At 45.1% G+C, this 130,672-nt stretch overlaps 11 protein-coding genes, 1 long non-coding RNA gene, 1 other non-coding gene and 2 pseudogenes across 25 annotated transcripts; 7 read left to right on the plus strand and 8 right to left on the minus strand.

The window, feature by feature from the left end:
• The first annotated feature begins 1,733 nt into the window (after positions 1 to 1,733).
• Positions 1,734 to 17,032, plus strand: LOC120664874 (receptor-like protein kinase HSL1). Of its 2 annotated transcripts, XR_005671045.1 has the most exons (3): positions 1,820 to 4,656; positions 4,745 to 5,310; positions 16,988 to 17,032. XR_005671045.1 is itself a non-coding variant. In XM_039944249.1 (2 exons), exons 1-2 carry the CDS (start codon positions 1,965 to 1,967, stop codon positions 5,200 to 5,202), a joined length of 3,150 nt encoding a protein of 1,049 aa, XP_039800183.1. In that variant the 5' UTR covers positions 1,734 to 1,964; the 3' UTR covers positions 5,203 to 5,712. The 2 variants fall into 2 exon arrangements, 1 of the variants encoding a protein (XP_039800183.1); XM_039944249.1 differs by lacking the exon at positions 16,988 to 17,032 and having other exon boundaries at positions 1,734 to 4,656; positions 4,745 to 5,712.
• A 187-nt stretch (positions 17,033 to 17,219) lies between these two features.
• Positions 17,220 to 22,013, minus strand: LOC120664875 (hexokinase-5-like). The gene is made up of 9 exons (XM_039944250.1): positions 21,566 to 22,013; positions 20,525 to 20,675; positions 20,255 to 20,437; positions 19,589 to 19,663; positions 19,259 to 19,414; positions 19,007 to 19,105; positions 18,791 to 18,921; positions 18,027 to 18,108; positions 17,220 to 17,942 (listed from the first exon to the last, which is right to left on the minus strand). Exons 1-9 carry the CDS (start codon positions 21,862 to 21,864, stop codon positions 17,595 to 17,597), a joined length of 1,524 nt encoding a protein of 507 aa, XP_039800184.1. The 5' UTR covers positions 21,865 to 22,013; the 3' UTR covers positions 17,220 to 17,594.
• A 9,725-nt stretch (positions 22,014 to 31,738) lies between these two features.
• LOC120667409 lies at positions 31,739 to 34,274 on the plus strand. Its single transcript, XM_039947490.1, has 10 exons — positions 31,739 to 31,962; positions 32,049 to 32,112; positions 32,190 to 32,270; positions 32,384 to 32,440; positions 32,525 to 32,590; positions 32,716 to 32,757; positions 32,853 to 32,930; positions 33,026 to 33,184; positions 33,311 to 33,605; positions 33,695 to 34,274. Exons 1-10 carry the CDS (start codon positions 31,770 to 31,772, stop codon positions 33,896 to 33,898), a joined length of 1,239 nt encoding a protein of 412 aa, XP_039803424.1. The 5' UTR covers positions 31,739 to 31,769; the 3' UTR covers positions 33,899 to 34,274.
• Positions 34,275 to 35,059: 785 nt separating this feature from the next.
• On the plus strand, positions 35,060 to 41,301 carry LOC120664877. Of its 2 annotated transcripts, none has more exons than XR_005671047.1 (5): positions 35,060 to 35,355; positions 36,500 to 36,572; positions 36,700 to 36,843; positions 37,265 to 37,330; positions 41,014 to 41,301. It is a non-coding gene; the product is annotated as an uncharacterized LOC120664877 (long non-coding RNA). The 2 variants fall into 2 exon arrangements; XR_005671046.1 differs by lacking the exon at positions 35,060 to 35,355 and adding an exon at positions 35,729 to 36,012.
• A 15,881-nt stretch (positions 41,302 to 57,182) lies between these two features.
• On the minus strand, positions 57,183 to 65,248 carry LOC120664879 (annotated as a pseudogene).
• On the minus strand, positions 65,248 to 65,661 carry LOC120664878 (bark leucoagglutinin-like). The gene has a single exon (XM_039944251.1). The coding sequence runs from the start codon at positions 65,629 to 65,631 to the stop codon at positions 65,254 to 65,256; it is 378 nt and encodes a 125-aa protein (XP_039800185.1). The 5' UTR covers positions 65,632 to 65,661; the 3' UTR covers positions 65,248 to 65,253.
• Positions 65,662 to 72,129: 6,468 nt separating this feature from the next.
• LOC120667433 lies at positions 72,130 to 73,318 on the minus strand (annotated as a pseudogene).
• A 1,595-nt stretch (positions 73,319 to 74,913) lies between these two features.
• On the plus strand, positions 74,914 to 77,794 carry LOC120664880. Of its 3 annotated transcripts, none has more exons than XM_039944253.1 (4): positions 74,914 to 75,556; positions 75,844 to 76,166; positions 76,680 to 76,838; positions 76,956 to 77,794. In XM_039944253.1, the coding sequence occupies exons 2-4, from the start codon at positions 75,873 to 75,875 to the stop codon at positions 77,586 to 77,588; spliced, it is 1,086 nt and encodes a 361-aa protein (XP_039800187.1). In that variant the 5' UTR covers positions 74,914 to 75,556; positions 75,844 to 75,872; the 3' UTR covers positions 77,589 to 77,794. The 3 variants fall into 3 exon arrangements, with proteins under 3 accessions (XP_039800187.1, XP_039800188.1, XP_039800189.1); XM_039944254.1 differs by having other exon boundaries at positions 74,914 to 75,337; XM_039944255.1 differs by having other exon boundaries at positions 74,914 to 75,251.
• Positions 77,795 to 78,881: 1,087 nt separating this feature from the next.
• Positions 78,882 to 80,004, minus strand: LOC120667635. Its single transcript, XM_039947673.1, has 3 exons — positions 79,869 to 80,004; positions 79,722 to 79,769; positions 78,882 to 79,343 (listed from the first exon to the last, which is right to left on the minus strand). The coding sequence occupies exons 1-3, from the start codon at positions 79,872 to 79,874 to the stop codon at positions 78,882 to 78,884; spliced, it is 516 nt and encodes a 171-aa protein (XP_039803607.1). The 5' UTR covers positions 79,875 to 80,004.
• A 24-nt stretch (positions 80,005 to 80,028) lies between these two features.
• On the minus strand, positions 80,029 to 82,888 carry LOC120664881 (probable pectinesterase 53). Its single transcript, XM_039944256.1, has 5 exons — positions 82,137 to 82,888; positions 81,853 to 82,042; positions 81,554 to 81,760; positions 80,446 to 80,681; positions 80,029 to 80,306 (listed from the first exon to the last, which is right to left on the minus strand). Exons 1-5 carry the CDS (start codon positions 82,565 to 82,567, stop codon positions 80,159 to 80,161), a joined length of 1,212 nt encoding a protein of 403 aa, XP_039800190.1. The 5' UTR covers positions 82,568 to 82,888; the 3' UTR covers positions 80,029 to 80,158.
• Positions 82,889 to 89,928: 7,040 nt separating this feature from the next.
• Positions 89,929 to 92,094, minus strand: LOC120664882 (proteasome subunit alpha type-1-like). The gene is made up of 2 exons (XM_039944257.1): positions 91,651 to 92,094; positions 89,929 to 90,605 (listed from the first exon to the last, which is right to left on the minus strand). Exons 1-2 carry the CDS (start codon positions 91,999 to 92,001, stop codon positions 90,156 to 90,158), a joined length of 801 nt encoding a protein of 266 aa, XP_039800191.1. The 5' UTR covers positions 92,002 to 92,094; the 3' UTR covers positions 89,929 to 90,155.
• A 278-nt stretch (positions 92,095 to 92,372) lies between these two features.
• On the minus strand, positions 92,373 to 96,885 carry LOC120664883 (protein cereblon-like). Of its 2 annotated transcripts, none has more exons than XM_039944258.1 (10): positions 96,602 to 96,885; positions 95,856 to 95,941; positions 95,701 to 95,778; positions 95,029 to 95,141; positions 94,862 to 94,942; positions 94,545 to 94,646; positions 93,891 to 94,446; positions 93,532 to 93,737; positions 92,932 to 93,095; positions 92,373 to 92,804 (listed from the first exon to the last, which is right to left on the minus strand). In XM_039944258.1, exons 1-10 carry the CDS (start codon positions 96,775 to 96,777, stop codon positions 92,654 to 92,656), a joined length of 1,713 nt encoding a protein of 570 aa, XP_039800192.1. In that variant the 5' UTR covers positions 96,778 to 96,885; the 3' UTR covers positions 92,373 to 92,653. The 2 variants fall into 2 exon arrangements, with proteins under 2 accessions (XP_039800192.1, XP_039800193.1); XM_039944259.1 differs by having other exon boundaries at positions 94,877 to 94,942; positions 96,602 to 96,884.
• Positions 96,886 to 101,675: 4,790 nt separating this feature from the next.
• Positions 101,676 to 107,985, plus strand: LOC120664884 (pseudo histidine-containing phosphotransfer protein 5-like). Of its 8 annotated transcripts, none has more exons than XM_039944264.1 (8): positions 101,676 to 101,919; positions 102,032 to 102,214; positions 103,552 to 104,906; positions 105,447 to 105,577; positions 105,648 to 105,716; positions 106,862 to 106,918; positions 107,386 to 107,458; positions 107,547 to 107,985. In XM_039944264.1, exons 3-8 carry the CDS (start codon positions 104,847 to 104,849, stop codon positions 107,598 to 107,600), a joined length of 444 nt encoding a protein of 147 aa, XP_039800198.1. In that variant the 5' UTR covers positions 101,676 to 101,919; positions 102,032 to 102,214; positions 103,552 to 104,846; the 3' UTR covers positions 107,601 to 107,985. The 8 variants fall into 8 exon arrangements, 7 of the variants coding, with proteins under 7 accessions (XP_039800198.1, XP_039800196.1, XP_039800194.1 ...); XM_039944262.1 differs by having other exon boundaries at positions 101,677 to 101,941; positions 106,847 to 106,918; XM_039944260.1 differs by having other exon boundaries at positions 101,677 to 101,919; positions 106,847 to 106,918.
• A 2,804-nt stretch (positions 107,986 to 110,789) lies between these two features.
• On the plus strand, positions 110,790 to 118,055 carry LOC120664886 (kinesin-like protein KIN-14K). The gene is made up of 21 exons (XM_039944268.1): positions 110,790 to 111,037; positions 111,407 to 111,561; positions 111,657 to 111,770; positions 112,374 to 112,611; positions 112,870 to 112,967; positions 113,059 to 113,142; positions 113,225 to 113,302; positions 113,383 to 113,475; positions 113,567 to 113,596; positions 113,897 to 114,238; positions 114,317 to 114,398; positions 114,488 to 114,583; positions 114,668 to 114,847; positions 114,952 to 115,058; positions 115,152 to 115,327; positions 115,450 to 115,614; positions 115,690 to 115,943; positions 116,050 to 116,213; positions 117,014 to 117,381; positions 117,523 to 117,623; positions 117,711 to 118,055. The coding sequence occupies exons 1-21, from the start codon at positions 110,998 to 111,000 to the stop codon at positions 117,779 to 117,781; spliced, it is 3,036 nt and encodes a 1,011-aa protein (XP_039800202.1). The 5' UTR covers positions 110,790 to 110,997; the 3' UTR covers positions 117,782 to 118,055.
• Positions 118,056 to 118,477: 422 nt separating this feature from the next.
• On the plus strand, positions 118,478 to 118,550 carry TRNAK-CUU. The gene has a single exon. It is a non-coding gene; the product is annotated as a tRNA-Lys (tRNA).
• Positions 118,551 to 130,672: the final 12,122 nt, after the last annotated feature.

Genomic DNA, 130,672 nt, shown 5'->3' on the forward strand with positions numbered 1-130,672 from the left:
GGCATGGTTCAAAGACTGTTGTATCCTGAAAATTTTAGACCCCAGATACAGTAGTACCTCTCAGACCAAGAAGAAGGTGTGTGGCAGCGTGCACAGTCAGTTCACTTGCGATCGAGAACAACGCAGAGACGCAGAGTTGGTAGGTGTGCTGTGCTGAGAACAGCGGGTGCTAGTGATGACACCTTTTTTGTTCCCGTGGAAAGCCAGTACAGCTCTTCGAAAGCCGGTCCACGCACGGCGAGCTCGTGATGGTCAGCAAAGGCGAGCCGGCCTTCGAAATTTCTTCAGCACCTGACGTTGCGCGGCGACGCTTCCCACTCCTTTCCTTCCCTACCCTGCACCCCCCACCAGCTCACTTCTGGATCACGCACGAGACGTGGGATCGGCACTTGGCCATCTCTGTGGGAGGGCGACCAGTCAATGGGCCCGCGGTCATTTCAATCATTCGGTGGTAGCGTTCTAGAAGCGGGCAGTTAACCGGCGTGGAAAACTATTCCGTCGCTGCGTCGTCAACTCCTCACTCTACACACTTTGTAGATAAGATTCATGATAGTACTACTCCTGTGTATCATCTGCTGGCCTTTTATTTTTTTTCTTCTTCTTTTGTCGAGCAATTCTACGCAGAAAAATAATATCCTTGTTTCCCATCGATTCTAGAATTGGGAGATGTTAGACGTGCTGCGTCACCTTCTAGAAGACGAGAACAAGAGAGGCGCGCAGAAACTATAAGCAAATCTCAATGCGTACTCGACTCCTTGTTCTAAAATAACCTAAGAGCACAATTGTCTCGTGCCCAAGGAAAGGTGCCCGGCCGATAAAATAACCGGAGAAAGTGAGCGACCGGGATGCGGCCCACATGAATATGTATTTGTCATGAAGCACGTGTGGTATATGTGCGGTCCGTTTGAGGCTTCCTGTTTGTCGACGACCGACCAGTATACTGTGCCCAGTCAAAGTGTCAAACAACCAAACAGTGGGCCCCGCCGCGATCTTTTATATCGGACTTTGGCCGGAGCGACCAGGTGGGGCTGGTGTGGGAGGCCACTTACCAGGGCGGCAGTCCTCGAGCTGACGCAGCGCGCCAAGCTCTAGTATTAATCAAGTCTACTGGGTCCAAATGTCAGAGGACGCACTGAAACGCACCCAATTAGCACGTGCGCGAGCGCTCCAATCTCTGCGGCGGGTAGCTTGACAGCGACTTGATTTGCCACGTAGTACGAATGTAAAAACACGACATTTTTACCAGCACTGAAATTACGCTGATTGGAGTGACAGCTACTGCCTGATCGTTTGAATTTCAGACCATCCTTCGTTGTCGCAACAACTCGCAAGTGATCGACCACCACCTAGCTGCAGCGTAATAGTTTGACCACCCCGCTTTCAGTTGCAGCTCAGCAATAAGCCGCCACGCCCTCCTTTTCTTTACAGAGGTCAAAGAACCATAGAATATTGTACTCAAGATATATAAAAAAAATCAACGAAGTCTAACTAACAGCACACACACAATATACTTGCCGCCAAGCCATAGCCACGTAGCTAAGTTCGGTCCGTAATTTAGCCGCGACACCGAATAAAAATCATTCCCGAACGTGTCCCTTTCAAACTAAGCTAAAATTTGGTCCGGCCAAACCCGAGAAGGAAACAGCGCGCAACCGCCACTACCAAATGCGACGCCAGCGGAGCCCAACTGTGAAGCTTCCAAGCAACCATCACCCACCGATTTCCCCCAAAACGACCAGATAATTAACGGGGATAACGCAAAAGGGATAGGCGTGCCTCCCCGTTCCCACCCACCGCTACATAACAGCGCGCCCGCGCACGCTCCAGGGTTCACACGGCGGCCCAGGATGCCAGGCCACCACCACCAGCGCACACGCGGGGCAAACTGAACGCACGCGCGCGCGGCCGGCGGCGGCAGCGGGAAACCCAGCGGGAACCAGAGCCCCAAAAGACACGCCGAGACCATGGCACCCGGGCGACCCGGCCTCCGCGCCCTGCCCCTGGCGCTCGCCTTGGCGTTGGCGTGCCTCCTCCCGCGCCTCGCCGCGGCGCAGCAGCAGCAGGCTGGCGAGGCGCAGCTGCTGCTCCGGATCAAGCGGGCGTGGGGCGACCCGCCGGCGCTCGCGTCGTGGGGCGCCGCGGCCGCGGCCTCGCACTGCAAGTGGACCTACGTGGGCTGCGACGCGGCGGGGCGGGTCGCGTCGCTGGCGCTCCCCAACGTGACGCTGGCGCCGGGCGCCGTGCTGCCCGACGACATCGGCGGGCTCGCGGCCCTCACGGCGCTCGACCTCTCCAACACCAGCGTCGGCGGCGGCTTCCCGGCGTCCCTCTACAACTGCCCCGCCATCGCGCGCGTCGACCTCTCCAACAACCGGCTCGCCGGGGAGCTGCCGGCCGACATCGGCCGGCTCGGGGGCAGCCTCACCTACCTCGCCCTGGACCACAACTACTTCACCGGCGCGATTCCGGCGGCGTTGTCCAAGCTCACCAACCTGACGTACCTCGCCCTCAACGGGAACCAGCTCACCGGCACGATCCCGACGGAGCTCGGTGAGCTGGTTAACCTTCAGGCGATCAAGCTGGAGAAAAATCTGTTCGGCGCCGGCACGCTGCCGGAGTCGTTCAAGAACCTGACGAAGCTGACGACCGTCTGGCTGGCGAACTGCAGCCTCGGCGGCGAATTCCCGAGTTATGTCACGGGGATGCCGGAGATGGAGTGGCTCGATCTGTCCATAAATGGATTCACCGGCAACATACCGCCCGGGATTTGGAACCTCCGGAAGCTGCAGTACTTGTACCTGTACTCCAACAACCTCACCGGCGAGATCACCATCAACGACCGGATCGGAGCAGCAAGTTTGGTTGAGGTTGACCTGTCGGTGAACCAGCTGATCGGAACCATCCCAGAAAGTTTCGGGAGCTTGCTGCAACTAAGGTTATTGAACTTGCAACAGAATAATCTCACCGGCGGGATACCGCCGAGCATTGCCCGGCTGCCGTCCTTGGTATTGCTGTGGCTGTGGAACAACCACCTCAGCGGAGAGCTCCCGGCGGAGCTCGGGAAGGAGACGCCTCTGCTAAGAGACATCCAGATCGACGGCAACGACTTCTTCGGGCCAATACCGGAGGGGATCTGCAGCCACCAACAGTTGTGGGTGCTCACCGCCTCCGGTAACCGCCTGAACGGCTCGATCCCGACCGGCCTCGCCAGCTGCTCCGCTCTCATATGGCTCATGCTCCAAGATAACGAGTTGTCCGGCGAGGTGCCGGCCGCTCTGTGGACGGTGCCGAAGCTTCTGACCTTGTATCTGCAGAACAATCGGCAGCTGAGCGGAAGCCTGCCGGAGAACCTGTATTGGAACACGACGAGGATATACATCGACAACAATCGGTTCACCGGACGGATTCCTGCATCGGGCACTCGTCTCCAGAGGTTCCACGCCAGCAACAACTTGTTCTCCGGCGACATACCGGCGGAGTTTTCCGCCGGGATGCCACGGCTGCAGGAGCTGGACCTGTCGGCGAACCAGCTCTCTGGGGCTATCCCAGAGAGCATCGCGTCGCTCACTGACGTGATGCAGATGAACCTCAGCCACAACCTGCTCACCGGCGAGATTCCGGCAGGGTTGGGCTCCATACCGGCGCTCAACCTGCTGGACCTTTCGTCGAACCAGCTTTCCGGTGCCATACCGCCGTCTCTGGGATCGCTGAGGTCTAGTCAGCTCAACTTGTCGTCCAACAAGCTCACCGGCGAGGTCCCGGCGGCGCTGGCCAGCCCCGCCAACGACCAAAGCTTCTTGGGCAACCCGGGGCTCTGCGCCTCCGCATCGCTGGTTGGGAGCCTCAAGGGCGTGCGCTCGTGCGCGGCCCAGCCAACCGACCATGTCTCGCCGCGTCTCCGCGCGGGCCTCCTCGCCGCGGGCGTCGCGCTTGTCGTCGTCGTCGCGGCGCTCGCAGTCTTCGTCGTCCGCGACATCAGGAGGCGGAAGCGGCGGCTCGCGCAGGCCGAGGAGCCCTGGAAGCTCACCCCTTTCCATCCCCTGGACTTCGGCGAGACCTCCGTGGTGCGAGGGCTCGCCGACGAGAACCTCATCGGCAAGGGCGGGTCGGGGCGCGTGTACCGCGTCACGTACACCAGCCGGAGCAGCGGCGGCACGGGTGGCACCGTGGCCGTGAAGCGCATCTGGACCGGCGGGAAGCTGGACAGGAGCCTGGAGCGCGCGTTCGCGGCGGAGGTGGACGTTCTCGGCCACATCCGGCACAGCAACATCGTGAAGCTCCTGTGCTGCCTCTCCCGCGCGGAGACCAAGCTCCTCGTCTACGAGTTCATGGACAACGGCAGCCTGGACAAGTGGCTGCACGGTCACAAATGGTTGGCCGGGGGCGCGATGGCGAGGGCCCCGTCGGTCCGGCGGGCGCCGCTGGACTGGCCGACGAGGGTCAAGGTGGCCGTCGGCGCCGCGCGCGGGCTCTACTACATGCACCACGAGTGCTCGCCGCCGATCGTGCACCGGGACGTCAAGTGCAGCAACATCCTGCTCGACTCGGAGCTCAACGCCAAGGTCGCCGACTTCGGCCTCGCAAGGATGCTGGTCGAGGCCGGCAGGGCTGACACGGTGACCGCCGTCGCCGGATCGTTCGGTTACATGGCTCCCGGTGCGTGCTCATCGTCTTGCTGATCCTGAACGCCAATTTCTAGCGGCACATCGACTTAATTTTTTTTTTGTCACGTTCCTCTGTGTAGAGTGCGCGTACACGAGGAAGGTGAACGAGAAGGTCGACGTGTACAGCTTCGGGGTTGTCCTCTTGGAGCTGACCACAGGCAGGGAGGCCAACGACGGCGGCGAGCACGGCTCCCTGGCCGACTGGGCGTGGCGGCACCTGCAGGCCGGTAAAAGCATCGCGGAGGCAGCGGACAAGAGCATCAGGGACGCCGGGTACGGTGACGACGTCGAGGCCGTCTTCAAGCTCGGGATTATATGCACCGGCCGCCAGCCGTGCACGCGGCCGACGATGAAGGACGTGCTGCAGATACTGCAGCGCTGCGAGCAGTCGCACTGGAAGACCGCCGACGAGAAGGTCGCCGGCGACTACGACGCCGCCCCGCTACTCCAGGTGCGAGGAGGCAGCCGCCGGAAACAGCTCTCCGATGCCAAAGTGAGCGACGATGGCGGCAAGGGCGGTTTCGACTGCAACGTCTGAAGAAAAGTAGAATGGGTGAATATCTGTCTATAGGAACCCAACCTTCTGAGGTTAGGATCTAGGACGGTGCACTAGCAGCCAGCCTTGTGCGGTGTTAGGTGATCAGAGGTGTTGGGGGTCACCACTGCACACACCCGAGATAGCCCTGACTGCGGGACGGAAGCCGAAGGTACTGAAGGGCGCCATAGCCCGGAGGTCGAATGAAGGCGTCCGAAGGTCTCCAGAGGAAGCCGAAGGTCCCGTGAAGCCTGAAGGTCACTCCGGAGGCCCGAAGGCTGTGGCGATCCTCCGGAGGTCTTAAGGGACCTTCGGGATAGCGTGCCGTGCACGAATCGGATAGAGTAGACAATTTATACATTCCAACATGTAAAATGACTTTTGACCCGGAATATTCCGGGCATGTGAGGGTATTGAGGTCATTGTGTAATAAAGGATGGGGATATAAATACTCCATAACCAACCTGTACTCGACACGTGTTTAAAGGGGGCGAAATTCTGCTGTTTTGCTTAGTGCCACCTTCGTGTATGCATTTGATTTGGGTTGTAAAGAAGCGACGAACCCAACAGTGGCGCCCACCGTGTTCCCAGCCTGAAAACCAACCCTCGATGGCACATACAAAGAGAAAACCTACCGAACCTCTCGTGGATGACACCCAAAATGGTTCCCGAACCATCGAAGAAAACTCTTCCACGCAACCTCCACCAAATGACAACCAACCACCTAATGGAATTCCCGAAGGCTCAGATCCTTCGGGGTCTAACCAAGATGAGTTCACCGTTCTGAACCTCGAGCTTTAGGCTTTGGAAAAGCAAAAAGAGATCCTCGCCAAGCAGAACGTCCTGAACCGAGCAAACCAGCTGGCCGAGGGCAAGCGCAAAGTAGCAACCATGCAAGCAGAAATTGACAGAATGGAGAAAGAATGCGCGAGCACGCAGACCAACCATGAGCAGCAACCTCCGCGAGGAGCCACTCACCAGTAGGAGATATCTCCAACATCCAAACCAGCAATACACTCCAAGGAAACTATGTCCCACCTTCAGCTGGCACCTTCGGCCCCAACTCACCACTCTCTGCAGCCCTGCGGCACACACCATGGCCGTTGGGTTACAAGCAAACTCAGCTCCCCAGATACAACGGATCGGAAGATCCAACCCAATCATCATGGCCTACGAAGCTACCATAGTTTCGGCTGGCGGCGATGGCCCAATCATGGCAAAATCCTTTATTATGGCATGCGAAGGTCCAATAGCCAACTGGTACTCCCACCAACCAGCGGGTTCCATCACAAGCTGGCCTCAGCTAAAGGCGAAGCTTAGACAAGACTTCCAAGGCTTCGGGCGACTTGACTCGAACACCATAGAAAACTTCCAGTGCCTCCAAGGAGACAAAGAATCCCTCTATGATTACTTCCGGAGGTTCGTCCAGAAGAAAGCCCTGCTCCCAAACTTCCCAGAAAAAGACGCAATTGCCAAGTGCATCGCTGGCTTATCGCCTGGACAGCTAGCCTCGCATCTGTCTAGGGAGCCACCCAGAACACTCAACGACCTATATGCTGAGGCAGAAAAATATGCCAGGTCAGATGCAGACCACAGACGTAGGGTCGATCAGCGAAGGATAATGAGACAGGCTGAGAAAAACAACTGGAATTATCAAAACAAAAACCCACCGTTCGTGTTTCCTGTGGAACCTTCGCAAGAGACCAACCCTGACCAGGAACAGGACTCATTCATGACTCCCCCAAACAAATCCCCCGAAGGTCAGCACAACAATCAGGGTCGTAATCACTCAGGGCACAAGGGTCGAGGCTGCGGACGTGGTTGCGAAAAAGGTCGTGGACCTTCGAATGGTCCCAAAAAGTTTTTCTGTCACTTTCACGGTAGCGATTCGGATCATACAACCAATTTCTGCCCAGAGAAAAAAGAACACTAGAAAGAATGGAAGAAGAGAAAAAAATCCAAACTGGTCGGCCACACTGCGTGGTCAGGACCTTCGGCTCCGCCGTTCCCACCTACACCCAATCTATACAATCCAACCTTCCAACCCACAGCAGCATTCACCTACAACCCATACCCAAACAACTGGCCGCCTCAGCCACAAGCTTATCCCAAACCGCTATCCCTACCTCCGCTCCCAAGCCAGCAGCAGGCTCAGAAAGAGCTACCTCCGCCGCCTCTAGGTCCACCCCCAAAGCAAGAGCCATAAGGCTCCCAAGCCTTGCAGACATCTGCACTGCCATCCTTCGGCATGATTATGCCCATATCCGGGGCTCCACCCTCGAGTTCCAAAATAAGAGGCAGCACAGGGATTACTTCAGACAAGTCCACAGTATCCTGGTTGATGGACCGACAAAAAAGACACCCTGGTCCCACATGCCGATAACCTTCTCAGAAGAGGACATGAGCCTCAACATCTACCCGCACACTAACACAATGGTCATCGAAGCCAACATTCAAGGGTGGACCATCGGAAAAATTCTAGTCGATACTGGCAGCTCCGCAGACATTATCTTCTCAAGCACCTTCGACAGAATGAACATAGACAGAAACCTCCTCCAGCCAGACGAAATCCCCCTAGTCGGGTTCGGAGGGAAAAGGGTTGAGGCCCTCGGAAAAATTTCGCTCCCTGTGTCCTTCGGCGACACATCCAACCCAAGAACAGAACATGTCACCTTCGACATAGTCAAAATGAACTATCCATACCTCGCCATCTTCGGCCGGGGACTCATCAACAAATTTGAAGCAGTTGTTCACCAATTGTATTTGTGCATGAAAATGCCAGCATCAAGAGGCATCATCACTGTACGTGGCAACCAACAGCTTGCCAGAGACATAGAGCGAGGGGTAGCTCCGGGGCAGAGAAATGTTCATGCCCTTGAAGCTGAAAGAAGCTCGCTAACTGCGAAGCCCAACAAAGAGAAAGTGACCTTCGACGAAGGGTGCGAAGTCAAAAGAGTGCCCCTCGACAAGCATCTACTGGATAAGGTCGTAACAATAAGTGCAACACTGTCCGAAGAAGAAGAAAAAGATCTGCTCGACTTCCTGAGCAAAAATAAAGACATGTTCGCTTGGTCAGCAAGTGATCTCAGAGACATAGTTGAACATCGCCTTGACATCAGACCCGGTGTCAAGCCCAAAAAGCAAAAACCTCGTAAGATGTCCGATGAAAAGGCTGCCGCTGTCAAAGCGGAAGTACAACGCTTGCTGGACGCGAAGGTCATCCGCGAAATCAAGTACCCAACCTGGCTCGCTAACACAGTGCCTATCAAGAAGAAAAATGGAAAATGAAGAATGTGCATAGATTTCACAGACTTGAACAAAGCCTGCCCCAAGGATGATTTCCCTCTCCCACGAATAGATAAAATCGTTGACGACACTGCGAACAGCCAGCTGATGTCACTCCTGGACTGCTTCTCTGGATATCACCAGATTTGGATGGGAACGGAGGATGAAGAGAAAACAAGCTTTATAAACCCCTTTGGCACTTACTGCTTCGTAAGAATGCCCGAAGGTCTGAAAAATGCCTGCCAGTTATTTTCAAGAATGACCTCTAAAGTCCTAGAGCCACAATTGAAAAGAAACATTCTGGCTTATGTTGACGACATCGGCGTCATCAGCGCAGCACGACAAGACCACATATTAGATCTTGCAGAAACCTTCGCCAACTTCCGAAAGGCGAACCTCAGTCTCAACCCCGAGAAATGTGTTTTTGGAGTACACAAGGGGAAGGTCCTAGGATGCCTGGTCTCAACTAAAGGCATCGAGGCCAACCCAGACAAAATCGCAGCTCTCTGCAACATGGAAGAGAAAAAATCAATAAGGGACGTGAAAAAACTCACGGGCAGAATCGCCGCCCTGAACAGATTTATCCCACGCTCGGCAGATCGAAGCTTGCCGTTCTTCAAGGTCCTCCGAAGCTCCCAAAAATTTGAATGGGGCGAGCAACAAAGAGAAGCTTTTAACTCCCTCAAGCAATACCTTCAAAACATGACCAAACTAACCTCCCCGGACCCAAAGGAAATACTCTTGCTTTACACTTCGACCTCTCAGAAAGCCGTTAGTGCCGCATTGGTGGTCGAAAGGGAGACAGATGGCATTCGCAAACAATACCCAGTGTACTTCGCATCCGAAGCTCTGGCCGGGTCTAAGTTACACTATTCAGAACTTGAAAAGATAGCCTATGCGGTTATCATGGCCTCCCGCAAGGTTCGCCACTATTTCGAGGCCCACAGAATCATAGCCATCTCCGATCAACCCTTACACGACCTGCTACATAATAGAGAAGCTTCGCCAAGAATAGCAAAATAGGCTTTAGAACTATCAGAACTTGTAGTTGACTTTGAAAAGAGAACAGCAATCAAATCCCAGGTCCTGGCCGATTTCATAGTAGACTGGACAACGCCCGAAGCTCAGGAAGAAGAGCTCACAGAAACATGGACAATTCACTGTGACGGAGCCTGGCAGAACGAAGGTGTCGGCATTGCAGCAATCCTTGAATCACCTTCGGGAGCAAAAATAAGATACGCGACCCGTCTCAACTTCGACCAGTCGGCACTTTCGACAAACAATACAACCAAGTATGAAGCTCTTCTGCTCGGACTTCGCAAAATGAAGGCACTTGGGCACCAGAACTGTATCGTCAAGACAGACTCGAAGGTCATTGCAGATCATATAGAAAAAGAATCCGAAGCCAGGAAACCCGAGCTCATCCAGTATTTGGAAGCAGTCAGGGCAATGGAAAAACATTTCAGGGGCTTCACAATCACCCACATCCCTCGCGCCCAGAATGACGAAGCCGACAGGCTCGCAAAGGCAGCGGCCAAAAAGCAGAAACTTCCACCAGATGTTTTCTTCGAAGAAATATTTACACCTTCGACCAGGCCAAAGAAGGAAAGCAGAATCAACGCAATCTTTAGCGAAGATTGGAGGGCGCCAATAATGGCGTACCTTCAGGGACACTACGAGCCCACTAATGAAGCAGAAGAAAAAAGACTCTCCCAAAGAGCAAGAGGCTACGTTATTTCACATGGCGAACTATACAAGTCAGGGGTAGTAACCCCTTGGCTAAAATGCATCCCAGCCAATCAAGGCATCGAACTTCTGAAAGAGATCCACGCTGGCACCTGCGGATCCCACATAGGCATCAGACCTCTCGTAGCCAGGCATTCAGGCAGGGTTTCTTCTGGCCATCTGCGCTGAAAGACGCAAAAAAAGTGGTCAAAACTTGCGAAGCTTGCCAAAAGCTAAGCCCAAAATCAAACAGACCTTCGGAACCCTTGCAACTGATAGCCCCCGCTTGGCCCCTCCAGCGGTGGGGAATGGACCTTGTAGGCCCTCTGCCCACAACACGAGGAAATTACAAATACGCAGTGGTGGCTGTTGAATACTTCACCAAATGGGTCGAAGCTAAGCCCCTGGTAAATATAACCTCCGAGGCAGTCCGAAAATTTTTCTGGCAGAACATCATATGCAGATTCGGGGTACCGAAGGAGCTGACGGTAGACAATGGCAAACAGTTTGACTCACAATCTTTCAAAGATTTTTGCCGAAGCATCGGAACCAAACTCATGTTCACCTCGGTCTACCACCCTCAGTCCAACGGGGCTGTGGAGCGCGCCAGTGGCGTCATCTTCACAGGCATTAAGAAATGCCTATTCGATCAAAAGAAGGGCAAATGGGTAGAAGAACTCCCGAAGGTTGCTTGGTCCCACAACACAACAGAAATAAGAACCACCAAATTCACCCCATTCAAGCTCCTATACGGCACCAAAGCTATGAGCCCAGAAGAGCTCAAAAACAAAAGCCTAAGGGTAACCTCTGCTCCCGAAGGTAACGAACCTCTGGACGATTCAGACCTGATAGAGCTCGACATTTTGCAAGCAGCCTCTAATCTCAGAAAGTACCAGAAAGAAACCACTAAATGGAGAGACAAGAAAATTGTCAAGGACATCTCCGTAGGAGACTGGGTGCTCAAGCGCACAGAAAACGCAGGAAAAATGGAGTCAAAATGGGACGGCCCATACCTTGTCATTTCCAGCACAAGGCCTGGGTCATACCGCCTGACCAACTCCGAAGGCAACGAGCTGTCACATTCATGGAATGCTGACAGTCTCAAAAAGTACTACATCTAGCCAATTCTAAAAAGGGTCGGACTGCAAATTTATAAGCAGATCCAGACTCATTAGAAACCTTTTCACATTTCCTTTTCTTTGAACCTTCGGGACGTACTCTTTTCCTCACAAAAAGGGGACTCCACTCAAGGTGAGGTTTTTAATGAGGCGGACCCTTTGTAAATTTCATCACTATGAATAAAAATATTTTCCCTTACCTTCGAAGCTCTCGACAATCGAAGCAATATTAAAGCTGCAAACTTCGACCGTCGCTCGATGTAAATTATAGAAACTAAGTCAGCTAGGCTCACTTCCCTCTCGAGCCCAGCATACTTATCTAAAAGAGGCTTCGACCCTCAAAAGGCAAGGGGCTGTCGACCTACCATCGAAGCCAAAACACCTTTGCCCTAAAATTAAAGTGCAACAAACACTAAAAGGCAAGGGGCTGTCGACCCAGTCTCGAAGCCAAAACACCTTCGCCATAAACTAATGTGCAATAAGCACCAAAAGGCAAGGGGCTGCCGACCTACCATCAAAGTCAAAACACCTTCGCCCTAAAACTAAATTGCAACAAGAACTAAAAGACAAGGGGCTGTCGGCCAAATGTCGAAGCCAAAACACCTTCGCCCTAAAAACTAAGGTGCAACAAGCACTAAAAGGCAAGGGGTTGCCGACCAAAGGTCGAAGCCAAAACACATTCGCCCTAAAATTGAAGTGCAACAAGCACTAATAAGCAAGGAGCTGTCAACCCAGCGTCGAAGCAAAAAAAAAAACCTTCGCGCCAGTCTTAATCAGCATGTGCAAGGTGGGGGAGACGTTTTTCTCAAAAAGAATTTGCCCATGCTGTCCAAAGCATGCGGTCACTCGTACAATCCCAAGACCCCAAGAGCCTTCGCGCAGTCTTAATCAGCATGTGCAAGGTGGGGGAGACGGTTTTTCTCAAAAAAGAATTTGCCCATGCTGTCCAAAGCATGCGGTCACTCGTACAATCCCAAGACCCCAAGAACCTTCGCGCAGTCTTAATCAGCATGTGCAAGGTGGGGGAGACGTTTTTCTCAATCCCAAGACCCCAAGAACCTTCGCGCAGCCTTAATCAGCATGTGCAAGGTGGGGGAGACGTTTTTCTCAAAAGCAATTTGCCCATACTGACTAAAGCATGCGATTACCAAGCTTACGGAACCTTCGCTCATCCTTAACCATCATGACCCATCAACGGGGACGTTTTTTTTCAAAATCAGAAAGCACCGCAGCCGAAGCCCCAAAACAACCGTCACACACAAAAGAAGTGAAGAAAACCGCAAAAATAACATAGCAACACAAGATCAGCAACTGTTTACATCAATCTTCAAATTAACAGTATCCTTCATCGCAGTTCAGATGCTCCTAGCACAGCTAGCGCTCAAAAACTCGGCGATGCTCGCACCCGGGTTAGCGAAGCTGAAATGCTCCCAATCTGTCCAGAGCGCAGCTACACCATCACGCGCGACTCGAAGCGGCGCCACAGAAATTGTTTGACCTGCCGGCACAACAGCCTGGCCAGGGTGGGAATATTTACATCAGAGTTCACGTCACAAAATATCAAGTTCACTTCATAAAAACTAAAGTCCTAAACCTTCGGGTTATCTTCCTCCTCAGTCATCAACTCCAGCTTGACTTGATGTCCCAGGGATTTCTCCAGGCTCGACCCCTTCGTTGACAATCCCCTTTGCGGCCTCACGAGCTGTCTTAGACTGCAGAACAAGCAGTTAGAAACTGATCAATAAAGAAACTAAGCGAAACCAAAGAGTATCACCCTAACCTCTTTGAGGCGCTGGCGAGCTGTGTCCCATGGAACTTGGCGCCCAGCTGACAGCCAAAACCTTCGCAGAAAAGCCTTTTTCACAGCCTGAATGCGGCTGGAGCAAGCTTTCAACTCCGAAGGTTCGGGGAATTGATACCCAGCGTCGGTAACCTTGCCCATGTCCTGACAACCTTCGCGATCAAGTAATGCAAAAGCGTTCTCACACGAGACAACAACGGAATTATCAGAAATATCTGTCAGGATGTTTCCAAGGACAGCAAACTCTTGGAGCATCCAATCCAGCAAATCGGAAACTCCCAAACCTTCGGACCTCACCAAAGGCTCAGACTCAGATCCGAAGGTCGCAAGGCCCCTGTAAGCTTCATAGATGGCATCACTCTTCTCGTTAATTTCATCAGACGCATCAGTTAGCAATTGCGTATTCTCTTGGGCCTCCTCTTGCTGCTTCTCAATTAACTTATCCTTCTCTGCACAATCAGTCGAAAGTTTAACAGCAAGGCTTTCAACCTTCTTCACACTGTCAACCGCCGTCACAATCTCCTGCCGCAAACCTTCGATGGTTTTCTCCCGCAAGTCCAACTCTTTCTATGCCTCATCAATCGCGATATATTGGCACCTAACCTTCTCCTCAAGCTATTCGTTCTGTTTCTTACGAAGGTCATCAAGATTCTGAAGCGTGGTAATCTCTTTCCTCAATCGCTCGTTCTCAGCCGCGAGCTTCATTCTCTCGGCGGAACCTTCGAGCATCTAGTCAGACTCGATCTTAGCTCTCCGGAGCAAAACCCTGCCAGCCACAAGAGCCTTCGCGTTCATCGCCGCAACCACTCGGCCAAGGTCACCAGTCCTGTAAGCTTCCAACTCCTTCTGAAAAGCTGCAAAGCACGAACGTTAAACAATCTACCGCGCACATGTCATCAAAACAAAAGAGTTACCTTCAACGTCAAAAAGTTCCTTCTCCAGCTGTTGCCCCTCCTCGACTAAGGCAGTCTGCGAAGGCAGAGGCACCTCCGCAGACCCAAACTCGATATCGTGGTTCAGCGTCGCCATCATGGTGGCAACATATACTTCACGAACCCAAGGAAGATAGGGGTCAATATCAGGCCCTTGGAAATTAACAGGACAGGGTAGTAGAATCCCACCTAGATCATTGAAGGAAAATTGTCCTTCTTCACGCGAGTCATCCTCCATCAGCGCAGCCACCGCCCTTGCAGAACCTTCGCGGGTTTTAGCAGCAACGGCGGCGGCGGCGGCATCAGCAGCAGCATCAGTCTTCTCGCCAGACTTGTCCGACGCCTCCAAAGCCCGCTCGTCAGCAGTTGCAGCCGGCGCAGCAGCAACCTTCGCAGGCACAGGGGGTGGCCCAATACCAGCTGCACCAACAGGTACAATAGGGTCTATGGTAGCACCCTCATCATCAAAGTCCAGCAAGCTAACACTTCTCAGGCTTGCGCCCCTCGACGGGTTAAGCATCACCACCACGTCACCAACACTATCAGGGCCTGAAAGAAGTGACCCAAACTGGTCAAGATAAAGCTCGATAGGTTCACCCCGAAGGGGAGAGAGACTAACGGTCTCCTCTAACTCCCGTAAAAAAGACTCGCCACACATCTCGCTACTAGAAACACTCCGAAGGTACCGAGAAAAACGGTTACCTTTCTTCGAAGCGACCTTCGGAGGAGGGCGAGGTGGCTTTGTTGCCAAAACCTTCGGGACAGCTTTCGAGGAGCCGGCGTCTGTGGAGCAAACCTTCCTCTTCTTTGCGGCAGGCTCCTCACTCGAAGCTCCCTTGCCCCTCCTCTCTGGTTTCTTGGGCTCCTCTTGATCCGTATACTTCACGCCCATCACAACTAAAGACCGGTTCACCCGGCAACTCCCCAAACCACAAGCGACAAGAGAATCGTACTCCTTAGACAAATACGGCCCAGCCAGCACCTCCGTTCTACGCTCAACCTCCGCCACGATCGCCTCATCAGTTAGACCAGGCGGCTTAACCAGTTCCATCCTCCGGAACGGATGCGCTTCCTTCGACGCACAGACCTTAACTCTCATAAAAGAGCTAGGATCCCATCCAGCGGACAAAGGCCAGATCTTCGCGCAGACAAACTCCTCAATCAAGTCTCTTCCCCCTATCAACGCAGCAACTATCGAAAACGTGTCCAGATAGTCTTTGTACCCATCAACAGACCTCCGGAACTCGGCCTGGCTGATGTGCTCAACCAGTTCCACCTTCGAGGCCAGAGGATAGGAAACCTCGGCCGGATCCTCAGAGCCAGGGAAGGCAACCTTGGCATAAAACCAAAATTGCGCCCAGTCATCGTCCCATCGATTCCTCTGGCAATAAGAGAGCTCCAGATGCTCAATCTTCTGAGATCTGTTCGACCTTCGAGGCACGAACGTGCAACACCCACTCTGAGCACTAAAAGCATCATCCTCATCTTCAAACCTAACCTTCCACCCTTGAGGATGAAGCTCGTACAGACGGCAAAAAGCATCAACCGAAATAGGACCCTTGAAAGACTTCATGGCCCAGAAGAATTTTGAAAGCATGACGAAGGCATTGGGCGTAAACTGATGAATCTTCACCTTGAATCGGGCAAGGATCTCTGGGACCTTCGGGTCTAGGGGAAAATGAAGCCCGGCGACAAAGAAGTCGCGAAACACAACACACTCCCCATCTTGGGGGTTTGGTGTCTCCTCCCCTTGAGGTGGGCGGCAAACTCCCGCAGGGAAGTACCCTCGCTCGACATACGACTCGATAAGAGCCGCAGACATGAGCGAAGGCCCGAACCTGAGGGTGGGGGCAGGCTTATCCTTCCTCATCAGCTCTGAAGGATCCGCGTCTACGTTAGACAGATCCTCTTTGTCCCCAGAAAGGTGATCATTTTCCTTGGGCGAGCTAGCACCTTCGGTGATCTCTTTTGCAGTAATCTTCACACGAGCCATTCCTGTGGCAACACACAACAACTATGATGTCTTGTAAAAAAAACTTAACTTACAAATGGTGCAGGAGATGCGAAGATCTCTTGATCCAAAGATCGCAAAGCCAAGTCGCCGAAAACAAACAGCTCGAAACTCCTAGCAAATCAAAGCACTCCACGCGGCAAGCTAAAAAATTTGGCAAAGCTTCGCTACAATCAGATGCCGTGAAAGCGACGCCCCCCACACCTTATATAGGGGGGTGAAAGTTAACAGTAACGGCAACGGTAAAATCGAGAAGGATACCAAATGCCGCCCAATGAAAAAACGACACGTATGCAAAATTTACCTTCGGCTCGTCCCAACCTCCGACGGAGGGAGACGTTTTTTGGTTGCAGGTGATAGAGACTTCGAGGGTTCGGCCCGTCGGATTCGGCCCTCGCCCACGAGGGGCTACTGTTGGGGGATCACCACTGCGCACACCGGAGGTTGCCCTAGACTGCGGGACGGAAGCCGAAGTTATTGAAGGGCGCTGTAGCCCGGAGGTCGAATGAAGGCGTCCGAAGGTCTCCAGAGGAAGCCGAAGGTCCCGTGAAGCCTGAAGGCTGTGGCGATCCTCCCGTGAAGCCCGAAGGTCACTCCGGAGGCCTGAAGGCTGTGCCAATCCGAAGGTCTCAGGGGACCTTCGGGATAGCGTGCCGTGCACGAATCGGATAGAGTAGACAATTTGTACATTCCAACCTGTAAAATGACCTCCAACCCGGAATATTCGTAAAATATTCCGGGCAGGTGAGGGTATTGAGGTCATTGTGTAACAAAGGTTGGGGGTATAAATACCCCCTAACCAACATGTACTCGACACGTGTTTAAAGGGGGCGAAACTCTGCTGTTTTGCTTAGTGACACCTTCGTGTATGCAGTTGGTTTGGATTGTAAAGAAGCGACGAACCCAACAAGAGGAGAGGATGGTCAGTCACAGCTGACTACAACACTTCATTTGGTTGCTCACCACAGTACCACTTCCTGCAAAACACTGATGGACAATGCAACAGTGGCAGTGCCATATAGGTGTGTGGGACGAGTCCCCCTGCAGTACTGCAGAGGAGGCTCGTCCGGGTTTGTGTAACAATGTACTGTAACAGCAACCATATGGTTTTGAAGCCATGAAACTAAATTCAGCCATACATATTTGAGGAAGCAATGAATAGAACACATGGTTAAATTCGTCCGTGTCCTCTTTATTGCCAACACAGAAAAGGTTAAAAATTTTGATTGGTTTACAACACCATACAAGGGGAAAGAATGGGCAGAACATGAATGGCATTGTTCAACCTCCAATTCTATGCTCCTGCCGTCCAAACATTTATGCCATCAGAGAACCTCCAAACTCATTGGTTCTATACTAGCTATATCCCGCTGCAGAGAACTTGGCTGCATCCAGAATAGCCAAGAAAGGAAGCTGAAAATTTCCCCGAGGAGAGCCCAGAATATTAGGAATGTTTGACGGGAAAAAGGGGGGAAAAGAAAGAGAAACTACACTCAAAGTTTGATCCACGCTTGATTTCAAGACTAGTCAACATCAGCATACTGGGAGTGTGAGGCTGCAAGAAGAGCTGCACCAATGCCAGAGCCATCGTTGGCCAGCTTGGCAACCACGGAGGATGAGGCCTCTTCACCGAGCAAGTCTGTAAGAGTTGTTTCTACACAACTGCTGAACTTCTTGTAATGTTCATAGAGCCCACCATCCAAAGCAATGACGGTCCTCGGCATTTTACTGCCATTGCTTGGTACTTTGTCCCGGCCTATCTTCTTCAGGATGCTATATATGCCAGCAGCGGCTAAGCGTGCCCCACGCTCAGCAACAAGGTCGCAGATGTGTCGAGTAATGTATCTTACTTCCAGGGAAGTATCCGCAACCTAAGCATGAGATAAAAATATGTCAAAAGTGATCAATAGTCACTAAATCTTTGTCATAACCAAATTGGCACAAACAAGTAATACCCCAACAATATCCTTCAGCTTAGCTCCCAGAATTTTGAGGTCATGTGAGGAGTCATGATGCATGGCTGACATATCTGGTGTCCTGTGATACCACAATTAATGTATTCATAAAACTCATTCTATAAAAACATAATATTCAGAAGTCTAACTTACTAAACATAAAATAAAACAGGAAAAATGTCGCAAAGACTATACCACTATTGGCATGGGGACTTCAACTTCATCATATCGCAAATATACTATACAGCACAATCCATTTTATCTATCAAATTAGGAGTTTCACGGTGTTTCTTTTTTGTCCCAGACAAATAAATTATTAGCCTTGAAATACAATATAAAAATATCAATGAAGCAACACACAATTTCTCATGCCATCCAGCTAGTTATTCAATATTTTGCAGCGTATCAGAGACTAAGTTTAGAACTGCAACCACTCGAAACAAAACAGAGAGTTGACCAAAAAATATTCTGAGATGTCACCTTCTTTGGATTACTTATTGATGTGACATATAACTTGATAAGACACGCAACTTCCGTGTCTATTCATGTACGACTTTATTGCCACAAACTAATAACTATCATGGGAAAAGACGCCAAACTCTTGATGTCAGATGTGTGTAACATTCAATGTAGAATTTTAGATGATCATGGAAGTCGAGGAAACTTCTAACCAGCTGGGTAGCCAACGAAAGAAGAAGAAACGACTTTGCCATACCAGAAAACAGGCATGTAAAGTTCGGTGAAAATAGATCAAGAAAGCATACCTCAGTACAAATGGCTGCTCCAACTTAGATGGAACAACATCCCCAAACAGAGAAGCATCATGTGCCAACTTCAGTAAAATTCTTCGCACAATCTCTCCTAGATACATGCCAGAAATCATTTTTTCGTATATCTGTAGGAAGGCGTACACAAGTTATCCACATATATTCACACAGTTCACCTAAAGGAAAAAAAAAAGGAAACCAGGGTGACAATACCTGTTCTCCAGGATTCAAACTTTCAAAGTCCATGGCTTTATCATATTCTGAAAGAGGAAGCTTGTCGGATTTGAAGCTCCCCCATTCTGTATTAATTACCTAAAGCACCCAGAATAATTTCAAAGTTACACGTTTCTCATGTTGACTGAATTCTACAACAGCGAAAATATAGTGCTAACTGTGTAAGACCATACAATTGTTCCATAACTTTGTTATTCCCATTAATAACTAATAAGGAGTTTGAGCACTAACCATGTTCCCAGATTTAGGCAGTAAACCAGTCCATTTAGGAATTGCATTTGCGTGCTCCACATATGCTGCATTTGTACCAGTGCCCAATATTACAGCTGCAACAACATCGTTATCCATATATCTCCCACCAGCCAATGTGCCAACCGTATCATTAACCTACAAAATATCAATACTCAGTCTAAATATTGGCGATATTTAACCATTTTGCATTATGTCAACATAAAAAATCTGAAATAAACTTAAAGTTACGAATTTACCATATGAAGAAACTGACAGTGTTTTCAATACAAAGATACTGTGCAAATTTGAATAAAACTTATAGTTACTTACCAACGCCGTAACTTTCATATCTAGCCCCTGCCTCTCCATGGCCTTGCTCAACTCAGACACAACATCTGCACCAACCTGATTCCAGGGAGATCAAATATCCAAATAAAAAAATGTTTTTATTATAGGACACTTGACAACTAACAAAGACATCGTTCAACAGACAGACATGCTATTCTAATAGAGTCTGAGAAATGTGCTTCCAACCAAGATAACCTGAATTACTTTGAGACAAAACATTTTGTTTGATCATAATCTTTAATATGGAAAACAAAAGACCCGAGCAGGTAAGCTTGTTTAAGGGTAAGTAATTCTACATGAATCACATCAACAGAAAGACAACAATCAAACTTCAAACTGACATAACTGCTACAAAATTCTAGTGTAACTGAAAGCTTGTCCCTGAAGAAACGAGGAAATGCCAGAGTCTCCACACTTTATATCAAACCAAATTCTGTACTAGAAAAAAATTGTAGGAAAAACTACATGTCATGTCTTTGTGGAAGGCCAATACGTGGTAATGACTTGAAGCACTATAACCTGATAGTATACACAAAGATACATGGGTAGCCTGTAAATTCATCTACTATTAAGAAAGTTCGCTTCAATCCCAGCTTCCTGAACTACAGAAAGGAGTTCAATTGATGGGGTTATGTTAAAGTTTTTTACCGTGCCGTTGACGGAAAATCCCTTTGTCCATTTGATGAGTGTTCCTGATGATATTGATGTTTGGTTCACTGGGAAGGAAAAGGTGAAACCAAGTTCTCTCTGCCTACCCTCTGGGAGGTGGAAATCTTCACCTTCAGTATCAACAAATTTGGCCAATGCGGCAGCAATAAAATCGAATAGTTCCTGTATCAACAATTCAAGATACATAAGGGAAACAGCGTTGAAAACGCGTACAACTTGAGAAACTAAAAGTAGAACATTGATACTCACCATGGAAGACCCGACCATCAGGTGTGGTGGAATGGAAACCTCCTCGTACTGTTGTTTGACAACCCGTTTCTCCCTTCCTCCTAGTTGGACACGCAGCACACGGAAGTTTGTGCCTCCAAGATCCAATGCATAATACAGCCCATGTTCATCCCTGCAGAAGCAAGACCCAGATGATTAATGGATGAAGTGCAGCACAAGTGTTGGGAGTTAATATTCTTCACTCATGAGTGGATTGCCTAAAACAAACTGTGGTGAAAAAATCATTACATTTAATAACCCTCATTTTACTGAACAACACTGTGACAATTTAATTACAGAATACAGATATTGCTTCTTCAGAGCACCATGATCCTACCAATTTAATGCACCAGATAAGTTCAGTTAGTGGATATAATAATTGGTCAAACTGCTAAAAGAAATAACAAGGCACATGGCCACATATTCACATTTCTACAGAATAAATACAGATGGAGTGGGAGTAAATCTAAAAAATATATATGTGCCATAAATTAGCAGTTAAACGTCAAAAGTCGAGAATGGCATTGGAAAAACCATGCCCAGCTCGTCAGAACTCCATCTCGCCTGCAAAATCAGTGCCATTCTCATGGATTTCTGTAACAGCAGAGCTGCCTATAACTAGCTCGCTGCACGCGATCTACGATGTCATAGATATCAAAAGCTCATGCAACAACGAAAGTCCACATTTTAACGCATGAGTCATGGAGAACCATAGGAAGATCAGGTAGGAGGGGAGCAATCCCAACGCCACTTAATCACGACAGGCGCAACCTCCCCGTAAAAATCACAACAAATTCGTAGATCTCTACCCAATTTATCAAAAGTCGGTCCATTCTAAGCAAAACAATAAAAAAAATCCCGCGCTTACGCGATACGGGACGCACGTCCAGATCACGTCCGTATGCGACCTTTCCCCGAGAAGCCGGGCCCGGGCATCTCTCGGATCACAAAGCTCCCAGCCCAGATCACAGCCCAAAGGGAATGAAAGGAGAAGCGAGATCAGATCGGGAGCAGAGCCTTTACCCGGTGGGGAGGTTGTCGACGTAGCTGATGAGCATCTTGAGCTGCGAGTGGATGTCCCCGCGCAGGCCGCGCTCCATCTCGGACACCATGGCGTCCGCGATGCTCCGCAGCAGCGCGGTGGGCGTGGAGAGGCTGCGCTCCACCTCCTCGATCACGGCGGCCGCCCGCCTCTTCCTATCCGCCTCCGCGGACCCCTGCAGCTCGGCCTCCCGCCGGCGCCGCCTGCGCGCCACCCCGACCGCCACCCCGACGGCCGCGCACACCACCACCGCCGTGCCCACCGCCGCGGCTTTCCCCATCACTGCCGATCCCGGTCCCTACCGCGCGCCCGCGCCCTCCGAGCGACCGATCCGAGCGCCGCAGGAGCTCCGCGTTCCGGATCCGAAGGCCGAACACCAGTGGATCACCCCTCCCTTCCTGCCCCGGCCGCGTAGGAGAAGAGGAGGACGGGGAGCCACTGGCACGGGCGTTTTAACCGGTAGCCAACCACCCCTCGGCTTTCCGCAATTCACGGGTCCACCCTCGGGTTCGCACGGCTGGGATGCCTCCGTGGTCGGGCTGGACGGGCCGGATCGGAGCGTGGGGTAAATGGATCTGGGGGACCTGGCTGGTAATATAGCTTCCGGGACGAGAGGATATGTGCTAATTACCGGATGGGTACGCGATTTGTTTGAGGATGGAAACAGATAAGCGTTTGTTCCCGCAAGAAATGTCTCACCAAACCAATCGGGTGATCTGTCGCGCTAGCCAGTGGGTACTGACGTGTGGTCCCGACGAGCAGGGGCCCACGCTCCAGCGAGAGCGGTGGAGGTTGCGTTAGGCCGCGGAGCCCAAATCAGAAGGTAATTAGATAGGGATACGGGCATTGAAAGCGGGGGGCTCATCCCACGTGGACTGCCGGGCCCAGCGGGAGATTCCTGACCTGACGGGATGTCCCGCGGGCCTCTCAGAGATTCGTGCAGGACGGAGCCGTCCGAGCGGCGGTTGCAGGGTCAACCGCCAGCAACTGTCCGCGGAGCTCCTCTCACCGCTAGAACGACGGCTCATGGGAAACGGGAAGCAGGACCACGCACCACCGACACCACGCTGTGCAGCCTCTATGCCCGACATATTCGGTGAATTTTATATCTCCACCGGTCTAATCTGCTCGAGATGCTATAAGCACGGTTACCGTTGGTGTTATCTTCCAAACAACATACGTACTCATTATAATTCTATGTTCCATTTCTCTGAAGGCTTTTAGAACACTTGGGAACCTTAAACTGCTTGCTATTAGCAGTATTTTGTCCTGAGCACCAATGCAACATTCATTCTTTAGTTGCATGTATTGAGGTGTTTTGTGGTCAGTGGTGTACCTAGGATTCCACGGAGGGTATGCCATGGTTTTTTTCCCACTTGCAATTCGGTATAATCCGTATATAATTCGGTGATAAAATATAAATTTCTCCAAAAAATTCGGTTGCAAGAATAAAAAACTACATTAAATCTTATATTCAACAGTCAAATACAGTTTTTTCATAAAATATAATACAAATAGTTCAAACAAACTAGTTCGAATGAATAAAAGAAGCTACTTCTTGTTTGGTCTACGATTCCTAAAGTTTATGAAAGTTTCGGTTATATCATTTCCAACCAACATACCTCAACCAACATGTGCTCCGAAGGGTACCCTCCGCCAACATGTCCAAAAGATTGGTGCTGTATAGCTTGACATATAATAAGGATTTCTGAATTAAATCCAGACCACCATACCTCAAGACATTTATTATTACACATGTAGGGGGCAGGGTTGATCCTGTACGTTGAAGGAAGCACATGTTTTAAAGTCAAATATTATTAACCCGACTGGGATTAAGAGTAGGGTACAATGCTCAGATGTAGACTACATACTTTTTGTTTCACAAAGGCTAACTGATTTTAGTTTTTTTTCTTTGGTGTGACATTACTAGTTTTGCTCCCAAGACAAGGAAAGAATTGATTCTAATAGGAATGAAAACTTATTTGGGTGCTACTACTGTTATCAATATGAGCATCTTTATTATATATATAATCATATTTAAAATTGCTTACAATGTTAACTAAAGGAGATAAGTTTAGCAAAACAACTCATCATTTGTTTTACCAGACTGAATATAGATGGGTTCCTAGTTTCTGTAATCTTTTTCCAAACATGGTTGTCTAATTAACTTTTTATGAGCAAAGTGAGGCTACATGCTTGTAAATTTTCAAGACCAAACATTGAGAAAGATTTAATATATCTCTGCATTTTATAAAGATGGTAGCTGTGATACAAATATACATATATAAATTAAGACGATGCACATAAAGACTATCACTCAAAGAAAGCTATCTACCAGCATGCTCATTTCTTCTTCAGTAACATTTCAATATTGTACTCCTAAAAAACGAATTAGGCATATCAACTGATGTAAATTTGTAAGAAGTAACATGATGAACAAATATGCGACTTAATGCTAATAGCCATAAGTGATGTTGCTAAAGCAATTTCAACCAATCACATGTAATCTGGTCGGGACAAAAGGCTATGTTGTTGTTGTTGGATGCAATATTAATCTGTTCGCTGCACAATACTTCTTGGACTATCTATATAAAGATCATTCCTCACTGCTCTCGCACCTGTTTTACTTATGTATGTAGCAGTGACCATGGAAGGTCGTTCTAACACTACCTGTTATCAATTTGATTGTGTTTCTGAGATAATAATGATTTATTGCCAAAAACTTACTGTACTAATGATTTATTGCAGTAAAACCTCGGTGCAGGATAACAGAGTTGAAGGATGTCCTGCATCAGCTTGGACTTCCAAAGCAAGGAAAGAAACAGGTTTTGGTAACTGTTGCTTTCTGTATCCTCTCTGTAAACAAGTTCTACATCATTTTTTCCCCAGAAAATGCAAGACCCTAAAAATATTACGGTTAATGAATTATCATCACATCAGTTGAAGATATTTCAAGAATCATAACTGAACGTAGCTATTGTCATGAAAGTAGTAAAGAAACAGATATCTATCGATTTGATTCACATTACATCTCGCAGCCCAGGCCTAACCATTTGAGGCAAAGGCTATTGAAACATGTGGTGATGCCTTGGGATACATCTTCAGAGGGGTGATGGCCTGAACGACAGCTTCATATAGCATACCTGAGTGTGGATACACAGTCAAGGAGGTGAGCTCCCGTGCCAGGGCGAGGATGTGCCTGGCGAAGCAGATCTCCACGGTGCCTCCTCCGAAATTATCCATCACAAGAAACTGCAGGGTGTCAGCTATGCAGGGGATGATAAATTCTTCTTGATGGACCTGGAGCTCCTCTGAAGGATTGGCATCATCCACATGCTGTGGAACAAGATTACAAGGATGCATGACTAATCAATGAGATTACATTGCAACTATTAGTGGTGGAATCGATCCGATGGGCAGACATACCGAAAGTGTGATCTGTCCAATGCAAGGTTGGTTCTGAAGCAGATGAAGGAGTTTTATGATCTGTTGCATATCTGACACGTGAAGGACAACACTGAAGGTGACAAGATGGGGCAGAGGTGCTATGCGGCAGCTACGTAGCAGTTCAGATGGTGAATATGTTAGCATGATGTATCAATTTGTACCAAATGATAGAAATGTATTAATGCAGACACAAAATAATGCACTACCAATCCATACTATAAAGATAAAAAACAATTGAAAATCTTTCTCACCTATATTGGATCCACCTTACCCCTCACGCTGGACCCACATGTCGGATCCGAGGAGGGTGGGAGAGACTACAGACCCATAGAAATTGAGAGTTAGGAGATGTTTCTACCAAAAAATAAATTCTTTTCTCACCTAAAAATTAGTCTGCCCACGTCTGTACCCGCACGGGAAAATCGCACCCCGCCCACGCCATCTATGCCACCCCTTCCAATCTACGCTGCCTCTTCCCCCCTTCTCGGACGAGGTTCCTGCGCCGTGGCGCCCTACCCATGTCCTACACCACGCCCCAACACTCGTTTTGGATTTAGGGGGAAGCGGGAGCTGTACATCAGGACGCGGCACACAGCAAGGTGAGTTGATCATCGTCGAACATGGTGTCACTGTGACGGTGTGGGTTTCGAGCTCTGCAACCTGGCTGCTGGCTCCGATGCTCTCGTTAGTGAGGTGGCGTAGGAGGGCACAACAGTCTCGTGGGCTCGTGGCAGGTGGCCAAGTGGCAACCGGTCTTCATCACGGTTGATCACCATAATTTTCCTGCTGAAATCTCCTCTTCCATTATTGTTCCCTATCCATGCCTACCACCAGTATTTACTGAAGCTATGCGTATGGTGCTGGTTGGGTTCCATGGCTTTAGAAACCGCTAGGAGAATTCGCGTTTTGCATCTACAGTTGGTTTTATTCCCTGCATCAAATGGTGTGGCGCTTTCTGAACTTTTCTGCAATGGGTGTGCCGTGGGCGCCGCCAGTTTTTTTTCCTACGGCTAATGAGTAGTGTATTCAATGAGGATATTCCTAAGTGCGTTTTTTGGCATTTGTGCAACAATTTACAGGTTGCATATATAGAGTCTTGTTAACTTGTACGTGTGCTCTTGGCAAACTATTGTTTGATTTGGTTTTAATTTGATGACAGTTAACGTGGAGGGGTGCCAGTTTTACTGCCCTTAGGTACAGGTGATATGCTTGGTTACCCATCTGATGACAGGCTTTCTTATTGTGCACAATTCTTCCCAAGTTCACCTCAGTACCTAACCTCCAAAGTATATACTTAATAACATTTAAACTCCTGTATCTTTAAACCTCAACTTCTTAATTGTTTTAGCTCCATTCATATTCTAATAGGTTTGTATTGATCTAAGTTATGAGACTGCAGTAACGTCTATCACGGTACATGTGCATTTTCAAATTAAAAGCTAATTAGGTTTGTACAAATATGCAGCGACAACTTAAATGCATTACCTTATCAGCATATGGGCTGTTGTAGCTAATATCATGGCAATAAAGCTTCATAATCTAATAGGTTTGTATTGATCTAAGTTATGAGACTGCAGTAACGTCTATCACGGTACATGTGCATTTTCAAATTAAAAGCTAATTAGGTTTGTACAAATATGCAGCGACAACTTAAATGCATTACCTTATCAGCATATGGGCTGTTGTAGCTAATATCATGGCAATAAAGCACGAAGCCGTGTGTAACAACTACACGTTGAATGGACCACCACCTGCTAATTAACTTTCTTGCACTTTCGTCCTCGCTTCGCACAAAAGATTGCAACCGGAGTTAACAGCTTCCTAGAGCCACCTATTTAAGCTGGTCTAACTCCTCTTGCCTAAGCAATGTGGGACTATTTCCCTTGGCTGCTGCTAGTGCACCCACTAGCACACATGTTGGGCCTAGCCCAACAGCCACACGGGCTGGGCTGTTACACCGTGTAACTCGCGCAGTGCCCCTGGAGTGAGCAAATGGATCTGAAGCCTCGCGCCATCCAACGGGAGCACACTTGGGCACAAGCAAGACAGCTGTGGCGTGTATAGGCTGATGCCGCCTATCGCCGTGCACGACCACATATGCAATCTAGTCACACTATTGGACACCAGACTGAGGCCATCTGGGCCGCAGCCTCTGATGAGCATGCAGCAACCAAGCACGATGGTGCGAATGCTGTAGAGGTAAGGTATGACGGATGACAGGGCCACGCCGCAGAAAGCGCACCCCGTCAGCCTGAGCTCTACCAGCGAGCTGAGGTGGTCGCCGTCGATGGGTGTCAGGGCAAAGAAACCCAAAGCAAGCCTCTTGAAGCTGCTGGGGAGGAGATGGAGCGGGAACATGTTCTCGGTACCTGTCGTGTTCATCAGCACCAACTCCTCCAGGCCGCCTCTCCCCTCCTCCACCTGCTCCTTGGCCTGTAGCTGCTCCATCCAGAGCCCCGTCACATCAGGTGAGAGACGTCCTAACGAGTCGACGTGGATGCAACCGATGGGTCCCGGGTGCTCCGCCAGCACGAGCCCGATGGCGTAGACGCTGATCTTGTCAGAAGCATAGGCGAGGTCGGGGGCGAGGTCGACGATGCACTCGACGAGTCTGGTGGCGTCGATCACCAACGGGGCGTTCCTCCAGGCGTGTTCCCAATGCCCCATCTCCCCCGCCGCCAATGCTTCTTGTGCCTCCTCCCGCGGTCCGAGGACGAACCCGTGCAGAAGGAGGTCCATGTTCACCTCCTGGAGCTGGTACCGCTCCTCCCCTCGCCCTGCTCCCGCGCCACTAGGACGATGGTGGCGTCCGCACATGGAGGGAGCATCCGCCACGCCCTCGGGATGGTCTCCGGCGTGTGCGCCACCATCTCTTCTGTCTCGATCGAGGATGGATTTTGGGGTTGATTTGGCTGGTGTTGATCGTGTTTTGCTTCGCTGCTTCGATTCGACCGTTCCAGAGGGGGCGTGTTGCAGAGGGGGGTGGATTTGGGGGCAGATTTCTAGAAGGTTGAGCGGGTTGTGCACGGCAGAAGGAGCGGAACGGCGGAAGCCGCCTCTGCCTGGTTTGCTCGCTATTGTCAGTGCCGGCCCTAGGATTTTGAATGCCCTATGGAGAACTCATCGTGACGGCTCCTCGAGAGTCTAGATCTTATATAAAATCTTATTATATATATATTATATACTTATATTTTTTTAATTTATTGTTGGGAATTATGGTGGCCATATACCCACTAAGCTGAGGACCTACACCTAAGACACACCCACTCACTCTAGAGTTGGTTAGTCTTCTTTTTCAATTTCTACCTAATTTATGTATAAGGTCATTTCGAAGGCAGAGCCGCTTTTTTTGCTTCCGGGTGGGAGAGCCTTCTTACGATGAAGCCCAGACCCTTTGTGATCCCGGGTGGCAGAGCCAGCCTACGATGGATCCCAACTTATACACTAAGTACTTAGAAACTAGGAGACTAACACTTATAAAACACTTTTTATTACAACAAAATAGTATTACATAAGAGTACACATTACACCCTCTTTTTGTGGCTATCATAGCACTCACCCTTCTCATCTACCATGCTCTTAGATAGATGATATGGCAAGGAGGGGTTCGCTATTTATAGGCCAAGGTGGATCATAGGGTGGTGATATGTGTCCCCCCTTCTAGAGAATTCCTAAATATTACAAGGTTTTCTAATTTATTTATTACTAATTCTAAAATACTCCATGAAAATATCTTCTTATTGCCTTGTGGAGAATACTCTAAAAGGTTGCCTTGCATTCTTGCAACATTTAACATGTTTGATAATTATCGGAAAACATTGTAAACTAAAACAATAGTTTATTTGTACTTCTAGAATTAATTTGATTACCATATATTTGCACTCCATAATATCCATTGGCTCACAAAAAGATACTTCTTCTGCCGTTTCTTGATGCAAAATCATCAAGACGGTATTGAGATCAATAGTGTCCAATATTGCCTTCTCTATGTTGCACACTACAAAGCCACTTAATCTTTCTTGTGACATAGTTGATCTCAAATCGTTGTTCAGCAACTTTAGTTTTGAGAAGCTACAATCAGAAGCTACAATCACAAGTACAGTTAAGAGGATTCAATAAGTAACCAAATTATTTGGATAGCAATCTGCAGCCATAACAAACTTCAGAATCTCAAGCACTGACATTAAAGAATCTGGCAAAATTACTTGCAACACCTTTAATGCTTAGCTTTTGGCCTCTTAGACTGCGATCACATAGACCAACTGGTCAGTAGCCGTATTGTATGTACATAATACATACCTAAGCTTGGGCCCCCTCCTGGCTTGGGCCCTCGGCCGTCGCAGATGATGGCCTACCCCTAGGGCCAGCACTGGCTATTGTTGGGCCGGTCCGGACCTTGTGACGCTGGCAATTGCCCAATTAGCACGGGCACAACCCGTTGCGGCGGGGTACGGACGGCAGAAGCATACCTCAAAAAAAAAAATCAATGCATCAGGAGGGGGTCCCACGATCCCATCTATCTATATTCACCATATTATAAAAAAATCTATGTTGAGGAAGATGAATAAGCCATCCATCGCACAGGTATAGGTCCATCTTATTCCTCCGGCCATCCTTCGCCCCGCCTTCTCGTTCTTCTCCCTGGCCGTCAGCTCCCACCACCTCCCACCCACCACCGCGCACCTGCCCACCACCCACTGCTATTTTCGATCTCGCTATTCCCGACCTTCTCCTCGCTCCCGCCGCCGGCCACCGCTCACCTGGGATCTAACCATGCCCAGCCGGAAGCGCTCCCACGCCGTCGTGCCTCCATCGCCGGGCCATCGCCAACCTCTCCTCTAAAGCCCCAGTTAACCTAAAAACCTAACCTCCACTGCTTTGACCACCCCCTGGCCGCCGGAGCTCTCACCAACAGTCGCTCCCCCCTACCACCCCCACTCCGAGTTGGGGCAGTGCGACAAGGCCGCTGAGTAGGTGCGCAGGGCTAGCAACATCGCAAAGAGATCGAGGGGCAGAGACAGTGGAGGGGCTGTGTTAGGGTTTTTGGGGAGACGATCCAACAGACGTAATTTTTAGTGCGAATCTCAAACACTAACTTGAATGTAGGAAAGAAAAAAAAATTCACAAAATATATAGGATTCCCGATATATTAAGCCCGTGATGGAACTGGATGTGGAACTCCTTGATGAGGACTCGAGCTCGTGATGGAGAAGGCCCAAGTATATTATGAGCATCTCTAGTAGTCTTCCATTTTCCAATAAACTTCTACTCTTGAAAAAAAGATGTGCTCCAACAGTTCCCCAATATATCTCCCTCCCCAATAACTATTGAGTAGTCCCAATATTTTACCCCAACTGCCCTCAAATAAAACGAGAGTTCATGCTCTCAATAATACATGAATATATTTCTTACTGGGAAGTATTTATTGGGGAACTGCTGGAGATGCTGTAAGCCCGAGTAGTGCTGGGTCTGCGCACCCCGGTGCAATTTGAAGGCCTTTGTGCTGCTCATTCCCGTTGTGCACCAGAACGTAGAGGTGGTAGAGGACCTTAATTTTTAGACTAGATAATGTAAGAGCAGAGCTCTAAAAGGGACGGGCTCAAATCTAAAGCAACTAGTAAGGTGACCGCGCGGTAGCTAGTTTTTTATTTAACATTTAAAAAACAGCAAAGTAGTTGCACCAGCATTTGTAATAGTTTTTATGTAAGTTATTTGGTTGCAAATATAAATTAAAACTGAATTAATACTTTTCATTTTTCATTTGGTTTTTTTATTTACATGTATTTTTTATTTCTTTCCTAATTAATGTAGTATGTTATAATTTTTTATATTAACTTGTAGTTCAAATATATAGGAATCATATAGTAAGAACTCTTTGCTTTACTTTAATTATTATGTTTATTGTTAAACAAAATATTTTATATACATTTTAGTACTATCATGTTGTTTTGAGGCCAAACTTTTATACAGACCTTAAATAAATTTACGTGTATCATAAAACATTTTTTTATCGGGTGATAATCTTCAACCATCCAAATTTGCTTTAGAATATTTAGATTAATTTGAGATGAATGTGAAACGACCAATGACCCCTGTCAGCTTAATCCATCCTAACGTGTGGCACATTCTTTGCACAGCGGAGTTGTGGCACATTCAATCCTAGCTGTCCAGGAGGTGGACATCGAGATTAGTGTTCTGCATGTATAAATGGACTAAATTAGGCCGTATTTAGTTCCGTTGCAAAAAAAAATTCAAAGAAATTTTACTAATTTGAAGTACTAAATGAAGTCTATTTATAAAACTTTTTGCACAGATGAGTTGTAAATCGCGAGACAAATCTAATGACGCTAATTAATCCATGATTAATTAATAATTAGTGGATGATTACTGTAGCATCACTGTTGCAAATCATGGATTAAAGTAGTCTCATTAGATTCGTCTCGCGATTTACAGCCTATCCATGCAAAAAGTTTTGTAAATAGACTTCATTTAGTACAGCCCATCCATGTAAAAAATTTTGTAAATAAACTTCATTTAGTACTCCATATATGTGTCTGAAATATTTCATGTGATGTTTTTTTGCGTTTATGCGGTTTACAGTGTGTGTGGTGGGCTAAGGCCGTCTGAGTTCGGGACGCACAATTTTTATGTTTAAAATATTGGACCTCGAGTGTACTCTGGACCACTCGTTCAAATAGCAAGGATTCTTCTTCGTCTCTGAAGCTCGAGGACTCAGCCATGGCGGATCCGCGGACAATAGGGAGGAATAGTGCACAACGCCTATCTATAAGTCTGGATCTGAATCAAAGTGTACATAGCGCAAGAGTGAGTGGTGTGGACAGCACCGGCAGAGCAAAGCCACATCGGACGAACACGGAAGGTGTTGTCTGCACTGTTCATGTAGAACAGATGGGGGTGCAATGTATACAAGGTATGTGGCTATATTACTTAAATGTAGAACAGATGGATCGTCGATGTGCTGTGAAGGAATGCTAGGGTTGTTCGTGGATTTGGCAGGTGTCGAAGGATTAAGAGGTTCTCGTGCACTTGTGTCTGGAGATTTGGACGCATCGACGCCTCGGTGGGTATCGCTTCATTTTCAGATTAACGTGAGGATGGACAAATGTGAATATGTCCTGGTGTATTATTCATTTTCAGGATGAGTTGTTTCCCGGCGTTAAAGCAAAAGGTGAAATCAATGGACCTTAACCGGGAGGCGAGCAATGGGGAGAGTATGAGGTTCGTAACGTACCTGTCTTTTGTCCATGACTTTCCAACTGCACCAATTGTCGAAACCGTGAGGTTTAGTCTGTATTTAGTTTGTTCATAAATGGGGTGTGGTCTGCAAACAGGACTAGTGCTATAGGTGGTACATATCTTTGGGATGAGGCTTCCAGTACTATGTCAAGGTGAAACATTTATGCCTTTAAGCTCAGTGAATGATTTTTTCGTCGTAGTCATACATGTAATCTTGGTGTGTGTTCCTTTCATAGCCACGCAAGTCATGCAATTGAATTAGGTGGATTTGGTTGCAGCATTGAGGATGGTAGCACGCTCAGGTAATGTTTGATTAGGTCACCACAATAGGGAACACTACAAATGTCATTTGCTGAGATATTTGTGAGTTCATTGGTGTTGGAAATATATAGAGTTCTTAATTCCTCAGCTTTAAATTTTTAAGCAGGGCCCTTCTCGAGGACGATGCAGTGTCCGTGAGCCAAAATAGGTACGCTCAACGTTGTGAACTAGTTCATCATGCACTTGTTTTTCTGTGCACATGGATAGTGGTTGATAATGTCGTGTGCCTTGCAACATTCCCAGTACTACTATGGGTAAATCAAGGATGCATGAGGTGTTCGGTCAAACTGAAAATGATGACGCAGCTAATGTAAGAGAAAGGTGCGTGTAGAACGTATGCTTATTTCGGCCCATACTATAAGCTAGTCTTTATTTACGGTCTGAGTTAAGCATGTGGTTGGTTTCCTGTACTGCAGGTTGGATTGGAGAAACAACATTGATCTGAACATCTTGCCTACGCAAAGCATGTTGCTTCCTGATGCAGAGGACAAGACGAATGAAGAACAGAGTGTTGTTGGAGAATCAATTATACAAGTTAGTGCAACAGCTGATGCTACTGTTGGATGGAAGAGAAGGTATGCATCTCGTGATTACTTGCTTGCTTTTGTTATCAGCATAAGTATGTACGATGTATTAGTCCTACTTTCAGGTAAAATTAATGGTTAACTAATGAATAATGTGGTTCATAAAAAATGGTGCAGGAACATTATAACCAGTGGACCTAATTGCATAGAAGATAGAATTGGTAGAGTGAGTGTACTGCAACAGGCATTGATGAAATTTGCAGATAGGACCACAGATTGCATTATTAATCCTGAAGTAGGGATGGAATTTGATGATCTCCATGAGGCATGTGAGTACTACAATCTTTACTCATGGGAGTGTGGTTTTGGAATACGGAAAGGAAAGAAGCGGTACTCGAATAACCGGGCAAATAGGAAACTACCCGATGATGAAAGATACCAGCTTGGACAAGAATTCAATTGCAGCTGCGGTGTAAGAAAAAAAACTGAATGCTGCAACAATATTCTTGTTCTGTATCTGTGATACAATAGTACTGATATGTTTTTGTATTTATTTGACAGGGGAAACCAGGAGATAATTTGAAGACAACTTCTAGTCGTACCCAATGCCCAGCAATGCTGAGACTTAGCAGAACAGGTAACCATGGTTGGGTTGTTGTCGCGCATATTACTGAACATAACCATGAGCTGTCCAACTCTTATGGTGAAAAAAAAACAGTGGCCATCACATTATCACTTGGACAAGTATACCAAAGATTTGGTTAGGATGTTGAGAGAAAACAATGTTGGAATAACTAAGTTGTATAGTATATTGGGTAATTTCTTTGGTTCTATGGAAAAGGTGCCAACCACAAAACGATCATTGAAGAATTTGTGTTAAAAGATTAATCGTGAGCAAGCTGAGGGTGAAATTAAGAAAACGTTAGATCTATTTAGTCAGTTAAGGAAGTCAGATCCAGGTTTCATGTATAGTGTGGAAACTGGGGAGGATGGTAGAATCAAAACTCTGATATGGACAAATGGGCGCAGCAGGATGTAGTATGAGCACTTTGGAGATGTAATAACATTTGACACCACTTACAAGATGAATCTGTACGAAATGCCATTTGGGCTGTTTGTAGGAGTCAACAATCATTTTCAAAGTGTACTATTTGGTGGGGTGCTGATGACAGATGAGACAACAGAAAGTTTCAGGTGGGTGTTCAGAGAATTTGTTAATCTAATGGGAGGCAAAGCACCACCGGCTGTCCTAACAGGTCTTATCTTTGCTTTTCGTATCTGTGATATCCACATAATAAATTTACTGAGGCTGAAGAAATGGTATTTATTTGTTGGTGTGCGGATCAATGCCGCGCGAGGGAGGTTGCAACTCCAAGCGAGAGCGCAAGAGGAAGACGGACCACCGGAGGAGCTCCGGATCCTGTTCCTTTGTCTCAGATCCCTTTCTCGAATGCTCCCGACATACTATTCTCGAAACTAGAGCACCAGCCCGACCAAATAACGCTCTTGCTAATTTGAAATACTAAATGAAGTCTATTTATAAATTTTTTGCACAGATGAGTTGTAAATCGCGAGAAGAATCTAATGATGCTAATTAATCCATGATTAATCAATAATTAGCGGATGATTACTGTAGTATTACTGTTGCAAATCATGGATTAAGTAGGCTCATTAGATTCGTCTCGCGATTTACAGTCCATCTATGCAAAAAAATTTATAAATAGACTTCATTTAGTACTCCATGCATGTGTCGAAATATTCGATGCGACGGTGGGCCTAAAAAACGCACCAACGGTAAAAGTCGGCACAGATCTCGATGGATAATGGACGATACCGATAGAAAGCGCCGGAGCTTGACGGAGTAAATTCCATTTTCGCCATCCTAACCCCCCCCCCCCCCACCGGCCCACCCCCCCCCCCCCCCCATCTGCATCTTATCTGATTCCTTCTTCTCTGGCGTGAGGCGGCCCTCCGCCTTGGCCCTGCTCCGACGAGCGGCGGCCCTCGTGATGGCCGCCTGTTCTGCTGTCCGCGCGGCGCGGAGTTCCAGCTGCGGGGCTGCCGTCCGCCCGTGCCGCCGCGCCGCAGGCGAAGGCTCTGGCAGCAGCATGGCGGCTCCGGCTGGGACGCGCTTCGCTTGTCCGCAATGCTGCGGCAGCTGGACACTCGGCGCTCGCCCGCGGGTTTGAGCTCTGTGGCAGCAGCATGCCTTATCCGGCAAGGTCGTGCCTTCATATGTATTGTTTTCGAGTTTTGTAGAAGATAAACTCAACAATTTCTCTTTATTTTCGGCTCAGATTCAGAAATGGTTTATATGGCCTAGGCTCCATTGTTTTTACTAGTCATCATATATATGTTTTTGCTAAGTCTTTCAAGTGAATTAACATTCTATTTGAACAGGATCACAAATTTGTCATGGCCATGGAGCTCGTTCGAAAGTGCTTAGGGGTGTTTTAGAACAGGGACTTAAAAAAAGTCCCAGGGATTTTTTAGTATTTAGAAGTATTAAATAAAGGTTAATTATAAAACTAACTGCAGAACCCTGGGGTTAAACTGCGAGACGAATCTAATGATGTATTTTAATCTATGATTAGCGAATAGTTACTGTAGCATCACTGTCAAAAAACATTTATAAACAGATTTTATTTAATACTATAAAATAGTAAGATTTCTTTTGATGTGATAGAGACTTCTGAAAAAAGTTTGGAACCAAACAGAGCCTAAATATTTTTGCGAACAGTACGCGAACTATGTGATCCAGAGTTGCATCGAGTGGTGTGCCATCCAATCATATCCAGAAAATTTGCGTTGAAGAACGAAAGTTTTGGCATTTGTGTAGACATGGTCATCGATGGAGTCTTGGATTGTTGCCAACACTGGTAGGCCTTCAATCGTGGATTTACAGTTTATAGGATTTGATTTATCGCCTCTCATGCATATTTTACCAAGGTCACTCGGGAATTCCCTTGGAATATATATTATTGGGCAGACGCAGGTATTAATGACATAAGGAATATGATTATCACTATCGGTACACATAGTTCATTATCACTGTCCAGTTCATCCTTATTTTATCCTACATATGTTTGAGATTACATTTCACGCGAGGACTATGCCTAACAGTAATATAAAAATGCAGAGCGTGTATCTATTACTGATTAGAAGATCTCTTTGTAGACAATATTTTTGGCTTTATTTTCTCCTGGACATTCTGTGTCATTGATTAGCACCTTCAGCCCTTTCCTATTTGTCACCCTTGATAATGCCACATATAACTGGCCGTGACAGAACACCAGTTTAGATAAATATATGCCCACCTTATCAAGAGACTGACCCTGACTCTTATTAATTGTCATTGCAAAGCAGACAGACAGGGGGTATTGTCTTCTTTTCAGCACGAACGGCCACTTAGAGGCATTTGGTGACATGATGATTCTAGGTATGTATACCTTTTCTCCCACATGAGTTCCTGTAATTATTTTTGCCTCGATGTATTTGTTTCCAAGCTGAGTGATTGCCATTCGCGTACCATTGCATATACCTACTGATTGGTTGATGTTTCGAAGGAGCACGACCGGCATGCCTACTTTCAGCTTCAGCTTGTGGTTTGGGATACCAAGGAACTTCAAGCTATTTAGAAATTCTGTAGGATACATCTGGTCCATACTGTTGTTGTTTGTAGATTCTTTGCACACGGTGTCCGAGCTATGGTATGTCACTTCCTCGCCTTCTATTTGGTTCATAATATATTCATTTATCTCCTCGACTGTTTCATTCCTAGGGCATAGTATCGCTCTTTCTTCTAGGAATTTTGGCTCTTTGTAGTTGGACAACAAGTTTGGATATATAATGTTTACGATTGTTTCTCTTGGGTCATTTCCTTTCTCTAGAATCAAGTCCCTGGGAATTTTTATACTCATCTCCTTCATCTGATGTTGTTTTCCCATCACCAATATTCAGTATCCACTCAGCAAATTCATTTACTTCTTTCTTTTTTTTGGTGTCGTTAGGCATATAGGTTAGCCGCATGTTTTTTGTCAGTTTGAATATTTCGAAATGGTTCCATAAGTATGAACATTTGACTGATGCACTGACTATGTGTTCTCTCCTTCCTTTTGGGACCACCGGCAGGATTTGTTTAAAGTCTCCTCCCAGCACAACAGTCATCCCACCGAATGGTTTTTCATTGATGTTCAGGTTGGTAAATCTGAATATATCCCTGAGACTTTTGCCTAGTACCTCAAAGCATTTCTTGTTTGCCATTGGAGCCTCATCCCAAATAATTACTGAGGTCTTCTTTAGCTGCTCTGCAAGATGGGTTCCTTGTTTGATTTCACATATGAATTCGTCTGTTATGTTAATTGGAATTTTGAATCTGGAGTGAGCGGTTCTTCCGCCTAGTATTAGTAGGGCAGCTATAGCGCATAATGCCACAGCAAGTACTATCTTTCCTTCAGATCGTAGTTTTGTTGTAACAGCTTTCCATTGGTATGTCTTACCTGTACCGCCGTGGCCTTCAACAAATATTTGCTTTCCATGTCCATTATCTACCGACTCCATTATTGCATCGTATGCTTTCTTTTGCTCAGGATTTATGTTTTTCAGTATATTTTGTAGTTCTTCTTTCAAGATGTCCCTGTCATAGTTAAACTCTTCATTTATCAATCTGTTTCCAAGTTCTTGTAGCTCATTTGCGGTTGGCAATTGTATATCTGAGTAATTCTTTAGCGACCTTCCTGTTTGTTGCATTAGCTTCTCTATTTCAATCAAAGTGTATGCCTTTTTCTGAGATGTAGTTAACTGCAATGTCGGGAAGTTTAGGATTAATCTTCTCTTATGCTGGATGTCTTCGGATAGTGCCTCCTAGGTTGACTCCCAAAGCCTTTTTGGTTCAGTTACTTCATAGTGGCACAAAATGGTTGTGAATAGTTGTCTTAGTTGGGTTCCAATAGCCTAATTAGTTGCTTCGTTGACACACTCGATCCGTTCATTGTCATCATCGAGAAAACCCATGGCTTGGCATGCTGCTTTAAATGTTGCATGTACAACTCCAGCCACTGTTCTTATGTCTTCATATGATGTGCATCCTTTGACAGTGTTCAACAGCATCCGGAGGTAGTACCTTTCTCCACTCATTGGATGTGCATAGTAGATTCTACCGATTGAATAGTGTTGTTTTCTTTTTTTCCATTTCTTTTCTTTTGCTTTCCATACCCATCTATTAGGGAAGTCTACATATGTCAATTCTCTTGCTTCTTCATGATGTTTATTTGCCTTCATCCATTCAGTGAGCTTAGTTTCCTTGACTCCCTCCTTTCTAACTATGCTTCTTATATCTGTAGAGTCTCTGTTGTTCATTCTCTAGATGGAAATTCAGCCTCTCGACGGGCGGATCTCGATAGTTGAGATCAAACTGGAATAGCCTCCAGCATGCCTCAGTTGTTGATATGTGTCTCATCTCTAAGTATTTCTTGATTTCGTCAATTTCATTTTTTGACGTGTTTTCCTTGAGTAATCCAACTACATAGTCAACTCCTTTATGAATGTACTTGAATAGATATTTGATTGATCTAGATCTTTTGCACCACTCCACATTAATGTGAGCTTGGAATTTGACCAGGAGGTCCCTGTTGTAGGGTACAACAAATCGGTTGTCTAGTGTAGCTTTTCCCTTTTTTATTTGTTTCCCATTATCTCTCCTCTTGTACACTGGAAACCCTTCTTCACTGATTGTTGTTTCTGAGTTGTATTTTTTTTGGAAAATGTTTTGTGCATTTGTTTTCCATCATGCATGGAGATTTTGTGCTTGCCTCTCCACACAGTCCGTGCATCTCCATAGCTACATATGTGTCCTCATCCTTGTCTGGTATCTCTGCACATATTATATCGTCTATCTGCTATGGATCATGGCATTTGCTTTTATCCTTAAGAAATATCAATATATGTGCATGCGGGAGACCTCTTTTCTGGAACTCAATTGTGTATAGGACTGCATTAGAATTTAAAATTTTGTTATTTTTTTACATTGAATTATATAGATAACATAAAACATAGTAGTATATTTATATTTTCTTGGATCTCACCTGATATAGTTTCTCCTAATCTTTTTCCTTGCACTATGTCCCGTAGTAGCTCCTTTAGTTTAATCATGAACACTCGGTCTATAATATTGGGTCGTTCAACTGGTTTTTGTTTGCTTCCTGTTTCATCTAGCATGCACTAGATTTCTGGCCACTTTGCGTTGCAAGTGAATGTGATAAATAGGTTTGGGTATCCTGCCCAACGGCAGATGACCATCGCATCTTGGAAGGTTTGCATCTTGTTTCATATACTTCTTGTGAAACTTGAAGGTAGCGGTATTCTTTTTCCAACATATTCTGCTTTGGTGTCACCCCTTTAGATCGCGTCTTGCAAACCGCTGTAGAGTTCAGTGCGTAATTTCCCTTGATTGTGCCTTATCCAGTTTAGAGTGTTTTGTTCGATGCATGTGTATGCATCGACCCAAAATTGTAGAGATAAGTGTCTAGACATGAGCAATGACATAGATTGGCCTAGGCGATGATGAAGGTAGTATGCGTAAAATTCAAGCATAGATACGTTGTTTCTTTTGTATGTAATTCCATCCTTGATATGGTATTTTAATGTTGAATCCATCTTCTCCGTACGGGAAGAGCAGTTGGTATTGCATAGACATGAATTTTGGGTGGATTTCTGATATCCGTTTAGGCCCCATATCTTTATATTCAATGATGATGTCACGCCCTTTGGCTTCATCTGTTGGATCTTTTATGACCAGTGCTGCAACTTCATCTGCTCCTGGCACACCGTATGTCTCGTTTCTACTTCGATCTGCTATTAGCTTCAGAGTGTAATCATGATAGTCTAGGTTTTTGAATCTTTCTCGTGCCATTCGAAATGATTGAGCTAGGACACTGTTCTCATCTAGCATGCTCTGAAGGCCAGCCACAATAGTAGGATTAACTGATGTTTTTTCATTGGTACTTCTCGATGCATTTATCCTGTTTTGTACCTCATTCTCTGTATTGTAGATGTATAGCTGCGCCTGGTGTGATTTGCTTCCTTCTTCTGGCAGTAGAGTTCTAATGTGATGATAGTTTTGGCCATGCATACGGAATACGTATGGACCATGGTCTTTGTTTATTTCTTTGTCTACAACCCTCCCTGTGGATGTGAATGAGAACATTGAGTTGTAAGACCGGATGTTTTCTCTGAAGTTTTTTGAATAATCTCCTTCACCGTTCAAAAGATTGCCGAGGTAATTCTGTGGTTTTTGGCGTGGAGGTAGTTTGGTTTTTCCTTGCTTGCAGCACATTCCGAACGCTGGCTTTTTAGTTTTAGCTTTGGCCCTCAGTCTTTCCTCGTACCATAGGAGAGCATTGTAGTGTTCACATCTGTATTTTGGCTTTTGAAAGTTCCATATATCAGCATCACCCTTCTTCTTTGTTTCGACAGATACTTTGCTACTCTTCTCTTGATTTGCATCTTCATTGTCTGTTCTTGTACGCTTTGGTTTCCTTTTTTTCTTTAAATATTTTTTCTCTTCAATCTTGCCAGTCTTGATTTCATCTTGGTCGTTTCATCTACAGCGCATGCTCTTTTTTCGCCCCTTTTGAGGTTCAGTTGTTCCTTCCTCCTCTTTCTGTTCTGCTATGCTTCTTCTTTTCGCTGGTTTTCCATTACTTTTTTTTTTGCCTATTTGAGATGTAAAAATAAGGCAACAGAAAAAAAATTTCAATAGATTGTATGCAATGCGTAGTATCAGGCATGAAAGATAAGTAGATTGTGAGGTATTTAAAATTTTTATATCTAGTAATTTTGTTGTTTGGACTAACATAATTCTGCATGTTATGTATATGCAGTGTACTAAAGGCATGAAAGAGAAAAGGTTCGTATGATACTTGCCAGAAGTATGCTCCAATTGAGATTTTTGTCTCTCACGAATTGTTGTGGTTCCGGGTGCTTTGTTTAATGAACAGTAATGCTACAAATCAATATGCTTGCATAAGCAATCAGTTAAAAATATAATTCTTGATTTTCGAAGTTGAAGAGGAACGATGTAAAATACCTGGTCTTTTATCGGTTGATGATGGTTGTATCTATTTTCTGAGAAACGCTACGGAATTAGATTAGTATATTGGAAGAAAGCACACGATGAGATTTTAGTTATATTATTTCTATTATAATAATACTTTGTATCTGTTTCGTCTACATATAATTATTCGTTTCGAACACGTATTGATTTCAATTTTAATATATTCCTTATTAGTGTTGGTAGGCCAACGTGTATCTTTTGTCAAAAATAAAACAAATGATACCTGATCCGTTACTGACATCAGCATAATCACCTAGCCCATCCGTAGCTGTTCGTAGGTGCAAGCTGCAAGGAGACCAGCCTGTGGCGTGTGATTGGTGCAGCGGATCCGGGCAGTATGCGCGTTGGCTCCTGCCGACTAGAACGTGCGGCGTCCGGTGGCTGCGGCACCTATACGTCGATTCCTGCCGGCGGTTCCGGGATGCGGCACTCTGCGTGTCATCTCCGGCCAGTGGCCAGGACGCGTGGTACTCGTGCCGCCCGGCTGCTTCAGCTGGGCAGCAGCTCCGGATGGCGTCCTGATTAGCCAAAATGCAAGGGGCTTTTCTACGAAAATCCCGCATCGCATCTTGGCGGCGCCGGTAGCAGCAAGAATGGGCTGGAGATGGAGACAATGATGGTGCCGATTTGTCACACTCTCCTACTTCTCCTTCGGGGTCACGTCCAACCTCCTCTCAGCTACCTCGCTATGCTCCCTTTTGCTGCCACGCCGGGATCATAACCTTCCTCGGCACCTTCGGCTTCCTCATCGCATGGTGAAACTTCCGAGGGAAATTTCACTTACTTCAGTTTATTTGAATGAGAACTTGTTTAATCAGGACACGCAGCGCCTGCCCACGTGGCTGCGACAACTACGCGGCAGCTCCGGCAAGGACGTACAGCGGCTGCTCACAGGGCTACGGCAGCTACGGGGTGGCTCCGGCAAGTACGCACAGCGGCTGCTCGCGGGAATGCGGCAGCTGCGCGTCAGATCCGGCAAGGAAGGGCGACGATCAACCAGGTACTGCGGCAGCTTGACAGTGGCTCTGCTCCCGCACGCATGGTTTGGTAATGAAATCCTTTTATGTGAATTTGTCTTAGTTTATTTTTAAATTATGTTTACCTTCTGCAATTTGATTCTTACAAATCTATAAAATTAATTATTTATGTAGGGAAATATGGTGACCACCTGGTGGTTGATTGTTCTCTTACGTAGCTTAAATAAATAAGTGGGATTGAAGCAATGTAGAAGATGGTCACAGGTAGAGCTTCAAAAATATTTTTTGATTAAGGCACTGTATCTTAGTAAATAGTGTATAAGATCTAATTCTTTTAAGCTGCACTTCCGTTTATAATATCATAAAAGATGAGATGACAATAGATATAGCTTGAATTTTTTAATTAGTTTACTATATTTTGGTAAATAGTGTAGAAGATCCAATAATTTTAATTTGTTAGGTAATTAGCATTGCTAAACACTGATTCGTAGATACTTGTTTCATTGTTGTGCACAATTTTGTCGAGATATTGATCTATGATAACTCATTAAAAATATGAAAATCTGCTAAAGTATGGAAAATATATTATAATGGTAATGTAAGATGGTATACATGATAATGTTTATTACTACAGTCTAATATTTTCTATACTACTGTTGTAGTGGTGGCTTGTACTCGTAGCTTGTACTGGAGTAATTCTTTGATCTTATTCCTCACACCATCAATGAATACTATGTGTGCACACCTACACAAAAAAATTAATTTATCATAGTTAATTAACCTTTATAATAAATGTTAACACTACAATATTGCATAAATCGTGATGTACCTAAGATTTATATCTTGCAGGAATTCTTCTAATTCTTGAGGATCTGTAAAGAGTTGGAGGATCATTTCCATGCATGGGTATGTTCTCATTCTTATTCTTGCTTTCAGAATTCTCCTCTATTGGAATGATACTGATATCACTTATGCTCTGAGCATTTTTCTGTTTTGAACTATTTGATTGCTCATCTTGCTATATATAAAAAAGGTTTGTTAGTTAAAATATATGTTGAATCAATATATAAGAAACATGTGGTTCTTGTAGTACCTGATCAGTCGTAATTTTTGTGTCCATCACAGTTATTTTGCCCCTCTTTTTCCTATAGGAACATTTCTTCAATTTTTGTCTTGGACTTTTTGTATCCTTGTCACTATTGTGTTGGACAATTACATCTAACGGGACAGAGTCGAATTCCATGTTATTTTCAGCATTTTTATTTGATGGATCAGTTTTCATATCTCTGTTGCTTTCAGAAATTTCCTCTAGTCAAATAATTTTGATACCAGTGCTGCTATGAGCATTTTCTTGTTCTGAAGTACCTGCTTGTTGTTCTTGCTACATAGGAAAAAAGCTTGTTAGTTTTAATATCAAATATAATCAATATAGAAGATGAAACCTGTGGTTTTTGTAGTACCAGATCAGTCGTCGTTTTTGTGTCCATCACAATTATGGTGCCACTCTTTTTTTCTGTAGGAATTTTTCTTCAACTTTTGTTTTCGCCTTTTGGAACCTTTAACACCACTTTTTTTTTACTGATGCATCACGTTTCTATCATTTGGTTTTCCTGAGAATAGATTTCTTATTGGTATGGCCGTAGTTGATATCACTGTTGCCTTCAACATCTATCTCTTTTGAAGTAGGTAGGCTTTGCTGATATTAAAGAAATAGTTAGGACATAACACAGTTAGTCAATCAAAATTAAGCAATATTTTAAATTTATTGGATACCTGTTTAGTTGAAATCTCCATGTTCATATCACTGTTGCCTTCAACATCTATCTCTTTTGAAGTAGAAAGGCTTTGCTGCTATTAATGAAATAGTTAGGACATAACTCAGTAAGTTAATCAAAATTAAATAATATTTGATATTCATTGGATACCTGTTTACTTGAAACTTCCATGTTGATGGTATTTTTCTTATTTTTATTTTTTCCATGAGCAATGCTTTCTTGTGACTTCTTCAAACTTTTGTTAGCTCTTTTCGGTATCTTAGTCCTTTCGGGTATTTCTGGGATATCACGTTTCCTCTGCTGGGTATGCTTGTAATCAATATGGGCATGTTCTTCCAGTCCTTGTGCTATCTTTCTTGATTTGGCATGAGCTCTTTTAACTTTCTTTCTGGAAACTTTACACTTTTTTTCTTTTTGCATTGTTGCTATGCAATCTTCGTCTGAGTCATCAACTATTATCATAGCTTTGTGTCTTCTTTTTTCGCTAAGGTTGTGTTCCCTTGATGTTGGAGATTTTTGTCTACATCCAATGTCCTCTCCACTATCTTTCAAAACATCAAATTGAATTGATTCTGATGTATTTTTGCAAAGTGAAGCTTTCATGTTATGTTCCTGTCAAATAACATTGTACATGGGTAGGTAAGTTAGCATGAAAGGAGAAGAAAAGCTATTATTTTCACATTACAAAAATGACTTTACCTCCAGAACTGGATCATTCATATGCTTCAATTCATGATTTCCATTTAGATGTTTGCTATGTTTTAATTTTTCAACATCAAATAAATCTGATATCTTTTCATGATGCATATCTTCGATGGTGTCATCCTGCAAACAAATTTATAAGGGTAATTAGTTTTGTAGAAAAGAAGAAATAAATCGTAGTAATGAAATAACCTTACCTTCTTAGCTTGACGATTTGAATATTGCAACTCTAGATTTTCATCTAGCTCAAAAGTTTTCTTCACCAGATAGTATTCTTTTCATTCAGTCAAATTTGGCTCCTTTAGCATGAAACGAAAGATAAGTGTTTTCCCATATAGTTGTTGAATAACCTTAGGGATTTCTTCAGTTTTCCCATTAAGTGAGTCTAGCAGATCTGTGATGGTCATCTTCAACATTTTTTGTGCTTCATCATCAAATATAATGCATGTAGTGGTTGCTGTGTGGTCACTAATTTGGAGTCGAATCCAATACCTATTATAGCATGTTTGTAAGCATAAAATTGTAAATATATAGAAAATATTTCTAATAACGATAAGATTACCTAGGAGTTGTTGCTTCCGGACATATATTGCACTTTCTGCAATTATACTTTCCAGCTACTTTAGTGCACATTTTGTTGCAAACATTGCATGACATTGCAAACATTGCATGACATATTGACATGTACCACCAAGAAGAATTTTCTAGTCGTTCAATTGTAGCTCTTGATGTGAACACAAAATCCTGAAATGTTAATGTCATGTTAAGGATTAGAAAGGCTTAGTGTTCATTAAAAAATTAAAATCATGAATTTTTAACTAAATAATCAGAGACGTGAATTGTATATTGTACCTGATCTGTTGGGTTGTTTTGTCTCATTTGAGTAATGTCCTGTAAAGTTCTTCTATTATCAAACATCTATTCTTGAATGGTACCTTTGGTACTCGTATCTACATCCATTAATTTTGGTACAGTTTCTTCATATGGAACACTACAAAATGTGGTATTAGGGAACCATTAAAAGTCAGTTCTAAATTTGAACTTGGTACCATGAATAAAAAGAAAATATTTTTGCATACCTGTCAATAAGCTTCCAGGTTTCAGGTATATCTAAGTCTATATATAATCTTGTGCCATTGGTTGACTTTAGAGATAATGTACCTATTTAATTCATAAAAGTATGTTAATTCTCATGAATACAACTATCATTGTCTATATTTAAAACTATAATTTACCTTGCAAACCGTCCACCATTGTTGATGTTACTATCAAGACAGTGTGTTTGCCAACAACATCCTCATTCAGAGAATGAGCTAAATCTCCCCATAAAGTTATCTTGATTGTATCAACCCTGAAGTTATGTCATAGTATTCAATTATTAGATCAAATAATGATAATATTAATTCATGTTCCTTCTTATTAATTTGAAGCAAATGGAGAGTCTTACTTTGATATAAGAAGTTCAATCTCCCAAATATCCCTTTTGCGTGGATTCATAGTATTTTTTTATTATGATCCTAGATTCAAGTTTATTAATCTTTGTGAGTAATCCAATAACATCTGCAAACAGTAAAGAAAAAAATTAATATATTAAAACTCAAGAATGTATATATAACTTTAATAAATTTAGGATAACAATACCTGAGCATTGTTTATCTATATTTTTACGTTCTAGCAGCGTATCTCTAGAGGCAAACTCAAAGTAATACTTTCTAAAATTGTCTGAATCTGCATCTAATTCCTTGATATTTGTCTTGTAGATAAAAACTACTTTTAGTATATTCTTTACTGGACGATAACTGGCATCTTCTTGGACTTTGAAGTTGCTAAGTGCATAGATAGAGCCCTCAATGATCCTTGGCTTATAATTATCAATAAGATTTTTCCAAATAGTAGCATGAATTGTTTCACCCTGTAAAAATAAATGCTTTTATAGTGAGTACTTAAATATATGATAAGATTTATTGAAAAAAGAAAAAATATGTTGCAACAAACAATACCTCTTCATCCATAAGAATCATATCTAAGCTCATAAGTTCATCTGTTGCAAAATTAATTGATTCTCATATTCTTATAACTCTCACTTTAATGTTCCATGATTGCCCAACTGCTGTTAGTTGTCTAATTCTTTTGTATGCCATATATTGTTAGTACTTGTAAAAAGTTTTGTATACAATATTGTTCCAATATGGTATGTCAGTTTTGTTGACATGAAGAAGAGGTGGCATGGGTAATGCCTGAGCTTGATGGAAAAGGATACCTGGCAAGTACTGGTAGCTAGCAGCAAGGCGGTCGCAAGCAACAGGTTGGCAGAGGGAGCCTCCAACGCGACGTGTTAATGCCCCAGCATGCAGGGATGTCGAAGATGGATGGATTGAAGAAATAAAGAAACACGGCGAGATGAGCTATCTCCGGCGGCGGCCGACACACTAAAAATAAGCTGTAGGGGTTGTTGTTTCAAATCTGCTAGGTGGCCATCTATTTATTTACATAGCTGGTACTTTTTTCTTGTCTGAATTGTATAGCTATATTTATCCGAGTTGTATAGCTATATTTATTGATCAGTACCTTTCCAAATACATGTACGTACCTTCTATGGAATACAAATATTTTATAAATCAGGTTAAGCAAAGTCAGGTTCTCTTGTCATGGCTAGACTCCTTTTCGTTCCCTTTCCAATAGTTTTTATCACGTTGATGAATACATTGACATGGAACCTTTTTTTTTGTTGATATGGACTCTTCTCATTATTTTAGATCGTCAGATATTCATAAAATTCAATGGTGCAAATCTTTTTTTTTAGATTAACATGGGAATTTCTCGACGAACGTGGGCTTCTTTTGGCTTCTTCTAACACTCCCTTAATAATATAATAGATAGATTTTGAACTAAAAATATTAGAGACCGAGTAGGATTGTGAAGAGACTATCGTAGCCATGACTCATTCCCATCCCTACCAGTGCGTGGAACGGTGGAACTTAAGCACGACCAAGTGGGTGGAAACATAATGGGCTGAGACTTATGTTTTAACTAGCCCAGTGGGCCTTCAACGGCCCGGTACTATCTTTGTCGCTACGAATGAATGAATCCCAGAGTGTGGGTCAAGTGGGCAAAGTCCGTTGTTGATACCTGCAGCGTGCATCACACTAATCACGGCACTACGCTGGCCTACTTACAGCCCTCCGTTTACACCTTCCCCTTCGTTGTAAAAAAGGAAAACGTAACGAAGCGCCGCGCCGCACGCAGGAAGAGGACAGAGGAGAGCACTGCCGCAGCTTATCACTGCAACCAAATGTTAGGGGTGCAGCCCCTGCTTCGCCTTGCTGCCGACCACAGTGAAGGCGTGAAGGGTGTGTATCGTAGTACTAGTAAACCGACACTAGCAGCGTAGTGCCGCCGATCTGTGAAGCCTCTGCCCTCTTGAATGCGGCTCCCAGATTACCGTGGGCGTGGCCGCACCGTCCGTCCGGTCATGCGGCGACGCGCATGCATGGCCATGGCCGGCCTTCACTCCCTCCACTCCCCCGCGCGTCGTAGCGCTGCCCGTCTGCTCTGCCTCTACGGGCACTTTACCAAACGGTCTTTACCAAACGGATAGCCTGAGACTGAACTGAATTGCACGCGGCGCACGCCGCTTCCGGCACCGGCCCTGCTACGTCGCTCAGTTTCCGGCCGTCCGATATATAGCTGCTACGACGCTCTGTAGACAGCAGCAGTTCGGTTGGACCGAGCCCGCGACCAAGTCAATCAGACAGTGTGACACACGACTAAGGATGGGAAACAGATAGCAGATATCCGAACTATCTGATATCCGTATCTATTTAAACATCAATATAGATATCTGTATCTGTATTCGAATTTAATGTGGTAGTAAAGTGGATACATCCGAATCTGATTTTCATTGATTTTCTCTATCCGATTTTAGATTCGTATCCGACACTATCTGTATCGTTTTCATTCAAAACTATTTAAAATCATATTTATTTCTTACCACCAATATTATTAATTTTTATAATAAAGATATAATATAAAAGATTAAATTTAATTTTAAATATTCTTATTTTATCTCAAAATTACTTCTATATTTTTATTTACATATAATAAAATTATTTATATGTTTATTGCAATATATTTTTAGTTCTAAAATTTTTATGTAATTAATGATAAATAAATTATTTTTAACTAGATATCTTTATTATATTATTATACATTAGTTTGTACATGTATAATGATTTTATAATCTAAAACTACTAATAAAAAAATAGCTAAATGTTAGCTCATATATCAAGTCAATATCCGAATTCGAATCCAAATCTGAGGCATTCGTTTTGTATTCGTATCTGAGAATATCCAAATCCGTATCCGTATTCGATTTAAAATATGGTAAAAAGTGCTATCCGAATCCGATTCCATGCGAATCCGATCCATTCCAATCCTTACACACGACACATGCGAGTCGCGCACTCGAAGTGCTGCTGTAAGCCACATCGCGCGGCCAACGGGATCTAGTTTACGGTCGACCGTAGGAAGAAGTTTCCTATGGTCGATTTTTCGACCATTCATTTTTTTTATTTTAGTAAAAAAATTCAAGAAAAAAGTTTAAAAAAGAGAGGCAGAAAATTTTGACGAGAAAAAAATTATAAACAAATTGAGGAAAATTGAAGAGGTAAATTTTGCGTCCAGAACAAAAAAGTTTAGGTAAAATACTTTTGCATCCAAAACAAAAAAAAACTCAAGGTAAAAAAAATACATCCAAAAAAGCAAAAGAACTTAGGTATTTTTTTAATTTGACAATTTTCTTTACAAAAACTTTGCATCCACAAAATAAAAAGAAAAAAGGAAGAAAAAAAATGCTACGCCCGCCGCCGCGCTACAGGCGGAGCTCCCCGCGGCAGCCGCCGTCGCGCCTCGGGCGGAGCTCCCCTCGGCCGCCGCCATCGCGCCGTGGGTGCCAGAGGAAGGAGAAGGGGGAAGGTGCACGGGGATGGATCTGATGGGGAACAGAGGAAGGAGAAAGGGGCGTGTGGGCTGCGGGAGAAAGGAGAAAGGGGCGTGGGGGGCGCTGCGGGATCCAGAGGGACAGTAATAAAGAGGTGGGTAGTGGGTGGTGGGCCCCACCACATGAGAGCACCATTGAAAAAATCGTCCGCGGGAAAGAGAAGGTCACGGGCGAAGGTAAAATCAGCATTGGGGTGGCTAACTGAGGCATCCAGCTAGCTAGCCTCTCACGAGGATTCGACCACAAATCCGTGGCGGTTGAACGCGATGTTCCTTGCGGCAACCAGCTAATGGTTCAGAAATTGAACCGAAACCACCCCAACCCAAATAAACAGTTGTCTATCCATGGAACCACGCCAATCCATTTCGCTTGACGCAGAAACCGAACCAAGCCAAAACTGTAACCTTATTAATCCACACCAAACCACCTTCTCAAATGGTTTTTACCAGTCCTATCCGTTGCAGTGAGCAAGGCTACAGCCCTACTAGCATGCATAGGCAAAGACGCACGCATGTACACAATCCAGCTGCTGATGCACAGTTCAGTTATCACTTCTTGAGGATGGCGTGCCCGTGACGACGAATCGTACGTAGCGCCGTGTCGCGAGCCACGTACGTCTAGCATCTGGCACCGCCGCCGGCGAATCCATGAACAGAGCCGTGTTGGCGACGAGCCCTTAGGAGGACGTTTACACGATCGCACAAGCCTTTAGATGCGATAGCCAATGACCAGCGTGTGGTTTAAAGAAATTTGTAACAGAACCATTCAAACCCAATTCAAACTGGTCAAAACTGCTTTTACCTTCGAACCAAACTAAACCAAACTATTTTCTAATGCTAGCCCATTCCCACCGGACCGAGGACCAACTAGATGAAGCCCAAACCAGTAAAACCAGTTGCAAACCAGACCATTACCGGCATGACTTGCGGAGGCCAGCATACAAGTGTTACATGTGGTTTGTCTTAACAATTGGTTGACCCAATAAAATGGACATGACGATTTCATTTTTTTATGGAAATATGTAGAAGGGTAGACAGATTGGTACATGAAGAGAATGGTACCAATACTAGACTTGATCATCCACCAACCCAACTTGACCCGCCTAAAAAAAACCCGTCCCAACAAATGTATGGACCGGGTTCGGATCGAATTTTTTGTCCCAAACTCTGAAAAAACCCAACCCAATCTGAAAATTATATATATGAAAAAATAGATTTTATCTGACCCGGCCACATGCCGGGCTAGGCTCAGGCTAAAAAATCCGATCTGATGATTTCTTTTAACCCGACCAATCCAACCCGATGGATGATCGGGTCTAACCTATACCAAAGAGAGAGAAAGGGGAGTAAACTGCCACATACTGCATACACAACCACGCAGCCAACCAATAGCATAATCAAATGTTTAAGCTTCAATGTGGTAAAAAAAATCCCAATCCATGTTTATTTTATTAATGTTACCGTAATACCGTAGATTTTTAAAAAATCCTGCAAGAACATTAATAAACTGTCCACGTCAAATGTAATTAATAATTACCTAAAATTTGGAGGAAAAGTGAAGGAAAATCACCGGTCTGATTGTTATTGTACGAATTTTGGAGGAAAAAGACATAAACAAAGAGTTCGCGTTAAGTTCTTGTAACAGAGTCAGATTTTATCTAAATGATGAATTGGTATTCGAGCTGGCAAAGAGTGCATATATAACAAAATAATGGAAGGTAAGGGTAAGGCTCTTGATAAGTATTTGGACAATAATACTTTTCACATCTTGCTATTATAAATTGGAGCCTCCCGAAACGCGTTAGAGAAAAATATATACGAACACTCTTTTTTGAGATTACTCAGACACTCACAACGCACGCACACTCAGCCATATGATAATACGCGTACACAAATCATACCCCTATGAGCATCTTCGGAGACTTAACCGGCAAATTCTCGAGATTGACGAAGTCACCACAAGCGCCTCGCTGTCGACGGGAAATGTCGCCTACCAATGAAGTCATCACAGGTGTCTCGCTGTCGACTGGAACGTCGCCTACCACCAAAAGCACAATACCGTTAAAGCCAAGAAAATCTGCTCCCACAGAAAGTCGAACCCAAAAACTAAGGTGCTACTGAGATTCCTGTAACCACCAGGCTACATACCCTTTTCACATCAATCCCCCGTAGACTCTAATCATCATAACTATTGGATTTATTATTTTTTCCTAAAAGAATTTACCCACCTCTACCATTATAAAATAACTAAAGTAATTTGTAAATCTATATCTAAAATTGCTCACCTCTGCCATTACGAAGAAAATCCTAAAACCAATTTGATTAATTGAAATCATATGGAGGCAAAATCAAGGGGACAAATTGAAGAACGGATTCGAGGAAGAATCAAATAGTTTCTTTGATGGTCACTGGTACCGTGGTGGCAGAGTTGAGTAGGAAATTAAGCATCTCCAAGAGTAGGCAGGCCTAACGCTTTGCATGTTGGATCTCTGCCTTTGCAGAAGTGGCAAGGGGTGGAGCTAGGCGTGTTCGTCGGTGTCAGCTGACACTTACGACTTGATGTGAAATCAGTGAGAGACACTGTTCCATATTGTTTATCCATGGACATGACACTAGTCTCCCGTGAAGCTGACACCAGTGGCTTGGATGGTTGGCTCGGCCCCTGGTATTGGCCACAACCTAATTGTGTTAGTTCCCAGTATTATACCTATCCAACGATGTAACAGCAAGAGCTTGGACGGGCAGCTTATTGATTGAGATTGCCCGGTCATGCCGAAGCTTCCGCTGTTGGATTGACGTGCGCTCCCTCTCGTTTCACTCGTGTTGAAAACGGCAAGAGAAGTGTTCCCCGGGCGCTGCTCATTGTTAGAAAATTAGGCAAATTTATGTTTAATTTATTCCATAAAATTGACGCAAGCAAGAATAGCATGATATCATATATGTGCTTGACGTTGAACATGTTGTAGACACTAGACACAAAATTAGCAATTTTCAGAATTAAATCGGCATACCCAGTGGCAGAGCCGGAAGCACCCGAAAGCGACATGGTGCTTGGTCGATGTAGTCGTCCCGCTTGGTGCAGTGCAGAAAAGTCGCTGTGAAGATCCCGTCAAGTCATGCGAGACGAGTAGTCGTGCCGCATTGCACTCCCCAAAAACGTGATTGCCGTCCTCACACGAGCAGGTGAACCCAGTGGACGGAGACGTTCCGGAGGCCTACTCTTCCATCTGGTGTGCGCATAGGAGATGGAACGGGAAGAACTCAGAGTGCTGCTGGATTGTGGTGATTGCAAGAGATTTTAACTGAAGGAGCCCTCATCGGCTTAAATCAAAGAAGGGAGGAAAGCGAGGAGTCGTGCTGCGGGAGACGGAAGGCAACGAGCCTCTGATCACGCTACGGGAAAGGATGGGAGTGGAGAAGACAAGAAACTCCTGTAATCAATCCTTTGATTGCCACTAATTTTGGTAACTCCCGTAATCAAGCCCAGCGCCACTTCATGCCTAACCAGGCCACGACCGCCCGCTGCATGCCTCACCTTGCCTCGCCTCATTTAATTTCAGTTAATATCCCGTATGGTATTAAACTATTTAATGTGCAATATTGGACCATAGAGTTTTATTAGATTTATTAAATATTAATGGGCCAAATACACATTATATCTAACAATCCCCACCAAACTCTAGGGTACAATGCGAAAATATCTCAGAACTACAATTCTTTTATATACCAGTGTTTCGATGGAGACTGTTAAGTTGAACATCCATCTAGAATAATAGCTACACTCAGCCACAACTGATCAATGGACAAAGCCTTGAATTGATAGTTTTGTGTGAGATGAGTTACGCTAGAATCCTTAACTGATACTAGGCTACAAAGAGCATTCCCTCTGTTTGAAACTTTGAATAACACTCATCCCCGACCACGTGGACGTGTTCGCCGTCTGGTCACTAGCCTAGCGGCGAAGCCAGGATTTTAGAGTTTCATATTCCCAATCCAAAATATAAAAAAGTTAATAATATTGATAACTCATAATATGAGGCTTTTCTATTCTACTCCATATTTAGGAACATTCTCCGATCATGCAATTAGGAGCCAGAGAACCTGTCTAATCAAGTCTAATGCTGATATGTGTGTAACGAACATGGCCCCATTTAGGCCATTTCGAGTGATTTTGGTGATCTATTGACAACATGATCATGGGACTAACAAAGTTTATCAAGTGAATTATATTAGGTCCCAAGGATGAATACAAAGCCCTAGCAAAATAAGGATCAAAAAAAGAACTCAAATAAATACTGAATTGGTTGAGTTTCACATAAAATAGTTGCACCAGTTAAACTGGTGCATTGAATTGGTGCCCAAACCTTGATCTAATGATATGTACTTCTAGATATTCTTCTAGAAAATTTCATAAGATTTCCATAGAGTCCAAGATCATCAAAATCGGAATTCGGAGCAAAAAGTTGTGATCAAAACATGATGAAGCTGATTTCTGTGAAGTGACCGGATGATCCGACGGTCACCGGATATTCCAATGCTCAAAACTTGATCTAATGAGATGGACTCCTGGATATTCTTGTATATAATTTTATAAATTTTCCAACGAGCACAAGATCATCTAAATCGGAGTTCGGAGCTGAGAGTAATTATCAAAATATGAAGTACCATGAAGCTGATTTCTATGAGTGACCGGATGATCCGACGGTCACCGGATATTCCGATTCTCAAAACTTGATCTAATGAGATGGACTCCTGGATATCCTTTTAGTGAATTTTATAAGCTTTCCAAAGAGTACATGATCATCGAAATCGGAGTTCGGAGCTGAAAGTAATTATCAAAATATGAAGCACCATGAAGCTGATTTCTGTGAGTGACCGGATGATCCGACGCATGTAGAAAAAGTGTCGGGCTAATGCACCGGAGTATTGTTCAAAGAGCTTGTTTTTGGCTTCAGAAAGTTTTTTTTAGCACCGAATAGTCTGACAGTTTCTTCGAATCATCCGACGGTACCTTATTTTAGCTACAGAACTTGTCAGAAAAATCCAACAGGTAGTTAGCTATTAGTGATCGGATGATCCGACCCCCCCTCCCCCCGTCGGATGATCCGACGCCTACGCAGAAAAAGGTGTAACGGCTCCAAATGGCTAGTTCGACTTGGTGGGCTATTTAAGCGTCTCACCCCGGCCATTTTGGAGTTGCTGGAGACCAGAGACACCTCATACACATTGAAGAACATCTCTAAACCATCCAAAGAGCAAATTGATCACATCCTTAAGTTTAGCACATGCTTTATGAGTGTTAGTGCTAGATTAGCTCTTGAGTGAGTGAGCAAGGTTGTGTGCCTTGTGCCTTGGTTCTAGGAGAGAACCACCTCTTCTACTCGGTGTGCCGGCCCCTTGGAGTCTTGGTGGCTCGCCGGCAACGTCTTCGACCCTCCGGCTCGGTGTGGAGCGGCGACAACATCTTTGTGCGGGGGACGTGGAGACCCCCACCCTTCTTGGTGAAGCTCCTTAGTGGAAAGCGGGATCAAGGTGACCGTAATTGTGTTCACGGAATAGACTTGATTTCCGTGAAGCAATACTCTTTGTGAGTGCTTCAACAACGTGCATGTAGGTGTGCCTTTGTGGCTAATCGAATCACGAGATAAATCCTCGTGTCAAAGAGTTTGCTTTCTCTCATCCATCCTTTAAGCTTCCGCATTTCATTCTAACAATCTTTGTGTGGCTTTACTTTCATAGAGTAATTTCTTGATAGAATTGGCTATAGGTTGCAAAACTTGTTTTGCGATGAGGGTTTCACACTAGTTGAACCGTAGTTGCACATTTAGATAATATGTTTTAGTTTAAATATTAAGCAAACTAGTTGGAGCCTTAGGTTAAGGTTTAAGTTGACTAATTGACCCCTCCCCCTCTTAGGCTACGAGCACCCGTTTCACTTTCAATATGCAAATCAGAATTGTACATCTAGGGCCGGTCCTGATGATTTGGGGGCTCGGGTGGAGAGATTGGAGTTGGAGCCCTCTAAAGACTACTGATATTATTATTATTATTATTATTATTATTATTATTATTATTATTATTATTATTATTATTATTATTATATATATATATCAATAAATTACATGTATCAAAAATATATTCATGTAAAAAAATTTATACATATTAGTCATGCATAAGCCAGGCATAATACAGTTATGAAATCGTAGTGACGACAACATTGTTCTTGTACGGAGCACTAGACTTGTGGAGCCTCCAGTGTGACCGTGTGGATGTGGATTGTGTAATCTCCAATGTGGCTGCACGGAGAATAAAGAGATAGCATAACGCAGCGCACGGAGTCGCGGGGTGTCGCCAGTCGCAAAGAACCTCATGCGATGGGTTGTTTCATTTAGAGCAAGTATTTTGAGGTGATGTGGACTAGCTTTATGAAATGCCACATCATATTTGTACTAAGTTGGAGGGGAAGGAAGGGGAGAGAAGAAAAGTGGACTGCAAAAGCCACCTCTAAAATGGACTACAATAAACTTCCGCTATGATAATGAAAAAGATTTCTACATAGAAGAAAGATGAATCAAATATTACTAGTGTAGTTCACCTATACGTCCAACTATTATATAGGCTAGCTATTAGATTGACTTAAGATGACATGGCAACAATTTAGACTCCTCATCTGGCTAAATTATTATCTTAGCTCTTACATATCTAATAATGTAGTTATACCTATATACATATAGTACCAACTAATCACCTAGGGGCCCCTGGATTTCGGCGGGCCGGGGCGGCCGCCCTTCTTGCCCCCCCCCCCCCCCCCCCCCCGACCTGTGTTCATCACCAAATTATAGTCAAAAGTCTAAGCATATACGCTAATATTTTAGTATTCAAACTACAAAGAATATCTAAATTGCTGCTCTCTACTGTCCAAGATAGATCCCTGGCTTGGTGAAATCAATTGTTATAGCAGCTGAGCTGGTAAAGTTCCTGGTGGTGAAACTTGCCCACCACAATTCGAGTTCTCGACTCGGCACGTACTGGTGCTCGTATTTTTCTAGATTTATTTCAGAATTTAACCGGCATTATTCTTTAAGTGGTAGGCGACGTGTCCCTCGATAACGAGGCGCGTTTGTGAGCATCTGCGTTTGTATTGTGGATATAAATTTGAATCGATCCACGTCTCTACATGATGTCAGAGCGTTTGTATTGTGGATATAAATTTGAATCGATCCACGTCTCTACATGATGTCAGAGCGTCACTACTTGAAGGCCCCCTTCTGTAGGTCGGAGATGGTTGTGGCATGTTGCGGAGGTTTCTACGCCGTCATGCTGCACTAAGCTTCTGCCGCTAGTCGTGCATGGCGCGTCAACCGATCTGATCAAGAGGGCCAGAGAGAAAATCGGTGGTTGGACTGGCATTAGGTGAGATAGGAGAGGTCCAATGTGCGTGTGGCTGTCGTGTCGAGCTGATTTCTAACTTAGAAAGCAGAAAATTTAGACCACAAAAGCTATACATATGTACATACTACTTTGATATATACTTGTTTGGAAAAAAAATTGGATATTCCTAGGAATACCCATGCATCAACATGGCTCCGCCCGTGCACTAGCCGACGAGTGCCCTCTGCTGCTCGTACTCCCGGTCCCGGACGTGGACGTGGTGCTGGTCGGCTGGAAACCCCCGCCAGCAGGCACAGGCGGCCCGTACGTCGCCACAGGCATCTCAGGCGGGAGCTCCGGCAGCGGCGCCTCGAACTGGAGCACGTTCATGGCCTGGCGGATGGACGGCCGGGACGCGGAGTCCGGGTGCACGCACCAGAGCCCCACGACCAGCGTGCGCTCCAGCTCCAGCTCCATCGCGCCGGCCTCGCCGCCGTCAAGCAGCCGCACGTCCGCCGCGTCGAGGAGCTGGCCTCTCCCGTACAGCTCCCAGACCCACCGCACGAGCAGCACCTTGCTCTCGTCCTCCTCGGGGACGACGGGCTTCCGGCCGCAGGCGATCTCGAGGAGGAGGATGCCGAAGCTGTAGACGTCGGACCTGGTGGTGGCCCGGCAGGTCACGGCACACTCGGGGTCGATGTAGCCCCTGGTGCCGGCCACCATCGTGGTGTGCGCGTCGCGGGCGTGGCTGACGAGGCGTGCGAGGCCAAAGTCACCCAGCTTCGCGTTGAACGACGAGTCGAGCATCACGTTGCTGGGCTTGATGTCCCGGTGCACCACGCACTGCTCCCACTCCTGGTGAAGGTACAGGAGAGCCGAGCCCATGCCGAGAATGATGTTGTACCTGACGCCGCGTCCAAAATTGAAAGTGAAGAGAGTGTCTCCATTTTCTTCTTGCAAATTTATAGGATAAGCTCAACCGGTGGGGTATGACGGCCCCGCCATTTTTCATTAAGAGGAAGCGATCGTGGAAATTTATAAGCTGGCAATCAAATCAAAGAGTCTAGTGCAGTAGTTCATCATGTGATCGACCATGTTGGTACCTGATTGGCCACGTTAGGACGTTTCTTGTGCTGTAGAGATGCGTGTCCAGGCTGCCGTTGGTCATGAGCTCGTAGACGAGCAGGAGGTCGTCGCCCTCGTGGCACACTGGCACCACCCGACGAGCTGCACAAGGTTGCGGTGCCTGAGGCGGCTGATGATGGTCACCTCAGAGATGTACTCCCTCCTCCCCTGCTTGGACGTCTTGGAGACCCTCTTGATGGCCACATGGAGCCCCAGATCCGGCAGGAACCCACGGTAGACTGAACCAAAGCCGCCCTCCCCGAGCTTGGCGTCGTCGGAGAATCGCCGTGTCGCCCGCCATAGTTGTCTGTAGGTGAACCTCCGAGGCCCTGTCCCTGTCCCCTTGTTGAACTCATCGTCCATGTCTCGTGGTGACGCTTGCCTTTGTTTGGCGCCCTTTCTTTTCTGGTACTCGCGGTAGCAGCAGAGACACGCCGCTATGATGAGCAGTACGACGATCCCAGCGGATGCCAACCCGGCAATTAGGCCTATGTTTGTTGTCTTTGTACTCTTTGATGCTGTAAGTCATCCGAAGATAAGTTCAATTAGTAACATATGTATGGTGTAAATACTAGGAGCGACACAACTACATAGTAACCACGAAAACTTTTTTTTTTTGGAAAACCACGAAAACTATTGCAGAGGCTTGTAAAAACGATGTGCATAATTTGCTGCTGCTGATGAGCATACAGGATTCTCATAGAGTGATTTTGCATGCAAGAACACATGCATAGTGACAGGACACAACTCAACAATGATGAATAAAGTTCCAAGCTTTATCGATGAATTTTATTCATCATCACTAATAAATCAACCATAAATCATGCAGCGCTTAAGATACAAATTATGATCAACCATAAATCATCATCACTAATAAAGAGAAACAAGAAGGAATACAAGTAAGGAAAGGGAAGCCACTTGCCGGTCTTGTTGATGACGGCAACGTTGGTGAGAGTGGACCCGAACGACCAAGAAAGGATCTGATGGCTCTCGAAGCGATCCCCGGTGGCCGCCGAGAACCCCACCCCCGCTTGCCGCGGCAGCCCTTCCGCCCTGAGGTCGACGGGGGCACTGACGTTGTAGATGCCCATGATAGGATATCAGGATCGACTAGGATGTAGATCGAACTGGAGAAACTCACTTTTGTGGGTGAAACCCCTCTTTGCCACGATCCGTGGCGCCGCCGTAGAGGTTGACGAGATGGCGCCGGAGTTGGAGAAGAGGTCGTGGACGGCGACGTCCTTGTGCAGAGGCACCGGCGTCGTGGTGCAGTGGTGGCGGCAGTGGAGCATCCCGTCGCTGGCAACGCTCCCTTGATCGGTTAGGGTTTCTCAGTGAGGTGTGGCGGCTCCAGTGAACCTCGTGTCTTGAGCCTTGGCCCCCACCTACTATTTATTGCGTTGTGCGACGGGGCCCACCAGCCTCGTCTTGGGCTGGGCCCCCGATCAGGGCGTGAGGTCAAAGGACCAGTTGGCCCAACGGCCAACTGGTGGAGATCAATTCCATCATTCTCCCCCTTGATCTCCTCTTATACTTTCATCTTTACATCTTTTACTTCTTTTCATATTTCATCACAAATTAATGCATAGAGCAGTTTCATCATCACGGTCGGTTGCCGATAGACTCAACGGCTACAATACATATCTCTGTTCTGAAATAGATACTTTAACTTTGGGGCCCTTTATTGTCCGGAAAGTATAGGCTATACCATAAACCCATGTCGACTGTGTGTTTTCTGTACACACTGGGCGGCAAGCCTTTAATAAGTGGATCCACAAACACATGTCTGTTATTCTTTTACTCAATGCATTTCAACATAATTCCGGACTTTCTCCTTTACAACGTATAACTTTGTGTCAATGTGTTTGGCACCACACTTGACTCGTTGTCATAGGAGCAAACTACTTAAATGGTTATCGCTGTTGTCAACCATTATCAAATTCCGGGTACATGTTCCCTTAACCATTTTGCCTGTCCCTCGGCCTCGTATCATGCTATACAATGTCTTTGCATCACATTGATGTTAATTGTTTTATTTTGGAGATTTTCCACACAAAAACTCCAAGTGTGAAAATTAGCGACAATTGTGGATTTCGCTATATATTTCACAAGCTCTACTTTTGTACTCACAACCCTTTGAGAGCACTAGTTATTTCTTTCTCAGCATGAGGCCGATATTCTCAATTTCATTCCAGTGATCTATATCTGGATTGAACTTTTGCCAAAATAACCCGGATACACAAAAAAAAATGTCAGGGTAAATTCTTTTCTTGCACGCTTATAAAACTTTCAGCAGCTGAAGCATTTGGAACTATTTCCATTTCACATTGATTCTTGGAACATTAAGGTTCCCAAAACCATTACCCTTGACGATAGGAACAGGCGTAGATTTACTCATATGCATACTACATCTCTTTAGAATCTTTTCTAAGTATGCCTTTGTTGTAACCATAATACCCCTTTCTTTTTATCTCAATGAGTTTCAATTCTTAGAACGAAAACCAACCACCGAGATCAAAAACTTGAGGACAAGAATTCTTTATCTAAAATAGCATATTAACACCACCACTAGCGGGTAGGGTGTTATCTTTAAGTTGTGGAAATAAAATTTCCCATTCTTTAACTTTCTTTAAAACTTTCCTTAAAAACTATTGTCCTCCTCAATCTTTTTAAACCCAAATTTTCTTACTATTTCTATGAACTTTAGATACCACCATCTCAAGGCTTTAAATGGGGTTTCTTCTTGTAGTATCTCATATATTCTTTCTTTCCATGACAAAACGTCAACTAGTGTCATGTAAATATTTCTTCTCTTTATGTGAAACTTTTGTCACAAGCCTTGCGTTATATCTTTCACCATTTCCCTCTAGAGTCACATTTCTCTTTGTAGGTCCATTACAACCTACTGTGGTGACTCTTTTAGGAATTATTTTTCTTTTCCATGGACTTAACCCATAGAATTCTCATGACTTCTTCAAATGAGGTGGAATCAACCTCCATTTCTTTTCTTTACTTTGTATAGGGTTGATGTTAATCCTTTTGCCAAATGGCAACAGAACATGATCCTTCTTTATATTATTCATTTTCTTTGACAGCTAACAACAGGTGTTGTATGCAACATCAGTAGGCATGAGAAACTTTTGTTCTTGAATCATCAAAGTGGGCATGCATTCCTGCTTCTCTTCAAGTCTTAGGTATCTACATACCATGCTCCCCCAGATTTTACCATCTTTTGTAAATATGGCATATCAGTAAATCTCTTTATTTGGGTTCTATCTGTTAAAAAACTTTATATATGCTCTGTAAGCACCATCTTACTATCTTTGAGGGTCGTCCAGCATAAATACTGGAATTTAGCCATTTCTTTACATAGGGGTATTAGTATTGTGACCGTTGTACTCCCCCTGACGGTCACATTCATTCTTTAATAGATCATCTCTTGCTTTCAATACACATTACAAGGGAGTATCTTTCTTGACTGTCTCATATTTCTCCCCCTCGAAATGTGGCTTGAACTTTTCTGCCACAATTTCGAAAACTGTTCACAACTTTTGTGAATGAGGAAACTTTAATTACTTACTTCATCCACATGATTACGTCATGCAGAGCAAAGTGATTCTTAATCCGTATGGGAGTACTATTTACTCATTTCACTTTAAGAACTCAACAGAGTCTTTTATTTCATATGACAGTTCTTTTTCCTCGTTTCACTTTAAGACCTTTTGCAAGTCATGCTCGCATATCACTCTTATCATGAGGTTCGTATGTAACTTTTCATTCTTCTTAAACTCATTAAGTGCTTAATCACTGTGACACAATAGAAGTGCCGGATCAATTCTAGAATAGCAAAGCTACTCCAAACTTTTCTCCCAGTGTGGGATAAACCAGTACATGGGTCATCACAACTTTCTCCCACCATACAGGATTAGTATTATGCCAACTTTACCCCGTCATGCGGGTATTATTTCATACTTTTTCCAGACAAAAATGTCAGGATCGGTTCATATCAAATTCAGAAATAAATCTGAATATTCCATGACACACATGCTTAATCCGACGTTGGTAAAAATAAACATGTATTGACTTATCACAACTTTGAATGAACTCAAAATGAATTCTTCTTGATAGAGAGTACATAAGAGACATTTCTCAAAATGAACTCTTATTGCTTTATCTAATCTTCTTGGATACATATCCTGAGTCCTTTTCCTGTCAAGCCGTTCTTTACAGACAATATATTCTCTTATGTAATGACCTTGTTTCTTTCTGAGTCACAAGTACCCAGTTCATTGTCTTTCGTCCTTCAAGGACAACATAGAACTCTTTGTCTCAAAAGTCAATAATCAATACTTTAAGTTCTATTCTATATCACCGTTGGGCAGAAATAGAATAATCTTTTACATTAATTCTGTATCACCGTTGGGCAGAAAAGAATTAATGTATGGAAAACTCACTAAACTTTAAAACCATATATCTGGTCCTCAAAATTAAATTCTCCCGTTGGTTCGAATTTAATTAGAGAATAATCAACTTTATTGCAGCGCAAACTAGAAAATACATTTCTCTAGTTTGAGAACAGTTCATTAGCTATTCTCTGAAATGGTCACTTTGATGCAACATTTACCAGAAACCTTAAACTTCAAGGTATGATTCATGAAAAAATTATAATAATGTTATCATCAACGTTGGTCAGAAAATAACAATATCATAATTAACTTTAAACTTCTCTTCCATGAGAAATATCTTTGTGATTCCAGTAATGCTCAACTTCGAGACTTCAAATGGCAGAATAATGCCAAAACTCAACTTTTATTTTAAACAGCGGAAGTTTTTCTGTCTTTTACCCACAGACAAATCATTTAAGACTTTTCGACTATTCTTCCAATTAAATCTTCTCGTTGGTTCCAACTTAATTGAAAGATAGCATCATTGTAGCAGCGGAAAATCTTTTCTTTATAGTCACAATACTTTGTACTCTTTAATTGTACTTTGTACTCATTTTCTCTCTAAACAATTTAACTCTTTAACCATGCTCTTAAAATTTAATTGTCCCGTTGGTTCGAATTAAAGTAAAGAGCAACTATTTAAACTTTGCAGCGGAAACATGTAGAAAATTCTATTTTAAGAAGCAATACTGTGAACTTTTATCTCTAAACAATATACAGTTGGTGCAAAAATTGAATAGAGATCAAACTATAAAGTAATTCATTCAAAATACTATGAAAATGCTTCTGAAAAAAAAATATTGAAAATCACCACTGTGGAGGCGGCCCAAAAGCAAAAACTGGCCCGCGGCCCGCTCGGCGCGCGCCTCCCCCGCGCCCAGGCCGCAGCGTGGGCCTGGGCCGGAAAATCGGCCCGCGCTCGGCTCACTCTTGGGCCGAATGTGGCCCGACCGGTGGCGACCGCTCCTGGCCGTCGGATCTGATCCGACGGCCGGCCGCTTCCCTCGCGGGATCAAAACCCGGCCAGCGCCCGCCCCCCCCGAAAACCCTAGAACATTTTCACTCTCCCCTTTCTCTCTCCACGCAAAACAGCGGCGGCCACGGAGACGACGGCCATGGCGACCGCGGAGGCGTGGCTGGCGCCGCCATCGACCCCCTCGCCGGCGCACGCGCTCCGCCCAAGCGGGAGCGCGCCGCCGTCGAGTGGCTTGGCGGCGGTGCCCCGAGCCCGCGCGCGCTCGTACCTCCGGCGTCCTGGATGGCGAGCGGCGGAGCCCCTCTGGGCCGCGCCCCGGTGAGCGGCGGCGCAGGACTTTTCCGCGCGGCGGTGGCCGGCGGTGTTGGCGGCGGACGGTGAGTACCCGCCGCCCTTTGCTCTAGGGTTAGGGTTTGTCGTCGTTTTCGATCCAAGATCGATGTATTCATTCTTTCTCTTTGATTCTATCCCCTTCTTTCTCAGCGCCAAACCGTGCGGAGCAGCGGTGGCGGTGGCCGCCCGTGGCAGCCAGTGGAAAGGCGTCTGCGTCGCCGCTGTGTCTCTCGCCGGGGCGCGAGCCCTCGCGGAGGCAGTGGCCGGCGACATCCAGGTGAGCGCCACCACCTTTCTTTTGTTCTCTGTGGTTAGGATTTGGCGATTTCTTTGTGCTTTTCAATTCTCTCTGTTCTTTGAGTTCATTCGAAATCGTTTCCTTTTAACTTTCCCGATCCGAGATCAGTGGTCTTTTCTTTGATGTGTTCCTCGATCCAAAATCAAGGTCTTTCTGTTTCTTTCGATCCGAGTCCGGATCTTTCCCAATCCCAATCTACAATCTAGATTGGCTCTGATGCCATTGATAGGATATCAGGATCGACTAGGATGTAGATCGAACTGGAGAAACTCACTTTTGTGGGTGAAACCCCTCTTTGCCACGATCCGTGGCGCCGCCGTAGAGGTTGACGAGATGGCGCCGGAGTTGGAGAAGAGGTCGTGGACGGCGACGTCCTTGTGCAGAGGCACCGGCGTCGTGGTGCAGTGGTGGCAGCAGTGGAGCATCCCGTCGCTGGCAACGCTCCCTTGATCGGTTAGGGTTTCTCAGTGAGGTGTGGCGGCTCCAGTGAACCTCGTGTCTTGAGCCTTGGCCCCCACCTACTATTTATTGCGTTGTGCGACGGGGCCCACCAGCCTCGTCTTGGGCTGGGCCCCCGATCAGGGCGTGAGGTCAAGGGACCAGTTGGCCCAACGGCCAACTGGTGGAGATCAATTCCATCATTCAGCCCAGCCCCGGCTGGTCGTCGAACCGGAGGGTCACGGAGAGCCTGCTCGCGTTGGCATCGTACCTGACCCACGCCGACATGGCCCCGTTGAAGCACCCGTCCGGCAGCGCCGCGTACGCCACCGACGAGATGTTGTTGACGTCCACCCCGACGTGGCACCAGGTGTTCTTGGGGTCCCACTCGTTCCTGAACGCGTCGAACTCCACGGCGACGGTCGCCGCCGGCGAGTCGGTGTTGTCCGGGTTGAAGGGGCTGCTGACGAGCCCGAGGAGGCCGCCGCCGGAATCCGGCGGGAGGTCCGGGGGGTACGTCCCGACGAAGAACGCCATGCCGTCGCCCTGCGTGCAGCAAGCACAGCACGTCAGGTGTGTGGGCTCCTAACAGAAGCTCCAGAAATTCTTTGGATCGGATGAGTTGCCTGAGCGCTGCGGTCGAGCGACTTTATGACGAAGGTGAAGTTGGAGGTGAAGCTGGCAACCTTGCCGGTGTCGTCCCAGAGCTGCACCGGGCGCCCGTACGCCAGCCGCCCCGTGCTCCAGTTCCTGTTCTTCGTCAGGTCAACCCGATCGCCGGCGGCTGTGGCGTTGGACATGTACTTGAGGTCGGGGCTGGTGAGGGCGCCAGGAGTGGAGAAGTTGTAGCTGAAGCTAAGCGAGGTGGCATGGGAGAGGGTAGCAACACATAGCAGGTAGGCGAGGCTGAGGAGAAAGGTCTTTGGTACCTTCTTGATCAAGGCCATGGCGGCTCAAGCTTTCTGGGGAAGCGCATTATCAGGAACGTGGACAGTCAATATTTATCAAAGCTTTGCTAGCTAGCTAGCTCTGGATGCAACAGGGGTCGTCGTCGATCGTCGTTTCGCCGATTTTTGTCTTCGGTTCTGCTGCTGAGTGCACGTACATGCAACGAAATTTTTGTTTACTCGCTAAATGAGCATGTCCACATCATCAAGTTGCTGTCCTGGAATTTTATTTTTGGCCTTTTTAAGGAAGCTCGGCGGTGGGGTGGGTAGGGGGGTCCCACGTGAAAGTTGACGGCACTTCTGGAAACCTAAATTTTCATGTGAAAGTTAGAAAAAATAATTCTGTCAACCTACCGAAATCTCGTCAAGGATAAAATGACAAAGAAAATAAAATTGCCTCCTGTCATGTGCCGACAGAATTATTTTTTTCTGATGGGATTTTTCTAATGGGCAACTCACAGGAAAATTAAGACATGTCAGTAGACCCTGCTGGACAGTGTTATAAGTGTTATAAACATATCCCTGACGAAAGAGTACTAAAAGAAAATTTGACGAACCTATCGGCAGGAAAGTTGAGTTATTTCCTGTCGGACAGAACCGACAGATTTTTCTAGATACTAGCATGCCAGGCACTAATATAGCATTTTGCAGTAAGAGTATTGTAAATAAATATTCAGGCTTAAAGATAACATTTATATAGTTCATCACAATTTCACATCACTAGCATCCAGCAAAGCTAGAATTCAACCAAAAACATTGGCAACTAGATACAGTCACTACATAGAATAGACAAGTTCATGATCATTCTAAATAAGTTACCATTGTTCAGCTATATACTGTTCAGAAGACAACAATCATCTGTGTTTAAAAGAGACAAGTCAGTTGGCACATATTTGCTGCTAATTGATAATTGCACTAGCAGCTATACCTACCATATGTCATGTTCAATATAGAAGTATCGAAACTCATCGTCGATTGATCCACCATTATTGTTGCCAATATTTTCTCCATCACCATCATTTTCCTAATCTCTATCCTCGCCATCCCAGCCCTGTCCAGTATTTTTTTGTCGCTCGAGGGTGCCCCTGGATTACCGGTTGATTTTGATAAATAAAGAGGCACTTTTTTTTTGCAAAAACTAGTAAGATGGCCCGTGCTAATAGCGCGGTAGCTAGTATTTTATTTATTTTTTAGATCCTTTTAACTTAATAGAATAGATGTATTTGGTATTTTATTTACCGTACCTCTCATTCGCTCTCGTTGAATACTACCTGCAGCTTTTTATGTATAGAATATTCAGTTGAGAATTCAACCCCATAAACCTATGACAACGTGATGATGATGGACGCTTTTCTGATATCTACTCCGTAGATTCTCTGTAAAGTTTTGGATTCACAAAGCTAGCGGGCATCATGGTGGGTGGTGTGATGGCCGATCACATATTCCTGCAAGAGCTCGCCATCATGCTCTTACGCAGATTCAGCCTGACTGACTATGGTTTGACGTCTTAGCTTGGCTTAGTGCACCGGAGAGGTTCAAAATAGAAATTTTTTGAGACATTGAGCTAATATAATTGCTGTTGATAGGCCCTGTAAGTGTTTTATAGTAAATGACATGTATTGTTATCCGATGTAGCTTTTTTTTCAACTCAATTTCCACTGCTGATCTGATCCCGTGTGGTTGTCAGTCGTCAGACGCGAGTTACACTCCACTTCATGTATCAGTATCATCACCGACATCATTGATGAGAATTCTTGAAACCAATGTCCGTAGAATCTGCTCTTAGCATTTTTTTTAATTGTGGCAGTACATATGTTTACAATTTTGATTAATTATTATTTGTCTCCTTTAAATGATATTTAGATTAGATGGACACTTTTTTCCTTATCATATTGGGTACGAACCAATTTTTCCTTACAATATTTGATATGTACAAAATGTTTAGCTATTTATTAACCATATTTAATATACTATTTGAATTATTTTTACGACCTAAGCATTAATAGCTTCTGCGCCATTCAATTTTGTATCTAGGAGCAAAATAACACGCACCAGCACTCTCCCTGACCATGTGTAGTCTTTTCTGAAACCGAGTTTCTAGACCTTGGATGTAAGTACCATCCCTTGAAAAAAATGCTCTTACACAGATTCAGCCTGCTGACTATAGTTTGCCCTCTTAGCTTGGCTTAATGCACAGGAGTGGTTCAAAATAGGAATCATCCGAGACATTGAGCTAATATAATTGTTGTTGGTAGGCCCTGTGAGTGTTTTATTGTAAGTGACATGTATTGTTATCCGACATAGTTTTTTTTCCTACTACATTTTCATTGTTGATCTGCCGTGTGGCTGTCAGTAGTCGTCAGACGTGAGTTGCACTCTACTTCATGTATTAGTATCATCACCGACATCATCGTTGAGAATTCTTGAAACCAGTGTCCGTAAAATCTGCTCTTAGCGTTCTTTTTGTTTGTGGCAGTACGTATGTTTACAATATTGATCAATTATGATTTGTCTCATTTAATTGATATTTAGATTAGATTGACGCTTTTTTTGCCTTATCATATTGTATACGAACCAATTTTTTCTTACAATATTTGATATGTACAAAATGTTTATTGCCTTAAAACCGAGGACTGCATTTTTTATAAAAGAAATCTATTTCCTCTACATATTTCTTTTGTCCATCGATACAATTTAAATCCATAGATATCGATAGTGCACAATTTTTCTCTTTCTTCTCTGATTGTTGTTAGTGATTTTGGTCAGTTATTTGCTATGGGCTCTCTATTATTTAACTATTTGTTTTCCCACGTAGAAATCAGCTATCAATTTCCTTATTTTTAATTTTTAATTTACATATATAGTAGTAGTAGTTAGTATGGACTCTTGATGTTATTCTATACTGTTATTTGCTATGGGTTCTCTATTATTTAACTATTTGCTTTCCCACATAGAAATCAGCTATCAATTTTCTTATTTTTAATTTTTAATTTATATATATAGTAGTAGTAGTTGGTATGGACTCTTGATGTTATTCTAGACCGTTAGATCTTCATAAAATCCGACGGTGCAAATTTTTTTCTTTTTTAGATTAATGTGGGAATTTGTTGACCCTCTCAGCGAACGTGGCAGTACATATGTTTACAATCTTGATGAATTATTATTTGTCTTCTTCAATTGATATTTTAGATTAGATTGACACTTTTTTTGCCTTATCATATTGGATACGAACCAATCTTTTCTTACAATATTTGATATGTACAAAATGTTTATTGCCTTAAAATCGAGGACTACATTTTTTATAAAAGAAATCTATTTTCTCTGCATATTTCTTTTGTCCATCGATACAATTTAAATCCATAGATATCGATAGTGTACAATTTTTCTCTTTCTTCTCCGATTGTTGTTAGTGATTATGTCAGTTATTTGCTATGGGCTCTCTATTATTTAACTATTTGCTTTCCCATGTAGAAAGCAGCTATCAATTTCTTTATTTTTAATTTTTAATTTACATATAATGGACTCTTGATGTTATTCTAGACTGTTATTTGCTATGGGCTCTCTATTATTTAACTATTTGCTTTCCCACGTAGAAATCAGCTATCAATTTTCTTATTTTTAATTTTTAATTTATATATATAGTAGTAGTTGTTATGGACTCTTGGTGTTATTCTAGACCGTTAGATCTTCATAAAATCTGACGGTATAAATTTTTCTCTTTTTTAGATTAATGTGAGAATTTGTAGACTCTCTCGGCGAACGTGGTGATTTCTTTTAATTTTTTTAACACTCTTATTAATATAATAGATTCACATGCTTGCGTGGTGGCTTATGCTAGAGGAGCGCTGCTAGGCTGTTCGTCTCCAGAGGTTTAAAGTTTAAACTTTGGTCCTATCACATCAAAAAGAAATTGTTATTTAGAGTATTAAACAAGTATAATTATAAAATACATGGCCAGCGGATGTTTGTTTTAAATTTGTCTCATTAATACATTGCCAACTGTAAAAAAATATAAATAAATTTTATTTAATACTTTCAAATACCAATATTCCCTTTAATCTGAGCTGGGGTGAGGTTCGCAGCGTCCGACGCGACGCGACTGGGGCCGTGCCTGAGTCAAGGTCAACCTTCCGATGGAGCAGCGCCAGAGGCGCAGAACAGGGCACACAGGGCCTATCGAATCGAAGCCGGTTCGCCGGATCGGGACTTGATGGTGGCGATCTCGTGGTCGTGGTGCGCCTTCCACCGGCCTGCCTCGACCTTTATGGACGGCCGGTCAGGGATCCCGTAGCTTCTTTTATCGTATCGTATCGCGCACGTTCAATTCCCCCGGTCCTTTTTTCATGCATCCTGCGCCCTGCCGATGCTCTCTCTCTATTTTTTCTTCTTCTTGTCGCCAAAGAAAAGCCGAATCTTTCTGCGGCCGGGTCCACGCGCGCGCACACAGCAGTTGGCGCGCCGGCAGCAGTGGAGGAGCAACGTGCGACAGTACTGTGGCTGTGTAGCTTCTCTCGATCTCTTCGTGTACATGGCGTCGTGGCTTAACTGCTTCCGCTGCCACGCCATGAATCCCGAGCGAGTCGAGTGAGATCCCCACGGTCCCCGGCGGAACGGTGACTCGGGGGGAACGGGCATGGCATCGTGGCCGTGGGGGCACGGATCAGATCCGCTGGCCCGCCTCCATGACTCTCGCTGCGACCTGTACGCCCGCGAGCTCCCTTCCGGAGCGCCGGAGCGGCACGCGCGCATACGGTAGGGTAGACGCCGGCCTATACAGTGTGCTGCTGAGTACTGCTAGTAACCACCGGCAGAGTACATGGGCGTGTTTAGTTCGCGAATTTTTTGAGGTTGGCTACTGTAGTACTTTCGTTTTTATTTAGTAATTAGTATCTAATTATAAACTAATTAGACTCAAAAAATTCATCTCATCATTTACAACTAAACTGTATAATTAATTATTTTTAAAAAATACATTTACGACTCTATACATATGTCAAAAATTCGATGGGCGTGTACCCATTGCCACCGGCACTCCGGCAGGGCTGTACCGCTACACGCCGGCAGCCGGTGGCCGACGTGCCTGCCAGCGGACCCCGCCTACAGCGCCCCAGATCCTCTGCTCGCCGAAGCCTGGGCTCTCTCGGCGGTCCCTCCCTCGCCGGATCGCGAGTACGGCGAGCCCACGCTGCGGCCGCAGTCTGACACCTTATTCCTCGTCGGGATGACATCATCCACCGTCCGGCCGCCTCGGCAGCCGTGCCATGATATATAATATCCGGCGAGGCCGTACCCTCTTGGTATTTCAAAAGCTCCTTTCTATTCTACGGCGCCGCACGCGCCCTGCCCCTGCGTCAGTGCGTCACACGCGTTCGTCCGCGGCGAGGGACGACGAGGAGGGACCACGTGCCCGAGGTGGTTACAAGTCGACTATGCATAAAAAAGGATGCGGGGGTCATCCTGTCCGTTTGGGTTACGGACACGGCGGGACCGTTTGGGCTTTTGGCCACGGATTGGGTACAAGAGCATCCTTTGCTCCCCCCTGCTGAAGATTTTCTAGAAGCTGGAGCAGTTAAAATGGCCAGGAACCATGCTAGCGACGTGATTTCGAATTCGTTGGTACACATTGCACCTGTTTTCAAATTCGTTGGTGCAGTAGGCAAGAGACCATACCGCGCTTCACAACAGCTACTGGGAGTAGTAAACGATAAGTCAACAACTGGCCATTAAACTTCCCGTTCGAGGGTCCCGTCGCCCGTCGGGCGTCGGCGATGCTACCACTACCACAATGGAGGACGGAAGTCATGAGCCATCGTTCTCGCATTGGCCAGTGGGTTCGGCAGTAGGCTTTCCCAACAATGCTCAGGCACTCCACGGCATTTATGGACGCGCAGTACCGCGACGGGTTCCGTCTGCTACTCTGCTAGTCTACCACGTATACTCCTACGTCCGGACTGCACCTGCATCACCACCCCTAGGCCCTAGCTTCTCACTCAGCAGCATGCCAGCATGGTCCAGCCCGGTATCTGCAACTGCAATCGAACCGAGCCCTCAGCCCTATATAGCGCGCTCCCCGCCGGCCGCTGCCGCACCCGTCGACGGCGAGTCACCACTCACCAGATCGGGCCGCTCGCCCATTTACTTGGCCGCATCGGCGACTACCCACTACCCAGTACCAGCGCGCCGTGCTGCTGGTACAGCGAACTCCCAGCTAACAGAGCGAGCGTCACCACCACTGGGGTTTTTACATTTTTACCATTATAACGAATTGCACTCATCAGATTATCACTATTATGATGCCACCTACATCTATACCATAAGAGAGAAGTTTGACTTACAAATTTACCACATTTGAGGATGTGGCAGCCACGAGACCGGTCCACGCTGGCGCTGAGTCAGCAGACACCGACGCCGTTCGGCCCTGTTACTGCGCGCAAGACATGTGGTACTCAATTGCACTTTGTCAGCATTCACTACCATTATATGATCCCTCGATCAATCAAGATAATCTAACCTTGTACAGAAGTCATCAGAATATGCATGTCGACCATCAGTACGTCCTAGGCTAGAAGTACTCAAAATCCGTGTAAGAGTCGCTGGAGTTCGACTTTGCGGTGTGACCGGGCGGCGCTGCCTCGGCCGACGCCGCCGCCTCGGCCGGCTCCTTCTCCTTGCCGGCTCCGTACTGCCGGAAGTCCACCGGCTCCGGCACCGACGGCGGTGTCATGCTCCTCACAGCGCCCAGTTGACGCCGTCGAAGAAGGGGTGCTGCTTGATCTCAGTGGCGCCCCTGGTGAAGGCGATCCGCTTTTGGGGCTCCTTGACGAGCAGGACGCGGATGAGGTCCTTGGCGACTGAGCTGGTGGGCGGCCCGCCACCGGCAGCGTCGGAGGGGAACCGGAGCGGCTGCTCGATGACGTTGCAGAGCGTGGCGCGGTTGCCGGCGCCCTTGAAGGGCGTGTAGCCGTGCAGCAGCTCGTAGAGGAAGATGCCGAGCGTCCACCAGTCGACGGCGCTGCCGTGGCCCTCGCCGCGGATGATCTCCGGCGCCAGGTACTCGTGCGTGCCGACGAAGGACATGGACCGCGCGTCCTTCGGCTCCGCGTTGAACTCCACCGCCGGCGGCCCGCCGAGCCCCAGCTCGCTCCGGGACAGCTTCCGGCTGCGCCGCGGCAGGATGCGCGGGAAGAAGGACGACAGCTGGATGCACCCCTGGTTGGCGGTGACCGGTGAGGACCTCGCCGTCCGTGGCGTCCGCCCCGCCCCTGCCGCCGCCTCCGCTCCCGCTGCCGCCGCCGCCGCTCCCCGTGGAGTGCACCGACGACGACTTGACCAGCGTCGGGCACACGCTCCAGCGCAGCGAGAGGTCGAAGTCGGAGAGCATGATGTGGCCGTCGTCCCGGACCAGCACGTTCTCCGGCTTGAGGTCCCTGTACACGATCCCCAGCATGTGCAGGTACTCCATGGCGAGCAGCACCTCGGCGACGTAGAACCTGGCGGCGGGCTCGGAGAAGTGCTTGCCGGGCTGCTTCTGGCGGAGCGAGTGGAGGTTGCCGCCGCTGCAGTACTCCATGACGAGGCAGTAGAACTTGTCGGTCTCGAAGTGAGTGTAGAGCGTGGGGAGGAAGGGGTGGTCGAGCAGGCCAGAAGGAGCAGCGCGGCAAGAGGAGAAGAAGAAGAATGCGGCGGAAGGAAGTGGGAGGAGAGGCGGGGATCGATTCGGCCGGATAGGGTTAGCGGCGGCGGCGTCAACCGGGCCCAGCGTGCAGTAACGGGACCGAACGGCGTCGGTGTCTGCTGACTCAGCGCCAGCGTGGACTGGTCTCGTGGCTGCCACATCCTCAAATGTGGTAAATTTGTAAGTCAAACTTCTCTCTTATGGTATAGATGTAGGTGGCATCATAATAGTGATAATCTGATGAGTGCAATTCGTTATAATGGTAAAAATGTAAAAACCCCACTTCTGCGAGCTTTTTTCCCCTTCCTCCTCTCCTGTTTTTCTATTGGGGTCGGGGGCGTTGCTTTGCTTTCGGTTGCGGCTGGAGGCTTGGCTGGATCGCCGATTTACCGAGGGGAGCGAAAGCGGTTGGCCTCACCCGGACAGGAATGTCGCGGATCGGCTGAGGCGAGCGGCCGCCATGGCCGATGCTGCGGTGGTGGTGGTTCCTTGCCTTGCCTCGTGGGAACTGGTGGCGATGGTACTTCGCCACGCCAGTTGAACTGTACTATGGTTGGTAGGTTGGTGCGTGACTTTCCATCGGGTTTTAAATGTCCTTCAGGTAGCGGTATTAGGAAGTTTGTTAGAAAATTTTGACTTTGCAATCACGTGCTCGCTAAAGTAAATTTTTGTCCTCGCGATAAAGGGCAGAGTAGTAATTTGTTTCACCGGTTCTACTTTTTCTACCTATGTTTATGATGTGCTCCGTTGTAACTTGATTTTCTTGGGGCTATAGTGATAATGGCATATGTTGAAAATGTAAGTTTAGAAGGCAAGCAACCGATTAGCATGAATGATTACGAGTCATTGTTGTGGCGCCGGAAAATGTAAAAAAATAGAAAAAAATGCATTCAAAGTTGTATTTTTGAAGTCATCATGAGATGAGACAAATACATGTGATTCTCCCAAATCCAAACACAAGGAAAATCCTTGTGCTGCCTCTGCTCAAAAAAACTGTGAGCAAGGAAAATCCTTGTGTCACCTCTACCCTGACCAAGGAAAATCCTTGTGTCACCTCTACCCTGACCAAGGAAAATCCTTGTGGTCAAAAAGCTACCAAAAAATCTAAGTGTAAGAAAAAAAAATGAAAGGGCTGATTTGGAATTGTAGGGGCATCAAAAAGAAAGATGTCTCCTCCTTCCTCAAAAACCTTATTCTTGAGCGAACTCCCAGCTAACAGAGCGAGCGTCACCACCACTCGGTGCGCCTCCATCCAGTGTAGAAAGGGGTGAGGTTTCAGCCGGAACAGCCGCAAGCTCAGCCTCGTGACCTCCCAGAAAGAGAATCATTTGCCGGATCGGATCTTGGCACGGTCCCTTGGCCGGACGCGCAGGCCGCGCCAGCCAGGGCCGGGCGGCTCCAAAAGCCGGGACGAGGCTCCGCTGCAGTTGGCAGCCGTGCAGTTGAGTCACTGCGTGTGGGGCCTGCACGCGTGGGGCCCATGTGGCAGTGACCCAACTGCAGGGGAGGTAACTGCAGCAGATCCGGTTCCAACCGGGACGAGGCTCCGCTGCAGTTGGCAGCCGTGTAGTTGAGTCACTGCGTGTGGGGGCCTGCACGCCGCGCCCCGGGGCCGCTCGCGCCTCGCGGCGGTTGCCTCCCCGCGCCCGCGCCTCCTCTCGCCGTCGTCGACCCTTTTGAGGTGCGAATGATTGCTGGCCGGCCTCGCGTCCCCACGACGGCGGCGCGGCGTCCTCCCCGCCTCGTGCCGCGCGTGTTTTGAGCCTTGGCTTGGCGCTGCCCGCCTTGTTGCCTTGCTCTCTCGGGCGGCCGCCGGGGCTCGTAGTCGTCGTAGGCTAGGGGGCGCGAGGCGAGCAAGCAGGGGGGATCTTTTTCCCTCCCCACGCCCAGCCGGCCGCCGTGAGAACACGCGGTGCGTCGTCTCCGCGTCGGAACAGAACAGTGGGTTGGTTTTCCATCTCATCTGCTCGTTGTGGTTGTTGGCTGCGGGAAAGGGTTCTCGGGAAAAGGTTTCCTCTTCGGGGGCATCACGTAGCGTAGGCCTCGCCGCTTCCCTTCTCTTCCCTCCAACTGGCTGGCGCCTCTGCGAGCTCCTGCTCCTGCTGCTACCACCCACAGACCCACTCCGCTCGTTCTCCTCCCTTGGCGCTACGCTTTCTGCATTTTACTCTGCCGGGCTCTGGCGAGGCCCTCTCGGTTTTGGCCTCTCTGCAGCAGGCCTCTGTACAAAGCTTCTTCCCGTTTCTTCTGGTGAAGCTTCTGTTCCTCATCCCCCATCCTCGTATTTCAAATTGCAAAGCTTTTGTCTAGTTCTTTTGGTTTTGAAAAAAGCTTGAAATTTTTTGTTTCCACCAAGGGTTGAAACTGTAAGTTTTGCCGTTCGGTCCTCTGCATCTGCACTTTCGCTCTGTTCGGCTCCAGCAGAGGCCTTTTTGTCATCTCGTTGCTTCCCAGCCACAGCCAGTTCCTTTCCTGCATCCTTTTAGAAGCTTGCTTCTCTTTTTGAAGCATCCTCTCCTCTCCCCCTGCAACTGCAGGTACAGCTAGGCGGACCACGGCGCACGCCATGGGCCGCGCGATGAGGTGGCTCAAGAAGGTCCTCACCGGCGCCAAGAAGGAAGGGGAGAGGGGCCGCAAGGAGCAGCACAATGCCGCGTGCGCAGGCGGCGGCCTGCCGCCGGTGGAGAAGCGGCGGTGGAGCTTCGCGAAGCCGAGGCACAGCGTGGCAGACGGCGGGCGGAGGCCCTCGGTGACCACCGTCGCCGCCGGGGAGCTGTCGCAGGTGCGCCCGTGCAACTGCGGCCTGGAGCGCGAGGCGGAGGCCGCCGTCGTCATCCAGAAGGCCTTCAGAGGGTACTTGGTAAGTTGCTGTAAACCAAACCGGTTCTTCGTGTTCATGATTTACTGCCATTTTTCTCTGCTTCAACGAAAAAAAAAGAAAAGTTTCCGCTGCATATCTAGCATCGTTGAACTGAAGAGTTGGGTTGGTTTTGGCCACCCGATTGCTTTTCGTCGGTACGGTCCTTTCAGCTCTGAGCAACGAACCGATGAACTCCGGCAGATTCTTCTGCATTTGCATTGGACAAGAGATGCAACTTCACGAACTGCTGCGGTGCTGCCATCCATGGCTGCTTGCTGCTGTTCCTTTCCGTTGAGTCGTTAGCTACTGCTCATTGTTTAATCCGCTTAGATTATTCACAAACTTTCCGCGATATTCTTGTTTATTGCTAGCAGTAGAGCTTCGTGAACCGCGCAGTGTGACGCACCTAGTCGTCATCGCAGCTGTTTATTGCCCAATTCTTTTCGGTTTCCGATGCATCCTGAGGCGTTCCGATGGGACTGCAAAAATTTGAATTTCGCGATGCATGTGCAGGCAAGGAAGGCGCTGCGTGCTCTCAAGTCGCTGGTGAAGCTGCAGGCTCTGGTGCGTGGCTACCTCGTGAGGAAGCAGGCGGCCACGACGCTGCGCCGGCTGCAAGCGCTCATGAGGCTCCAGGCCAAGACGGCGTCGTCCCGGAAATCCGTTGAACAAGTGAGGATTTTGATACCACGTGATGGCCTCGCACAGCTACTCCATTCACGTTTCACAGAATCACAGGACATGATGAACGGAATAAAATTTGCATCATTTTTTTGTGCCTGTGCGTAGGAGCGGATTGTTGGGCGCGCGAAGCCGGTGACGCTGCCGGTGGTGCACCGCCGGCGGCTGTCCGACGGCGGGGACACTGGGTTCGATCGCAGCCCGAGGATCGTGGAGATGGACACGTGCCAGCTCCGCTGCCGGTCGTCCCGCATCGCGAGCCGGTACGCCGCCGACCCGCCGGGCGCCTCGCCGCTGCTCTACTTCCTCAAGCCGGCGTCGCGCCTCGGCCAGGGGCAGGAGCTGGAGCCGCCGCCGCCGCACCCGAAGACGACCCACAACACGCCCCGCCTCGGCGCGTTCCGGGGCTACCTCAGCTCGCCGGCGGCGAAGCCCGGGCGCGGCGCCACGTGCCGGGACGCCGGGAGCAGCCCGCGGTACATGGCGGACACGGCCTCGTCCGTGGCGCGCACCCGGTGCCAGAGCGCGCCCAGGCAGCGGCAGGGCGATGAGCACGCGGCGGCGCTTGGGCAGGCGCCCGCGGCGGCCGAGCCGAGGCCCAGCGTCGGGTCCAGGAAGCAGGCGCGGCCGCAACCGCAGGCGCCGGACAGCTTCAGCTTCAAGAGCTCGGAGGCCAGCCGCGTGGACTCGGCGCTCAGCGACGAGGACACCAGAGACTACTACCTGGACCGGCTCTGGTGATTCAGCCATGGCCCATGGCACCAGCTGGTTCGGGAGAAGAAAAGCTTTAACATTTTGGTACATACTAGCATTAGGATTATTAGGATCAAGATGGCTTAGGCCATGGCAAGATCTGACTACTACTAATCTAGAAGGACTATTATGTAGCTGAATCGAGCATCATCATCATCAGATCGAGGGAAATAAAATCTGTTCTGGCATGACCATCCGAGTTCTGAAATCTGGAAAAAGGGTGTGTTTAGATTTGTGAAAATCTGGTAGAAAAGATCACATCGGACACTGTAGCACACTATATCACTTTTCGTTTGTTTGTGGTAAATATTGTTCTATTATAGGCTAACTAGGCTCAAAAGATTTGTCTCATAACGTGCATCAAAACTATGCAATTAATTTTTATATTTACCTACATTTAGTACTCCATACATGGATCATTTGATATATTTAATGTTTTGATGTGATTTTGATGTGATGAAAAGTTTGAAAAATTTGGAGAAAGTGAACACAGCCATTGAGAAACAGCGACCGAAATGCCACAGCTCGCGCAGCTGTGAGCCTGTGAGCTCGTGATTGCCGATGGCGTGCTCCGGTTCTGAACTTCTGACGCCGTACCCCCCCTGCAACTTCAATGCTGATACGAAGGATCTGATGCGCCTATAGTAGCCCAGTACGAATGGCATGGAGCCTGGAGGCTGGGGCTGCTAGTACGGACGAGTTCTTGGCATGGCACTGTGGCAGGGGATCCCTTGCAGTGAAGACTAAGGTTGTGGCTGTCAGGTTCCGTCCTCGCCTCCTCCCAACTGCACCGCGTTTATGGATCGCAGATGGCTTAAATGTTGACGTGCCGTGCTCTGGCGTGAAGCATCAGGCACTCATCGTGAAAAAATTGGGAAAGGTGTACCGCCGCTGAACCTGAACGTACTGGAGGCTGTTGCTTGGCTGCGCCTGCGGCTTTGCGTACGAAGGCGTCTGTTGAGCGTTGACACGGCGGAGCTGGTTTCGGTCGCAAGGGTCTGCGCCCCTGCAAATGTGGGGGTGGCCTGTAGCCGAACACTGTAGGGTACCAAAGATGTACTCCCTCCCTTTCAAATTTTAAGTCATTTTAAGAATCTTGAAGAGTCAAATCACCTCGAAATTTGATCAAAATTATAGAAAAAACATAAAATTTATGACATCAAATAGGTATACTATGAAATATAATTAATAAAAAATCTAATGATACTTAATTGGTACCATAAATGTTATTATGTTGTATAAATTTAGTTAAACTTCGAAAATTTTGATTCTCCAAAATTTTTAAAATGATTTATAATTTAGAACAGAGAGAGAACATCTACTGCGGTTTGGTGTAACTGTAAGCAAAGCGTGGCGATGAGGTCCGACGCGTGCGTGGGTTGGACGCTTGGGGCAGGGCAGGGGCCCGCGACGAAACCCGAAGACCTCCCCGTCGCAGACGGCATGCATCACATGACCCCGCACCGCAGCTGTCGGTTTTGTCCGGGACGGCGGCGTGACCCGGAGGGCAGGCGCCGGAGCGGAGTTGGGATTTGTTCGCACCCGCACGCCGCGGCCGCCTTGATCTGGATCCCGGCGGCCCTCGACAGCCCGGCGTGGCCCGATCCGCCCCCGTGCTGCCGCGCTGTGAAGCGTGTACGCGAGCGCTTGACGGTGCCAGCCAGTGGGCGAGTGGCTCAGGTCAAATGCCGTGGTGAGTGGCCGACCTGTTGTTGGGAGTAATTGCTGGTGCAGTCGCTGGGTCTGGGGAAGAAATGGAGGCTGTGTTTAGTTGCCTGGAAAAAACACTGTAGCGTTGTAAAAACACTGTATCACACTGTAGTAATTTTCGTTTGTTTGTGGTAAATATTGTTCTACCATGACCTAACTAGACTCAAAAGAATCGTCTCGCAACGTACATCAAAACTATGCAATTAGTTTTTTTATTTACCTACATTTAGTACTCCATACATGAGTCATTTGTTATATTTAATGTTTCGATGTGATGGAGATGTGATGGAAAGTTTGGAAAGTTGGAAGGAATTTGGGGTATCTAAACACACCCGGAGTGAAATTTGCAGAGTTTTTGGTGTTTCAGAAGTTGGAACGTGTTGGGACTTGGAACGGAGTACAGTGGGGTACCTGACCGAGTTGACTGTAAACATGAATGCTCAGTCTGAGTACTTCTCTCTGCGAAACGCTCAGTTGTTAACATTTTATTGTGGTATTTTGAACTGCAATGAACTTCCGAGGCCAGTGTTGGGCTGGGCTGTGGAAATGCTTTCTTACCTGCATGGGCTGGGCTGCATTCTCAGTCGGACGAAGAAGGCTGGCAGAAGGCCCATGCAGCGTCTGCCTCGGAAGTATTGGGCCTTCGGAGCCCACAAGGCCTGCGCGCGTGTAGCAGCTGCAGGGAGACAACCAGGCAAAAGGGGCGAGACCAAGGAGGGAGATCGCAGTGAACACCAATTCAATCTCGTGCAATGGCAACAATGTGGGATTAGTATTTCCTTCTGTTTCCTCTCTTCACAAATCACAAACAATCCAAGTCATGGCGTGTCAATGAGTCGGTGCTGCTGCTACAACCAGAGCCACTGGAGCCCGTCGATGAAGTCGAGCGAGATGAATGGCTTGGCCTCCTCGTCGGTGAGCTCCCGCGACCACTGCACCCGGCCGGCGTAGTTGGCCCCCGGCCCCGTGCACTTGTACTGCCCGTAGAACACCGTCCTGCAGCAACGAACAAGAGCAAGCAAATCCAGACCGGTGTCGATCAGCACACCGTCCCCAGCAGGTCGACCGGCGACGTACGCGAGCGGCCGGGACGGAGAAGAAAGGAGAAGAAGCAAGCAAGCAGGTAGGCACCGACATCTCCCGGGTCGGGTCGCCCCAGTTGTACCACCCCCGCGGGATGATGATGTTGTCCATGTAGGTGTAGGCGAAGACGACGCGGGAGAAGGTGCCCCAGGCGCGGCCGAGGTAGAGCGCGCCGGACCCCGTCACCCGGCAGTTGACGAACGAGAACCCCGTGTCCTCCAGCAGGCTCTGCCGGCTCTGCGCCGTCAGCGCGCCGTAGTTCCGCGCGATCGCGTGCACATGGCAGCCCTGCGTGTTGTCACAGACCAGCAGCCATGGGAAATTGGGAACACAAGAAGAAAGCAAAAGGTGAAGCAGGCAGGCAGGCAGGGAGGCGACGAGCTCGTCCAGCTGCGGCGTCACGGGCGGCCGTGCTCCATCGGCCGGCACCCCGGGGCCAGGCCACGGCCAGAGGAACCTGGCAGGCCTCAGGAAACCGCATCGCCGCAACCGTGCCGGCGCCAACGACAAGGGGCGCCACATGAAGGGTTCACCTCACCTCCACTGTGCCCCCATTAAAAACTGACAGGCTCGTGCATTACTTAATGGGCATCGACATTCCATTTGCACCTGCTTTTCAGCGACTCCCTGGCAGTAAACGTGGTGGTCGGAGCACAAAACTGTTGCCTACTACTAGTACATGCTGTAATAAAGAGTTTAATAATGTGCCCGTACTATACCATCCTGTTGTGATCTTGTCCGTGGCTGGACGTGCTGTAGAATGTAATGTTGCCCATGTAGGGCCGGGCAGTCACAAGACCGGGCCAGACGAGGGCAGAGCACGGGAGGAGGATGCGGACGTGATGCGGTGACCGGCGCATCGGTGGCGCTGGGTGCACGGACATGGCGCTGCTGCACGGAGCTAGTTTTGTCCCTGGGGTTGGTGCTTTGCTTGCTGGGACAGCGGGGGGTCACAGATTCACAGTGTCTCTCTCTGTCCCAGGGAGAGACTGCAATGACAGCCTCCGTGACTGCTCGGACACTGCCACGCAGGGCGGCACAAGAAGATGCTCTGCTGCGCGGAAGCTGTGGCTGCTGACATGCTGCCTTTGGTTCTAAGCTGGAGCTCTGTCTGCCCGCGCAGGGAAATGGCAACGCGAGGAGAACGTGCGCGTGCGTACCTCGTAGAGGGAGAGGGCGTTGCCGAAGATGAAGTCGACGGAGCCCTCGATGTAGCAGTCCCTGTAGTAGTGCCGGCCCAGGTGGTCGTACAGCGTGTCCTGCGCGCCCAGGAAGTTGCACCCCACGAACGCCGCGTTGTCCGCCGAGATCCGCAGCGCCACGCCCTGCTTGCCCAGCGCGCCGGGCCTCGGCACGGGGGCCGTGTTCTGGGCAAACCAAATTGGATGTCAGGTCAGCGCAGGCCCTCGCCGTGCGTGCCGTTCGGTTCCACAGGGATAGGACACGGGGGGAATGAGACCTTGAAGGTGATGTTCTTGGCGACGAAGAACATCGAGTTCACGGCGAACGTGGCGGAGCCGAACGTGCCCATGGGCCTGCCGAGGGACCCCACCGTCTCCGCCGTGTCGCCCCACTGCACCACCGTCCTGTCGGCGCCGGCGCCCTCCACGGTGACGAACGCGCGCATCGGCGATATGCTCACCTTCTCCCTGCGGCCACGCTGCCTAAGCGCTGACCAGAAACCCGAGGAAGAGCAAGGGAAGCAAAGCTACGAGAGGCCGGCGGCCGGCGCGGTGGACGTACGTGTAGGTGCCGGCATTGACCTTGATGACGACGCGGGCGAGGTTGATGAGCGGGAGCGAGTCGACGGCGGCCTGGATGGACGTGAAATCGCCGGCGCCGGGGGTCCGGTCCACCACCAGCGTGCGCGTGGGGAGGAGCGCGCGGTTGAGCGCCCGGTTGTAGCTGCTGTGCCCCGGGGCGCCCATGAAGCGCACCCACCGCGTGAACTGCCGCTCGATCGCCTCCACCCGCGTTGCGTTCACAGGGTACGGCTTCGCCGCCGCCGCCGCCGACGCCGCACCGCCCTTCCCCGGCCGCAGCCGCTTCGTGTGCGTGTGCCGCGGTTTCCCGTGCCCGTGCTTCGCCCCGGCGGCCGCCACGCCGGCGAGCAGCGCCGCGGCGACGCAGCAGCAGAGGAGCAAGAGCCGCGCCCGCGACGGCGCCGCGGCCATCGTCTCGTCGAACAATGGCGGTGGCGGTGGCGGCCGTGGGCTGTGGCCGCCGGCGAACGAGGCTGCCTGCGACACAATAACTCGCAAGCGGACAGGGGGGCTATAAATTCCGGGACGGGGATAGCGCCGTGGGGGAATTTATGGGGATCACGCCATCACGGGCATGGCGAGGCGAAGGGGCGACGAGGAATGACATGGCTCACGAGCCGCGCCGGGGGAGCCGGAGGGGGAGGGACGCCTTTGCTGTTATGTTGGTTGGTTGCGGCCGCGTGCGCGCGCATCTAGCCGGCGGCGGCGTGGCGCTCGCATGTGCCCTCGCGTCCTCTGCTCATCTTACTACTAGCAAAGACGGGCATGCCGAAAGTAAGGCCGCACGGCACAGTGGCGCCGCGCTGCCTCCGTTGCCGCCTCGGCAGAATTTCTCGTGCAGGAGTTGCCTCGGAGGCCGTGACAGTGTCAGGAAAAGCCGCCGGAGTAACTAGCTGCTGGGGGTTGGTGCTTGGTGGTGTGTACGGGCGAGATGCGTTCGACTTTTACCCCGTGATTGAGTTTGTTTGGAGTACTGTTCGTTACCACGAATGTAGTGCTGCGTCCAATCTTTTCTCTCGCGGTCGAGCCGTCACGGTGTTCGCTCACATGAAACCGGGAGCGCACCACGAGATCAAGGTCCGTTTCTCTCCACTTCTCCAGGACGAGCTGGGTCGCTCACACGTACAAAGTCCTCTGCAAAATGTTGCCGCTTGGGAACTGGGATGTCTCCTCCACAAACAGATAGCTTGTGCAGCTACACCTTTCTACCATGCTTACCACTGACCGGGTAAATCGGCCCAATGTGTTAGAACTTGATGGATCAACTAGCTCAAGAATGAGCCACACATCAAAGAGGGATTAGGGATAGAACCTCAGATCTTGAGCTCCTTCTCTGTTCTTCATCTCTTACTTGCTTCTGCTCTCCCTCCTGCTACTGTTTTGCCGCCTAAGGCATGGAAAGAGCCCTTCCCAGTGCTTGCAGCACCATGAGAATTGGGCTCTTGTTAGGGCAGAGGCAAGAGTTGGTTCTGGGCGTCTCCAGATTCCTCTCTTTTGCCCTAAGGGGCTAACCCTTATTTATAGTGGTGTTGCACACTAGGGGGGCACCCCCTTGGTGTGTATTAAATGAATGACCTCCAATCAAGGTCTTAGAGTCAACAATTACGGCTTGTCACCTAGTTTAGCTGGTGATCACCGTGTTCACACTAACATTCTCCCCCTTGATCGTCAGCTAAACTTATAGGTCCACTTTTCAACAAGATGACGCACCAAGACAAAAGTATTACAATGGTGAATCATATACATACCATGAACTCAGTTGCTATAATACGCCACCTCATATTAAATGAACTTCTTTAACTTAGGAGCTCCAAAAGCTTATTCCTTATGCTTATTCAAAACTTATGGACTCACTTCTCAAGAGATGGTACACCAGACCAATCAATCACTGCAGTCAATTAAGTACTACAGGACTAAGTGACCATGGTTCCCATAAAATATCAAAGTGATTCCTCTTAGGCTTATGGGGAGATGGGGTTATAATAGTCCCTGAGTGCAGTTGGTTTTCATTTATATGTATTGAACATATATATATTTATCCTCATATATTCTTATGTGCGCGCACTTTTAAAGGAGGAAGAAAACCAACATATTTCCAGAATCATAACTTGTCCCTTAGTAACAGGCTGCCTTTTATTTCTTATGCCGACAATATATTAGGCAAGCCTCTAAACATGATGCTCAATTCTTAGAACTTATGTCACATCACTTAATGTTTTTATATATTGAGCACCATAAGAACTTATTTTATGCTCAACACTTATGTCATACTTAATTTGTCAAGCATCACTTAGTCTTAGTTTATTTAGGCCTTGAAAAATATCTGTTATATTGGATTCTGGATTCAATCTTTCACAATGTCTTAGGTCTGGGAATACCTTTTGACATGTTACTCGACAAAAATTGCACTCTTTATTCAATAATTTCCAGGATAAATTGCTTAAAACAATTTCTTATTCTTCAAAAATGATATGGATCAGGGACACGAATCCATATATTGGTTAGACATGCCACAATTTAATTTGCATCTTTAATGATGCTTTTGAGGAAACAATTGATTGAAGCCTTCCACATATGACTTCTTCCACAAGTGTTGATAATGATTATGTGGAATTCTTAGTATCAACACATCTTGTAACTTAATTGTCCAAACATTTGACTCTTTATCTGTGAGCATGTATCACAACACCTTTTGCACTCATGCCAATAAGGTGAAGTATTCTTAGTGATTTTTCAGGGGTCCAGCCCTGGACTTAATTTCCCAGATATATCCCGGTTCTTTGAAAATATTTAGGACATCTTATACCTTAATTAAACATATAATGCTTACGTCTGCCACAACATAAGCAAACTTATTGCCCTTAATGGGAATCAACCCATTTTCCGGACCTTTGCCTTGGTGAATCTTATCATTCAGAACTTATATCACCAAGATATCCAGATAAAAAAGAAAAATCTGGATCTTATATATATATATATATAATCCTTATTACTTAAACTTAATCAAATGACTTATTTCAGATTGCACTTATGGACTCATAATTTTTTCAAATGGTGAGAAAGAAGTGTCATTTTTTTCTTATATCTTATATATAACATAATCTCTTTTCTTATATGGATGCCTTTTACCTTAAATCTTTAGCTCGAGCCTTTATTTCTTTAGAGTCATACATCATCATGTGGATCTTCAATGACCCACTTTATGACTTCATATACACTTATAGGCACCCTTTTCATTTAGTGGAGTTGATCAAAGATTTTTGTGTGTGCAAAAGCACCGCAGGGAGCTAAAGCAAGTATTATATAAGTGAGTTTAGATAATTCTCTTAATATGATTTTTCCTTGCTTTAGAGCTCCCATGTGATTCTCAACTTAGTAATATACTTAGACATTGATGGTGAGATTTGGTACTGAAATGATGTTCAGTTCTAAGATAGCATATAGCTCATGATAAGAATAACATTGCTAATTAGATAATACATAAGAAACTGACTCATGATAAACTTGTCTCATGTTTTTCACAATATTCAATTCTTTCCTGACTTAAGGAGTCAGGAAAATATTGAAATGTGTTTTTACTTTCTTAATGAAAGTTTAATGAAAGTTCATCACATTATCTTAGTCTCATTTTTACTTAATTATGGTCCACTTCTTCTTTTATGTCTTATTGACATGTAACATTGTCGTGGGATTTCTAGGGTACCCACAGCCGGGTGGCGGAACGCACCCGCCTATTCCCAGAGAGGGAGTGCTCGGGAAGGTACTAGGCGATTGGGCTGATCTAACTCTGAGATAAGCACACAAGAACACACGATCTAGAGTGGTTCGGGCCGCCGGAGCGTAATACCCTACGTCCACTGGGAGAAGTTTTGATCTCTGTTGTGTATGAGTCTATCCTCTGCCGGGCCTTGGCTCTCACCCAGCTTGAGTTTCCTTCTAGCGGGCGCCCCCTTTTATAGACCAAGGGGGCGGATACATAGGACGTTGGGGCCCCGACAAGTGGGCTCAACGTGACTGCGCAGCATACTACGCAGAGTATTTAGATGGGTACAGTGGTTATGAATCTTTCCTCCGATACGCTCCCACGCCCTGCTAGCGCTACAGTGGTCTTCTCTTGTCCCGTCACCGAGGTGTCCGTTGGGGGAGCGTAGCTTGCGGCGTAGCCTGTGGAGGCTATTATGTAGGCGTCATAATGGGTGAAGCCGAGCCGTCGTATCCATCTGTTATGGCAGACTTGGCAGGCGCGGCGTGGGCGGCGCCAGCAGCTCCACTATCTTGGTAATACGCGATCAATAGTGTCCCCTGGTCAAAGTATCGCCTCGGCTTCTGCTACATTAATGCGGACGTCCTCCTGTCGTAATGAATGCCGCGGTAGGTGAGCCTTAATAAGGAGACCAAGCGGCCTTATATACGCGTAAAGGCCTGTTGACACGTGGTGACCCCGGACCACCCCGAGGCAGGGTGACGATTCCTTTCCTTGGAGAGGGGTCCGGTTACCATACAGGGGGTCCGGGATTCCCTGGGGATCCGGTCCTCTTCGGGAGGAAGTCCGGAGCTTCCAGCCGTTCGGGCTGACCGCCAGCTTTTCCCGGGACACGTGGTGCTCCCGGACCTCTCCTAACCAGGGGAAGGTCCGGGACCGCTGTTGGGTGAGCGGGGCTCCGGACCGCAAGGGTCCGGCTGCTGGACGTAGTTAAGGATAACTACAAGGCTCTTGCCTAGGCGCAGCAAGAGGGGGTACCCCAGTCCTGGGGTACCGACAAACATAATAAAGTGAACCCAAATATCTTAATAACTCACCGTCAATGTCAGATATTCCTTTAAACATAACTTATCTTGGAGATTGCTCCCCTTAATTTTGACATCTATTCATAAGCGAGGAATTACTCCCCCTGATTCTGACATTTGTCCATAAGTGATTTATTTTAGTATATTCCCATTAGATATTGATGAGTAGTAAAATCATTGGTTTCTCATCATTATCCTTATTATCAACCTTTTCTAATGGGAGCTACACCTCATTATGACACTTATATGTGTCGTGTTATTTATGATCTTAAGAAACAATGAGGTGCGGGTAAATAAAACCACTTCACTTCTGATAGTGGTATCTAAAACAATCTTAGGAACTTATGATTTAATTGATGTTTAGAATGATTTTAGTAGTTCTTATAACTTAACTAATGCTTATTATCAATAGGGATAATTCATAAAATTTGATTTTATATCCATAAACGGACGTTCTTTCTATGAGGCAAAGTTATTCCCATTTAATTGCTTAGTGCCACTCATTAGTTTTGACCTTTAGAGGCATTGGATGCTTTAACAAGCATCAGCACAAACTTCTTCTATTGAACCAGTCTAAGTCAGCTTTGGCTAGAAAAGGACAAGAGCAATAGAATTTTGTGAACAAGTACTTATTCATCAGCTTTGGCCAGAAGAACAAATACAAGCCACACATATCATGTGAATAAACTTCTTTTATTGAATCAAAACCCAAATCAGCTTTGGCCAGAAGTGGATTAAGACCAACAAAAGTATTGTGGACAGGTATTTATCCATCAGCTTTGGCCAGAAAGATAAATACAAGCCACACTTAGTTTTGTGTGTAAACTTCTTTCATTACTCCAGTTCAAAATCAGCTTTGGCCACAAGATGAACAAGAATAATGAAATTTTGCAGTCACATATTCATCAATCAGCTTTGTCCAGAATGATAAATATATGCTGCACTAAATCAGAGTATTATTATTTTGCAGCGGAAACTTTATTAAAAATGACCCATGTGCCTTTGTCATAATTTCTCATAACTATTTTTTTAATCCAAGGCACTTCTTTGACTCTTTCTTGATAAGAAATTTCTTAATTTCTTATAAACATAATTATTATTGACTTAATTTGATAAACTTAATACATAATTATGCCCATAATTGCTCTAGAGTTGGCAACTTAATAACTCAGGCAATCTTAATGATACATGACCACAAACAACTTTGGTCAGTATATAGTCATGAGTCACAAAATCAATTCATAATCTTCAGGCTGAGATTGACAAATGACTACAAACAACTTTGGTCAGTATGTAGCCACAAGTCATATAATTAATCATGATATGCCAAAAACTCTTCCAAGCAAAACTTTACTTATCAGAGGACATCTTATTAGAATAAAACTTATTTTGTCCTCATTTTATCAATCATTATTTGTGGCTAACTTAAGAAAATATTCAAAAACCAGCCTTTAAGATTTATATTCAAAATTGGACTCATTAAGTATGTATGGCTTAAGAATAGCATATTCTATTAATAAATGAACTAAATTATGATAATCCATGGTTGTAAACAACTTCGGTCAGAATACAACCATGAATCGCCATTGAAATTCTGATATTGAAACAAAATATCCTGTTGGTTTGATTCTAATTTGGGATAAACTTGAAACCAAGAGCCATTTAATCCTCATAATTTGTGCATCCCTGTCATTATTATAAATAATTCCATAAAGGACTTATCAATGGAACACACCTTTTCCAATTGTAAGGAAAAGTCTTAATGACATCAAATAAATATGGCCCATTATTTACTTTCTTAGAAAATTGGCCATTAAAGATGTCATTATTTGATTATTCCCAAAATGGGTCTAAATCTCAAGCTTCATTTTTAACTTATGGGCATATCATTTGTTGTGAGTAACATACGCTCACATTACTGATAATACTTTTGGGTCATTAGATGTTTTATTATTAAGCCTCAATTCAAGTGGCACATAAGTATGTGGCAGAACTTGATGGATCAACTAGCTCAACAATGAGCCACACATCAAAGAGGGATTAGGGATAGAACCTCAGATCTTGAGCTCCTTCTCTGTTCTTCATCTCTTACTTGCTTTTGCTCTCCCTCCTGCTGCTGTTTTGCCGCCTAGGGCATGGAAAGATCCCTTCCCAGTGCTTGCAGCACCATGAGGATTGAGCTCTTGTTAGGGCAGAGGCAGGAGTTGGTTCTGGGCGTCTTCAGGTTCCTCTCTTTTGCCCTAAGGGGGTTAACCCTTATTTATAGTGGTGGTGCACACTAGGGGGACACCCCCTTGGTGTGTATTAAATGAATGACCTACAATCAATGCCTTAGAGTCAACAATTACGGCTTGTCACCTAGTTTAGCTGGTGATCACCGTGTTCACACTAACACAATGCTGTTAGCGTGAAGAACCAACACAAGCAGAGCTGCTTGCTTAAGCAGTGTCACAAATCTACTCCTGCGGCCTGTCGTGTCCTCAACGCCTCAGAACAAGTCCAGCGAATCGTGAACGTTAGGTTAGGTAGATACAGACAGACGCGGGGGAGAAGTGCTTCCTCTTTAATTCACCCCATCTGATGGATTCCTCTCCAGTCAGTGCTCCCATGGCCTTAACTTTGTGTTCGTTTCTACGTGCGCGCTTGCTGCCACCCGTGACCGTGAGCTCGCTCTGCGCGATCGCTAGCGGCTCCATAGATTCTGCCTTAGGGGAAGAGGACAGCACGCAGAGATCGCTATGTGCCATACGCGTTGGCCGCCGCTCGCGAGCTAGCGAGGCTTTATGCGGGCGCCATTGGCCTGGCCCCCATATGCATGGCATGGCCACGGCCCACAAGCACCAGCCGGTGGAAGTGTCTACAGACTACAGAACCACCAGTGTGCAAGCGCATTTTTTCTGTAGAGTGGGATTTGTACACATGCAGTCACCTTGTTGGATCAAGCCAGGCCGACAATCATTCTAACCACACGGATAGGCAGAATTGGGCTGGTCCCAGGAACCAAAAGATTTTTTTGTTTTGCATCGCTGGATAATCGGTCCAACCCCTAAACAAAGGCAGGTCGAAGAGAGCACCACAAAGCTGGAGCTGCGAGCATATGGGAGCAAGAGTCCACAACACGCACAACTCCATCAACTTTCTAAAACAGCTACACCTTACAAGCCCAGAATTGTGGTGCCGGGCTGGTAAATCAGGTCATCAGAGCCCGGCCCTAGATGTCCATGGGCGCAGCATCTGAGCCCCTGCCCTCCTCCTGCGTGGAGCTCGGCTCCGTGGGCGCCTCAGCCGCCTCCATGGAGTCAATTATTTTTTGGATCCTCGTTGCGTCAATCAGCTTGAAGGGCTCTACCGTGCCATCATCCTTTCGCCCGACGATGGCAACAGTGCAGTTGGAGCTGCTCAGCTTCTCGCCTTGCAGTGTTTCCTTTATGGCAGACAGGGCATCCTTGACGAGTTGCTCCGGGGTGTAGTCCTTGTAGCCCTCGAATCTGCGCTCAAGGAAAGTCTTGGCGGCCTGACAGCGAGAACCAATAGCAAATGCCTGGTACTCAAAGTAATTCCCACTGGGGCAGTTATAATAGAGATGAGCTCCAGTCTCGTCCAGTCCGGCCACAAGGAGCCCAACACCATAAGGCCTCTTCCATGAACGCTGTGTGCAAACCTGCAACAGCATTAAAGAAATAATTAAGGTAAAGACATTAAGCAGCAGAAGTATAAAACAAAATTACAGGAGTACTATATAGATACATGATGAAGGGTGATAAGGAATTCATCTTGCTGTTTGCGTAAGATAAAAAAAAATCTCACCAACAAACGTGTTCAGTACTGATAACAGCCTAAAATAGGCATCGTACGTAACATGGTTTTATTTACTCGGATATGAAAGTGTGATCACAATTAAGTTTGAGGATGCTATGTATTGAATTAACTCAAAAATTTATGACACCAAGCATACGTAATCTGGGCACAACTTGACCCCCTCCAGTAGTTCAAACTGATATCCTAAGCACCAGTTTTCGCAACTACACGTCAATACATAAAGTTCATGTACTGCATATGTGCATAAAAAAATTCTTAAGGGGACAGTATGTTGCGAACCCGGAGCTACATTTCTTTGAAGCAAAACATATGAATAATGAATGAAGTTACCAATCGGTGATCCAGATACTAAGTCACAGTCCGGTAACATTAGACTCGCAGCAACGTTTGCAAATAATATTTCACAGCTTCTCCATCCAGCAACTAATTTAAAAAATTGACGAAGTCTACCTAGTAGACTTCCACGATTAGATATCAACCTGAACATTTTATTTCAAAAATAAAAATTAACCTGAACACACAAGAGCATATCTAGGCAACATTCTGCCTTTGGAGTGAACTGCGTCGGTTTAAGGTCTTTTCACAGGCAACTCTGAGTCTCTGACGATGCTAAAATCAGTAAAATTCTTATAGATCCCAACAGAAGGAATAAGGAATTCATCACCCTAATACGCAATGCACACATTAATCCAAATACGATGCATAACTCAAATTTCAGCATGATATACGTGAGAGCTCGCGGCGATCCAACGGATCGAAACCCTAAAACCAAATTAAAATTCTGTACGAGATTACGCAGAAATTCGAGCTCCTGCCATATAGATCCGATCCCTCTACCTCATCAAAACCTTAAAACATATAAAGCAGATCAAACAATCGAGACGGACCTGCGCCTTGTCCGCGAGGCGTAGCGCCAGCCTGGACACTGGGAGCGGCGCTTCGTAGACGAAGGAGTGGTTGATGCACTCGTCGCGGAGGAACCGGGAGAGAACGCGGCCGTCGGCGGTGAGCCCCGCGAGAGCGACCCCCGCGTGGTCGGCGACGCGGAAGACCTTGCGCTGGTGGGAGGAGAGCTCGGAGGCGGCCTTGTTGACGGAGGCAAGGACGACGTGGGTGAGGGAGCAGAGGCCGACGCAGGCGGAGCCCTGCTTGACGGCTTCCATGGCGTACTCCATCTGGAAGAGCCGCCCCGCGGGGCTCCACGTCGTCACGTCGGTGTCGTACTGGTTCCGGAACATTCTCGAAGCTCGTACTCCTCCACCTCCTTCGATTTCTCCCTCGCAATTCGGGTGTGCGGCGTCGGGTTTGGGTGCTTTGTTGATGCGCGGAGTTCTCTTCTTCTTGGGCGGCAAGACGGAAAGAGAGACGAAGAGGAAGAAGGGGCCAGGAGGACTAGGGGAGGGTTTATTTGGGCCCGCACGCCAGTGAGAGAAGGTAACGGAGTGCGGCCGCGAGGCGGGTTCGCGAGGCCCTTCGTTTTTGTTTCTCTTTTTAGCAAGGGGGAAATTGCTTGTCTGGGCCGTTCGATGTGAAATTGAGTTGGGCCTATTCGCCCACGGACCTTGAGCAATCCTCTGCCCATACGACTTCGAAACATCAATTGAAAAGCTATGGAAAAAGACAGTTTAGTTTAATCATGAAAAAGGATTATTTCACAACACGGAAGGGCTATTTTACAACAACAAACAAACCTGAGAAAGTGATTATTTCACAAGGAACTTCGCCCTCCCGGATACATACAGAAATAAAAAAGGCAACTAGCCAGGTACACTTATGGTGCGTCCGCTATAGACGAAAGGAAGAGATGGACTGGGAGCACCAGGTCACATGCGCAATTTAGTATTTCACAGCCACAATGGTCTATAACTCTATGCGGGGAAGCTTGGAGCATCACTCGCTCTGATCTACTTGTGCGTCATCTGCAATTTGGGAGCTGCGGATACCCCAGAAGGACCTCGGCCGCAGGTTCTTCTTTGTGGCTCTGAATAGCCAGCCTATGTGGGACTCGCAGGCTGCGCACGATGCAATCGTCCATGAGTACCTGCACAGCGAATGTCGTGCTTACAAAGTTGAAAGAGGTATACATGCCAACTGAATTTTCAGAGTCGAAGGTTGTACTGCAGAAAGTAGGTAGGAGACTAAAAAAGAACAACGATACAAGTTCATACCCTGGAAACCAGCTGTGAACCGTGGAAGGACTGCCAGTGAGAGCAAGCCCAGTTGCATTGCTCACTGTAATCGTCTCATGGACACAACCATGAGGGTTGACATAGGCACCAAGAGGCCCATCAGTAGACATCACCACCATGTCACTACGCTTTGCTATATGAGACTGCAGATGCAACAAACATGTCAGCTTTCTTTCAAAAAAAAAAACATGTCAGCACACTGGAGTGATAAAAGCATTCTCGAAATTCTTAGATTCAGTTATGCATTTTTAGTCTGATGTTGCATGACGATGGCCAACATATGCGATATGGAGTATGAACACCTTGATTTATTTGTTAATGTCTCTCTAAATCATCATTGCACCATGCAACAGCCAACCAATGGGACGGACTTCTAGCCTCTTATTGCAACCATAAAGACAAATATAGAAGGGGAGACAAAAGGGGCCAAAGAGGCTAATCTAACAGGATCGTACAACATAAGCAGTGCTGCTGTGATACAATTTGGCAAAGCTTTTTGTTATGGATACAATCCAATCAAAAGATTCATTAATTATAATACTTGTTGAAATAGCACTACCACTAACAGTAGATTGTTACCTGGCAATTTCTACATTTAATAAGATTAAAGGCCTTGAGAAGCTGAATTTCTTTCTGTAGACGATATGAAATTCCATCAATCTCCAGAAGTTTTTGTCTGACAGATTCTGAGACAGGAAGTTTGCTTCCAATGTGAAATGACAAGATATCTGGCTTCCTTATATGATCGTCCATGTTTGGTTTTGCAATTATCTGTCTCCACAACTCTACAACAAAGGTCATGATGTAAGCAAAACAATTGACGAAACATTCCAGCATACCTAAGGCTGTTTGCACTTAGCTTAGTCACAGGAAAAGAGTTACGAGTATCAAACAATGGACATACGAAATATCTTGATGAGATCGGAACATTTGTCTACCTGCAGCATTACGAGCAAGTGTATATGAATCATACATTTCATACACCCACCGAGGCCAGAATGACAATGGGGCCTGAGAAGCCTGCTTTGAGTAAGCATGGTACTGTCGCCGCCGTTTAGTATCTCTTGCTCTTGCAGTTAGCAATGGTTGCAGAGGAGTCAAGCAAAGATCGTCCTCATTGCTCATGTTGGTCTTCTTGTCTGAATGACTTGATGCACCACTTTCCCTCACAGAACGTCGCTTCTGCCTCCACTGCTGGTGCATCAAATCTCCCTCTTCATCTGAGGATGATTTCATTGAATCACTCGACTGTGAACCTAGATGGCACAGCTTTGTATCCATTGATGAATGGTTGCTTGCATTACTGTTAGGTGATGGAGTACTGCACTCTAGTTCTGAATCTATATGATCTTGTTTGATAGGAGATATATAAAAACTGACGACTGACGAAGAAGAGTGCAGATTGAACCTATCAGATGCAGCTAGCTGAGCAAATGCATCTCTTGGAGTTCTCAAGGGAGTATCTTCTTCAATGATTTGGACTTCACCCCACACCTGTTGAGAAGAGAAAAAATGCAATGAAGCCAAGTTCTTTCCTGTTCCTCTTTCAAAAGAATGAGAACATGTTACTCTTAATTAAATGGTGGACCTACCACCCGATCAACATCAATCCAATGCCTCCTCAGACGAAATCGTTGCTGGCCGCGGGCAACAACATTTAATGAACCATCATCCAACCTTCCAAGCTGACGTATCTGTATGGTGACCAACAAATTATTAGCTCATCTATTGTTGCAACTTGTGATGCCGACAACATAACCATAAGGAAATGAAGTCCATGAGATACTATGTATGATATAATCTTGAAGCTAAATGCACGCAAGATTAATAATATTTAGCCAGTGGACACATGATTGAGACATCGCAATGCATGCATGTGATTCATGGTTCTCTAAACATATCTGATCACATGAGTGTGAGAGACCTCTGCTGTTGTTCCAACTGAAGCAGTAGCATAATGTCGATGATTTGAGAGTCGATGCATGAGAACCTGGAATAGGATCTTAATCATTAAAAACAAAATTCACAAGTAAAAGTAGCAAGGTAGGAGCTAAATTTAACTTGATTGGTACGCACCACACCAATTGTGCATGGAGCATCAACTAGTCCCAAAGCTTTATCAATGGTTACTACTAATCTAGACTGAATTACTCTGAGAGGCAGGGTAGCTCCAGGAAATAGAACAACGCCTGCAAATAGAAAATGTATAGAACCATTACTTTTTAGAAATTCAAGAAATATATTATTTTTACATTATGGCTGCAATCTGTTAATGCATAGTCCCACATGAGTCAAGTGAAAGAATGGTGGAATGTGTCTCATCTGCAATGCACAGCCTTTGCAGCTAAGATGAAGTTTGTTTTCAGAGCTTATATTCAGTATCCATTCCAGGATCCACATGACTGGAAAATAATTGCTGAACACACACAAATCCTTCTGGACGTCCCTAGGCACCACACTAAAGCATGTTGGTTTTTGCACTGTTTATATTTGCTTTATGAATAAATTTGTGACATGATAATAATATTATAAAACACGACAAATTTCTCCATACTTGCTAACAGTACCAACAGCTATATTGGGGGGGGGGGGATGTGGCCAGCTTGTATGAAAATAATTCAAAGAGGTAAATGCAAGCCACATCTCAGAAGAACAGATAAAAATGTTATAAAGGGCAGTATGGTGGAAACTGGAGAAAATGTTATTTGTGTCCCATCATGAATGTAGGAGAGCGAAATCAGACATTACCTTGAAGATAGAACATTGGTAAGTTGACGACTGTGCCACCATCCAAGAGAGAAACTCTACCCCGAGTATCATCAACCTCTGAGTGATATAAAAAGAAAACTTCGCAGTTTGCAATCAGCATGATAAAATATATTAAGATTAGGAAGGACATTTACCACCAAGGTAGGTGTGTAGTGAGGCTAGAGATGTATCGAATGTCAATGGTTCAGAGGTGCCAGCCACTCCATCTCCATAATTTGCTCTGATAAAGAAATGTTCAAATAATTAAATGAGTTGGGACGAATGTCTTGAAAATACTATGAAAAGTTTGCAGGCACTCTTTGGAGGCACCAATCTCTATACATAGTGAAGAAGTGAATAAGGACAAAATATAAGGCTAAGCATCACCCTAAGCTACTGCAATCTTCAGCAGCCACTACATTTGATCATGAACTAAGTCTACAATTGCAACAGAACACAAGCACCAGAAAAATGAATACTTGATTGCAAAAGAGATCAAGCGTTCAGGATAGTTGAATTGAAATTTGGTCAAGGATGCAAATTTAGCATTGCCCAAGCTTTTTAGAGTTGTTTCCCCTTACACTAAAATCCCCAACTCCACAACCTAGACAAATACATTAGTTCATCAAGACTAAATTGGGGCCTTAAAGATCTTCATAAGCTTAACAATCAACGATAACAGCCTCCATATCGTAACCTCGAAATGCTTCGGCACGTTGATTGACACTGATTAGAGCCTTCAGCAAATCAACTCTACAAGGAATGCGCAAGGAGCGTCCGTACGAAAAAATACACTACACCGCAGTGGGAACCCTTATGTTGGAGAAGGAATATGAATAAAAATACACGCACACGGAGTCGAAGGAAGGGTCGTGCAGTGGCTTGTGGCCTGGGGAGTCACCTGAGAAAGGCTTCGACGTCGCCGCCGCCGCCGCCGCCGCCGTCACCCTGCTCTTCCTCCACCTCTTCCTCGTCGTCGTCTTCGACCACCTCGACGTTGAGCTCCTCCATGTCTAGCTGCAGGATCTCCTCCATCTGCCGCCGCTCCCGCTCCGTGATCCCGTCCCAGTCCGCCATCACGCCGCCGGTGCTGGAGACACCACGCCAAAAACGCAAGCTAGATTTGGATCCTTCGGTTCGTCTCCTTGCCCTTCTGTTGGGCTGTATCGCGGCCCATTTTTGGAGGAAGTCCAGATTACACCCCTAATCTCTTTAAAAAGTCCAGGTTTGAACCCTATTGTATGAAACCGGCTGGATCTCAACCCCGACCTCCCGAAACCAGCCAGCCGCCCCTGTTTCCTCCCCACACCGTGGTTTTGGCCACGCTGGCTGCCAGCGCGGCTCTCCCCCGACCAAATAGCCGCACCCGGGCCTCCCTCCAGTCGCTCTCTCTTCTATCCTCTTCCTTCCCCAAATCCCTTGCGGCTGGAACCCTAGGCGTGCAGGAAGATGGCGAGCTCGAGTACTGGGAGTTCCTTCCGTTCAAGTGCTTCAGCAGCCCGCGGCACCGGAGAAGAAGGCGTCCATTCGTCACCCGTTGCTTACAGGGTGCGCCCACTGGAGTACGAGCCGCCCGTGTACTGTCATTGCAAGCGGAAGGCGGCAAGATGGATTTCTTGGAGCAGTGATAACTCCGGAAGGAGATACTACACATGCATGAGGCGCCGGGTTGGTTTTCCCTTTCGTCCATTTTTTGGCATTTTGAGCTTGTTCTTGATTTGCATCTAGATGGGTAGGTTCATCCCGTTGTGTTTCTGTAGGATGGTGGCTGCACATTCTGGGAGTGGCACGATGGCGTCACCCGTTGCGAATGGTTGAAGGAATTGTTGATTGATATGAGGGACAAGATCTGGGCATTGAGAAGGGAGAATTTACATTTGACAGATTCAATTGCTGATAAAGGGCAGAGTTGGACCAAATGCTTTTCCAGGGAAGACAAGTAGAGCAGGCCTTGCGTCTGAAATTAGCTGAAAAAGATGCTGAGTTAGCTGCACTTGGTGAAAGGCTCAGGAGATTTGACAAAGAAAGGGTTGTACTAAGGATAACAATTTTAACATGTATTTGTGTTTGTGTTGGAATGTTGATTAGGACTTTGTGAAGTACATCAATTTCAGTGTAATGTAATGGCAATTCCAACCAAGTTAGTTCCAGCATCGGTGAAGTAGATCAGTTCGAGCAATGTAATGTATGTTCTGTTTATGAATGGAAATCCTTTTCTTGTTTCAAATCTGTCTCATGACCAATCTATTTAATGAGCACTGAATAGAACTGGATGCATAGCATTGGAGTACCAGAAAGCCACGTTTGGCATATTACATAGATAGGTTGCATAGGTGGCATATATAGTTTCAGGTTCAAGCCAGACATATGGCTGAGTACATGATCAAGTAGTACAAAATAGGACAGGACTTGCTAGATAATAATCATAGGGAATAATATCACTGTGTCTGATTGAAGCTAGATAATATCCTGGCTGGTTCCTGCGCCTTAGCCTGTGCACTTGCAGTCCCAGATGTGACTTGAATGGACACCTTTGCTCTAACTAGTGACGATGGCACATGGGCTTCTAAATTGACAGATGCACTTCCTCCGGGTATAGTTGCCACCCTTCCTTGAGCAGTAGTTGTGATAATCCTTTGAGATGCACTTCCTCTAACTTTTTCTATTGTAGATACTGTCCCATCTGAGTACATAATTCCTGGCTTAGAACAAATCTTTTTACCCTTAGAAGCCTTTTTAGCACTAGTAGCAGCATGAGCCTTCCTCTTCAGCCCACTTGTGTGACTTTGCTGAGAAATTTGTAATGGAACCTGGGAATAGAAAAGGTCATGTTACTGGCCATCTAATAACAAAGGATATAATGTTAGAGGGAAAACATGTAATTACCATTGCGTTTGCTTGACTGACCGGTGCTTGGCCAGATTGTGCAGCCATGTTAGAGGTGGCACTGCTGTTGTTCTTGTTCCTTCTATCACAGGTACTCCTGTTGTGTCCAACTTATTTGCATTTCTTACATCTAATAACTGATCCTTTTTTAGACAACCTTGTAGCTGACTTTGGCTTCTCATGTGGTTCCCTCTTCCTCTCTTTTGCTGGTCTACCTGGCATCTTGAGTTGCTTAGGTGGTAGTGGTTTGGGCCTTTCAGATGTGTGCCAGTTCTGCATGCCTTCAACTGGCTGCAAGAAATGCGCATATGTTTTCTCAAAAGCTTCCACATGGTAACACTTTACAATATAGTCATCTAGTGTGTTTGTTTTGTAATATATGCAAGAAATTGCATGTGGGCATGGCAGTCCAGACAGTTGCCAATTCCTACATGAGCAAGTTTTTTTCTCAAGATCCACTGTCCACTTATGATCATTATGCTGCACTTCATATTGGTCTCTTCCACAAGAAATGGCATGACAATAAGCTGATGACTTTGCCATAGCCTTGACCTTCTTCAGTATGTTTGGACAAATCACTTATTGCCATCTGGTAGCTTTAGTAGCCATCTCTTGTATCCTAATCATTACTTTGCACCTAATGGACTCTAACAAACTGATTATAGGGAAGTGTCTTGGCTCAACAATCCACTTGTTAAAGGACTCACAATTATTATTATCGACTGAGTCACAGTTGGCTCCTAGCTTCATCCATGCTCTGCTCCAATGATGTGGAGATGTGTTCATGATAGCTTGTGCACCCTCAGCTGTCTTCTCAGCCAATTCAGCTCTGGCTATGTTGAAAAGACTGATGCAAGACGCCTTAGCACATTTCCAGAACATCTTCTGGTATTCCTTCTTCTTGTATTTCTTCCTCCAATTGGCATATATATGCCTAGCACAATTTCTATGCTCAGCACTGGGCAGCCAGGTTTGAACAGCCTTTAGTATGCCCTTTTGTTGATCTGAAATGACTACCCAAGCATCCCCATCTCCAATTTGCAGGTCTCTGCACAACAAATAAGTGAACCAATCCCATGTGTCATTTGTTTCCATCTCTACCACAGCCCAAGCAACATGATATATTTGGTTGTTTGCATCTTTACCAATAGCACACAGCAACACTCCACTGCATGCTCCCTTAAAGAAGCATCCATCTAGCCCAATTACTCTCCTACATCCAGCCAAAAACCCTTGCTTACATGCATTTAAGCACACATAGATTCTCTGGAATACTGGTTCCTGAAAATCTGAGTCTAACTTCACAACAACTGTACTCCCTGGATTGCTCCTTAATAGTTCTTCTTGGTAGTCATACACTTTGCTATATTCACCCTGGACCCTATCCAACCACCTAGCCATCACTATAGCCTTAGCTCTCTTACACTTAGATATGCTGACATTAGCAAACATCTCCCTTTGAACTGTGGCTTGGAGGTGTTGTAAGCTCCATGCTGGGTTTGCTCTTATCAAACTTTCAAACATGTCTGCAATTCTTGTAGCTGTCACCAGTTTGTTATCCCTTCTTTGTGGGCACTTATGCTCATCTGTCAAACTTGTCACCAGCCAACTATCTGCCATACAAGTCTTCTTCAAAAGACAGACCCAAGGACACAAGGGCCAGTCACATATAGCTCTAACCCTGTCTCCTTCATCCTTTATGAACTTTATAACCCTCCTTGTAGCAAGGCCATACTTAATTATTGCATCCTTGAAGTCTTTCTTGACACTAAACTTCATTCCTAGAGCAAATACAGGAACTTCTGCCTTCCTATCAAACTGGTCTTCTTTCCCAATGACTTCATCACCAGACTGTTCTTCAAATGATTCATCTTCATCACTGGAATCAACATATGGTGTTGAGTTACCATCTACAAGGTCACATACAACTACAAGGTCTCTGCACACTTCACCAGACTTGGACTTCTTCTTGAATTCATTGAAATTATTGCTTATCTCTACTGCTTCCTCATCCTCTTCTGATGAACAAAACCCACCAGGAAGGTACTCACTATCTGAAGTATCATCTGATTCTTGTGCTTCTTCAGCCTCCTTACAAACCTGAAATATTTGCAAGTCCTCAAGTTTGATGGCAGATGCTTCATTGGCTGCAATCTTGCTCTCCCCAATATACTGCACTTCATCAGAGCTACAAGCATCAATATCAATTACTGGTGATCCTCCCATCTGCTCTAACATTTCAATTCTTTCCCATGCAGAGCTGTCTTGATGAGGCATAGCCATTGATTCAACAAACATCTCTGCAAATTCAGTGCCTTTGACACATTCTGACATTGTTAGACAAACACTGTCATCATGCAAAACCCGAAGTCCATCATCTAGGGTTTTTCCAGGGCATAACCAATGCAACAAAACACCATCCACAACCACTACATGATCCTTCAGATGACCAACCAACTCAGGTAAAGAGATTAAATCCCGATCTATGTAAGAGAGACCTTCAAATCCACCTATGTACTGCATTCTCTTCCCATCGAAACCGAACTCTCCCCCATAATGGAATCTAACAGCAAGTGTGTTCAAATCCATCTACGAATGAAAACAACACATTCAGCCTTTACTCTCTAATCCAATGCAAAAGCAACGAATGGATCTAGAATGCACGCATTCAGTGACTCACCTTGGTTTGCTTCTGTCCTCAAATCGACGGAACTAGGATCCTCCTCCTTCCATGGCCACCACACCACGCTAGTGGAGCCTCCGGGTACGGCGGCGGCGGGTGGGGAAGAGGATAGAGCAGTGGAGCCTCTGGGTATGGCGCCGGCGGGTGGGGAAGAGGATAGAACAGAGAGAGACTGAAGGGAGGCCTGGGTGCGGCTATTTGGTCGGGGGAGAGCCGAGGTGGCAGCCAGCGTGGCCCTAAACCACGGTGTGGGGAGGAAACAGGGGCGGCCGGCTAGTTTCGGGAGGTCAGGGTTGAGATCTAGCCGGTTTCATACAATAGGGTTGAAACCTGGAATTTTTGAAGAGATTAGGGGTGTAATCTGGACTTCCTCTTATTCTATATACAGACACTTCTCCTCCTCTCGAATGGAGCCCAAATGTACACAGCCCATCCATCACTCCTGGCCCACTCCCCTCAAAAGAAAATGAACTGCGGTCCACCTGGTCCTCCGCCCCGGCCGGCGTCCACTCGCCGCCGTCGAGCCGGAGCCCCAACGCCTCAAGAGTCAAAGATGGTAACCAGTCCTCGGCGCGCTTCACCTTCCCAGCTCCGCTCTCCTGGAAGGGGGTGGGCACACTCACTAACCAGGGCTCCTGATCCCGATTTGTGTTAGTTCAACTTCAACCGCGTGTGATTTCCCCCCCTGGCATTTTTGTGTGTTGTTTTCTCGAGTTTCTGGTGCTAGATTGCTTCTACGCTGATCCGTATTGAACTGGGCAGGTGACGGAAGGATTGCTCCGCGAATCGGGGACCAATCGGTTGTGGAGGCCCCTGTCTAAGAATCATATGTCGCCTGTGTAGGCATCGGCTGCAGCTTTGCCCTCAATTTGGATGTCGGAGAATGTGTTGCTGTGTGCCTTCGGCCCTTCACATCAACCAAGGAATCAAGATATCTAAAAAGAGGTAGTGTATCACTCAACACACATTGCCAATACAAAGTGTCAAGGATTGCACAACTTGGGTGTTCGTTTGTGTTTTTTTCCTCCCAACCAATAGAGCACCGAGCTAGCTTTGCAGTCCTGTTAGAAGCAAGGTGTATGCACCACTAAGTTCTGAATTGTGTGCTATGTGGCTCCTATTGGTGATGCTTTGCCTCAATGATTCTGAGTTCCTGCAGGAGCAACACAATTACACAAAAGTCTTCAAATGCTTAATAGTACTACCGGTGATACAGTACTCCCTAGGATCTTCCAAAGGCAAAAACGAACATCTTATGTTGCACAAAGTGGTGGTTGTTTAAGTTATAGGAAGTTGTATTTGTTGTAGCTAGCCTGCTGTAGTGCTATTAGGGGTATGCTGAATACCTATTATTTTCAGCTGGCACAACCCATTGGTATAGATAGACTTGGCACACGCATGCAAGAGGATATGTGTTCCATGTATGGTGCTTCTTAAGGCCACGATCAAAGAATCTCATCATATGACTGTGGTCCACCATCTATGATCTGCTGCTTATTGGATGTACCAAATAACATCTCAGGTGAAGTGTGTTACACCTAGCCACTTCGAGAAACGCCCAAATTTTCAGGAAACCATTCTCTTAGAATTTTCAGAAAATCGAAATAAACAAAACTAAAAACTGAATACTGTTTCAATGAGTGTATAGTGATTATTGTTTTAATTAGCGGTAGATAGCAAGCAGTTACCACATTGTGTCATTCATTTCTTGCACAATACAATAACAGCAAGGCTTCACACGCATTATTATGATTAATCGTATTTCTCATATAAGATCACAACATAAGTGACGTGTTATTTATTACTCCAAGCCTGCACGTCACATCTATTTCTAGGTATAAATATGATCACTTGGTTAAACTTGAAACATTCATTATAATGAGTTTGCTGTTACTATTTTTGTTTCGAAACACAACAGGTGGACTATGCATTTGTCGTGTCTTCAGTTGCTGTACAAAAAGATAGCTAATATTGTCTGCTTATGCAATTGCTACTGAGATATTTCATCACCTGTTGTATGAGGTTGGTACATTCTTGAAATAAGGAATTAGGGATGTCACCATGAGAATTTTCCATTGATAAAGTGAAAGCGATGCTGCTGTAGCGATGTAGTGAAAACATGCTATAGGATCTTTTATGAACACATGCATCATTCAGGGACGGTGGCAACTGCTTAACTTACATGTAGACTATTTTTGTCCATTCATTTCAACTTTCGTTGCCATGAAAGTTTGATCTACATAGAATGCTAGAATTTACTTTATTGATCTGTCCATCACTAGGCTTTCTGGTTGTTTCACTCCACGTCAGATTCTCTTATCAAGATGTGATGCTGATTGAAGGGGTGAAGGGCACTTGCCGGACCAATCATTGAGTGAATCTATTTCACCACTTCTTTACATGGTCCAGTGATTTGTGAGAGTAATTGCTTGTAATTTGTGAGAGCCATGGTCTGTAACTGCTGAAAGGAACTGTTGAAGTCATTTTCTTTGTCGAACTTTAAATAGGAATCTCTTAGCACAATTCTAATTCTCCACCATTGTCTTTGACCTTACTGCTACATTGTATCTATCAGACAGCATATTCATTCCTACAAATGCTAGGATAAGTCATCAATTTAGATTTAACAATAGTACGCCCTTTGATTGTAAACCGACAACATCATATTAGGCATGATAATAGATAAACCATTTTTTTTGTGATAGTTCTTTTGCCTCTTTACATTTGTAGCAGACACGTAACCTAGACGCACGATTTTGTGTAAAAATTGCCTCACTAACCACTGAAAGAAAAATGCTATTTTGGTTCACCAGTCACCACCCGACAACTGTCATTTACTTCTGTCTTTCTGATTTGAGTTTGACCCTTCCAATTCTTGATTGATCAGGACAGTATTTTATCAAATTCTGTGATATATTCAGGTTTATCTGTTTTTCCTCCTTGCAACGGGGAGACTTGACTAACTTATGAAACTTTCCAATTTAGATATTTCATTGGGCTATCCCACACTCAAGTAATTACTTCAAAGGAGTTAATATATTCTTCTTCTCAAATAGAGGAATATAAACCTCTTTTGGTAGCTGTAACCTGGCCCTCCTCCATTCCTTTGCATTATCTTCCATGAAAAACAGCTCATAAACATCAGAGTGTGTATGGAGCTCAAAGCTAGAGTTGATGAATTAAGTAATACTTGAGCAATTTGTCAGGAGAAGTAAAACAAAATGGCAACCTTCTTAGTCATCGATCTGCATTGTTCAAATAGCAGCTGTTCCGCAGGCCATATGTGCAAAACATGCACCTCAAAGGAGCATCAGAAATGCCACTGTTTAAGTCACTGTCCAAAATGTGGATAGACGTTCCACATCTTGTGTACGTGGCATGCTAATATTTGCTGTGCATACTTTGAAATATATTCACCTTCATCTATGTTGTATGATAGTAGCAACCTCCTCAGCTATATAAGTGAACATCATGTCCAACTTTTTACAAGCAAAGTGATCAACCAGTTGTGTATGCATTTTGTGCCTACTCTACCTTGAAGACATTCATTTGCCTTCCCATCATTCAACACTTGTAAATGGAGTGTTATAATTTACAACTCCAGGCAGCATGCTTGAAAAGGAGCCTCTTTGATCAGGCTTGTATTCTATTCTTCTCAAGCATTGTGGTTGAGAAAATAATGTGATTCCTATTTTTTCAAAAAGTATTGCAGTATTCCTACCAATAAATCCTTTGTACTACAGGAGCAACTCACTTTTGAGGCTATGCAACTGTACTTTTCAATCCTTTCTATCTATGATTTATTTGTGTTATCTTTTTTCAGCTTTGAGCATGGAGTAGAAAACAGTGTTTATGCAACTCTACTTTTCAATCCTTTCTGTCTATCATTTTGCAGTCATTTCATATTAGTTGTCAGAAAGCTAAGAAAAACCTGAAACTTTTCTTTTATCTCGAACGAGAAAAACCTGAAACTCAAAATGCTGAATTAAGTGTGTTGATGATATTTATATAGAGTTCAGAATTCCACTAGATTTATGCGTGAACCTTCACTTGGCAAATTGATGCTAAGATTTTCATGACAACTTTTGTTTTTTTTCAAGTACTTCTAATTACCTTACTTTAATGAGTGCTGATAAATCATTTGCTACTTTTTCAAATTATAAATTTATAATGACAGGGATACTTGGATGAGCAATTTTGTCAGATTGAGGACTTGCAGGATGAAGCAAGTCCTAATTTTACAGAAGAAGTTGTTTCCTTGTTCTTCAAGGACTCAGCCAGGCTAATGACAAATATTGAGCAAGCTATGTAAGTATAAGCAATGTCATAAAGTAGTATGAATCTCTGTTCTCTTTACATGTTAAGCGACACTTTGCAGGGAGAAGAACCCCAGAGATTCCAATAGATGGGATGCACACATGCAGCAATTAAAAGGAAGCTGTTCTAGGTTGGTCCACCGATATAGTTTCTTCCATGTTTGTTTGACTGCATATATGATGCATGCCTCTGTGTCAACTATTGATGATGGACCTTTAGAGATTGTTTGAACTTCTTGCTCTTCTAGGCAAGTTCACGGTAAATATTAGTTACCTGTTTGATGAGGGAGAGAAATCCTGCTTTTTCCAACAACTGACCCAACTTAGTTTCTGAAAACTTTGCCGAGTAGAGGAGAGCCGCATGCAACCTAGGTCGTTTTCATGGGTTGGAAATGTAATGTTTAGGTTTTATACTGTTTTTCATATGTTATCAGTGAAGTTACTGTTAATTTTCAAATATTAACAAGTGTACAGCAAATTTATGACCGGACCCAATTTATTTTGCCAAGAAACCAATGCAGAAGACAATCAGGGGAATCTTCCATTAAAGGAAGAAAAATAAACTGCATTCTAGACCAGCTTATTTTTTTTTACCCTTTATATAGCCTGGATAGGCGAAGAACCTGAGCAATTCTTCATCCTCAATTGTTGGAATTTTGGAAACAATGGCAAACAGCTACTTTACATATGTTTTTCTGAGCGCTTAAACATTTTAGGTTGATTTTGATATGCATCTATTGAATGCCTGCTAAATGGTAGATACTGTGTAAGCATATTTTGTTTTGATAAGATCTGCTAGCGCAAAGGCAAATATTGGTTTGACACAATACCAAGTTGTATAGAAGCAACCCATGTTGCTGTTACTGCTTATTTCATATGAGGCATATTTTTTTCCACGAAGGGCAAGGCCCGAATTTCATTACCAGAAAAGCAACGAAATTACAGAGTTTCAGAAACCTAAAGGTGCCACAAACATCCATTTCAGCAACAAAAGACGCAGCACAGAGTGCGTGCTCCCTGCACTTACTATCAGTACCTTACAAAACGAGATAAAAGTAGCAAACGTTCACACAGCCACGAGCAGAAGGAAAACGGAAACTTTTCCAGCCTAACGAAGTTACGTAACAAATAGCAAAAGCACAGCTTGACGTAGAGATCGCCGCGTCACTGATCATATGAGGCATATACATTTTGACATGTGTTTTTATTGTAGCAACTTTGTGTGTGTATGATCCATGCCTAACATAACACTTGGTCACAGCATTGGTGCTTCCAGGATGAAGAATGAGTGCACATCATTCAGGAATAGCTGTGAAGACGAGAATGCTGAAGGGTCTCTCTCCCTTTCTCCGTCCTTCTCTGAAATTTGCACTGTGATTTTCTTTTTGGAATTTGTAACTTTGGATACTGACTCTTAAGATGACAATTTAAGACAAATGCCTCATACTCCCCTAAAAAAAAGGCATGCTAAAAGTACTTTAGTTCCCATATTGATATTCGAGTTCGAGTATCCAACCAGGCAACCAGTGGGCACTTTTGCAGAAAGCAATAAGATGGCCAATGCCACCTTGATGGAGTTAGCATGGCTTTGGCCATGGCATGTGGAATCGTACTAGCTACGCATGTCACTCTTTCTTCTAACGTTAACTCCAATTGGATCAGCTTTAGCCCTTCTTGGCTATTGATAGTTAATTTCACAGGGTAGTTGCCCTTTTGTCTGAGAGAGCAAATAACTTTTCTCTGTGATCGAGACTTGCTAATCGGTCATTACTGATACACCTGCGGTTTTTGTCTACCCTGCTGCATGAGGTCTTTCCAAAAGGTGAAGAGGGAGCATGGTGTCCTCAGGCAGGAGCTGGAATCCTATTTCCAGGTAATCCAAGCAGCACACCCAGCTTCATCTCTTGAGAACCATTCATCACCTTGCCCATCTCACATTTGTACAATTGTACTGCGAGCAGCTGCTCCGACAAGCCGGTCCTGCTGAGACTTCAACCAGGCCTGGGGGCGCATAAGGAACTGGCTGCTGGCGTGATGGCTTCCAGGGCAGGCGCTCCACCACGTGGTCGTTGCACACCAGCAGTAAAAAGGCGGGCCACGAATAAGAATTTTTCCAGATCCCTATGGGGGGAATCCTCTAAGCTACTACAAGATTTTAACTGTATATCCTACAAAAATCCAGGCTCTCGAGAAGCCAGATAGTCCCTTAAGCTGGTGTTTACTGACTAGTTAGGCCTGGCAAATAAGAGCAACCTTTTGGCGCCCCCCACGGCGATATAGCTTGACGGACCATCAGGTGTGCCATGTCTGCCTCTCTGTCTCTATAATAAGCAGTTAAGTATACATGGTCAAATAAACTCGATGGAGTTTGCAGTTTGCATCACGAGACCTTTGCTTGGAGCCCTGGCCTTTGTCCACGGACGCTGCCTGCCATCCGGATTGGGATGGCTCGACGCTGCTGCGATCCGCAGCTGCCCAAAACTGTCGGTAACCGTCGATGTTGCGATGAATTGCAATCAGGGCCTGATGGACCTTACTGAACTAACGCGGATGGGGGCATGGGCCGCATGGCACGGCTATCCGTGTCGGTAACCCTGATGGATGGATGGATGCGATCGAGATCTGTGTGAAGGGCATGACTGAGCTATGATTAGCCAGAACATGATACATTGATACTCTCTCATATCTAAAGCCTACACAGCCTATGGTTGCCTGGTTTTCCAACCTGACCGTGAAGTGGCAACCACTTGAAAAGGCGTTGCGCAGAAGCAGAACGCAGATCCACTTCACCGCGCGTCACGCGTCTTGGCTCGGCACGGCCGGCTTCACAAGCAGCCACGAGTGGGCGAGGCGGGAGCACGATTGGAATTTGTTTGACGCCGTCGACTACCGGCTCTGCCGAATGTGCCGGCCACCAACAGGGGCCCGCGTCCCTGTCGCCGAGGGAAATCTCAGTCTACTCTTTGGGCTCGGCGTATTTTAGGCCGATGACTGGATGGATTTAACTGAAATGCCACTGCAACTGCTGCGCTGGGAGAACTGAGGAGGGGTGTTCTCGTAATTCTTGGCTGAGACGGGGTCGTTGAAATATGGGCTCCCCGAAGCTTCAAAAGAGTCTGGCGCGCACGTTGTATGGATGCTGGAGCCAATGGCATGCCGCATGCGCACCTTCACCGGAGCAATCTGACGCCGTCAGTTCGGGGAGCCGTCACTGGGCTCTTCGTCGTGACGTGGTAGCTTTGTAGTTCTAGTGCACGTGATTCTCCGTTCGTGAAGGTGATTAGAAACTCTACCTTCATGTATGTCATAGTCTTATTTGGAATGACCACACTAATTAAAACAAACTAGTCTATCAACAATTGGAATTAATATAAGAATAAAGTCAAAAATTATAATTATATATCTCACGCCCTTTTCATCTATTAAATATTCTAACACATACTCTAAAACATATATTTTTCATTATCTAGTTACAATAGATTTCATTTTGCATCACACCTCCATATGCATTCAATACATGTTTAGTTGAACTATTTGTTTGTCAATTGGTATTCTTATATTTCCCATCATACATGAATATATGGTGACATATATCGTGTGTAGTATTTTTATATAAATAATAATAAAATTAATATATTATTATTAATAATAATAGTAATTTAGAATTGTATATTGATGCACTTTAATATATTACTATAATTATATAATTTAGATTCAGATTTATGAGTAATTTAACTTATAATAATAATGATATAATTGGATAATTTATATGCAAATTTAGGGAGGTATTTGTATTATTTTATAATGGCATATGTGGGTAATTTTCACAAATATTAGGGGGTTACTTTAGACTGTTTTTATAATGGCAGAGATGGGTAATTTAGATACATATTTAGGGGGTTACTTTAGTCTATTTTCATAATGGCAGAGGTCGGTAGTTTATTAGAAAAGATAACAGATCCGATGATTATAATAATTAGAGTTGTTGGATTGATGGCTGAATGTTTCTGATTTTTATGAGAATTTATATGATTTCTCCATTTTTTCAGAGTGCCCACCTAGGATTCTAGGTGGCTTCATGTGGAAGCTCCAGAGGAGCCTCCAATTAGTAATAGTAAGATAAGATGTTCCTTATTAATTCTACTTATCTTATCATTATATTACCTAGTGAAAAGAGGCCATATTTAATACTTAAACATCGTGAAAGAAAACTTTCTTTAATACCCCTCACGCATGCGGCTAGATTTATCTATAGGCATGCGAAGTCGAGATATTGCGTTGTTTTCCAAATCACGAATTTACTCATACGCAGTTAATGGATGTTAGGCCGAAAGGCAATGGACGAGTCGGTAGACTCAAATAAAACTATCAATCTTGAAATTTTCAAATTTCGAAATAGAACCATATAGTCATGCGCCTATGCCCAAATCACAATGTCCGGTACCGCCAAAGGTCTGCTATCGTAGGGCTAGCACCGCTGGGGCGAATTTTAGCTCTGGGGTAAAAAAAACTCCATCGCTTGTCCCACGTCCAAAGCACTGTGGAGCCCGGCTTAACTCACAAGGCGACGGGCCCCCGTGTACGGGTGGGGCAGGGATTCGGGGGTTTTCTTGGCCTGCTGTGAGAAGATCATTCTACCTCTCAAACAATGCCGTGGGGGCGGTCTCACCCCGCAGGTTAAGTTTTTTTTTTCACAATGTCCGGTACCATGTTCACGTTTTTTCATTTGATTTGGTGAATCTTATCTAGACACTTTTTAAAAGCCTCCAACATGATAGAATATAAAACTTACCCATTCATTGCCAATAAAAAAAGAATGACACCGTGTCATTGTAGTAATCATCTCAAAATCATGGTAACAATGATTTCACTTGATGGTACACCGATTGAAACTCAAACCTGTCTGTTGAACCGTACCACTCAGCACTCATGGATTCCTTCTGGTGCGTGCGGCTAGGCTCTACTCCATTCTGTTTTCTCTTGTAAATCCAAGAGAAATAAATTAAATCCGTGGACCGTGGGCATAAAGCATCAGGAAGATTCTTGGAAAACACAAGGAAAACGAGACGGAGAGTTCACTCTCCTCTCGTCGGCTGTAACTAACGGTAACGGCGACGGGGGCGCGAGTTCAGGAGGAGCGAGAGGCAATTCCGCAAAAAACAATTCGAAAACCCCCGACCTACGCGACGCGAGAAAACAACGAGCCATTCCGAAACGAAAGGAAACAAAGCGCTCCGGCTCAAAGGCCAAGGCGCAGCTCGGCGCCCGCGGCGGAGGACTGGAGGAGGCGGAGGCAAAACCCCCCCGCGCCGCATTGCCCCCCGGGACCCTCCGATTCGGCCCGCGCCGAGCTCGAATCCGCGCAACCTCGCCGGCGGCGGGCTCGATCTGCGCCGGCGCGGGCGGCGAGGAATGGGGAGCGTGGACGGCGAGGTCGACGGGATCCACGCAGGTGAGCCGGCTGCTGATCTGGATGCGCCCGGGTTGTTGAATTCTGGACTCGGAGCTCAATGTTTGGGTTGGGGAGAGGCTTCTCGTGATTTTGGGTGATTGTGCTGGCAATTCGTCAGCTATGGGAAGCCGGCTGATTTTAAGCACTTGTTTACTGCATGTTGAGCTCGGAGCCCTCGTTCCTGGGGTCTACTGTTGATTTCTTTTTCAATATATTTACTGAAGTAGCAGCAGTTTGTTAGGGAGACCCTTGCTGTTTTCCTTTTGTTTGCTCCGAGATTTGAGTTTGGAGCTGTTTGAGCTCGGAATTTTGATTTCCTCCCTCATTTGTATCATAATTACATCATACGGTGCTGTAAAATCCTTGTAGCAAATCGGCGTGCTGAGTTGGTCAAATGGCTCAATGCCTTGCTCCCAGAAGTTAATTTGCCATCGGATTCATCGGATGAAGAGCTGAGAGAGCTTCTCGGTGACGGTGTGGTCCTGTGCCGTATTGCGAACACCCTCATCCCCGGTGTTCTTGAGGTGAGCCTTTGCTCTCAGATAATATGATTTGCTTTCATTTCTGTTTCCCTGCAGAGATGCTGATCTTTTTGCTTTGAACGCGGGCATTTTTAAAGGGGTCATGGGGTGGTTATGCATCGTTGGATCAGAGGTCAGGCAATGTGAAGAAGTTCCTCTCAGTAGTTGCTGATATGGGGTTGCCAGGTTTCAGTGTGACAGAACTTGATGAGGTGAGGGTTCCATTGTCAAAAAAAAAAAGAGAGTTGGTATTCATGCCAGAACTCTGAATTGCCATAATTGTTGAAGTCTATTCATATTACATGATTGCTGTTTTTGGTACATTATTTCATAGAGCGGTGCTTAGCATTGTCAGACATTTCTTTTTAGTTTGGACATGCGCCACTTCATCAGTCATCTACTCATCGGTGATCACAAACAAATAAACGAGTAGGATGAATTTCTAGAGGCTATCTCTTTGTATTATTCGTGGTGATAAATACCCTCTTGATATCATCGTAATTTGTAGCTACGATTGAACTATAATGATAACTTGCAGCTCTGGTCCACAATAAAAGATATTGTATTTTGTCGATTGCTTCCGAGAAGCAAGCCTGCAAATATGGCTTCAGCTTTATATTTCACAATATAGTTGTACTACCTTGTAACATGTTGTACTCCAATATTTTTAAGTTGCTGAGGCTCATGAACAATGGGAACTTGGGCTAAAAGCCTAAAATTCCACAGTTCTTGCATTTTGTGTATTTAAAATGTGATGTACTAACTTTTATACCCCTGTTGCTACATTCTATTAACTCATGACTTGATGATCACAGGGACCAATGTCTTCAGTAGTGGAATGCCTCTTGGTTTTGAGGGACAGTGTTGATCCTAGATTGGGTGATGATAGTCCACCAGATGTTGCCAAAACTCCTTTGAGGAAACAATGGGGAGTTCCGGAAATGGACAGGCCTCAGGTTCCTGGTGCAGCACTAGGGAAAAGATCCCCTGGAGAGGACATGAGAAATGGTGTTCCAGAATCCAAGGCTCATCAGAAAACTTCTGTTTTTTCTGGTATCCAGATATTGTTATTTCACACACAGTTTTCAAGAATTATCTAGAAAAGAAATATTCAGATCTTGATTACACCTTAGATAGTTAGACTGTTTATGCAAACTTGCAAACTCAACTATCATTATTACTCTTATAGTATTGTTTCCAAGCTTCACATCCACAAATACATTTTGCACTTTTTATTGAGTGTTATCCATTATGATGGGGTGCTGATTCTATATCTGTTTAATCAACTGCGGATTGTTATATATCCTGCAGGACAAAAGTTTCGAGAAGTTTTCCAATTAAAACGCGGATCCTATTCCGATCTTCCTGCTTCCAAGATTTCAGAAATGATGCACTCTAGTAGCTTAGATGTAAGTTCTTCAAGGATACTGCCCAAAATCATTGAATTATGCTACCCTGCTATCTGGTATCCCTGTCTTAACTGTATTAATCTTCTCACAGAATGCACCGACGCAGTCACTTATTAGTGTTGTTAATGGCATTCTGGATGAAAGCATAGAAAGGAAAAAGGGAGAAATACCACATGTATGTGTTTTTTTTACTGCATCACTCTCTTTCTGTTGATGATTGTTTACAACAATGCATTACTTTGACCTCCTCATCTCAGCGTGTAGTTTACTTACTGAGGAAGGTCGTTCAAGAGATTGAGCTCCGTCTCTGTATTCAAGCAGAGCATATAAGAAGTGTAAGAAAATCTTCCTAAAACATGCATTTTCCATTTGGTCTTACAATTTTTAGTCCTGAATTAGATATCCTATTCTGCAGCAAAATATTATCATCAAGACAAGAGAAGAGAAGTACTGTTCAAAAATTAAAGCACTTGAAATATTGGTCAATGGCACAAATGAAGAAAATAAGGTAATCGTCATCCTTGGTAACAAGACACCATTATGACTGTTTAAAAGTTCTTTCATCTTTTAATATTGACATATGTGGTTTTTATTGGCAGATGGCCGCAAACAGACTTCGGATACTCAAGGTTTGATCCTCATCATCCAATAGATTATAACTTCCTATAATTCTGAAAGCTTTATCTTTATTCTTCATTTCATTAAATATCACTGCTTTACCACTTATACTGTTACTCTATTTGTAGAATTTAAGGTTGCAGATATAATATTATAAAGATGACATATCTTCGAATCATCAAATACATAATATCGGGTGTCATAGAAAAGATGACTCAATAAACATCACGTTTTTACCACTTATATTGGTAGAAGAAATCATGGTAGCATATATGAATACAATTGACATATTAGCTTTTCTCATCTTTCAGGATGAGAAGTCAAAAATTGAAGAGAGAAGAAAAGTCAGTGAGCAAGATGTTCATCGATTAATGAAAGAGAAAGAACATTCTGAAACTATTATAGAAAGCCTAAAGAAAGATATGGAAGCCATGAATAGGATGCATAAGGAACATCTTGAGCAAATTGAAAGAAAGGCAAAGCAGATGGAGGAACAGTTTACCACCAAAGTTAAAGAAGTTGAGTACCTTTTACTACAATCAAATAAGAAAGTTGAAGAAGTTGAGGCTGCCTCCAAGCTAAAATCACAGTTGTGGGATAAGAAAGAGCACATTTTTCAGAGTTACATGGATAATCAACACTTTCATATCAAGGTTTGCTTATCTTTAGTTGTTACTAATCCATTTTTGCTTCTTTTATTTTCTTTACATGCTATCTTTTAAAAATTGTAGGACATAAGGATATCATCACGATCAATTAAAAATGATATGTATGCACTTCAAATGAAGTGGAGAGATGAGATTTCCAACTTAGGTACGTATTTATCGTTTTCTGCTGTACAAATGTTCATTGCAAATGTGATATCTGATATCTTTGTTCTTTTGCTGCTAAAATCCGTGTAGGGTCTGGGTTAAAATGTTTGGTTGATGCCGCCGAAAATTATCACAAAGTTTTGGCAGAGAACCAAAAGTTGTTTAATGAAGTGCAAGAACTAAAAGGTATTTGGTTTTCAAATGTTCTTTGTCACCTTAAACTCTAGGTATAGATTTGATAGTAATGGCTCAATCTGTCATTTCTTTCAGGTAATATAAGAGTGTATTGTCGTGTTAGGCCGTTTCTTCCTGGTCAAGATAAGAAATCTACCACAATTGACTATATGGGGGAAAATGGCGAGCTTCTTATTTCAAATCCATTTAAGCAAGGAAAGGATGGGCATAGAATGTTCAAGTTTAACAAAGTGTTTAATCCATTTGCTTCCCAAGGTATGTTTTCCTCAAATTTCAAACTAGTTGATTATTCTTACTTGTTAGGGAAAAAGTTGTCACATCGATAGTTCGTAGGCTGATTATTCTCTATGATTTCACAGCTGAGGTTTTCTCTGACATTCAACCACTGGTTCGATCAGTTCTTGATGGATTCAACGTTTGTATTTTTGCATATGGCCAGACTGGTTCTGGCAAAACTTACACAATGGTACTATTGTCTCAATCATAATCAAATATTTTCTATTACTAAAGGGTGATGTTACTGATTTAATCTTTGATTTTGTTGTTAACTATTCTTCAGAGTGGGCCTAGCACATCGAAGCAAGACTGGGGTGTCAATTACCGTGCTTTAAATGATTTGTTTGATATTTCACTAAGTAGGAGAAATGCCTTCTCGTATGAGGTGGGAGTACAGATGGTTGAGATATACAATGAACAAGTTCGTGATCTTTTATCAAATGATATTGCACAAAGAAGATATCCTTTTGAACTATCACTATGATATTTTTCATCGCATTATAATTTTCAATCGTAGACATGTACGAACTTTTGATGGTATTGTTGCATCTAGAGTAGTGTTTTTCTTGACATAAAGAAACACTTGGGATTTGGAGCACTTCTCAACCGAATGGGCTTGTTGTCCCAGATGCAAGCTTGCACCCAGTTAAGTCGACATCAGATGTATTAGACTTGATGGAAATTGGGCAAGCAAATAGAGCAGTTGGTTCAACAGCTCTAAATGAACGTAGTAGTCGGTCACACAGGTTAGTTGAATCTATTACTAAAGATTTTTCTGCCTGGACTTGCGGATTGCAGCTTATTTGAAAACTTGTTTGCAGTATTCTAACTGTACATGTTCGAGGGCTGGATTTGAAGAATGGGTCCACCTCTAGGGGCTGTCTACATCTAATTGATCTTGCCGGGAGTGAGAGAGTGGAGAAGTCTGAAGTAACTGGGGATAGATTAAAAGAAGCTCAATACATTAACAAGTCACTCTCTGCTTTAGGTGATGTGATTTTTGCATTGGCACAGAAAAGTGCCCATGTGCCATATAGAAACAGCAAGCTAACACAAGTTCTCCAAAGTTCTTTAGGTAACCAACTATTTACATTTTCTAGTGCGAGTATTTACTTACTAGTATCACAGAAATGGGTTTAGGTGAATCTTTTAAGTGTTTCTGTACAATTGTATTCTTGCAGGTGGACAAGCAAAGACGCTAATGTTTGTTCAAATAAATCCTGATGTTGAGTCATATTCAGAAACTATAAGCACTTTGAAGTTTGCTGAAAGGGTGTCTGGAGTAGAGTTAGGTGCTGCGAGAAGCAACAAGGAGGGAAAGGATATAAAAGAGTTATTGGAACAGGTTCTTATACTTCAACTTCTGTTTTGTCTGAGTAATTTTAGTTTTGGAAAACTAGTATGCTGACAAAAAGGGCAAGCCTTTATCTGAATGTTCTGTTAGTTTGCTCCCATGCTGTCTGAGCTATCTTAGTTTTAGAAAAACAGCATGCTGAAGAAAAGGCAAGCCTTTATCTGAATGCTATGTTAGTACTTACCAGAGCTCATCTTCCAAACTGTGTTTTGCATGCCGCGATCACTTCTTGTCCCAACTTTTGAATGAATTTCAAAGGTCAAGTGGATGTGGTGATTGCATTAGCTAGTTACACAAAGGTATGACATGCATGATCTGGTTTTGATTAATCTTCGGTCTTCGCATGATCAACTGATGTTAGTACTGGTCTTCACAATATTTGTGGAATCCATCTGTCTTTGTGTGAAATCGTAGTAGGTTATTTGCAAGCTCTTGCTAGCTGAATTTTCTATAGTTCTTTTTCTAGTATTTGTCCTGTACTGCTTATGTTTAAGAATATGCCACAAACGGACAAACCAGTCATGATTCAGAATATTCACAGAGCTATAGACATACTCTTGGATGTGGGGTCAATCACACAATGGAAACTAAAAGGGAAAATATCAAGACTGAACCTCTTAGTTTGTAGTGCAATTTATAAAACTTCATCCTGTTGGAGCTGTTGCATGAAAATTGTGTCTTTTTATGTTGGTAAGGATGTGACTGTTTGTAATATATTCTGCTTGTGATGCCTTGATCCTTCTGTATGGTTATCTCAGTTTAAAATGCAGCATTTTTCACATTTTATCCAGGTTGCGTCTTTGAAAGACACAATTTCACGCAAAGATATGGAAATCGAGCAGCTCCAGCTCATCAAAGACAAAGTAAAATCCCCAAATTTATCATCTGATAGAAATGGGGCTGGTTTGACAAAGAACACAGTAAACCAACCTAGCCAACTATTTTCTGGTGAACGAATGCTCAAGTCTAGTGACAGAGTTCTATCAGATCCTCAGAGTTATGCTGAGGCGAATGGAGATACTAAAAATAATTCAACTGACATTGCACCTGTGGATTTAGATGAAGCAGAATATGAGGGCAATGCATCTGATGATGGTTTATCAGCAGGTGAAACTGAGAATTTCAACTCAGATAAAACTATTGAGATGACAGCAGAACGGTAAGTCATCTTGACTTGTTTGATCATTTCTAAGGAAATACCGTTTGCTTGTTATTTCTATCCTTTTTTCATTATATTAACTATCATCTCAATAATAGCAAAGACTAACAACTTATCTGGTAATGATAAAAAAAAATGCAGGCATAGAGTTCCATCAAGAATAACCAGATTTACTCTCACGAAGAATGGGCAACCATCTATGTCTAGGTCGAAACCAAAGGATGCGGTTTTGAAGACACCGAGTATGTATTCTAAGCCAATCATGCATACAACTTTACCATGATATGCTACTGTTACTATTTCTAATAAGAGTTATAAAAATTGAATAGGTAATGCAAAAGCTCCGTCAAGCCAAATGACTGGAGGCTCTTTAGCCAGGGGCTCTAAAAGATGGCAGTAGTGAAGCACGAATGCATGATTGTGTTGCTCGTTTGATATCCATTGTAATCCAAATGTGAATTCCTGGGGTAGCTGTAGGACCCATATATGATTGTAGCTTTTAGAAATGGGGAGATGTGAGACATTTTGATGGTCATGTTTGACCTTTTGCTTATGCGGATCAAACTCCAAGCAATGCTCTATTGCATGTGAAACATTCTGACTTGTGACCCATTTGTAGAGGTTGGTGGGCCTCCGGAGTTGTATATCAATGCAACAGTGAATTCAAAAAAAAATGCAACAGTGTACCACCAATTTGTAGGCTGCTCGTGAGCCGTGCAGAGCCTGGTAGCATTGATCTTTTCTCTAGTATATGTTCCTGCTAAGGAATTTGGCAGTCACATGAGGGATCGCAAACTTATCCTGTGTAATCATGATCGTTCACCGTTCAGACTGATGAGAGGAAATATCTGAAAAATGCCAGCATTGATCTTTTCTCTAGTATGTTTCTGCTAAGGATTTTGGCAGTCACATGAGAAATGTAAACTTGTACTGTGTAATCATGATCGTTCAGACTTAATAACGAGAAGAAATACGTGAAAGTTCAAACAAAAAAAAAAGAGTAAATATGGAGTCCACAGCTCAGGCCTGCTTGACCAAGGACTGAAAAAGAATTTGTTCAGAATAAATAGACTAGTGGCTTTCAATCGACGTCCAGGCCCGTCTAGCTCAGTCGGTAGAGCGCAAGGCTCTTAACCTTGTGGTCGTGGGTTCGAGCCCCACGGTGGGCGCTGTTTTTTTCCCATCTGCCTTTTACTGTCCGGCGGCACTGACAGTCCACTTCACTGCCCCCACGGGAGGAAGAAGCAGTCCTTCAGGACATCACAGCAGAGCACGCACAAGTGAGATCAGTAGTCTGTTCAGCTGTCCTATTTATTATGGTTAGGCAATCTAAAATTTTCTTTGGTTAATTTTTGTTGTGCCCTGGATTTTTTCGTTCTTTGTTTCCTAAGGCTCGGTTGTAGAAAGAAACTTTTATCTTTTAATGTTTATAATCAGTAGGGTGTATGAAAACCTCATGTTGCATCAAAAAATAAATAAAATAATTGGTAATGGAATGCCCATAGTATGTCAGTGAACTGGACAACTGGTTGTTGGTTGTTACGGCAGTTGCTTACCCTGCACTAGGTGTCAAGACAACGTGTTGTTCTATGCTGATGGTTTTTCGGCTTACTCTGCGTAAACCTTTCCTTGCCATTATTTTGAAAAGAAGAGAAAACAATAATGGCACAAAAAGGTAGTAATATATCGGATTTATTTGATTACCCATAATGTTGGCAATCTCATCGAGGAGTACCAATATGTAAGCAAGTGATGCATGCTATAACATCGCTGCAGTTGCGATAAATGAACTTCAAATAGACCTAAATGTCAGCTTCTTAAGCTGTTTTCTGTTTGGACCAGGGTTGTTTTTTTGTTTATACCTGTAGCTGCCTTACCTTGTGTAGTGATGATGCACTCCAGTTTTAGACTTGACGTAGTAAGCAGCTTCAGTTTGAGCTCCCTTGCAGAGAAAGTATGCCCATTACTACAAAGATACTAGGCGATAGCATCGGTTGGTTATTGTTTGTTTGTTTTGGTTGACGACATTCTGACGAACTGTGATGCAAGCCTCCAAGTCGTATAGCAGCCGTGGAATAGCAAGGCTACCCGGTTTAGAGAGAGTTGGGAGAGGACAGTTTCCACCTAGCCTGTGAGCCCATAGCTGTTTTTGAGTCCTTACTATTTTGGGTCTTTGGTCTTAAAAAACAGCAAGACAACGTGTGTGTGTGTGTGTGGGGGGGGGGGGGGGGGGGGGTGGTTCTATTTCCCGCATCTGCCATGGGTGAGCAAAGCATTGCAGAAGCGCTCGCCCCGCCGCCACCGCTAATCACTCCCGCTACCACATCGTCCGTCCGCTATCGCCGCCTTCTCCTTGCCCCCATCGCCCACTGGAGATCCTGCTCTGCCCCGCCGACGGTGCTCCCGCGCCGCCTCGCCCTCCGCCAACCAAATCGCGGCCGCTTCCCCAAGCCCTCTCCTCTTCTATAGCCGGAGGTCATGGAGCCATCCCCACCCCAAGCAACCTCGAGTCCTAAAGTTCTGCCGCCTCTCTCCACCACCCCGGCTGCCGGCGACCTCATCGGCGGCCGCTCCGTCCACCTCCCACCCCTCTCCGGGCACTCCCTCCCCCTTCCCCTACACTGCTAGAAAATCTCTCATTAGTACTGGTCGGGAACCCCCGGTTTGTACCGGTTTCCCGACCGGTACCGCTCCTCTGGTACTAAGTGCACACGCACTTAGTACCGGTCAGCTGGCCCGGTACTAAACGGCCTGTTTAGTACCGGTTGGTAACACCAAGCAGTACTAAACTGCTGGCCACGCCAGCAGCTAGGCCGAGCAGTTTAGTACCGGTTGGTAATACCAACCGGTACTAAACGATTTTTTTTCCTTTTTGATGCTTTATATTTGTTCTCTTTTCCTTTTAATTTCAATTAATTAGTATTAGTAGTCGTACTTGCAGCGGTTTGTGTATTCGTAGTCATACTTGTATCTAGAATTCGTATTTGTATATGGAGCAAAGTAAATAAAAACATTATATACATACATGGATAAAAGAAATGTTAGAAATTATATACATACATGGATAAAAGACAATAATATTTACAAGTATGAATTCTCATAAGTTTTTTCCGACAAATTCTTCAATAATTCTAATCATCTGCATCGGCATCAGCATCCTTCTTGCGGCGTTTGTTGAGTTTATCAGCTCGAGCCACACTTATCATTGGATCGGAATGAAATTCACCATTTGGATTTATCACCTCATCCAACAGGAATCCACAGAGTGCTTCTTGAATTGCCCTGATTCTTTCCGGTTCGATGAGGTTCTCTTTCAGTCTCCAAATCTGTCAACAACAAATAAACACCAATAGTTTAATTTAGTACCTGCATGGAATTAGATACAAGAAATTGTTACTAATGTTATACGTACTTCGAAGTTTTCTTGTGTCACCCTCTTGGTATCTCTGCAAAAAAAGTGCATGTGCTCACATACGTAGTATCCGTAGAGGTTGGTTCCTTGTTTGTCTCAAACACTATATACATATATACATGTTATGAAATATTCATGCTGTTTGAATAAATGAAAATAGACGTGCGATATTCGTACCGGCTTGTTATGGTTGAATTCAAGCTCAGTCGGTGTTGACGCGACTCCTAATTGTGTTTTGAGGAACCGAGACCATGCCCTTTGCATGATGTCTACGAGATTTTGATATAATTCTGGTGGCTTATTCAAGGAGTCCCACACAGTAACTCGGGACCGATCGATTTCGATCACAAGTAGGATCCAGTGGAAACTGTTGATACATACATATGGTTACAAGAAATGTTATATATACACACTTATTGGCTAGTTGAAGTGATTCAAAAAGTGAAAGGACTCACTTGAAGTTGTACGACAACAGAATGAATGTGCGATCGTGCTGCCCTTCCAAGGACATGACTAAATTATTCTCGGTCCGATTAGGATATTGGCGTACACACTCCTCATGTATAACATTCGGATCTATGAAGCCAACGTTGTAAATCCCGCTCTTCCGGCATTCTTGCATTTTCATCCTGCACGATTACAAATAAAAGGAGGGAATGAGAAATCTAAACGACTTAGTAGAGCTAGAGTATACAATTGACAGAAAACACTTACATAGACCATACACTGACGAGGGACTTGTCTAGGGCGTCTTGATGGAATAGAAACAAAAAATGGTCAAAATCAATCCAAATGTCATCCATTCCCGATAGAAATGGGTATGTTTAATTCGAGCAGCTAGCATTATATACCCCTCTGCACATACTTTCAAGTACCACTGATGTAACTCACGCATTCTTGTTGGTAGGGTGTCAATCAACTCTGGCCACATCAGAGGTTCCCCCAGTACAAATGGCTTTCTTCCTGCCCCTTGGTGAACCGGGATTTTTTCCTGACCTAGGAACTGAGCTTTTGTGAGGTTCGTTTCCTTGACAAACTCAGCAGTAGCTTCATCCTCTTTTGAAAGCACTACTAGAGGGGGTACGCTTTGTTTGGGTTGCTCGCCGAGCTGGGGGACTTGGTTGTACCTCCGATTACTCTTCTTCTCCCATGATTTTGTAATCGAGCGGTCATAGTCCGACATCAGTGGAGGCTTTGGTTGGCACATCAACTGCTTGCGCACGTCTTCTTGCACCCAAGCATCCAATTCCTCTGGAGTCATTTCGTTACCTGACTTCTCTGGCGCGGGCTTGTTGACGCTCCTTAGAGCGCCAATTTACGTACCGCAAGCGCACGGATCGTGTAGCTTTTCCCTTAGAGTATTCCCCCAAGGTTTATCAATCCACGAAACAAGTATATTACTATGCTTAACTAAGCACTAATGATGTTGGTAAAAGATCTATATTGAGTGATTGAGTGTGAAATAGATCTAATCTAACCAATCTAATCCAATCTAGACTAGTGAGCAATGATAGGTTTGTGCACAAGATATGAAGAGCATTTGTCCATAGGGTCTAGGATCACTAGAGATGTAATCGCCAAGCAACGAAGAACGGATCTAATCTACCAAAGGTGTGTTTGAAAGGCCCTTGTTTGGTTTTGGTAATTGAGTGACAACTTAGGTGGACTAATAAGTGTTTATGTTGAGATACACAGGAAATTAGTCCACACAAAGACACTAGTATGAGCAACATGTGCCATGGTGGAGAAATGGCTAAGTGTTGATGCTATGCTCATATAGTGTGATCGAGGAGCTCATTGCATATGAGACATGACATGGAGTCATGTGACCAAAGTGGAGAAGATCAAGACAATGCTTGGCTTGATGGACCGGTTGCAATGGAGAAGGGCAAGTCAAGGCTTTGAAGCGATGGACCGCGAGGCGGTGAAGCTTTTGCAAGATTTGGCGCCAATGGACCGAGGCAACGGTGAAGAGCGAGCAAGGTCAAGATCGATGGACCAAAGAGGTCATGTGATGATATGGAGTGGATCATATCATTCAAGGAAGATCAAGCCAAGTGTTGACTCATGAAGATGATCAAAAGGCTTGATGGAGTTTGGTGCTTGTGTGGCATCAATATTTGGAAAGATGAAATGGAATGCGCAAGGCAAAGGTATGACTTGTAGGGCATTTCATTTCACCGGTCAAAGGTTGTGTAGAGAAGTGCATGACCGGATTTAGGATAGATGGCCGTTCTATCAAGAGGGGCAAACTTGTTTGCATATCGGTCATCTAGTGCCACTTGAGCGATCTAACATTGCAATGTAGCTAGGATCGAGTGGCGTGGTGAGATCAAGTGAAAATCATTTGAAAATGATTGTGAAATGCTAACACACATGCACATGGTGTTGTTCACGTGGTTGTGTTGGCACATTTGCAAAGGAGAAAGAGTTGGAGTTGATGTTGATCAACATTGGGAAGTAAGAAAGGTTTTTCGGTGTTCTCCGGAAATTAGGTGGCTCTTGGAGTGGAATACTGCTTTGATCCATTGTGTTTTGGATCAAGTATTCAGTTGGGTTGTGTAGCCCTCTGAATTAGCTTTCCATAGAGTCCAAGATCACCTAATTTGGACATCGGAGCTAAGAGTTATGGTCGTTTTACCGAGGTACATTTCTGCTGGAAATAGACCTGCGGACGGTCCGCACTAGACCTGCGGACGGTCCGCCCTTGAGGGGCGGACGGTCCGCCGTTATCTCGGTTGAGCTCAAACAGAACCGTTTTTGGCTCTGTGGGTGGTCCAAAATGACCTGCGGACCGTCCGGTCCATGGGGGCGGACGGTCCGCCTTTAAAAGCTGAAACGGGCGCAGAAACTTGGTTGTTCTGTCTTGGGTGCCCAAAATGACCTGCGGACCGTCCGGTCCTTGGGGGCGGACGGTCCGCCTCCTACTGAAATTTCTGGGACAGAAACACTGCGGTTTCTGTGTGTGCTCACGTTTTGAACTGCGGACAGTCCGCCCCTGGGGAGCGGACAGTCCGCCGGTAACTTCCAGATTTAGTCAGAGACGTTTGCAAATCGGTTGGTTCGAAGTTTTGAACCGCGGACAGTCCGCCCCAGGGGCGCGGACAGTCCGCCCGGGGCTCTAACGGTCGACTCTGACACATAATCATTGCAGTTCTAGCCGTTGGTTTTAAATGGCGGACGGTCCGGTTTTTGTGAGGCGGACAGTCCGCGAAAACTCAGTTTTCACGGGATTTGAGTGTAACTGCTAGTTTGGGGCCTCCCTCTATAAATAGAGGGTGTGGCCGGCCATTTGTTAGTGTAGAGCACCTTGGGGACTTGGTGTCCATGTGTGAGAGTGCTTGAGAGCCCTCTACTCACTCTAACTTGATAGTAATCATCCGATCGAGTGAGAGAGCGATTCTAGTGCGATTGCTTTGAGAGATTGCATCGAGTGGCACTAGGTGATCGTGTTGCAAGCCGGTGTGCTTGTTACTCTTGGAGGTTGCCACCTCCTAGACGGCTTGGTGGCAAGAGACTCCGTTGAAGCCCGCAAGAAGTTTGTGTGGTGCTCCGGAGAAGAGTTTGTGAGGGGTATTGTGCTCACCCCGCGGGAGCCGTGAAGAGCAACTCTAGTTGAGCGAGACGTGAAGAGCAACAAGTGGTCCGGCCGGATCATGTGCTAGAGCTCGGTGTGAGCACTCCACGTGGGAGAGTGTGACTTGAGAGTCACCACTAGCAAGAGGATCGGCGGCAACCTTGGAGCTTGTCTCAACGGGGATTAGCTTGGTGGCAACCAAGTGAACCTCGGGATAAAAATCACCGTGTCAACTTTGTCTACTCTTCTCGGTGGTTTGCTTTCTCCAAACCACAAGCATTGTATTTACATTGTTCTATATCTTGTGCTTGTGTAGTTGCTCTCTAGTGATTAGTTAGCTTGTGTAGCTTGCTAATCAACTTCTTGCTTGTGTAGCTAGAAGTAGAGATCCTAGTGTATCTAGTTAGCTTGTGTAGCTTAATTAGTTGCTCTTGCTTAGATTGTGTAACTAAGCAAGTTGAGCTCTTGGATTTGGATTGTGTATCCTTGTCCTTGAGCATCTAGTGAGCTTAGGTTGGCTTTGTGCTTTTGCTCATTAGAATTGTGTAGGAGCTCCCGCGGTTTGTGAAGTACTAGTGCTTAGGCTTGTGTGTCTTGGCATTAGATTTATTAAGAGAGCTCTTACTAGCTTGGCACTCCATTTGCTTTGTGTAGGATCTTTTTGGAGGTGCCTTAGAGTTATAGTTAGAGGGGTGTAGTCTTGGCTAAGCGAATAGTTTCAATTCCGCATAAGTTTCGGTTAGCCGGCGCAATTAGTTTTAGAAAGGACTATTCACCCCCCCTCTAGTCCGCCATCTCGACCCTACAAGTGGTATCAGAGCCGAGGTCTCTCATTTGTGGTCCTTACCGACCCGAGAGGATGGCGACTTATGGGCTAGATGTTGAGTGTCCACATATTTTTGATGGCACACACTTTGCACGATGGAAAAATTGGATGATATGCAATTTTAAATTTATTTGCCCTCAAATGTGGTGGATGGTGGATGTAGGTTTTTCTCATGTGTTAGATGAAGGAAATCTAACTCCAACACAAGAGAAATGCCTAGATCTAGACATCCAAGCTACTAACATCTTGTTTAGATCTTTGCATAATTGCATTCTTGGTGAGATCATGGACAAGGAAACCGCCCATGAGATTTGGAGTTATCTAAATGAGAAATATGGGGCGGCCTCCGATGATCATGATGATTATAAGACCAAGGAGGAAGTGAATGAGGATGATGAGCACATCCATGACATGGTGGTTGTGGAAGATTGCTCCACTTCATGGTCAAGTGATGACGATGATAATCAATCTACAACAAGTTCACTTGACATGATTGATGATGATTCAAGTGTTGCAAATTATGATTCTACTCCAAGCACACTTGATGATCAAGTTGGCTCATGCACGGATGATATTGCTACGTCAAGCTTATCTCCATCATCACATTACTTCATGTCACAAGGTGACACAAAGGTATCAAATTGCAATGTGATTGATCCTAATTCATATGATGAGCTCTTGAATAGATATGCTAGCATGACCAAATTATTTGAGGAAGTGTTAGCCAAAACAATCAAATTTGAAAAAGAAAACTCTTTTCTCAAAGACACATGTGAACAACAAAAGCATCTACTTTATGTCATGAGTTGTTCACATGAGGAGTTAAAATTGACTCATGAGGAGCTTAGTGTTGCTCATGAGAACTTGGTACTAGACTATGCTTTACTCACTAGCAAGCTTTGTAATAAAGGAATTAAAACTAGTGAGAGCTCATCACATGGGTCAAATGATCAATTGCAAAATATTGCTAACCCTTGTGATGTAGGCAAGAAACATGTATCCACCTCTTGTGATGATTTATTGTCTATGCCATGTACTTCACATATAGATGCTTGTTCTTCTTCTACTATGCAATATGAGACTAACCTTGTAGAAGAAAACAAAGAGCTCCATAGTCAAGTGAAGTATTTAAGCAACAAGATAGAGAGATGGACAAAATCAAAAGTCACCCTTGAAAGCATAATCAAAAATCAAAGAAGTTTCGGTGACATGAGTGGCATTGGTTCCAACAAGAGCAAAGCCAAAGGCAAGAAATGGGGCAAAAATAAATATAATAGAAAGATGAAGAAGCAAGAAGAAATGAAGCTATCTCATTTCATGTGCTTTCAATGCCATGAGATGGGACATCTTGCAAATGGTTGCCCCAACAAAGAAAAGCTAAAGTTGAAGAAGGAAGAAGAGAAGCTTAAACATATCAAATGCTTCAAGTGCCGCACTTGGGGTCACCTCACCTCAATGTGCCCAACCAAGCAATTGGTGAAGCAACAAGAACCTCAACCAAAGCCACAAGTTGAGCAAGAGAAGGCACCCCAACCTCAAGTCAAGATCAACCATGATGATCAAGTTGATGACTTGAAGATGATGAAAAAGAGAACAAGAAGGGGTGGCAAGGCAAGAGCAAGGCATCCAACTCATATTCAAGATGCCAAGATGTTAAGCAAAGACATGATTCAAGATAAGAATCCACATGCTCACATCAAGTGCTATAGTTGTGCAAAATTGGGTCACCCAGCTTCGGGTTGCCCAAACAAGCTTGAGAAGAAGGCTCAAGCAAACTATGAGAAGCAAGGCAATGAGAAGCATCAAATGAGTAAGAAAGAAAAGGCTCAACAAAAGAGAAGATGCTACTTATGCCGGGAAAGGGGACACATGGCTTATTCATGTCCCTTAGGTAACAATTCTAATCTTATTTCAATTGATGCAAATATTATGCTTAGAAAGGATGGTAATGGTACCTCATTTGTTACTATTACAAAACATCCCGCTATTCATACTAAGGCTTTGCCAAAGTATGTTGCTCCTAACTTGAGAGGACCCAACCTAGTTTGGGTACCATCAAAACGTGGATAAATGTGTGTAGGTACCAATGACATTGGAGGCTTGACTCAATTGGTTTTATCTTGTTCATCATGTGATTGAGTCAAGTAATCGAAGCCTAGTGCTATTCTCATCCCAATGTCAAGTCAAAACAATGAAGTCCAAGTTCTACAACATACAAGTATCTGTTTCTAGTTGTGAAGATTTATTGGAAATATTTGATGGCTTGCAAATTTATTTGAGTTGAATCTCGTTTTTGGATGAAAATCTTTTTGCAAGTTGAGAAATGAGCTACTTGTCATTTGACTTCTCAAATATGACTTGAAAACTAATACTTATGGCATTTGGTTCATATATGCACTTCTTGTTTCTTTTTTCTGAATTTTTAAGCCATTTATGAGTTTTCATGATTCTACTCGATTTATTTTTTTGAATTCTTGTTGAAACTTGCTCATATGAGTCTTTTGAAGGTTTTCATGCAATATTTGAGATTTTTGGATTTTTATATGAGCAATGATCCCAAATTGAGGATGAATTGAGAAAGTTTGGAACAAATTCTGGACAGTCTGAAATTTGGTACTGCGGACAGTCCGCGGGTAAGGGGCGGACAGTCCGCCGTTCATGGAACTTGCTCACCAGAGGCTCTGCAGACAAATTCTCAACCGCAAAAATACACTGCGGACAGTCCGCCAAAGGACCGCGGACGGTCCGCCTGTGTTGGGCAGTATTTGCCAGAGGCAGTTTCAGTCGAGCGGCAGTGTGAAAATTCAAAGGCGGACGGTCCGCTAGGATATCGCGGACAGTCCGCGAATGGACAAAAAGGAGGATCCTGACAGCTGAACTTATCATGAACTACAAAGGTATATCCCTAGTTGATCACATTCATTTGGGTGCATATGAGATGTTTGAATTGGATATATATGCTCGTGTTGCTTGCTATAAGATGTTTGAATGGATTAATTGCTTAGTATTCAAAATTGAGTTAATTTGAATGGATATGATCATGAGATGACATTTAGTATGCGATATAATTGAATATATGTCTTGTGAGAGTATTCAAACAAGTTGACATCAAGTTTGATTCAATTTGATGAAGTATAGCTCAATTGCTCAAAATCTATCCTTTATTGAAAATCTGAGTAAGCTGAGAAGATAGCCATAGTTGGATGATCAAATCTATTTGGATTGGCTTGAAATTTGGTATGCATGCCCTACACTTATGGTACTAGTTGCTGTACAAATTTCATGAGAATATGATGAGAAATACTTTAGTTTTGGAGTGGATCTTGTCAATGCATGTGCAGCAGTTTTCAGCATGCACCCATGAGTGAAGATGTGAAATCTGGTAGCAATCTAGAAAAGTATTGAAGCTCAATTTTTTATGGCTACTAGATGACTTAGTGCCACACATCTCCACAAATTTTTGTGGCAATTCAACATGTACTTTGAGAGATTTGATGTATTCTTTGAGAAGCACAAAATCTGCCAGAAAAGTGACAAATGTTGGATTGATCTTGAGTCACTTAAATTGAAAGGTCCTCAAGTTGGAATCATCGTTACAAGTGGTTGAAGAACTCAGGTTTGGTTTTGAGAGGAGCTAGAAGCATGACAAGAAGCATGACAAGTATTAGGTACAAGGCCATTTGAGTGTAGAGTGTACTTATCACATTTTTGGTACTAAAATTGGAAGATCAAGAAAAGCAAGCAATACCCAATATAGAGAGATTCATGATAATTCAAGTATATTCAAATGGTATTCTCTCATGAAAGCAAGGATCAAAGAGATGAAGCAAGCCAACCACAACAAAATAGTGCATTTCATGATAAGTGGAATTCATTTCATATGGGTGAAGAATGGTTTTCATATTGGTATTCATTGTCTTCACCAAGTTATTATAATTGGACTTCATGATGCTATTTGGAGAGCTACATTGGAATCTAATGACTATCCTCTACTCCAACATAGCAAGGTGAAATTGCTTGACATATGCATTCATACTATGCTAAGGACATGATTAGTGCATATAGTCATATATAGTGATCATTCATGAAAAATAAAATATTTTTAAATATTTTATGATGCCACTATTGCTTCTATGGTTGATATGATCTAGTGGTAACATATGACATGTTCATGAGCTAGTAAACCCAAGTAGTTGATCTAGAAAATGAGTTTTCAAGTGTTTAACTCAACATTGTCAAGATAACCCTTTGAATGAGGTGTGAAGAAGCTTGTCATTGGTTCAAACCGAGTTGAATTATTTGGGCAAGTAGTCTAGATCAAGTCAAAGAGAAAGAAGCTCATGGAAACAATCTAGTTCAAGAATTGGTTATCAATGTCAAATTCAATAAAGTGGTCCATCATGATTTTACAAGTGATACTAGATTCAACAAAAGGTATATCATTATATCTCTACAAGTGATATACATGGTCATACAAGTAGTATTCATTCAAGTAGATCTAGTGCAATAATGTTGGTTCCACAAGTGATCCTCAACGTTAAGTGATCAATTCAAATCAAGAAAGCTATCCTCATCAAGAAGAGCTCAAGATTCAAGTAGATTGACAAAACTCTTTGACATAGGGGGAGGAGCCCCACTACAAAGTATCAAGGTCAAGGATCCTACTAGTATCCTACATGTGGCATTTCAAGGTGATCTTCATGCTTCCACATGTTGTTACAAGTGATGTCAATTCCAATCAAATTGAAAGTGTCCATCAAAAATGAAGATTCAAGACTCAACCATCTACCCAAGTCCAACTCTTTGTATCAAACCACAAACGCTTCATATGATTGCCTACAAGGGGTATTCAAGTGGTAACCCTATAAGTACAAGAGGTACAACCTCAAGTGGTAGCCATTGATCTTCACATGGCCAATTTCATGTGGCTTCGGCCCTTTTTATGGTCATTGATGACAAAGGGGGAGAGAAATGAACAAAGATATGAATTATCCTTGGATGACAAAGGGAGATGAGATGAGAGTGCAATCATGGACATGGATCAAGAGGAGCAATATTGAGGAGGATCAATATTCTTGGACAAGAGGAGCACACAAGTAGGGGGAGCAAGCTCATGAACTTGGTTGTTTGCATTTGATATGTGCATATTCATGCGCTTGCTTGCATTTGCATAAGTTTTAAAATTTATATATGCATTGCTTGTGTGTGATGTATGCTAGTCATAGAACTTGATTGATGATTTAACAACTAGCATGCATAGATTGTAGCTAGACATTTTTTTTTACAAGTGAATCAAGAGCTTTGCTAATATTGTTGATCTCATGAGGTATCTTGAGTTTTTGGTGAATGTCTAGTTACTCATTGATGCTAAGGAATGAACTCCAAGGATGCAACTCAAATTGGTATCACGCTTCAAAGGTTTATCCTATATACCTTAGCATCACTTAGTAGTGATAACAATCCCACAAATTTCATA

The sequence above is a fragment of the Panicum virgatum genome, chromosome 3N (genome assembly GCF_016808335.1).
Source record: "Panicum virgatum strain AP13 chromosome 3N, P.virgatum_v5, whole genome shotgun sequence".
Lineage (NCBI taxonomy): Eukaryota > Viridiplantae > Streptophyta > Magnoliopsida > Poales > Poaceae > Panicum > Panicum virgatum.

Bases quoted from the DNA above. Each gene is read 5' to 3' on its own strand.
- LOC120664874 (XM_039944249.1), top strand. From the start codon at position 1,965: ATGGCACCCGGGCGACCCGGCCTCCGCGCCCTGCCCCTGGCGCTCGCC. The intron at 4,657-4,744 runs GTGCGTGCTCAT...TCCTCTGTGTAG, and splicing joins GTTCGGTTACATGGCTCCCG to AGTGCGCGTACACGAGGAAG.
- LOC120664875 (XM_039944250.1), bottom strand. From the start codon at position 21,864: ATGGGGAAAGCCGCGGCGGTGGGCACGGCGGTGGTGGTGTGCGCGGCC. The intron at 20,438-20,524 runs GTGAGTATCAAT...TTGTTGATACAG, and splicing joins TGATGGTCGGGTCTTCCATG to GAACTATTCGATTTTATTGC. The intron at 19,415-19,588 runs GTAAGTAACTAT...GATATTTTGTAG, and splicing joins ATATGAAAGTTACGGCGTTG to GTTAATGATACGGTTGGCAC.
- LOC120667409 (XM_039947490.1), top strand. From the start codon at position 31,770: ATGGCGGATCCGCGGACAATAGGGAGGAATAGTGCACAACGCCTATCT. The intron at 32,591-32,715 runs GTAATGTTTGAT...ATTTTTAAGCAG, and splicing joins GAGGATGGTAGCACGCTCAG to GGCCCTTCTCGAGGACGATG. The intron at 33,185-33,310 runs GTATGCATCTCG...AAAATGGTGCAG, and splicing joins ACTGTTGGATGGAAGAGAAG to GAACATTATAACCAGTGGAC.
- LOC120664878 (XM_039944251.1), bottom strand. From the start codon at position 65,631: ATGGCCTTGATCAAGAAGGTACCAAAGACCTTTCTCCTCAGCCTCGCC.
- LOC120664880 (XM_039944253.1), top strand. From the start codon at position 75,873: ATGGGCCGCGCGATGAGGTGGCTCAAGAAGGTCCTCACCGGCGCCAAG. The intron at 76,167-76,679 runs GTAAGTTGCTGT...ATGCATGTGCAG, and splicing joins AGGCCTTCAGAGGGTACTTG to GCAAGGAAGGCGCTGCGTGC. The intron at 76,839-76,955 runs GTGAGGATTTTG...GCCTGTGCGTAG, and splicing joins CCCGGAAATCCGTTGAACAA to GAGCGGATTGTTGGGCGCGC.
- LOC120667635 (XM_039947673.1), bottom strand. The intron at 79,344-79,721 runs GTACCCCACTGT...TTTCTTCCCCAG, and splicing joins TTTACAGTCAACTCGGTCAG to ACCCAGCGACTGCACCAGCA.
- LOC120664881 (XM_039944256.1), bottom strand. From the start codon at position 82,567: ATGGCCGCGGCGCCGTCGCGGGCGCGGCTCTTGCTCCTCTGCTGCTGC. The intron at 82,043-82,136 runs GTACGTCCACCG...GCGTGGCCGCAG, and splicing joins GTCAATGCCGGCACCTACAC to GGAGAAGGTGAGCATATCGC. The intron at 80,682-81,553 runs GTACGCACGCGC...GACAACACGCAG, and splicing joins ACGCCCTCTCCCTCTACGAG to GGCTGCCATGTGCACGCGAT.
- LOC120664882 (XM_039944257.1), bottom strand. From the start codon at position 92,001: ATGTTCCGGAACCAGTACGACACCGACGTGACGACGTGGAGCCCCGCG. The intron at 90,606-91,650 runs GTCCGTCTCGAT...ATGCTGTTGCAG, and splicing joins GCCTCGCGGACAAGGCGCAG to GTTTGCACACAGCGTTCATG.
- LOC120664883 (XM_039944258.1), bottom strand. From the start codon at position 96,777: ATGGCGGACTGGGACGGGATCACGGAGCGGGAGCGGCGGCAGATGGAG. The intron at 94,943-95,028 runs GTGCGTACCAAT...ATCCTATTCCAG, and splicing joins CTCCATGCACAATTGGTGTG to GTTCTCATGCATCGACTCTC. The intron at 94,447-94,544 runs GTAGGTCCACCA...TCTTCTCAACAG, and splicing joins GGATTGATGTTGATCGGGTG to GTGTGGGGTGAAGTCCAAAT.
- LOC120664884 (XM_039944262.1), top strand. From the start codon at position 104,847: ATGGAGTGTTATAATTTACAACTCCAGGCAGCATGCTTGAAAAGGAGC. The intron at 105,717-106,846 runs GTTGGTCCACCG...ACTTGGTCACAG, and splicing joins TTAAAAGGAAGCTGTTCTAG to CATTGGTGCTTCCAGGATGA. The intron at 107,459-107,546 runs GTAATCCAAGCA...TACTGCGAGCAG, and splicing joins AGCTGGAATCCTATTTCCAG to CTGCTCCGACAAGCCGGTCC.
- LOC120664886 (XM_039944268.1), top strand. From the start codon at position 110,998: ATGGGGAGCGTGGACGGCGAGGTCGACGGGATCCACGCAG. The intron at 112,612-112,869 runs GTATCCAGATAT...TATATCCTGCAG, and splicing joins GAAAACTTCTGTTTTTTCTG to GACAAAAGTTTCGAGAAGTT. The intron at 115,615-115,689 runs GTTAGTTGAATC...ACTTGTTTGCAG, and splicing joins CGTAGTAGTCGGTCACACAG to TATTCTAACTGTACATGTTC.